Genomic DNA, 130,534 nt, shown 5'->3' on the forward strand with positions numbered 1-130,534 from the left:
CTGGAGTTTAGCAAAGTATGGTAGAGTCCAGTAATTGGATGGCAACAGGAGAATGATGTTTAGCAACAGAGGAATTCTGGATGTCCCAGACTCAGGGACCTAAGAAGCTTCTGGGTTTTCAGGGTCCAGATTAGTATATTGCAATAAAGCCTTTGTGAGGCATTCTAAAAATTGAGATAGGTTTTCCTGTTTGTTCTGGATGAGCTCTTGGAATTTTTCAAAATTTACTGGTTTTAAGGCTGCCCTACAGAAACCAGCCAGGAAGCATGTTATTAAACTATCTCTGGCTAAAATACCACCTGTGTAATTATAATTCCATTGAGGATCTGGGTCAGGTACTGCTTCAGATCCGATTGGATATGTTTTATCTATTTGATGAATTTCATCTGCATGTGTTCTTGCCTGTTCCCAAACTTGCCTGTCAGGAAGTAAACTATTAGTAAGCAGCATATGTACATCAATGGAAAGTCAGGCTATAAGATTAACTAGTGTACTGAAACTCTTTAATAAAGGCAGAGGAGTTAGAGGTATAGGAACCCGGACTGCTTCTTTTTTGAGAAAGTTCACTCAGCGAGAAAGGAACATGTACTCTGACAAGACCATCTACCCCAGCAACTTCCCTTAAAAGAAGGACTGACGCTGGGTCAGGTGTCCCTTGGGAAGAAGGACTTGGGGGTTTGGCTGTGGCCTTAGAACGGGTGATGAGGGGGCTAAAGGGTGCCAATACAGGGCGATGGGAGTGACCTGCAGCTGGCACAGGAGGTGAGGAGTCTGGAAAGGTCGAGCAAGGAGGCTCTGGGGTAGCCTGGTGAGAAAGAGAAAGTGAAGTTGGGTTGGGGAACAAACAGAACAGAGAGAGGGGTTAGAGTGAAGATAAACAAACACTTGCACATAGGGAACCTCTTTCTATTTACCAGACTGCTGGCAGTATGTATGAAGAGCCCTTAAAATAATTAGATCTAGTGTGCCATTAAGTGGCCATTTGGAGCCATTGTCTAATGGGTACTAAATCTAGACCTTATTGCAGAGGTGTACTAGTTTTGATGCCCTCAAGTTGGGTGTTAACTTCAGAGATTGGAGATTTTTCAGGAGACATCCCAGTGAGTAGCCTGGAGGCATATTCAAAGACAGGGAGGCACCCATTGTAGTGTTAGTAAATTATCCATACCAGTGTCCTGAGGATAATTCAATAACAAAAATTTCAACCAGGATAGATGTCCAAGTCATCACCTGGACCCTCTAGAGGCCTCGGTGAATCCCAGACTCACTAGAAAGCATTCCTACCTAAGCCTAGGGTTTCCTGAATGGCTGCAAGAGCCCAGAGGAGGAGGTGTGCAAGAGTTGCTTTCAAGGAGGGTAGTCACCCAAGGGTCAAAGTCCTATCTTGTATGTCAGCTAGGAGGCTGGTCATAAGGGCCATGGCTGTGAAACGCTAACCTCTTAGCCCATATTGGTTGGCAAGCTATTTGGGAAAGCAGGGTCCTCCCCGCTGACTAGAGAAAAAAACCTTACCAATATGCTAATGTTTGTGGGAGAATTTTAGCAGTCTGGTAGAAGGAAACATGAAACTGTATAGTTGATGTGGGACTGTCCAAAGAAGTAACCCACATGGCAGAGGCTAGCCCCATGTGGTGGACCGTAGCTCACGTGGTAGAAGTCTGTGAATCCCACGATGGTAGCAGAAGCACATGTGGTGGAAGTCTGTGAGTCCCACAGTGGGAGGTGGCAGTGGTTTGGGCTCCGGAGGCCCTGGAGTGGTGAAGCTGCAGTGACTGAGGTGAGCAATGGTGGCGGCTGTGATTCCCGGGTTTCTGCACCAATGTTATATTAGAATTGCCGCTCGAATCCAGACAGACCACACTGGGCCAATGCAGTTTCACATGGCAGAGGTTTATTGGGGGGCAGAAGCAAAGTGGGGGTGACAGAGACAAAAGGAAAAAGAGAGAAGAAAAAGAAGCAAAAGTCAGGAAGGGTCTGCCTTTTATGTAAGCTGTGAAGTAACCGCTCACAGGTAGAGGTGGGAAGTGGACTCTGGGAATGTATGAGACTGCCATGGCAACAGATGTGTGGGTCCCTGTCACCTATGAGTGACTTCACAGGGTTTGGAGTCAATCTGCCAATCCGGTTCCTGATACCCTCTTACATGAGCTGCCATGATGCCACCTATCATGATATGATCCACTGGAGGGTAAAATATTTACTGGAGCTGAATATTTATAGTGCTGTGTTCTTGAATTTCCAGAACTGGGAGCTAAATACACCTCTATTCTTTATACATTCTAGAGCCTCTAGTATGTGGTTACAGTGATAGAAGTCTGACTAATACAAAAACAAGGAAGGCTTGGTTTGGTCGTTCTTTGTTTTGTTGTTTTGTTATATTACTGCTGGCTACGACTCAGCCTATCAGAAAGAATTTCATAAATATTTTTGCTCCCTGTTTTATGTTTTTGGATCTATGTTTAGACTTCTTTGTTCTATTTTATGTGTATGAGTGTTTTGTCTGCTGCCCACTAACTTCAGGAAGGGGCCTGTGCCTTCTAAAGCTGCAGTTACAGTTGGTTGTGAATTGCCATGTCATTGCTGGGAAGTGAAGAGGAACAAGTGCTCTAACAGCTGAGCCATCTCCCCAGCACCCACTCCTCACTTTCTTAAAATGGTAATTAACGTTCTGTTTCTCTCTCTGAAAGGCCTAATTTCCCTTCCAAAATAAGAAGGCATATTGTTGACTTTTAATTTTTTTTTTTCACATGAGTGTAAGCCACACTTGGTCAATGACAGGAACTGGGATCAATACTGGAGTATAACTGGAAGAGATTAAATACATGAACCAAGCAATGTTACAGTGTCTGGAATATTCTATCATACCTTTTGAGATATCTACCTTCCCATGGTTGGTTACATTTTGTCTTTTCAATTAGACCAATAGCCTCTGCACTAGTCATCTCTTGTCTCTCTGGTACCTGGTGTTCAATTGCATTAGAGATACACCAAGTATGTGTTTAGTCATGATTGATACAAACTAGAAGGGGAGTGGGGATATGTGATTCCATGTACATTTTCAAAGCAGCAAAATTCATGAGCTGCTGTCACAGAGGCTCACAGAAATAACTGCAGTGTAGAGTTTACATACATGACTAACCTGGGAGCCATAAGCTGAGAAAAATATAATGTGACAAAATGTTCATAACATTTATTTGCTTAGAAAAATGTAGATGCAGAAGGTACTGATGCTGTCTGCTAAATTGTATGTTATTAAATATATTGTCAAGGGAATTAATCCTCTGTTGCATAGTGTAAGAACTGGCTTTTAAGAAAGTGCTGAGAGTAGAGAAATAAGGGAAATGGCCTTTGTTAAAACAGCCACTGCCATTAACTTTATTTCTATGCTATAAAAAGATAATGGTGGCAACAAAAGTTAATCATCCCTAAATATTTCACATTATATAATTTTTAATTGACAGATACACTTATGTCTTATTTTCACAGAACATGAAGCAATTTACTAAACAGCCCCAGAGAATCTGTTTTCATATAAGGTTAAAAAAAATTATCCCTCCACAGTAGCATTTCCAACAAGTCAATTATGACACAGAAATAATCTAACCTGTCTGAGCCTGGCAAACCCAAGGATAAGAGGAATGTGAATGTCATGCCCTTTCCTTCCTCCCTCTGTCTCCAGAAACAAGCACTCCAAAACACATCCTCCTTAGGTCACACAAGAAAGCATGTAGCCAAATGTGGCAGCCCTCAATGCCTACAGTTTCTCAAACGCAAGAATGCTGTCTTTTGCAACTTGCATTACAACAGAGTACTACTTCTGCCACACAGTTAAAAATTTTTGGAAAAAATGCCATAAAAACCTTTGCAATCTGGTCCAACCTGCTTCTGTAGTTCCATTTTACACTGTTCCTCCAAATGAGCCCAGAGCTCCAAACTGTTCTGTGGCCCAAACATTTGATGCATTTTTTTAAATTTCTGATCTTTACTAAATTATTTTGTATTTAAAATATTCTTTACTCAGAGGCTGGAGAGATAGCTTAGTGGTGAAGAGCACTTGCTGCTTTTGCAGAGGACCCTAGTGTATTCCCAGGACCCACTACAGGAAGCTAACAATAGCCTGTAACTCCAGCTCCAGGGGATTTGATGACTTCTGAGGGCATCTGCATTTACATGGGCATACGAGCACACGTGCGCACGTGCGCGCGCGCGCGCGCGCACACACACACACACACACACACACACACACACACACACACAAACACGCTCACATAATTAAAAATAAATAAAATTAAATATATATTCTTGATCCATTTTTATTCTGCCCTCTCCTCCCCAAGTTACAGCTGTCTTCAGAATCTTAAGATATTTGTGTTCAATCCTTGCTATGTGATGAATGAATGAATGAATGAGTGAGTGAATGAAAATGTACCTCCAGTTCTCCTAAGTACTGGCCTCTATTCCTACATGACCTTAGCCAGACTTCCCCATCAACATAGTTCCAGGCTCACCTTGTTCATGCAAGCACTTTATGTTACATCAAAACCTAATATTCCTCATCATATGGTACGATTTAATTCTAGCACTCAGGAGGAAGAGCCAGGAGGATCTCTGTGAGTACAAAGTCAACCTGGTCTACATAGCAAGCTCTAGGACAGCATAGAAACCCTTTTACACACACACACACACACACACACACACACACACACACACACACTCCTGTATGAATACATACAAAATAGTCAAAAATAAATAAAAAAGGAAAGAGAATCAGAACAGCTCTCATATTTCTCAGTAGTAGCATCAGAAACCAGAGGAAGGAAAGGGAATGTTACTGAGGGCAGAGGATTAGGCAGAGAGTGTGCAGAGGCACTGCAGTGACTGAAGGGGACCTATGACTCCTGATACTAAAACATGTACCTTGAGGAAGGTGTAAGATGTAAAGACCCAACCAGCACACACTGCACATGATCATACATGTGCAAGAAAGACTGCACTATGCAAATGACTCCGGAAGTGTGATCCTTTGCACAGCTTTGCCCTGTGAGCTGTTTATGGTCCTCATGCTTCAACCTGCTTCTTGCCTTGGAAGTGAATCTTGTTTGAATCTGTTCCTGCTTCTATTTCTGCCCACCTATCTCTGTCCCATTCCTTACTCCAGGACACAAGAACCTGGAACTCCTCCAGAGGAACCCACTGAACCCAGTTAGCAGCATTAGAGACTTTTGAAAGACAAGAGTTACAATTCAAGAATTCTGTGACTATACAAAATATAATTTATGTGGCTGTTGACGAGCCCTGTCATTGGTGGTGGTTCCCTCCCTCTTGATTTTCCACCACTCTGTGGCTAAGCCAGTGATAAGTCTGAATGCCTTGTGCTTATGGATCAGACCACAAAAGAAGTCAAAGGTAATTTTAAGATTAAAAACATCTTATTTATATGTATTTGTTTGTCTATATGAGTATATGACACATCTGTACAGATGCCATCAACAACCAACAGAGGCCAGAAAAGTATGTTGGATCCGATAAACTGGAGTTAATATTTACATCTCTCTCTCTCTCTCTCTCTCTCTCTCTCTCTCTCTCTCTCTCTCTCTCTCTCTGTCTCTCTCTCTCTCTGTGTGTGTGTGTGTGTGTGTGTGTGTGTGTGTGTATCATCCATACGCTTTCCCCCCTCTGGAAATAACTTGACAGTGAAACACTTCAATCAGAAGAAAATGTTGTCTTAGTACTCGTGGACAAGATGAAGCATATAAGGAGTGATGGAGTAAAACACTTAAAAGTATGTTCATACTGATATAATTTTATAGAATTAAAAGACAAAAGGGAGCTCATTTCTCAAGAACAGGCATGGAAACAAAAGACAGAACAAATACTGTCTTCAAAGGAGAGCTGTTAACATCTAACCAACCGAATGATTAAAGTGTATTACCTATGATAATTATGTCTGCTTTGGTTCACTTTGCTTTGTTTTATCTTTGAGACAGATTCTCACTATGTGACCCACCTGACCTTGAACTCCCGTTTGCCACAGCCCCCAAACACTAGGACTATGGCTTGTACCACCAGGCTCAGCCTTATGTTGTACCCTTTTTTTTTTCAATAAAAGAAAATACTAGCTAATAACAATCACAACAGCTTGACAAAGGGATGGGCATTCTGTAGGATATTAAGGTATTAGACTTCACTAAGCCTTAGACTTCACTAAATTGAATATAAACAAAAGAAAACTTGAAAATGAAATCTAACTTCAAACAACTGCAGAAAATGGATAATGAGAAATAAATTCTCATTCCAAATAAATTTGGAAGGAAATAGGAAATGAGGGCCATATGAATAAAGGGCCGTTAAATAATTCACATACATCCTTAACTCCGGGGACTACTAATAACTAAACTATCCAGGTAAAGACAGAGACTGTCAACAGGCTTTTCAAAACCTAGCTATCCTATGCAGCTGTTCTGGAAGATGCAGCAAGACCTTCGGGAATGGGAGTGGGGAAGGCTAGAAAGAAACACATTTTTCTTCCTGAAAATTGATAAAGGAGATTCTTGTAGGAGTTTCACCTTTGCTGGTTTTCTTAGTTAGGCTCTCTTACTAATGTGGAGAAACATCATGAACATAACAACTCTTATAAAGAAAAGCATTTAACTGGAACTGGCTTACAGGTTCAACAGTTTAGTCCATTATTGTCATGGCGGGAACCATGGCAGCACACCGGCAGACATGGGGCTGAGGAAGAAGCTAAGCATTCCACATCTGAATCAGCAAAGAACAGGAAGGAAGTGACACTGGGCCTGGCTTGGGCTTCTGAAACCTCCAAAGCCACCCCAATGACACACTTGCTCCAACAGTATTCCACTACTTTCCTAAACCAAAGTCTCAAGTCTACATTCCTCCAAACAAAAGCACAGTCAGGCCTATCACAGAATACCCTAGTCTCTGGTCCCACACCGATTTCATTGTGTTAACTGTGGGAAGCTGTGTTTCCCATCCTTTAGTGGTTATCGACATGTGGGTCACAATCCCTCTGGAGATCAAATAACCCTTTCACAGGGGTTGCCTAAAACTATCAGAAAACAGATTTTTTTTCATTACCAGTCATAACACTAACAAAACTATGAGGTAGCAATAAAATAATTTGTTTGGGAGCCATCACAACATGAGAAAATATATTAAAGGGTCACAGCATTAGGAAGGTTGACAACCACTGCTTTACAACGTATTGAAGTTAATTTATAACTTTTTAAAATAAACGTGCTTTCCACATGAAAACTATCTGTATTGCTGACTTAAAGGCAGGGAAAACTTTTCGATTTCAGTTAATAGTTCATTTACCCTATGATGTCTTCATTGTTGGACACTGTGTCACTAAAAAGCTTTACATTGTCAGAAATTAATTGCAAATGTCAGGACAGTGCCCTCAATTTTGGCAAAGATGTCTTCAGATGAATGGCTTCTATCTTCCCGTGGTGATTGTTGTTCAGAGCAAAACATTATAGTGATAAGGTAACAGGATCTGAGACAAAACCTAGTCGCCCAACATAAGCAGACCTAAAACACAAAGACATAGAGATTTTGGTTTACAGGAGGATTAATTCCAGGAAAACACAGAGACATGTAAAAACCAAAGTATACATGTAGGAAGCATGAACACTGTAGCAGAGAAGACACTGCTGTGCATACAAAATTGGTGGAATTAAATTGAATATGTCAAATTTTTATTTAAAAATAAACTTAAGAATTGAAATAAAATTTAGAAAAAGAGGATTAAGTGGTTAATAAGATGGAAAACAAAGGTGAAATGAACTAAACAATTGAAAAAATATTTGAAATAAAATACCATAGCAAGTATTATGCTAAACCAATGTAAGAAAAAGGTAAAATAAGGAGGACGGGGTGATGAATCGGTCAGTAAGGTGTTTGCTGTTCAAGCTTGAGGTCCTGAGTTCAGTTCCTAGCAACTCAGTGAAGACCAGACAGGTTAAGTTGAATTTGTAATCAGAGCACTGGGGAGAAGAGACAGGATTGTCCCTGGGCCTTGCTGATCAGACAGCCTAGCTGAACAGATGAGTCCCAACTGTCAATGAAAGACCCAAGCCAAGCTAGAAGGCTCCCAAGGAACAACACCTTAGGTTTTCTTCTAACCTACACGCACACGCACACACACACAGACACAAGTCTATTCATGACCCAGGAAAAGGCTGTCCAGAGAAGAAAGTGCTTTATAAAAAAATAATACTGAAGCACCTAAAGAATACAGGATTATAACAAGAGGAAAAGATCAAAGAGATGAATTGTAATACCTACCTAGTGAAGCCTCTCTCTCATTTTCCAAAATGAATAAGCTAGAACCTAAGACTTAAACTCTCCTCCCAATGAAATCCTAAAGGAAAGAAACCAGGATTCCGTCTGCCTATCAGTAAAGTCACATATTCTAGATAAACAATCAAAGGAAGTCAAGTGTAGGAAATGCTGGGATATTATTTATGCATTCTAAGCCATTGCACCTTCTGCTGCAACAGAGGCTCCCAGGGCTGGAGAGGGTGCAGATACTCAGATGTTAAAGGACACAGTGACACCTACTTGTCACTAGAAGGTTATTTTCCTTGCTGTCTCCCTTCGGCAACTGAAAACACTCAGGAAAGAAAAGTGTAGCCTAAAACAGTTTTAGTTTCTATTGTTTTTACAGTGTTAGGTTTTGAGAATCCAAAACAACCCAGTACAGACTTAAACACTCATCTCAGCAAGTGTTTAAGCAGAAAAATACCACAATCATCTGTGCCAAGTTATAGTTACAATTTTCATCAGTCAAAATTTAGGGATGAGGTACTGTGGTGGTTTGAATAGGTATAGTCTCCATAGATTCATGTGTTTGAATGCTTGGCCTATGGGGAGGGGTGTAATTAGGAGATGTGGCCTTGTTGGTTTAGGTGTGACCTTGTTGGAGGAAGTGTGCCACTGTGAGGGCAGGCTTTGAGGTCTCCAATGCTCAAGCTATGTCTGATGTGGCACAGTCTCTGTCTGCTGCCTGAAGATCAAGATGCAGAAGGCTAAACTCCTTCTCCAGCACAGTGCTTAGCTGTACTCTGCCATGTTCCCGCCATAACAGCCGACTAAATTCCTACAATTATAAGCCAGCCCAACTAAAGGTTTTTCTTTATAACAGTTTCCTTGGTCATGGTGTCTCTTCCCAATAATAAAACCCAAATTAAGACCAGGGACTATGGTATGGCTGTGATAGGCCTGACCATGTTTTGTTTGGAGAAATGTGGATTTGGGGACTTTGAATTAGTAAAACAGAGGAATGCTTTAAGTGAAACATAATGGGCCATCCGAAGAAGAATATAAAAGACACTGGTGCTGAGGATGACTTGTACTGTGGGGTCCTAGATCAGGAGGTTTCAGGAGAAGAATGTTAGTCCATGGCCTAGAGATTATTCTTGTGATATGTTGGTGAAGAATGCAGCTGCTTTTTGCCCTTCAGAAGAGTCTGCCTGAGGCTAAAGGATAAAAAGGAGCAAGCTGGGCAAGGGAAAATACAAAATATACAGTTTGAGGAGCAAAGGAGCACCAAAAGGGGAATGCAGTTAAGTCCTATGTTCAAGGAGATTAACAGGTCAAGAAATGGAATAAAGGTTGTGCTAACCTCAGTGATATAGACCCCACCTAGCTAAGCCCCCATCTGGTGAAAAGGAATTAAAGAAAATTTTAGGTCCAGGCGTGGTGCCATACTCCTTCAATCCCAGCACTCAGGAGACAAAGGCACTAAGATCTCTGAGTTCAAAGTCAGCCTGGTCTACAGAGCAAGTTCCAGGAGAGCCAGGCTTAGGCAGTAAAGGAGTTCAAGGCCACTCTAGTTTATTCATCTAGTTAAAATCTAGCCAGGGCTATCCCCACTCCCATAATTTAAGGGTATTTAAGACAACTGGTCTCAAATTTATATGCCAGTTACAAGCATATACTACCATAACCAGTTATAATTTCTTGCTCATTACTATCTTATTTTCATAAATTTAAATGTAATTTAAAATAATTATTTAATAAGTAGACCTAAATATTCTGTCTAATTGGATACACTGAATACAAATACTTCTAAAATTCCAGAACTATAGCTTCCTTTTATATGTGAATCTCTCCTTCTAGAAGTAACATCTCAAAGCTAACACAAATCTTGTTCTCTTAGATATGTATTTTATTGTGGGCTGTGAGAGGCAGCTGGGTACCTGATCAAGCGCAGGCCTCAAACCCTGGAGATCCTAAAGGAACAGTAGCTGTTCAACCTTGTTCCTGGGCCCTAGTTCCTTTCACTTAGCTTCAGCCCTCCACAACCCTTCCCAAAGAAAGATTTGTGGCCTTCGGTCACGTAGCACAGGTAGAGGGCGTGACTATAGGCTGCAGAGCCTCAAGAGATCTCCTTATTCATGATATACCTAAAGGCCAGAGGGCGTAGCCAATTAAGCATTTCTTCTCAGACCTCCACCACCCCCTCCCCACTTGCAAAAGGTATTTAACCTCAGGCCCGCCCTGAGAACACAGGGCACAGCTTCATCCACTTTCCACCATGGCAATAAAAGTTTTAAGACCATGGACTACCTCTCATCTTTGGGGCCCATCATGGGAAACCATGGAGAAGGTCTTCAAGCCATCTAATCTCTGGCCGAGGACTTCTCTACGTTCCAGCCACAGAAACCCAGCCATGACCCAGCCAAGTGAGTCTCCTCGACCAAGAGTATCATCTACCCCATGGGGCACCGCCAGAGCTTCTCCCCTCACCCCTTTCAGCTGCAGGTCAGTCCAGCTTGTATGCCCACCCCCACCAGTCTCAGTCCTTCTACGACCTCTCAGCGGTGCCTGAGAGCCCAAAGGTTAAGCTCAATTGGTTCTTGGCTAGCTGCCTTGGCCCAGGGACCCCCAACCCAAGAGCTCCAGCCCACGCAGGGTCTCAGACTGTGAGCTCCCCACACCCGGAGTGTTGCCCATTGCCCTTCCCATTGCCTGGTGTCCACCCAGTGGCACCTCATGGAGTGAACACACATGGAGTGGCAGACACACAGGACCCACAACTCAGCCCAACAAGACCCACGTCCCCTACAGCACCACAATTTAAGAATAAAAAAGTCATCATAAAGGTGGTGATAAGATTATGGCAAGTGCAGAAAGCTTCATTGATCAATTTTTCGGAAACAAAGACTATCAAGCCTTTCCAGGCAGCAAAACAAATTATTTAGTTCTAGCGTTAAAACCCAAAGTTCCAAAAAAGGTAGTGTTTGGTAGCTATAACGTCTGCTTCTCCTCTAACTACACATCTAGTAGCCATGTTTTCTTTGTTTCTTTTTAAAGTAATGGATTTTTAGTATAGATTTCTGACTAAAGCTGAAGCAATTTTTGTCTATGATTTAAAAATTTTTCAAAAGTAGGGCTAGAGAGATGGCTTAATGGGTAAAAGCATTTGCTGTGCAGGCATAAACACTTGAGTCCAAATACACAAAGCTGACTTGTTGGGAGCCGACTTTTAGCAGAAAGCGGCTAGATTATCTTTGCAGCCATCTGGAAACATATACCCTGATAAGAGATTTGGTTTTCAATGGCCTACAACAGCTGAAGCACACTCTGATATCCCACATATTTTGTGTTGCTGTTTACTGCCCCCAGCTGCAAGGCGCACGTGGTATCCATGCCTTCAAGGCATGCAGTTCACGTGCTGTCCACGTGCTATCCAGGCCATATATGCCTGTAAGGCGCACATGGCATCCACGCCTGCAAGGCGCACGGTGCATGTGCTATCCACGCTATAGACGCCTGTAAGGCTTACGTCATATCAACACCTGCAAGGCACGTGGTATTCACACGCCTACAAGGCACGTGACAAAAGCGTAAAAATACCTCAGAATTCCCTTCAATAAAAGAGACTTGGTAAGAGACTTGAGACATGAGACTTGAGACTTGGTGAGAGACTTGAGACTTGATCAGAACCTCTGTCTTGTCTCCATTCTTCGCGTCTCTTCCCCTTTATCCCCACTCTCTCTCTCGATAGACCGTGACCCTCAGACCGGAGCGGCAGCTTGGGCCAAGACACAGTGGCCGCCAAGCGTGGAGTGGAGCAGGCCGTAACATTTTGGCCCACAAAGCCGGGCAGTACGGGCCACGACACCGACTTAGAAAGTCACTGTGGCTGTGTACTGTGTATGCCTGTAATCTCAGAGCTGTGGGAGGAGTGACTACAAGGACCCTTGGGGTTTGCTGGTCAGCAGTCTACGTCTAGGTTCTGTGAGAGATACTGTCTCTCAGAAATAAGGTGGAGAATTATAGAATAAGACATCCAGTGTCTTCCTATGGCATGGTTCTCAACCTATGGCTCATGACCCCTCTGAGGGTAGAACAACCCTTTCACAGGGGTTGCCTAAGCCCCACCACGGCAAAACACATATTTACATTATGATTTATAGCAGTAGCAAAATTACAGGTATGAAGTGGCAACAAAAGTAATTTTATGGTTGGGGTCACCACAACATGAGGAACAATTGCATTAGGAAGACTGTCCTATCGCCTCGACCTAGGGTTTTCATTGCTGTAACACCATGACCATGGCAACTCCTATAAAAGAAAACATTTAACCAGGGCTGGCTTACAGCTTCAGAGGTTTAGTCCATTATCATCATGGCAGGAAGCATGTTACTGAGCAGGAAGACATGGTGCTGAAGATGCTGAGAGTCATACATCTTGATCATCAGGAAGCAGAAGGAGTGTGTGCACACTGAGCATAACGTGAGCACTGTAGACCACAAATTCCACCTCCACAGAGACACACTTCCTCTAACAAGACCACACCGACTCCAAAAAGGCCATACCTCTTATGGGTCAAGCACTGAAACACATGAGTGTATGGGGGCCATTCCTACTCAGACCACCATAGTCCTACACACAAGCACAGACACATCACACATACATACACAAATTAATTTTTAAAATTCTTCATTGATGTTCTTCCAACATAAAACTATGAATCAGCAAAAGTGAACCATGTGGAAATAATTTGAGTAGTTTAAGAGCTTAGCTAATACTTTATCAAATTAACTGGCATACTGGATTTTTGGGACAAAAAAAAAATGTTCACTGCAGATTCAAAAAAACTGGCAGGATAATCCTTAATAATTCCCACCATTGAAGGGGGAGAACACTGAACAGCATTGAGAAAGGGAAGTCCAACCTGAGTTCAATTCCTACAACCCTTCCCCAAAATTGGCCTCTGACCTTCATATATGCACAATAGCACAGACACACCCATACACACAACAAATAATTTACTTAGTTTCATTCCTTAAAAAGAAAGTAAATCTACATTAATGACTTTTTTCATTAATGACATTCTAAAGGCTGATGAAATTATTTTAAGAACTAGCTGTACTGATCAAAGTAACCATGTGTTGAGAGATAGTGAAAAGTATCAATTTGATGTTCTTAAGCCCCTTGTCCCCCTTCATGGTGAGGTAGGAACAAAAAACAGAAAACATCATTTGATGAGAAAGGTCACAAAGTTGTCACCTTTCATCACACTTCCCCTTTAGAGCTGTGGAGATAGGTAAAATGAAATGCAGGAGTGGGCTAGAACAAGTGTGGGGAACGCTATTCTGACTTACAACTTTTTAAAGTGACTTGAAGCCAGGTGATAACCAAACAGGACCACAGTTATTCATGAGTCAGATATATATGCATATCATGTGCTTTGGCCACATTTATGAAATTTAAATTTTCAGAATTTCCAGGATAGCCTCAGGATATTAGTAAGAAATCTAGTAGCAAAGAGAATGACAAACAACAAAAACCATGAGCAAAGCTTTAGGAAACCTTAAAAGGTTCTCAATAGAACCAAGGGAGCTTGTGGAGCCGGAAGATAGCTCTCTGAGGCAAGCTGTTGGGTTTTGATAGCCACAACGATCTTCTGAGGATTCTACAGAGGACTAGAAGTGTAAGTGTCCTGACGCCACTCTCTTCATCTCTTTTGATTACTGTTTCCTGCTGACCAAAATCAACTCTGGTGCTGCTTGCAAAGTTAGAAGGATGATCTAGAGAGACAGATAGATGAGATCCAGGCTAGGATCAGGAAAGGCCATGGCAATCGGCGATGGAAAGGACACAATATACAAAGACAAGCTACCTAGACTTTTGAACTGATTAGATTTGGACACAGGAAAAGTTAAAGATGGATTTGCCATCATCAGAGCAAGTGACTAGACAAGAATGATTATGACATCCCCTGGAACTGTTGTCTCTACTGTGTTCCCGATGGCAGGGTTCCTCAGGCAGCAAAGACAACAAGGAAGAGGATCGGAGAACTATGAAAAGAGGAGCAACTCTGAGGGAAGCTTTGTGCTGTGTAGTGTTAGACATGTGGTCTAGCACCAAGAGGAAAACAGTTAAAGGAATATACTGGCTCCTGCCTATAATCCCAGAATTTGGGAGAAGAGGCAGGGGGATCAATTCCAATACCATTCTTAGCCATATGGCAAGTTTGAGAGTCGTTAAAAACAAAAATAATTTGAATGACTCCCTAGGCAACTAAGGCTAGCTTTGCACACCTGACCCTACTGCCTTTATCTCTAGAGTGCTGGGATTATAGGCATATGCCATACCCAGTTTAGACTGCAATTTAAAATGTCTATTTAAGGGGGTTTGGGGAAGGCAGTGAAGGAGTGAAACAACAATGATACAAGTATGACAGCACCATATTGAAAACGATTACTTTATATTCTAACCGAACACAAAGTCGTTCTAGAAATGAAGCTGGGTACAGTGCCGCATGCCTATAATACTAGTCCTCGGGAGAGAGGTAGGAAAATCAAGAATTCAAGGCCTCGTCAGCTGCATACGGAGTTTGAGCTCTGCCTCAATTTCATGTGATCTAGACTAGAAAATTTCAGTAACATAAAAGTCTAATAGGATTCAAACAAAAAAAAAAAACTTTTTTGGATAACATTACACTGAAAATGTGGCCATTCTAACACCAGGATCATAATGCCTGTGGCACTCGTATTTCCTTAGTGTCTAACTTATTAAGTCAATTCATCTCCGAAGTCTGCGTTTACATCTTTGGAAATAACAGTAGATCTCATTTTTTGAGAACTTCCTTTGTACCAGTTACTAATTAAGGTTTCATACTTACCAGCATATGAATAGAACTAAGGTAAAACAACCTATCAAAGTAAATGACAGTGAATAGTAAACTGAGTCAGGTATGATATGGCCTTAGATCCCTAAGCCACCACGACTATTGAATAAAAACGGCTATTCATTTTTTACTGGTATCTTAGCCTTCCTTAACGCATTAATTAAATTAATTTAATTAATTTAAAACAGTCCTGGATAGGAAGTACTATTAGAGTCATCACCTTACACGATTTTTCAGTCTTAAATAACTATTTCAGAATCAAACAGTGGCACAGTCAGAATTGGAACCTAGGCCACGCAAAGACCACTCAGCAGAGCCAAACAGCCAGCCCTAAGTCAGAAAACAGTCTGTCTTCTATACCTGCCTTTAAGGGTATCCGTTGGATTGCTCACTCTTAGGGCACAGAAAACTGGCTATGAGTCTGGGGAGATTATTTGTCTCGCCCCAAACACCTTTGTAATTGATTCACCCTCAGTCAGTGCGTATGCACACTACATCAGTAGGCGACAAAGCCTGCAGCCTCAGGAGTTTGGACAGTCCGCGTCCTACGGCGACCACTCCCCGCCCCGCTGCACGCTGGGAAACGTAGTTCTAACCGGTCCTTGAGCTTTTCAATAGGGCCACATCCGGTTGCGAATCCAGGTCCGACCTCTAAGCACATCAGCTCTCCAATACCGCCCTCTGCCGGCCTTTTCCTAACCGTCTCTTGCAAGCTGGTTCCACGGCCCCGGAAGTGAACGCTTCTTTTCCGGGATAAAAGTCCAGAGGTCCTCCTGGGGTTGCGGGTTATTTGGGTGCTGTTATAGTGAAATACGTTCTGTTGCTGCCCCAGAGTGAGGGGAACCGAGCCGCAGTGGGAGTCATGGAGGGCCAGAGCGTGCGGGAGCTGCAGGCCATGTGGAGCAGGAGGAGGTGGAGAAGTTGCAGCGCATCCGGGTGCACCAGAAGCTGGAGCTTTTTGCATTCGACCTGGGCACCCTACCGGCTTCGGACCGCAGTCCCCGACAGTGCTGCGCCAGGCCAGGCCCTCGCCCGAGCTGCGGGTCCTGGCGCGGGACAACACGCAGCCGCCGACCGTGCGCTGGAGGTGGCGGTGGTAGCGCGCTTGCGAGAGCCCGCCGCTCTCGCCGCAGGCTTGCCCCGCAGGAAGCCGCTGTCCCGGCCACGGCCGCTCACCCGCTGGCAGCAGTTCGCCCGTCGTAAGGGCATCCATCCAAAAAGACCACCTTTGTGTGGGACGAGGTGAGTGGCCAGTGGCGGCGCTGATAGGGCTACAAGCGCGCCCCGGACGACACCAAGGAAGGGCTAATCAAGGTGCATGGCGACGTCGAACCTGGAAGAACAGTTCGCCAAGCGGATTTGGGCCAAGAAGGAGCGCTTGACCAAGAACGAGCTAAACCGGTTGCAGAACTTGGCCCGAACTCACAAGATGCAGATGCCCAGGTCAGTAGCTACGGGACACCAGAGTGAGGAGCTGGGCCGCGCCATGCAAGTGGCCAAGGTCTCCACCGCTTCCGTGGGACGCCTCTGTACTAGAGGTTAAGATATGCAGACTACAAGCTGCAGGCTGGTGCAGGAGGTGGCTGCTGCCTTCATTGAGCTTGACATTGAAAGGACAGGTTTGCCTCCCCTCAAGTCAGTGCTGGACTATGCTTTCCCCACAATGGAGACATTGGCTGGAAATTATAGCTCTATTTTGAGGACATAAGATTTATAGAAATAATATGGTCCGAACCAGGAATAACTTAACAGCCTCCTTTTTTTTTATATTGACTTTGGATTCTGGGTTGAAATTTCTGAGGCATAGAAGATCGGATTCAACACTTTTGCATTCTTTTTGTCACAGCTCATATATGTATCAAAACAGGGAGAATGGGAAAAACTGTGTCTACCTGTGATTTGCGTGCATTGTAAAGGTGTTAATTTTTAACTTTTACCGTAGGTAGAAGTTGTTGTAGATGAACCCAGTGACCTGGGTACCAATATAGAGTGTGCTTAAAGAAATGGTTACAGGAAGGTTAGTTGTATTAGGGAAACCCAAAAGTTCATTTGCCGCTAACGTATTATGGACAGCCCAGTACAGCTGATGTTGTTTAAGGTGGTGCGTTTGGCCCAACGAACACGCTGCTTTAAAGGATAAAGTGGAACCACACTAAATAATGTTCATTAACCTTGTTACTCCAGAAAATACTTGTCATTTTGTTTATAACCAGTGGCTTTTATTGACTTGGCTTGGGTTTTAGTTTTCAGCCAGTGCTGGACTGGAATTCGCAGTGAAGCAGAGGCCGACCTGGAACATGAGGCCTTGTGGCTCCCAAGTGCTGAGATGATAAATGAGCAGCTCACCCAGCAGCAGATTTCACTTTTGTTGCTGTCTGGATGTTGTTCCCTGTTACCAATGACTTATTTTGATCTTAATAAATTTACTTTGCATAAATATCTCCTAAAAATTATTAATACCAAATCTCGTATTTGAGGGAGGGGCCACCATGCTCTTTTCTTTCTTTTTAATAATTCAGCTTTTCGGTTGCTTGGTTTTAGGCTGTTTCAGCATTGGCAGCTAGTTCTGACTCCTGGAAAATGGGTTAAAGCTGGGTCAGGTGACCTTGCAGAGTGAGTCGGAGTCAGATGTTTCCTTCCTGGGGTCCAGCTGCCAGGATTGGCTGGCAATGGGTGTGGAACAGCTAGAGGACAAGGAGAACTGCCGAGGCTACGACTACTTGATGCACACATCCTGAGGCATCTCCAGAGCACAGCATGAGTACAGGCTGGACCAGGGATGCCACAGTACTCGGCAACCCCGGTGTGTACCAGGCAGGCAATTGGAATCAAGACGTCAAAAAAGCAGATGCCACACTATGTGCTGTGCTGGGCCTTATGCCATTAGTAGGACAGGACAATGCAAATATTCCCAGAGAAGCTGGCCTGCTCCCACAGTGTGACAGGTAGTGTAGAACTTGTTGCTAAAACAATATATTGAAGCAGCGTGTCTATACTGGTCTAGGTGTATACACAGCCCCAAACTAGTCTTTCCTGGGAATACAACAATGTAAGGCTGGTGAGCACAGACTTCTTAAGGATCCAATAAGGCACCTGTTGAAGGTCTCAGCAGATTGGTTGTCAAAAGGAAAGGACCATAAGGTCCTTGCCAGAAAGGCTGAGCACATGTGCAAGTGTCAGCCTGGGAATTGGAAGCTGACATGAGATAGGGAAAGGACAGGGACTGGAGAGGAATTCTGGCAGAGGGAAGAGTCATACCAGAAGAATGTAGTAGAGTCTGGGCCTGCTTTCCTAGGACACAGTAAAGGCTGAGACGTGAATAGAAAAACAGTTGATGCACACCAGGAAGCTTACACTACACATAAACTGTTGGAGCAGTAAATAATCTTTGTGACAGTCCCTGCATACTAACTATCTTCTAGCATAAGAAAAGTATGAAAATTAATTTGTTTGATGTCATATAGCTAAGCAATGGTACAGCCATGAGTTGAACTTTGTTCCCCAGCCTATAATGAAATGGTAAGTTGTGTTCTTAATAACATAAAGCTATTAAAGCCACATGTCTCCTGAAGCACTCACATCTCAAGATGGCTTGGGGTAAAAGAGTTCCAAGGCCAGGAAATTTATAGGAGCTACTTTTCAGTCTATTGATGTCTAAATCAAAGTTTAAAAGGCTTGAGATGACCTGCAAAGGGAATTCAGGGTGAATGCAGTTATGTTAGCACTCTGGTGCCAATGGGAAGAGAAGTGGAAAAAGTTGAAGTATACAGTGAGTTTCGAAGTAGTTTATTTTACGTGTGTGAGTATCTTGTCTGACTGTTTGTATGTCTGCGTCACTTGTGTGGCTGGAGAGGACTCCAGGGCATTGGATTCCTGAAACTGACTTTGCAGAGGGTTGTGAGCCTCCTGTGGGTTCTGGAGATCAAACCCAAGTCCTCTGGAGTAGCAGCCATCTTGAGCACTCAGCCATCTCTCCAGCCCCTGGAAACAGTTTGAGTTAGGAAGTGCAGTACATTGGGTCACCGAGAAAGGGTTTCTGGCTGGGGCCTCAGAAGAGTACTCCAAAACTGACAGAAAAGAACATGCTTAGCTAGAAGAAAGGGGAAGAGAAGGAAAGTGGATTTCAAGCAAAGAAATATCTAGGGCAAAATTTATGATGTGGGAGGGAGGTAATGAAGTGAGGAGAAAAGAGATAGTGTTAACTTTTCAGCAGCTAAACCAGAGGTGAACCAAGATGAGGAGCCGCACAGGCAGGACTGGGTCTGAACTTTATTTGCCATGGAAGAAACTTTAAAGAAGTGAGGTCATCAGGAGAATGCCCCTGACCACACTGGGAAAGAGAGCTAACAAGGATGCATGAGAAGCCAATTTGGTAACTAGTAAACATCTGGATGAGAAATGACAGTGAAAGCAGAATGGCAAAGATGAAGAGGTAAGTGGAGAGACAGCCAGGGTCTTGGTATAGATAGATGATAGATGGATAGATAGATAGATAGATAGATAGATAGATAGATAGATAGATAGATAGAAAGATAGAAAGATAGACAGACAGACAGACTAGAAGGGAGAAGAGAGAAGGAAAAGTGGCTGAAGGCAGCCCAGGAGTAAGCCCCAGTGTGTAAGGCTTGGACAGAGTATGAAATGAGCAGAAAGAAGAGACAATCCCGGTGAGCAGGGAGTCTTGGAACCCAGCGGCAGCATTCTGTGCCTACTATAGGAGTGGTACATGCTCTTAACTAATGAGCCGTCTTTCCACCCCTTCATTTAAACCTATACCTTATGTCAGGATTCTGGAGAATAAATTGGGGGAGGGGAGTCACTGGAAACTCCCCTCTTGGTGCAGCCACATTGAAGAAGTTTCTCTCTGCCTCTGACTTTCTCGGCTCCTTAATTGGCCTACTGAGGACAAGTGTCTGAGCCTAGTTATTAAGATGGCCAGAGCTCCAGTACCAAAGGAAAATTCAGCCTGGAAGCTGTGACTCAATTGCTGAGGCCAGAAGTGTGCTAGACTGGAAGGAAACAGCCTGCAAATGAAGGCCAGGGCTAGAACCAAAGAATGAGCAAGCCTGAGGGCTTCAGACATGAATCGTGATAGATAGATAGATAGATAAATAGATAGATAGATAGATAGATAGATGATAGATAGATTTTTTAAAAATTTTTATCTAATTTTTTTTTACACTCCAGATTTTAGCCTCCTCCCAGTGTCTGACTATTCCACATCCCATACCTCCTCCAACCTGCCCCCATCTCCACAAGGATTTCCTCACCTGATACCCCACCAGACCTCTTCACTCTCTAGGGTCTCCAGTCTCTTGAAGGTTTGGTGCATCTTCTTTGACTGAACCCAGACCCGGCAGTCCTCTGCTGTATATGTGTTGCGGGCCTCATATCAGCTGGTGTATGCTGCCTGGTTGGTGGTCCAGTGTCTGAGAGATCTCAGGGGTCCAGGTTAGTTAAGACTGCTGGTCCTTCTACAGGGTCGCCCTCCTCCTCAGCTTCTTCCAGCTCTTCCCTAATTTAACCACAGGGGTCAGCAGCTTCTGTCCATTGGTTGGGTGTAAATATCTGCATCTGACTCAGCTGCGTGTTGGGTCATTCACAGGGCAGACATAATAGGTCCCCTTTTGTGAGCACTCCATAGCCTCAGTAATAGTGTCAGGCCTTGGGGCCTCCCCTTGAACTGGATCCCCCTTTGGGCTGGTCACTGGATCTCCTGTTCCTCAGGCTCTTCTCCATTTTTGTCCCTGCAGTTCTTTCAGACAGGAACAATTATGTGTCAGAATTTTTGACTGTGGGATGGCAACCCATTCCTCACTTAATGTCCTGTCTTTCTGCTGGAGATGGGCTCTACAAGTTCCCTTTCCCCTCTGTAGAGCATTTCATCTAAGGTCCCTCCCTTTGAGTCCTGAAAGTTTCTCACCTCCCAGGTCTCTGGTGCATTCTGGAGGGTCCCAGCACCTCCAACCTCCCAGGGTTGCATGTTTCCATTCTTTCTAACAGCCCTCAGGGCTTCAGTCCTTTTCCCCCACCCAGTACCTGATCACATTCCCCTCTTCCCCTTCCTGTCCCCTATCTCATCCAAGTCTCTCCCTTCCTCTCTCCTCCCTTGTGATTGCTTTCGTCTCCCTCACAAGTGGGATTGAGTTGTCCTCACTTGGGCCCTTCAGCTTGTTAACCTTTTTGAGTTCTGTGGATTGTATCCTGGGTGTTCTGTACTTTTTTTGGCTAATATCCACTTATTAGTGAGTACATATCATGCATGTCCTTTTGAGCCTGAGTTACCTCACTCAGGACAATATTTTCTAGTTCCATCCATTTGCCTGCAAAATTCAGGATGTCCTTGTTCTTAAAAGCTGAGTAGTATTTCATTGTGTAAATGAACCACATTTTCTGTATCCATTCTTCTGCTGTGGGACATATGGGTTGTTTCCAGCTTCTGGATATTACCAACAAGGCCCCTATGAACATAGTAGAACATGTGTCTCTGTGGCATGGTGGGGCATCTTTTGGGTATATACCCAAGAGTGAAGCTGGATCTTCAGGTAGATCTATTGCCAAGTTTCTAAGGAATCTCCAAATTGAATCCAGAATGGTTATACCAGTTTGCAATCCCACCAGTAATGGAGGAGTCTTTTTCTTTCTCCATATTTTTGCCAGCATAATAGGATAGACAGAATGGAGAGGAGGGGGCTGAGAGGTTGATGTTCAACCCAGGTGAACATCCTCAGAAGGCAAGAGAAGGCCAGGAAGAACCCTCAGACAAGGGGTAGAAGTGAATTCATTAGCCTTAGAACTTAAAATAACATGAAAGGGTGGGACAAGGCAGCACTGTCCCAGCAGTGATTTCAGATATCTTTATTCCTTTATTTCTCTTGTTTTGTCCTTAATTTAAGGCAGGGAAGACCTGTGCAGCAAGTAGGTAGCCACTAGGTGTCAGCCTTGCTTCATGGTTTGTCTTGACCTCAGGAAGTTCTGAGATAGAGTAACCTTTTCCTCCCCTTTCCTTTTCTCTCCATGGATGTTTGAATTCCAGATATGGATTTTGGAATGGTGGTAAGGCTATGCACTGAAGCATTTGCTGACTCACTGCTAACACTGGACCCTCTGAGCTATAAAGGTAAACAAACGGAAATGAGAAATTGAAGCCAGAAAGAGGGACTGTCCAAGAAATAGCTGATGTAGCAGGGAAGGGGGGGGGGGGGTGAGATGTTTCCAGAAAAGAGAACATGGAAGGTGCATAGGTGCCAGTCTTCAGAAGGGAGAATGTTCTAGGTGTGTGTGCTGTAGAGACAGGACCAGCTCACACAGCCTGAGGCTTTGATGGAGGATGGTGTGGTGGGATGTGAGTAGCTGACCTGGGAGGCCAGTGGTCTGGGTGCTTCTAAAGGCTCAAGTGAAGTGCCAGTTTGAAGATAAATTAAACTCCTTGAAGATTGGGAAAATTACATAGAATGTTTCCAAGGATGAGAGCTGAGTGGAAAAGTCACATGGTTCGGTCAGAGCTCCTGACCTGTCAGAGATAGAACCTCACAATCCAGGGCCCCATGAGTGTGGACAGCATGCTCCTCACAGCTGCCTGCAGGCCACGGCCAAGTTGAGCTTGAATAAATAACCTCATGAAAAGGAGTATCTGGAGTGCCAAAAAGACAGCGATGGGTTGGCTTTTGTCTTTGTGGTTATGGTGGGTCTGTGTTTTTGATGCTTTCTGTATTACTCTATGCTGGTCGCCACCCAGTTTCTAACTAGAATGTCCTCGAAGACCTACTTTAAGGCTTTTCACTTTTGGTTTCCTGTTTCTGTTGATATTTTCCTTTTTTCTTTCCCCTAGATGCCAGTGCCCAGCTCATTCTCATGCTTACTTCCAATGTAATGCATTTTGAGTTTTACATCAGCTTCAGTTTGGCTGCCTACCACTGGCGTGTGGGTAAAGTGAGGAAGGGGAAATCAAGGCATGTGCGAAGCAGGCTAATGAAAATGGCTGCCTCTCACTGGGACCCGTGATACAGAGCTCCAACTGTGACAGGAGGGCTGAGTGCATGATATTTAATGCTATTTGTCCTTTCACTTTTAAATACAGTGTATTTGAAAACTGAAAACACAGGTATGATATTTGAAGAGTGTTTAGGTTCTTCTGGAACAAGACTTTTGAGATAAAAGACAACTCTAAAAGCTAAAGTAAGGTGATTGCCAGAAGAAAAAAATTTTATATCCATTTAAAGAGTAATTATTTCTTTATAAAATATAATAAAAATAATAAGTAAACATATATAATAAAAACAATAACAAAAGTTTTCAGCTCCCATCATCTTAATCCTTGGCAGACTCCTTGGATCTTAAAGTTCACTATAGCTTCAGCTTGTCCCCAGGATGTCACATGTGTGACCGAGAAACTGATTTTCTTCTTGGAATGAAGGAAGCTATAAAACTAATCATGGGTTTTTTGTTGTTATTGTTGTTTTGGTTTTGTTTGTTGTTTGTGGGCTTTTCGGCTTTTTGGATTTTTGGACTTTTTTCTAGAATGAGGAATGGCTTGGAGAAAGATAAATAAAACTTACTGTTTGACCTAAACTTTAGGAGCAGAAGTAGTAGCAAGAATGTCTATAGAGCCTTAGAGGAATCAAAGAAATGTGGGTTTTAATAAGATGCCTTTATGCTCAGGGAACATGTTATGTTGTTGCTGTTGTTGCCTGGTTACAGTTTCTTTTTCTTTAACAGCAAAAAATAGATGTTGCAAAATCTCCTCTTGCCTTTTCTTTGTCTTGTGGCTGACCAGAGCTGATTATAAATAAGTAGATTAAAAAGAAATATGAGAGCCCAGCGAGATGGCACAGCAGGTAAGGACATTTAACCATGTAAGCCTGATGACCCAAGTTTGATGCTAGAGCTTGCATGAAGGCAGATCATTTCCATGAGTTTGTGCTCTGACCGCATATGCATGGTGCAGTATACAGAGTCAGCATGCATACACAACAATAATAACATTTAGATTATGAAATTCATTGATATCTTCTTATTGCCCAAAATAAGAATTAGCTTTACCAAAACAAAACAAAAGGCAGTGTTTAGTGCTTTTTGTAAATATTGACTTACATATGACATACAACCATGAAATGCTAAAAAGGAATACTTTTAGGTAAGATTTGAAGGAAGATGTTTATGTTCACTGCTGGACTTTATTATTAAAATTCAAATATGTATGCTTATTTTTTGATGCATGCTCTGATGCTCCTTTCTATGCTTTCAGCCCCTGCATTCTCACCTTCTGGAACAACAGATTATGCCTTTGAGTAGATTACATTGATTCATTCTTTCTTTTATGTATGACCTGAAGAAAACTACAGTATTTTCTGAAGCATTAATGTTTCGTTTGAAATCTGTTGTTAGCTAATGTTTCACAGTCTCATTTTGATCAGGTGCTGTGCAACAATGTGCATCGTGAGAATGGCTGAATGTAGCCAGAAAATAAGAATAATGTTCAAAACACCATCTTTTATACAACTGTTAAAATATGACAAGCTCCCAGCTCTACATAGTTTCCAAATTATATGTGCCATATGTCAAGTCTCTAAAAATTTGCCTTGGGTTTTATTTAACAAAAGAAGTTAAAGTACTCTTTTGAAGCAAGAGGGAAATAATAACTAATTCTGGTGCAATTTGCCATACTAATTACATAATTACTTGTAATCATTTGTTTAACTTGTTGCCCCTCCCCGTTTAAGAGTCATAAATTAGAAGGTGACAGGAGCCCTCTGGTAGTCCAAGCCACATCTGAAGGTAACAGACGCCACTCAGTGCCACGTGATTGCTGACAGTTAAAAATAATAATAACAATCCTGATGTGTAGTAGGAACGGCTTTGCCACCTCTGTGTAAACTCTGGGGCCGCACAGCCGCAAAAGCATCTCCTGCAGGAGGACCTAATTGAGGACTTCCTGAGATACCAAGGATTGCTGATGCAAACAATGCCAGCCAATTGAGAACTGCTGTTTAGAAGCGATGCTTTCTTGGGACCAATGGGGGCATAGGTAGAGGGTATTAAAGGAGCTTGCAGCAGTGTTCAGATGAGCTTGCTGCAGCCTTTCTACCTGTTTCCAGAGTCTGTGTCGTTGACAGCACCACGTCACCTCCAAGGACAGGCAGGGTTGGGCAGCAGCAGGGCACAGGCAACACTATGGTTGCTAGATTATTCAAAAATCAAAGAGATCCAGGCAACCCTGCTGGATCGTTTAAATCCGTATTTTAAAGAGTTAATAACCAACTTTTTTTTAAAGAGAAAGAAACAAAAAAATCTGAACATATCATGAATCAAACAAAGCATGTGTTGTTTTGTTTTATTATTTAATTAAACTGTGGCCTATGTGCATTTGACAGAAAGCTTGGCTTTTGTGTGTAAACAACAGAAGAATATGCATCTCTGTTTAGGTATTTGTATTATCAGTGTCCAGCACATGACCCTCAACAAAATATCCTTAAATGAAGGTGTTGGGTGGGTAAGACCTCACTCAGGTAAGCTTCAAACTATGAAAAGTAATTTTAAAAAAAGTTAGGCCTAGTCATAGTGATACATACCTTTATTCCACACTCAGAAATAAGTCAGAGGCATGCAGGTCTCTGAGTTCAATGCATTTTTAGAGACCCAAACAAACAGCAGCTACTCCATTTGAAAATTCTGACCCTCCTCATTGCAGATAAACAATTTGGGTCAGTGGAAGGAAGTTTGGGGTTTTAGGCCATGGTGTCATTATGGAGGAGGGAAGGATCTTCAATGATATTTGATAGGTCCCCTGTTGGCAGTCTTGTCTCTAGACCTCTCTGCTTTGCCTCATTTCCCAGCCACCGTGGAGTCTGCAGAGAACACTTGCTGTGTTTCCTCAGTGACTCAACCTTTTCTTTCGTATAATGGACCTGAAGTTTTGCATCTTCCTTGGGACCTGTAGCCAGCACGGACATGTTATTTTGGATGACATCTGCTCCATGGCTGCCCAGTGTACAAATCCATATCAAAAGTAGCTTAAATGTCTCACAGGGGGCTGGGATTTTCTAGTCTTTTCTTCCCTCTCATTTCTATAGCTGTTAGCACACTACCCACTGAAGTTCTGTTGTTTCAAGACACTACTTAGAAATAGGGAAACATTCTCTATTTAGGTTTTGTCCCCACTCTCCCCTCTTCTGCTCTTCTTGTAAATTGTCATGGTAGGGACTTGATGGAGACAGCGGAATATGAATTGTCCTGACATGATGGAGGCGTCAGCAGGGAACAGTGTAATTGGAGTCTGGCAAATAGAACCTGTAAGGTTAGTCTTGTTCCCTAATTGGTTCTTGACTTGTCAGTAAAGAAGGCCAGAAGCCAATTGCTGGGAGGAAGGTACAGGCAGGACTTCCGGGTCCCAGGAGGAAAAGGTAGATGCAGGGGAGAGAGGAGCTTTTCTGCCATGCTTTGGAGGAAGACTGCAGCACTGGTGAAACCATGTCAGCATCACACAGATGCCTTTTAGAGACAGGATATGTCAAGCCTTAGGGGGATGATCTGAGGTGAAACACAGAATAGGACAAGGGCCCAAATACTAACGGTCTCCAGCCCTTTAACTCTCTTTAACTGTACTAGGAGCTAGAAATGGAAGTCTTCTGGATATTTAACACTCTCTTGCTTATTCTTTGGCTTAAAACTGCTGCCTTTGGTGATTAATACATGTAGCATAGCACCAGGGAATTAGATAAAGTATTTATTGCTAGTACTCCTTTCTCTGGTAGATCAGCCAGGGGAGCTCATTAGCTATTTTTAAGCCAGACAGGAAAATCTTGTTGGGTGGTTGGTGATTCCCACTGCTCAGATGAGACTGGAGCATGGGAACATTGACTGGAAACCTTGACTGAGTTCATTCTACACCAGGCGGGCGCTGGTCCATGAGAGGTCGCCGGAGTGCCCCCGGGTGGGGAATGAACTCAGCCTGATTCCGCGGGGGTGCAGGGCTCTCTAGTGGGCCTGGAGGCTGGGGATCTGCCATTCCAGGGCCAAGAGAAATGGGGGGGAGAGCCCCAACCACCCCGGTACTGTACTCGCTTAGCAGACTCAGGCGGCCAGGTTAGCTTGCTTGATGAGTCGGGCCTCCGTGGGGAATGCAGAGAAGCTCTCAGGGAAACACGGGGACTGCCTCTACAGCAGCTCATTAAAGCCCTTCTTCATGGTTACTCACAGAGCAGCTCCAATGTCCAGGGTTCCAAGAGCTTTATTGACATGGCGGATGGTAGATGGTCTGGATGTGCACCCCCACGTACACACACACACTTAAGCCAGGGGGACCTGACTTAAATAGGGAGGGAGAGAGAGAGGAGGGTCACTTAATTAGCTATGCCCTCTGGCCTTTAGGTAACTCACTAATATGGAAATCTCTTGAGGCTGAAGCCTGTAGTCACACCCTCTACCTGTGTAGGGTGACCTCTCTGGGAGGGACTGCAATGTCCTATGTGATTGAATGGCTTAGGAGCCTAGATTTTGGGAAGTTCGGCAGAATAGATGCCCGTCTCTTGCAGGGTCTCTGGACTACTTCCAGCCAGTGCATCTACCAAAAACTAAGACCCCTTTCATGGCCCCAAATCAACATTCAAAATAGAGTGAGGTTTGGCTCAATGGTCAAACTCCTGGGTAGAATGTATAGAACTCTGGATTCCAATCACAACATGATGAGAAGGTAAACAGAGAAAAAAGTAGCAAGGATTCAAAATGTGGCAACACAGATATTGAAAGAATGGAGGGAGGTTGAGTGTGATTAGGTTACAGTGTATGTGGGGAATCAAAAGGATATAAGATTGGAGAGCAAAATTTAATTATCTGTGTAGATTAACAGAATGGATCTTATTCTTAGGAACTACACCGCAGTTAGTTGTCCAATTGATAGTTTGACTCACAAGACCAGGGCCCATGTGTCAATAACTCACTCACACATATGTGGTCTGTGTGTCACAGGCATGAAGAATTCTGCTAGAAAGAGACAAAATGATACCATATGCAGATCATTCAAGAACAAACAACAAAGTGCTCCTGACCTCTAGTCATTGTTTGGGGCTGGGTAAATCTTCAGGAGACAACAGGAAACATCTAAAAGGTAAAGGAGAGAATTCAGGCAGAAGTTGACTCAACAACATCAGAAATTCAGTAGAAAGGACAGTAGTCACTGAAATGAATAACAAGGAGGCCACTGATGACCTTTCAGTAGAGTGACAGGGGTGAAAGCAGGACTGCACTGTGATGTGCTGAGTGAGGTTGTGCTGTCACAATGAAGACAACATGCACAGAACTCGGGAGATCTGGTTATGAATGAAAAAAGAACAATGAGTTTGCTGCAGGTGGGACATACTGTGCAAGGTAGTCTCTCTTTTGCTGTGGAGACTGGTACAGGTTTCCCATCATGAGAAGCTGTGCTTTAATTTAGTGGCTCAGTAGAATTGTTTCTTATGTCATAATGAGTTGACATGGCAGTACTCTTTGAGGTAGAAGGGCCTTTTGCAACCAAATTGCCAAGTGGGAGCTACTTAGGGAGAAGCTGACAACAGTGTAGTGTCTTTTTGAGTTAAAAAGGAAACTGAAAAAAATGTCTCTTGAGCCAAAGATTGAAACAAACAAACAAACAAACAAACAACTCTTTATGGCAAGTTTTGCAAACTTTGCACTCCACATGTTTACATTAAGTCATCTTCTGGATTTTATACAAAGTTCTAATTTGATTTTAAAAACATCATATAGAATATTTCTCCCACCCTAGGATCCTCTACAACTCTGAGGTGTTGTGTTTTTAAGTAAATGAATGTGGAGGATCAGTTACTGGTTTTAAATATAATTATCAAGTTGAAAATATGAGGATGAAGAACAAAAAAGAGCCTCAAAATCTGCATGGGATTTAATATTCAGGTTTAATATTTTAAATCATTTACGAGACAAAAATTGTGATAACATCATATTTCAAACATATTCTAATCTTTTACATGAACATTTATATAATTTAAGATCAATTATAGTCTTTGTTTTGGATATCTCATACAGATACTGATAATGGGTGTGTGATGTTATTACAGTCTCTCTTTTCTGTATTTGTTAAAAGTTGAAACAACCTTTTCCTGAATTCTAGATGTGCTAGGTTCATAGTGTATCAAGGCACTGGTTCTATTGTAAAGATTAACTAAATGAGAATGCATGATCTGGCTTGCACAAAGCTTTACTGAGTATGCTGTTTTCCTTCCTGTTCTGTAACAAAAACATTTCATTCCTTTTAAACTTTATTTCCTGGAATAAAAGTTTTTCATGTTGCATATGTTATATAAGAAGCCAGCAGAATCACATTAACAAATTCTCATTACATATGACCTAGTTCTACTTCCTTTTTCTGCTGCCAAAAGTGATTTAAAGCAAAAGGACAGAAATTGAGATTGTTAACATATACATAACTGTATAAAGAATTTAAAACTTCACACAAATGAGAATATGGTTAAAACCTAGTTATAGTATATTTGACTTATTAAATACAATATAGTTCAGTTTAGCAAATATCTCTACTATTCATGGAGCAATATTATGTGCTACATGCAACTTACAGTGAAATAGAATGTAGTATTAATAATCCCAAGGACATATCTTAGTATTTGTAAATGTATGTAGCAAAAAGTTGGATTTCAACATTGGCCCACTGGCTCTCACTCCAAACTCTATATCCAGTGCTTCTTACAGACTCCAATTATGAATGATACTAAAACTAAATAGTCATCAGAGATAAATGGAGAGATGGAACTAGGTAGTAGAGGGGATGAAAAGAGGAACTGGAATGGCGATCAGGTGTGGGGAAAGGAGGGATGAGTGGGCTGGGAGTGAGAATGGAAATCATTGGAGGTTTGGGGGAGAATCTCTAATGACTAGTTGAGGCCTGGGATGGAAAATGATACAGGAAGTCTATGGGGGTGACCCTAGTTTAGATTTTTACCAGAAAGGGATATAGAGACTGAAGTGGCTACCTCCTGTAGCCACACAGAACTTTCAAATGAGAAAGGGAGATATCAATTCACCCACAAAATCTTCAACCCAAAATTTGTCTTGCCTATAAGATGTGTAGGGATAAAGATGGAGGAGAGACTTGGGGAACAGCCAACCAATGACTGCCCCAACCTGAGACCCATTTCATGTGAGAGAGCTATCCTCTGATGCTATATATTAGTCAGGGGTCTCTAGAGTCTCAGAACTTATGGGATGCCTCAAATATTAAGGTAATTATTGTAATAATTTACAGTCTGTAGTCCAACTAAACCAACAACGGGCAGCTGTGAATAGAAGTCCAAAAATCTAGTAGTTGCTCAGTCTATGCGGCAAGTTGTTTTACCTGGTCTTCTGTATAATCTGGAATCCTGAAGAGGCGGGTTCGAAAAGATGTGCTAGCAAGTAAGTGCAAGCAGGCAAAGAAGATTGAGTCTTCCTTCTTCTAATGTCCTTATGTAGGCCTTCAGCAGAAGGTGTGGATCAGATTAAAGATATGTACCACCATGCCTGGATCTGGAACTTGTTTTGTCACAGGTTGACCTTAAATTCAGAGATCTGCTATCTTCTGTCTCCTGGGAGTAAAGGTGTGTACTACCTTGCCTGGGCCTAAGTTTTCATGGCCACTATGCCTCAAGATTTCCATGTCAAGATCTGGGTCAGAAGCCTGTGTCTTTCAGCCTTAAGATCTGGATCCCAGGTGTGCCCTCCATTTCTGGAGATCACAGGTGTCTCATTCTCTGTTCCCTTCCCCACTACCTGGTCTGTCTACTGGATCCTCACTAGGAGAGGATGTGCCTAGACTTGCTGGGACTAGTTGCCCCAGAGTTGGGTAATACTCAAGGGGAGGATCCCCTTCTCTGAGAAGAAAGGGAGGGTCAATGGCAGAAAGGATTTGTAAGGATGGAAATAGGAAGAGATGAGGGAGGGGGCTGTGATTGTGATATAACGTGAATTTAAAAAATAAAGATTAAAAAAAGAAGAAAAATGATCCTATGTATAGTACAAAAGCCTCCTGCCACCAGCCCTCAACTCCATCACGTCAGTGCAAGTGATTGCATCAGTCTCTCCATCTTGAGGTTAAATTTAACTACTTCCATGTGATGTAGTACTGGGCTTTTACTCTCAGCATCTCCTGGACACCATGGAGAAGTCCTTTGAGGTTTCTAGCCTGGTTTTGATGTGCATCACAGATCATTGCCTAAAGCCATGTTCTCTCGGTGGTGGAAGACTCTAGGTATCTGCTGAATATTTGCTAGTGTCTTGAAAAAGGTTATCAATTGTAGTGGCAGTTTTGATGCTAAGGCCCTGTTCCCCAATTGGTTCTTGATCTGTCAGTAAAGAAAGCCATGGACCAATTGCTGGGTAGAACTTTCAGGTGGAGATGCAAGGGAGGAGAAAGGAGTTTGCCATGCTTTGGAGAGAGAAGACAGCCAAGTGAGATCTCGGGAGGAGTGGTGGGCTGTGGCTGCTCCTATAGGCAGGTGGTTAGAGATGTTAGGCTAGATGGGACTAGCCACTAAAGTTTAGGGCAAGTAGGAGATTCAGAGGTAAGAGAAATGGGAAGGGCACATTTTCCAGGTGGGAGATAGGAGTGCCCAGCAATGTGCCAAGAAGGCAAGTTGAAAAAGAACAACTGTGTGTATGTCTCTTATCCATGGATTCAAGGAAGCTGGGCAGGTGCTGGTAGCAAGTCCCATTCCCAGAGCATAGGTGGGGTAGCAAAAAGCTACATGCAACAATTAACTTTTCTTAGGGTTTTATTGCTCTGAAGGGACACCATGACCTTGGCAACTCTTACAAAGGAAAACATTTAATTGAGACTGGGTTCCAGCTTCAGAGATTGAGTCCATTATCATCATGGCAATAAGCATGGTGGCATGGAGAAGGAGCTGAGAGTCCTTCATCTTGATCCACAGGCACTGAAGGAGACTGTGTGGTACACTGAACATAGCTTACACATAAATGACTTCAAAGCCTATCCCCACAGTGATACACTTCCTCTTATAAGGCCATACCTACTCCAACAAGGCCAACTCCAACACCTTCTAATAATGCCATTCCATGTGAATCTATGGAGACCATTTTATTCAAACTACCACATTCCACTCCCTGGCCCCCATAAGCTTGTAGACATATTATAATGCAAAATGCATTCAGTGTAACTTCAAAAGTTCCCATGGTCTTCAACAGTCTCAGACTTGCTTAAAAGTCCAAAGTTCAAATTTTCTTCTGAGATTCATGCAATCTCTTAACTGTAATACCCTGTAAAAATCAAATAGAAAATGCAGATCATCTACTTCCAACAATCAGTGACACAGGATATACATTACAGTTCCCAAAAGGAGCATAGAGAGAAAATACCAGACCAAAGCAAGAAGGAAAACCAGCTAGATAAATTACAAACATTGCACCCCATGTCCGATGTCAAAATGTTTTTCAGATCTTCAACTCCTTTCAGTTTTGTTGACTGCAACACACTTCTTTCTCTGGTTCCACTTCCTATAAGCAGTTCTCTTTGGAATATACCCCAGTGCTCTGACATCTTTTGGAATCTGCTAGGCAATCCAGGCTTCACTTTCACAGTGGCCTCTAGTGCCTATATGAAAGAGACACCCTGCCACACAACTGGCTTTAGTGACTTTCCCTAGTTACTGAGTGAGATTCTATAAGTTCTCCCTTCTATCCTTGACTCTATGAGAAGGAATCAAACTGAAGCCATTTTGAGTAAAACTTCCACTTTGAATAGGGTTTAAATAAAGTTAGGTTCCCAAGAACTTCCCGGTTAACTGACATCCTTCTTTGCAGAAAGAGAGAGGGGTGGGGGGGGGGGTATGTGGGTACCTGATATCCTGGTTGACAAGTTGAGACATGAGTAAACAAGCCAATGACACACCAAACAGGGTAGGGATACTGTTACACCATGTCCATTGTGCACCCAAGGGAGGGGAGAGAAAACAACTGTGGGCTTGTGAACCAGCAAAATCTTTTATTATTCCCACCACATAAGCAGAGTGACTGATCAATCTGGGCTACCAGACAAGGACTTGAGAGTGTTGTTTCTTCTGGTAGCACCGAGTAGGGGCAGAAGCAGGGTTTGTAAGCATAGAACCCACATACAAGTTACATATTATAATTTTTACCAGTCAGAACTCAGGGATTAGAATTTCCCCAACTGTTCCATCATTGTATGACATTGAATATAAGTGTTTCTGCCCAACCAATCAGATTAATTTGTTCTTACTGTTGTTAGGAATAAGAATTAATGTTTGGGGTAATTATTATTTTTTAGAGAGGAAAGTGGTAACAGGTATATTTTGGGGAAGCATTGCTATTTAGAGAGGAAGTCCATCAGCTTAAGTAAAATGGAGTCTGACATCAAAATGACAGTACTTAAGACAAATTCCTTTATTCTGCTCCCAACAGTACCATATGAAGAAATCCCTAGGAAATTCTCCTATACCTGAATCCTGACTGGTGGAAAAATGTAATTGTAACTTTGCACAGATGTTTGTTGTTTTCAGTCTTAAAAGCTCTGTAACGTTTTGGCTCAGAGTTGCAGTTCTGCTCCTGAATATGTTCTGAATTGACAACAGATTAATGATGGCTTGATTACAATAAATTTTGGTTTTCTATATTGACCTGGTGTTTACATTGTGTTGGATATAGACAGACCCTATCATAACTCTAAAGCCAAAACCAAATGGCCAAAGTTGCCAAGTTCTACTGTTTTCTGGGGCTGAATTATGGCCCCCTTGTTCAATTATATCTTCATTTGTTTTCTGGTTTTGATGGTTTCCTTCACTGCCTAAGCTTGGACATCCTGAAACTTACTTCTGTAAACTAGGCTGGCCTTAAACTCAGAGATCCTCTGGAATGCTGGGATTAAAGGCATACACCATCATGCCTGGCTCTGAGCTTTTCTTAGTCTCCTTTCAAAAGTTGGAAGGTTAGCTGGGTGAGATCTTGCCCTGAGGTCACCACTTCCTTTAATTCATTTAACATAAGGTATTTCTTTAATTTGTTTTTCTCCTTGAACACAGTATTTAACTATATTTTACTTCCTGGTACACCTTTTCTCCTCAAATTGTAAATATGCTATTTTTTCCTGCTCAGTTTACTCCTTTTCATTATAGATCTTCATAAGAGTGAAAATTAATAACCATAGGATAGACTCAATTATAGTCTGTTTTCAGATTTCTTCTGCCAATAGAATTAATTCAAAACTCTTGACTTTAGCCTCAGGCAGGCATTTTAGACAAGGGCAAGAAGCCACATTCTTCATCAAAATATCACAAGAATAGTTTCTAGGCCACATCCTAACAGTTTTAACCTCTGAAACTTCTTGATCCAGGCCCTCACAATTCAAATTAAACCCCACTTAAAGAATTCAACTGATTTTCTAATCCAAAATTTCTGTAGAGGTTTAAGTAGGGATGGCCTCATGAATTTATCTGTTTGAATGCTTGGCAATAGGAAGTGGCTCTAATAAGAGGTGTGGCCTTTTTGGAGGAATTGTGTCACTGTGGAGGATGACTTTGAGATCTCTTATGTTCAAGGTATACCCAGTATGAGAGTCCCCTGCTACCTGTAGATCAAGATTAGAATTCTCAGCTCTTCTCTAGCACCATGTCTGCCTGCATGCTGCCATGCTTCTTGCCATGATGATAATGGACTAAACCTCTGAAACTGTGAGCCAGCCTCAATTAATTAAATGTTTTTCTTTATAAGAGTTGTCATGGTTGTGGTGTCTCCTCATAGCAATGGAAACCTTAACTAAGACAGAAGTTGGTACCAGGTGCTGTGGTACTGATGCGATAGGCCTGACCAAAAGAATGCTTTTGTTTAGACAATGTGGACCTTGGGACTTTGGATTACAAAAGCGATTAGATGCTTTAAATAGAGTTTCATGGGCCATCCTAGTAGGAATATGCAAGACCATGGTACTGCAGATGATTTGAACTGTGGGATTCTGACTCAAGAGGATTAAAAGAAGAATTTTAGTATGATGCCTAGAAATTGTTGTTTTGATATTTTGGTGAAGAATGAGGCTGTCTTTTGCCCTTGTATGAAGTATCTTTGTGAGGCTAAAGTGAGGAGATTTTGGTTAATTACATTAACAAAGGAAATCTCAAAACAGCTTAGTAAAATCTGTCATGTGGTTACTACTGATGACTCTTATAAAGGGTGTTTTGATGAAAAGAATCAAATTGAGGAAGAAAAATATGAAAATGTACAGACTGAGGCCAAAAGGGGCATCAAAAAGTGGAATGAAACTACGTCTTATATTAATGGGGATAAGTATATTAAGAAGTGGAGTAAAAGTAGTAATGACCTCAGGATAAGACTCCACTCTGCTAAACTTCCATATTGTGGAAAGTAATTACAGAACAGCTCAGGTTCAAGCTTGGTGGTGTACCTCTTTTCTACCAGCAGTCAGGGGACAAAGGCATACAGATCTCTAAGTTAAGGTCAGCCTGGATTATAGGGCAAGTTCCAGGAGGGCCAACTTTAGCCAATAAAGGAAACCACTGAAAACAGAAAGCTAGTGGGCATGTCATTGTGAAAGAGAACCATATCTAGTCCCAGCAAGCAGCAGAGCTTGATAGCTTTGGCTGCATTGTTCTGGCTTTAGAGTCAAAGATAGAAGAAATGAGCTATAGAATCTCCTTCAATGACTCAGAGGGAGGTTCAGAGAGGCTATTGTGTGAAGTTGTGAAAGTGAAACCTGCATTGGATGTTGCATTGGAGACCCCAAAAGGCTGGAGATGTCAGAGTCCTGGGATATCTGCAGAGGAATGCTGATAATAGGTCTTGTAGCCAGCCCAAGGGAAAGAAATATGTTGCAGTCAACAATGCTGAAAAGAACTGAACATCTAAAGAACATTATGACGTCAAACTTGGAGATGCAGTATCACCAGCTGTTTTTTTTTTTATTTTACTTTGGTGAATTATTTTCTTGGTATGCCCCCTTTCCTCTATTTTGGATATCCTGTGTTAGAAGCATATGATCTGACTTTTAATTTTGATTTTACAGGGGATTGTAGTTAAAAGACTTCATGACTATCAAAGTAGACTTTGAACTTCAGACCTTTTAACAAGTTTGTGACTATTATAGACTGTGGGGACAATTATAGTTGAAGTGAATGCATTTTCGCATTGTGTTATTGCTATAAGCCTATGGGGGAAGGAAGTGTAATGTGGTAGTTTGAATAGGAATGCCTTCCACTGATTCATGTGTTTGAATGTTTGACCATAGGGAGTGGCACTATTAGGAGGTGTGGCCTTGTTAGAGGAAGAGTGTCACTAGGTATGGGCTTTGGGGTCTCCTATGCTTAGGTTCTTCCCAGCACATAAACATAGTCTCTTCCTGGCTACCTTCAGATCAAGATATAGAACTCTCATCTCCTCCAGCACCATGTCTGTCTGAATGCTGCCTTGCTTCTTGCCATAATGATAATGGACTAAACCTCTGAAACTATAAGCCAGCCTCAATTAAATGTTTTTCTTTATAAGAGTTGCCTTGGTGATGGTGTCTCTCCACAGCAATAAAATTCTAACAAAAACATTACCTTACACAAGTAATTATGCTCATCCTAAAAGTCAGAAGTTGTCAAATAAAAAAATAATACCAGAAGACTTTAACACTAGTGGGATAATAAGACATCACACACATTAGTCACAGGATGTGGAGAAATCAAGTTGGTACTGATCAGGAAGTTCTTCTCTTTGGTAGCTTTGACAGCAGTGGTAAGTGTTATCTGTAGGTAGGGGAAACATCAATAGTCATACTCTGCTGTGAACCCCATGACCTGCAATAACGAATTCCATGGAAAGATATGCCATGCCTATTAATATATAATGACATGAATATTATAGCGGCAACTAAGTACTTTTTGATTGGATTTAATGCCTTCTCCACAGATGGAATCACATGTCTGGTACTATAAGTCTGATTATGAAATCAGGGCTAGGGAGCTCAAGGACCCAGGAGTTATCATATTTCTATTATTTTACTAAATGAACATAGTGCCCATATCTGTCTACCCATAGATTAATGAAGCTTTCAGACATTATCAGAGAAATTTCTTTTTGCAGTGTATGATAGTTAATGCAGAAGAAATATTTGTGGTCTGCTCAGCCACACACCGGACATCTGTACCATCATACTCAAGGGTCAGAAGCAAATGCAAAAGAGGAAGTGGAAAGCTCTTTAAAGCCAAAGGTCAGGAAGAAATGAAATGAAGCGGTGTCTTCCAGACATGGCAAAGCCACTGTAATCGGAACCTCACAGCATCTATGGCTGCCTGCAAATGATAAAGACAGTCAACATCTAGCACAGAATGGGAAAGGCTATAAACCCCTACACCTAACTGAATATGGAACGCATGGTCCCTAGTTGGTGGATGGTGTAGGAAGGATTAGGAGGTGTGGCCTTGTTGGAAGAGACTGTCTTCCAACAAGATTGTTGGAAGAGACTGTCTTCCAACAAGATTGTTGAGGTTTCAACAGCCCAACCCAACCCCAGTATCTCTGTTTCTTTTTCTATTTTTCTTTTTTCTGCCTGTAAATTATGGATCAGATGTGAATTCTTAGCTACCATTCCAGTGCCAAACCTGTTTGCCTGCCATCATGTTTCCTACCGTGATAGGACTGGATTAAACCTCTAAAACTTTAAGTCCCCAATTAAATATTTTATTTTATAAGTTTCCTTGGTCATGGTATCTCATCACCACAATAAAACAGTAACTAAGACACTGAGGAACTATGGAAAACTGATGTCTTCAGAGGAGTGACAGAAAAGTTTTCTTTAATGGTATTGCTCCTGTTAGGACAACAGCCTGCCAGTGGATGGCTCCAGACTTAGAAGTTTAAGGATGGTACAAACTTAGAGTCTATGACCACCAAGAAAGTGACAGATTCTCACCATAGCCTCACAGAAAGTATGTGGCTTCCTTGAGTCTCAATTTTAGCTCAATGGTTTTAGCCATATGAAACTATAAGGCAAATTTGTGTTATTAGACTACTAAGTGCATGGCAATTTGTTACAGTGCCAATAGAAGTAATATATTTACCTAATCAGTTGTATAAGGATTAAATGAGAGAATTTATATGATTCTTGGCATACAGCTTTACAAACAGTGATAATATAAGAAATGTGATTATTATGGTAGTTAATATGTTTTTCAATATTGATTAAACTATATGTCAAACATCAGTCCAAGCACATAGGATTTAATACAAAACAGGCTTGATCCAATGAAGGGACAGTCAGGTACACATTACTTCTAATATGAAGTATATCTGGCTGAGACAGACATAGATACTTAGACCCAACCATTGGACTGAAGGCAGGGACCTCTGTCATTGAATTAGGAAAAGGCTGGAAGAAGCTGAGGAGGAGGGCAATTCCCTATAGAAAGACCAGCAGTCTCAACTGACCCAGACCCTGGGGATCTCTCAGACACTGATCCACCAACCAGGCAGCATACATGAGCTAGTCCGAGGCCCCCAACACATATACAGCAGAGGATTTCATGGTCTGGCCTCAGTAGGAGAAGATGTGCCTAACCCTAGAGAGACTTCAGGCCCCAAGGAGTGGGGAGGCCTGCTGGGTGTGTGAAAGACATCCTCTCGGGGTTGGGAGGAGGAATGGGATGAGGAACTGTGGGAGGGCAGACCTGGAGGGGGGAAAAACATTTGTAAAAAAAATAGAAGTAATTATAAAAAAAAAAAGAAGTATGCACTGGTTTGTAGAATTTTTCATATTTTATGGTGCAATAACATTTTGGGGAGGGAAGATTTTTCTGAGCAGAGAAATACTACCTTTCCAAAGCAAGTTAATTCACAAGGTTAGTAAAGAACTTCCTGGCAAATAGGTCTTTCACACTCCTTAAAGCCTGCTTGATTAAATTCTTCTGGCCAAGCCACTGTTTTCTCCATCCAAACGCATCAGAGGGCAAGATACTGGACATAGGGACAGCACTGCTGCCCTTAAATGAACTAAACAGGTTTTTTCTTTTTTGTTTTTTAAATCTTATTAGCCAATCTTAAACTGTTTGCCTTGTGCTACCAGGAAAGGCCAGTGATCTATGTTTCTCTTTATCTCTGCTCCTTTCTCCCGATCAGCCTCAGGGCTTTCCCTACAAGGCCCTGTGTAGTTTGCTGCCCTCTTGTTTCAAGGGAGAACTGAGCATCAATGAGCTTTTCAAAACCAAACCTTGAGGTGCTCTGGTCTATGTCATCGCTCAATTTCTTTGTACAAATTAAGTTCTAGTACAAAGCGATATTTATGAACTCTGGAGAACCTTACCATCCCATCATAGAGCAGAAGCCAAGAGAAATGGAGTTAGATATGTTGCGATCAAGAATATTTCACGTTTACCACTGACATTTGAGGTAACCAAGTCCAAAGGGTGTATCTCTATTCTTAAGAAGTAACTGTATTAGTCAGTGGGTCATTAGTGGTGGCTCCTGCCTGTATTCTCAGCAACCGGGAGGCAGAGACAGAGCAAACACAATGTTATGAATTTGTATAGCCCAGTCTATACAGAAAGTTCCAGGCTCTCCAAGGCTACACAGTGATAACCTACTTCACATCCCCTAACCTCAAGAAAAGTCTTTATAGTTGGACACAGTCACTTCTTCCTGTAATCCCACCACTTAGGAGATTGAGACAGAAGGGTTCACATGAGTTCAAAGCTAGTGAGTGCCAGGCCTTCCTGAGTTATAGAGTGAGACCCTGTCTTAAACAAACATAACCACACCATAAACTTACCCACTTTAGTCTTTAAGGTTTTGTTCAGTGTTGATAAGCTTTGTATCTATATCGTTCAAAGTAATAAGAAAATGAAAATGAAAAATAAATTGATGCCCTACTACTTTAAAAAAGGCTACTTTTGTTTCTCATTGTACTGTTAGCTTTGGCAGCAACAAGACTTTCCTTCTCTGCTGTGACGGCTTTGTTTGCCAGAACGAATAGACAGGGCCATGACCTATATCACTAGGCATTCAAGGGAGTCTGAAGCAATCAGAGCTTTCTGAGAACTCCATCCCTAAATAGCCATGAAATGGTGAGTGGAACAGAAAATCTTGGCAGTGTTCACACTGTGTTTGGCTAACATTGTGTACTCATAATGAAAGGTCTGTAGGTGGCCCCACCAATGATAAAATTCCAGAATTGCACAACTTCCTCTGTGAAAGTCAGCAGGGTGATGGTGAGACTGTTCTGGATAAAATGCCCTGTTCTTCTATACAAAATCTCCTGCTGTCAGAGTGAAGGACAGCCCTTAATGCTAACTCATCTTTCAGTAATTTTCTTGGCACAGAGGTAAAAAATTCTTACTAGACACACAAGAAATATGGACAGAAATATTGGAAGTTGAGAGAAATTTCAACCTGACAGAAATAAACCAAAGTGAGATTTGTAAGAGAGCCTTGGCCTTCCCCCTTGGTTTTAACCATTATCAACTTCAGAATCTTGATACTGAATATGAAGCAGACTCCCTCTGTCCACAAATCTTTAAGATGATGGAAAAGACCTTGTGAGAAATGATTGAAACTTTTGCTGTACAACTGTACTGGCATCACCAAGCAGTTAGATCACACACATGATGCTCGAGACTTGGGATGCCTCTTTTGCTTTTCCTGTTTTTGCTCAGTTCCCTCTTATATTCCTGTTCATATTTCTGGTCAGCTCAGTCTATATTGTTGTGCTGCACTTTTTGAGTGCAGAGAATTCTCAACTACACTATTATCCAAAGTTTCCTTTTACCATATAAACTCTGGAATGGCTCTGGGGAGTGGTGTGTGGTGTTTAATGCCTCGGCAAACAACTGGTTGCTTGGAACTTTTCCTTCTTATGTAAGTAGCCTGAAAGCTTATGGGATTTTCCCCAATTACTGCCACACAGCAAGTCACATGCTTCTCAGTGGGAAAAATAATCAATATAAAATTGGACAGTTCAGGCTTAATGATTTCCCCTATAAGGGACTCACTGGCGCCACCTAGGGTTAGTATTTAATCATTTGGTCCCACCATCACTGTGAAGGGTTCTATAAGTATAGGGCTCTTCTAGAGCCTATAGGATCCCATTTATTTATTGGCTAGTGGAATTTTGGGGAAGTAGGCACTGTGGCGATGGCTGCTCTGGCCTTCTTAAAACCCCAGTAAATTTAAACATTGGAGACAAGTAAGATCAAGTAATGGCTTCCTTACAGTTAGAGGCACAGCCCTCCCTCTAAGGAATGAACTGCTAGAAGATGCCTTCGACATCATCTGCCTTGGGAGAAAGAACTTTTGGGGAAGAAGTTTCTTACAAAGCATGGAGCTTGCCCAGTGAAGTTTGGACAAAATTTTAGACATACTCCTGTCCTCTCTGTGGATGTGAAGGAAGAGCTGTTTAGGGAAGCTCCAGAAAGAGGCTTGGGGTACCTTGCCTCCTATAATTCAGTTTTCTATATCAACACACGTAGTCAAGATTATCACTATCTAGAATAGCCCAGTAGCTCAATAGTAGAGCACTTGCCTGTTATACATAAGGATGCCTACATCCCGGTGTTCAATCCCATTAACACACACACACACACACACACACACACACACACACACACACACACACTGTTGTTAGTAGCTTGCAAGATCATTTCAATTGTTCTGGATCATTTCCTTCAGGGCTGACCTTTACAAATGAAGAAACTGCGGCTAAGGGTAGAAATTTTGACAGCATCCGATTTTAACTTCATCCTGACGTTTTTTTCTAGTACTTATTGTACTCCTTCCCTGATTTATCCCTATAGCATCTATGGCTGACACTGTGGTCTTCATTGTTCATGTGTTTATAATTAGTTCCTTCTAAATGGAATGTAAGCTCTTTGAAGTTTTACCCACTGCTCTCTGCCCACTGAGGACAGAACTGCGCAAACAATGGAGCTCATTCAATATTTCTTAAGTAAGGGTACCTGCTCTGATACCAGTCTATTTCAGCAAATAGCCTTTAATGCTATACAGTATCCTAGAAGAAAGCAACAGTAATAACGGCTTTATTAACACAAAGTGTTAATTTCTATCATCAGGATTGTATTTGACTTTAGTAAAAAAAAAAAAAAAACAAAACAAAAAAAAAAAAAAACAGGGTTCTAACCAAAAGTCTTTTACCTTAAAGCTCTCACACATGTTGCAAAGAGAAATTCTAGGTTAATAAATGAAGCTTTTTTTCTCCAGTTGAGTAAAATCATAATAATGGCTTATTTGTGGTTGATTTTTTCTTTTTCTTTCTTTCTCTTTCCTACCTCTTTCCCTTTCTTGCTACTACTTCTGATTCTTATTCTCTTCCTCTTCCTTTTTTGCTGCCCCCTCTCTTTCTCTCCCTCCTCCTCCCCCTCTCTCTCAGAGGGTATTATTACATTGTGCAGACTGGTATTAAAATCCTGGGTTAAACAGATTGTCATGTACCGGTTTCCCTGGTAACTGAGACCACAAGCACACACCATCATGCCCAGCTTATTTGATTTAGGACTGATTTCTTTTGTAATTCAAACAAAATTATCAATTCCTGGTATGTCCTGCTTTTAATTTATACATAGCAATCTATGACAACTTGATAATGTGTCTATAACACAAAGTACAAAATACGTTCAAAATTAAATTTTTATTGACTACTTTTACGATGTGCTAAATGTTTCATATCTTAAATTACAAGTATATTTTTGTTAGTCTTCTAAAATAGTTAACAAGACATGTTTTGATTCATTTTACCTTGGCTTATTGACAACTGGTTCTGGGTGAAGTGCTGCAGAGCTTGGGATGGCTAGACGAACAAAGGGAGCATTTAGAGATGTTCTGTGCCCTCCTGGAATTCTCACGGTGAATGGAAGAAAATGCAGAGTTAGTTATGCATGCTGTGCATGTCCAACACAAACAGATGACATTCCTTTGTAGTTAGAGAAGTCTGGCCACTGGGAACTGTTTTTGTTTTGCTTTTTCCCCTCCATGGTTTACCAGAACCAAGTGGAGTTGGAAAATGTTATTTGCTTTAATGAAATTATTTACTCTTATGCAACATTAAATTGTGTCAGTCAAGCAAATAAAGCCCTATTTATAAAATTGCTTGCTTCTGGTTTCACTTTACTGCATCGCGGGCTCCAAGAGGAAGAAGAATGAAGTTTTTGCTGCTTAGTACATTTCTGTTTTTGTATAGTTTTTTAGCCTGGGCAAGAGATAAGCATTACTACATAGGAATTACTGAGGATGTTTGGAACTATGCTCCTGGCATTGAAGAAAAGAAACTTATTTCAGTTGACAAGTAAGTCGCTATTCTTTTTTGTTTATGGGCCAAATTTATAAGCTACCTTAAGGAAAACAAAGCCAATAAGGAAAGTAATTTAAACATAGAAAATGCAAAATGTTGACTTGAGAGCCAATACTTTTATTGGTTTCCTCTATGTCCCTAATATTTCTTATTGTGAAACTGTCTTGTTTCTTCTCTCTTGGTTTGAGGGAGCTATGTTGGTTTCTTACTCTCTCCTATGGTTATGGTTTCTCACTTCTTTATCTGTCTCCCAAATGTGTTCTGCCTCTGGATGCAGAAGTTCTTTCCTTTAAACAATTACTATATGAAATGTTATAATATCATTACTTGTTCCTAATGGTGAAAGTATAAGTATTTTTAATCCTCCAAAATATCAAATATAGAAATAAAATACTACTTAAAGAAATATGATTCTGCCTAATGCTTTTTGTGTGATTCAGGACAGTGAATGAGTGATATTAATCTCTCACCGTTTCTGAGTCCTTGTCTATAGAACGAGACAGCCCAGTTATCAACCTACAGGGCTGTTTTAAAACTGCAGGCAAGGCTCTTATAGTGCAGTGCTCCCCACATAACATGTGCAAGAAATGTTCTGTTCTTATTGTGAGGTCCTGATAACATATCATGTAACTTAAATGTCTTTGTGCTTTAGTTGCTTTATATCAAGCAGTATTCTTTATACAGAAGAATAGTAGGGTCTCCTTGACGTTTCTCTAAGCTGAGGCCATCACTATTAATAGTCTAAACATTTACCAACAAATGGAAACTTGGTGTTCAAAGTAAATAGCTACTATATTAGCAAATGTATTAGAATGACAAGAGAACCCAAATGAGTGAAATGAACAGCAGCTACTGAGACTGTCTCTATAAAAACAGCTCTATTATTTAGCCAAATTATGTAACCACTGAATCATTGATGGGTACATACTATTTTTTAAATTTTATATATGGCTAAATTTTTCATGGTAAGGAAAATGCAGTGCTGATAATAATACCCGATTGTTACTTTATTAACCTAGTAATAGTCAGTAAGAAAAAGTTTTGAATTGATAACTGATTACAAAGACAAGTAGAACTTGTGATTTCTTAAACCATGGTTTTGAGGTTGGATTCTCTTCCCAAGAGTTGGTCTTAACTTTTACAGTTTCTTTGGAGAAGCCTAATTGTGTGTGGTTCTTTGTTTTCCTAATTGAGTACAATGTGAATTACTTATATTGTTTATTTCCAAGGGAAGGGGTCAGACACACAACAACAACAATAACAACAACAACAACAAACCTACTGGACTGAGTATGTACCTCAATGGTACCTAATTGACTAGAAAGCTGTTCTACTCATTGCTCCACCTGCCCCTACTGTTGTATAGAATAAAAAAAAATCAAGTCAGTCCACTGAGTATAAACTGCAACACACTGGCCATGTTCCAATGTGATAAACTCTAGGTACAAAGAAGTAGAAGAATGAAGAGAGTTGATAAGAACTTCAGGGAGGGATTTCTTTGTTTTACATATTCTAATGTCATGGAAGATAGGTTTGTTACCCTGTTATTACTTAATAGGGACACTCAAGGGTACTCGGAAGGAAAATACAGCATTCGGTTTTCAGTTGCATTCAGTTTTCTTTTTAATTATTACTCTACAGTCTCCTGTGACTTCACCAACATCTTAAAATCTGTAAGTTTTCTCTCCCCATCTACACAAACGATGACTGCATCATCAGTAACTTTGCCCATGTTATGCTGAATTTCACCAGAGGAGTGTGGTAGCAGCTTTTTTCTACTTTGTCCTTTGTCCTAAATCAGTGAGATGTTTGAGTCAGTACATGAGACATGACGAAGTGGCACCAGACATGAGTAGTTCTCTTCCTTGTGTTATGGACAAAGCAAAGCAGAAATAAACAAGTTGAAGAATACATTAGGAAAGAGCCCAATACAAGTGCCAGGTAGAGGGATGGTATGGAGTCCTGGATGCTGTAGAGTCACATTCAGGAAAATGGATGCATAAGGTGTTTCAATAAAGCCTTAAGGACTTGAAGGCTGCTTTAAAACCTGGACCTGTGGAAAATGTGGGTCAACAGGGCAAGGCAGATGGGATCTTTGCTAATTTTTCCAGACAAGTCTCCTAGAAATGGTGTCAAACCCGAGAGACAATTTATTCTGAGGTTTAGCCAAGTGTGCTTGAGACTAGTCCAGGGTTCCTCTGGCTAGATGGGAAAGGAGACATCAGCTGCAGCTGGCTGTGACTCAGTTTGTCTCCTATGGGCTCCTCTCAACACAACAGACAGTCTGGATCTCAGGGGTCTTCAGTGCCACACAGCCTAGATGCTGTTAAAGCACATATTTATTAAGATTTCTCCTGTCCACACTAACTCTGTGGATTTGGGGCAGAGTTCAGATCTATGTTCTGTTCTTTATTCATGGATTTTCTGAGCTCTCCAAGCCATCTCATTTTTCCCTCTGTTTTTCCTTAACACAAGAAGCGTGGAACAATTATAAGGTAACACAAGCAGGACACACTAGGGCAAGTGTTTGGGGCAGGATTTTGTCATTCTACAGTTGATGTATTTTTTTTAACTGCTTTATTCTTTTTACTTTTGGTGTAATTGTCACACTAGGGTAGGTGTGGAGAAGCAAGAAACACCATCTCCATCATTTTTCAATATGCAATTTTGCCCCCTTTGAGAGTTCTGGTGTTTTTAGACAATCAGGGATGTTTGAAGTCAGTAATATATGGTTGTCTCTGAGACTGTCACCCTAGAAGTCCTTAGTCTATCTAGAAGAATGAGGATCTGTTTCTATCAGTTTCTTCCTCCTTCTACCCAAATTCAGCCACCAGAAACACCGCCAAGTAGCAGTGCTTCCTGACACAATTTCCATGTTTCATCTGTACAAGCATAAAATGAAAAGATCTAGCACCACCATGGAACCAGCTGACAACAGAACTTTCCATATTCCTGTATCATAGCACCAAGGAACCCCACTTCCTCTGCATGGGCTGCTCATCACCTTTAACCTTACATACAGGTTCTCACAAGTCCAGAGTAGATGCCCTGGGCCAGAGTCCACTAGCTTGTGTTAAAATATGCAGTTGCCTGTGTTCTACTCCCCTTTGTCCCTAGTCAGAATCAACAAACTGAGGCTAGGAACGTATTTATATATCACATAGTGCCTTAGTAGCTAACTCTTAGGGCTAATATTTAGACAACATGAAGCTAGAGTCCTAGACTTTTGACAATAATGTCTTCAACTTTTGTGACAATTTCTGAGCCCCTAACTAGCCCAATTTTTGTCTTGAAACATGAAAAGAAAAATACAGCTGACCCTTGCTGATTTTCTCAACCCAGGAAACATAATGAAGTTTACTTTTCAATCAGGCTATCCTACTCTGTAATGATTAAGTCGAACACGGTAAAGTTTTAAAACTGATGGTCTGTAACAGATAGCACAGACATACACAGACACAAATGTAAGATGTTGGTTTCAGAGAGTCTTACCAAGATCAGGATTTCCTTGAGTCTTTCTGAATGGCTTCATGGCACTGTTCACCAACAGATCCCACTGAAAACTAACTTGGTACGTTCACATTAGGTACAAATATCACATATATCCTCCTCTTTCTTTTCTTTTTCTTCTTTCCTGATTCTATTTATTACATTGGTGTATTTAAGTGATTTTTGAAATTATTAACTGGTATTCATCAGGAATGTAAACACTCTACAGTAGGGAAGGGTTAAACTGCCAGTGGTGATGGAAATGCAAAGGTGATACCCATGTATATCACACAAATCAACTCTGGGACTCCTGATAGAAATGAAGATGATAGACTGGGGCAGGGAGAAAGATCGGGGTAAATGACCTTGCTGTGCAAGCATGAAGGCCTGAGTTCTGATTCTCAGGACCCAAATAAAGCAGGACACAGTTGAGTACAATGTACCAGTGAAGGAAGCAACCCCCTGGCAGGTGGGGTTGGGGAGCTCACTCTCGTCAGCTGAAACTCGGAGCTCCACTGACTGCAGTGTGAGAGACTTTGTCTCAAAAACTAATGTGGAAAGTGATCTAGAAAGACCCTAATATAGACCTCTAGCTTCCACACTCACATCCACAGGTCATGCACTCATGTGTACATGCGTGCACGTGTGTGCGTGCGTGCACACACACACACACACACAAAACTAAATAATTTACAAGATAGAATTAATTTAGTTCCACTCAGTTTTCTTTAGTTTTATTTTTGCACCATGGTGTTATGTTGTCTTCAGAAGTGGTTCTCTACCATATGTCTGATATGAAATACCTCATAAAATTAAAATAATAAAGCCATTCAAAAGCCTACCCCCTTCATTTTGGTCTATACTACAGGCAACGACTGAATGTGATATGATCATTGATCATCTTAAGTTCTTATGCTTGCTCCAGAAATGATGGCTTCTGATCAAAGTGTCTTTTCCTTTTCAGGGAACAGTACAATTTCTATCTTCAAAATGGTCCAGATCGTATTGGGAGAAGATATAAGAAGGCCCTTTATTCTGAGTACACAGATGGCACCTTTACAAAGACTATAGACAAACCAGCATGGCTAGGGTTGTTAGGCCCTGTCATCAAAGCTGAAGTTGGAGATAAAGTTTATGTTCACTTAAAGAACTTTGCCTCTAGGCCCTACACTTTTCATGCACATGGGTTAACTTACTACAAGGAGTCTGAGGGTAAGTTCAATGTGTATTGTAGTTGGAGTTTCCTCTCTTCAGTAGGAAAACCTTTTGACTTCTAGAATTGACACCTTTTGATAGAACCTATAACCACACCCCTTAACACCAATCTATTTTATAATGGGATTGGAACTCATCACAACAGTGCTGTGTTTCTTCTGGTTATGTGACTTTGTGTAGTGGGAATGCCACACATGACTAAATCGACTGCAAGCTGATAGCGAAAGCCACAGCTGGATCACCAGCACTCAATTCCTCATCTAATAGAGGAAGAATATGAGAATATGAGGAACGGATAATATGCCTGACAACTTAGAAGTGGCATGAAGTCAGGGAGGAGAAGGGTTCAGGGTGGAAGCTGACTTATCTTGGGAATTCTTCCACTGATCATATCGTAGCTGCTATCACCTTCCATTCTGACCTCTCATAAACTCTGGCCCAGATAAGGTGGCCTGAATAATCTCATACATCAGCCACACGGGTTGAGAACTTTTATACAGTCACATGGTGAAAGGAAAAGGAAGTTGTCAGCTTACCTCCACATATACACCATAATGACACACACACACACACACACATACATACACACACAGAGGGGGGGGGACAGAGAGACAGAGAGGAAGAGGGAGAGGGGGAGGGGAAAGTGGAGAGGGGGGAGAAAGAGAAAGAGAGAGATGAATATATATAAAATAAATTTTAACTTTTTAAGTAATTTTTAAGAAGTGAATATTAGGTGTTGTGTGTAGTTTTCTGAAGAAACATGGACTTTTGTCTTTTACCCCAGATAGGTCACACACACACACACACACACACACACACTTAGACTAAAGAAATGATTCTACCTAAGTTTTGCATGATAGACCAGTGAGTTTATCTAGGTTTAGTTGCAGGAGCATGGCAATGCACAAGCAGTATCTTACGGGAGGACAGGGCTGCCCTGGAACACCGCTTCCTGAAGCACCTCATAAGTCATCTCTCTGGGCCCAATCTTGTGAGAGTCTCCTGTAAATAATCACAGCTGCTCTGATTGCAAAATTACAACAGCCATATCATAACCAAAGGGCAGGGGTCCACATTGCATCATTTCTGTTTTTCTGAACCAAATGATTCTACTAATAGTCTAACAACTGGCTACCATGCTTTTTCTTTTTCACAGCACCATGATATACTAAGAGAGTTAATATTAATTTTCAAAAGACCATAGTAGGCTTGTAATTTTGTTTAAAAAATTTTTATCTTTTAATGATACATGCTCAGATATTTGGTAATTAAATATGTCTGAAATTTGCTTTGAAATAATGTCATATGGCTGAAGATAAAGTTGAGTGGGTTATGGAGGAAAAATAAGAATGGCTTTCAGTTCACTGTTAAAACTGGGCTGACAAGTTCATGGGAAATCCACCAATACTTAGAGGAAGGTAGAAGTTTGAAAATTTCTAAAATTAGAAGTTTTTAAAATTTTTTTGAGTTCTGTAATTACAACAGACACACATACCCACACAAATATGATATTACATAGGAAATTTCAAATTATACGAGAGGGTGGGTACTTTGCTTAATTTTTTTTTAATACCATGACCCAAAGGTGAGAGCTTTCCCTTAAATTATGAAAGTCACAATTATCCTGAAAAGCTTGTTGTGTATGACTCAGTCAGTTACCAACTTAATAATAATCACTTCTGTGAGGCTCACAGGCTTCCTAGACATTAGCCTCTCCTTTTTTTCTTTTTTTTTTTTTTTTTTATGAGTCCAAATAGGACATTACTAAATGTCCAAAGGACACCCACTAGATGTTGAGGACTGACTATTCCTTCAACTATATTCAAATGTACTCACTTTCTAAATCCACTTCCTGATGCTTTCCAGGGGCCATCTACCCTGACAACACCACTGATTTTCAAAAAGCCGACGACAAAGTGCTTCCCGGACAACAGTATTTGTATATGCTACACACCAGTGACCAAAGTCCTGGTGAGGGAGACAGCAATTGTGTGACCAGGATTTACCACTCCCATGTTGATGCTCCGAAAGATATTGCATCAGGACTCATAGGACCTTTAATACTCTGTAAAAAAGGTATAGCTTCTCAGTGCTCACCATATGGGAGACAGATACATGGCAGTTGGTTTGTTTTCTTTTTCTTTCTCAATTTTTCCCTTAAACTTTAAGTTATTCTGTGTTGCAGTTGAGTAGATAAAGGTAAGAGTAGAAGATGATGGGAAATATAGCGGAGGCCTTGAGGACATGAAAAATGGAACAAAGATTTTAGCAGGAAAATGACAATGAAGTTTGAAACCAGTGCTGAGAAGTATAGGTTTGCTGGGTGTGACTTCCCCAATCGTGTGATATAGAGATGATGACTTTATTATTTGTGACTACCTCACTGGCACTCCCTGGCAATGTCTGGAGTTACCTGTATTATATTAGTATGTATTGCAGTCTATGTATTCCTTGCCTCATGAAGATAGTATAACTTGAGAGTTTGAAATGTAATGTTTATTGGATCAATAGTTACCTGCAACACCTTCACATGTTGGCTTGTAGCTATATGTGTGTGCCAGTACACTGGATACATTTGAATCGTAACCTTCTCAGTAGCCAAAGTACATTTAATGTTTTTACCAGTGAGTATACATAGATACAAGAGTATATACAGTGAATGATGGCATGTGAACTTCGCTGAGTGCTTCTGAGTACTAAGAAAATAAATACTAAATTTTAAAAAGAAGCTCAAATCTGGGGCTGGAGAGATGGCTCGGTGGCCAAGAGCACTGACTGCTCTTCCAGAGATCCTGAGTTCAATTCCCAGCTGGCTCACAACCATCTGTAATGAGATCTAATGCCCTCTTCTGGTGTGTCTAAAAACAGCTACAGTAGACTCATATAAATAAAATAATTTTTTTTAAAAAAAAGAAGCTCAAATCTACTAAAAATAAAGTTGAATCACATGCTAAAATTTCAGATCTTCTAAATTACAAATTTCTACTTCAGGTTCTCTATATAAGGAAAAAGAGGAAAATATTGATCAAGAATTTGTAGTAATGTTCAGTGTGGTGGATGAAAATCTCAGCTGGTATCTAGAAGATAACATCAAAAACTTCTGCTCTGAACCAGAGAACGTTGATAAGGACAATGAAGACTTCCAGGAAAGCAACAGGATGTATTGTAAGGCTACAAAAGACATTTTGTTTTAATAATTATTAAGATTATTCCCTCACATGAATACTTCTAGTGTGAAGGCCTGATATCAAATTGGTCTCGGAATTTGATATGTGCCTTAGAGTTATTATTGTTATGCTGAAACATCATGACCAAAGTCAAGGTTGAGAAGACAGGGTTTATTTGGCTTACACTTTCATATCATAGTCCATTACTGAAAGGAGTCAGGGCAGGAACCCAAACAGTGCAGAAACCTGGAGGCAGGAGCTGATCTAGAGGCCACAGAGGAGTGCACTAGCTGGTTTACTTCTCATGGCTTGCTCAGCCTGCTTTCTTGTAGACCACCAGCCAAGGGTGGCACCATCCACAACAGGCTGGGTCCTCCATAAAGCACTAAAAAGACACCTTACAGTTGGATCTTATGAAGGCATTTTCTTAACTGAGGCTCCCTTATCTCAGATAACTCTAGCTTGTGCCAAGTGTCTCCTAAAAATGTCTTCTTAAAAAGCCCAAGCGTTTCCTTAATTCCCAGAGGCAAAATAATGAAACTAGGTTATCTATCCCTTAGAACTTACAAGAAAAAGTAAATACCTTAACAATAATTAGATCCAGAATTATACATGTTATTTTCCTTTAGCTTCTTTAAAATGATCTTCACTTAAAAACTGAGAAAACAATAACTGTACTTCCAAATTAGAAGATGAGGTTATTACCAACTTTCTATCTAAAAGTCTTTGTTTTGTTTTTGTTGACATGGCTATCTTCTTTCTATTCATTTTCACCTTTTCCTCTGTTATCCTATTAACAAAACCAGACAATAAAAAATATACCCAAATTTCTAGGCTGAATGGATATGATGTTTCCTCTCTCACACCTGGTATATTAACGGTCTTTAACATTAATGTCTCTCCACAACAATTTCCCAGAACTGCCCAACTGAACAGTGACCCTTGGTTTCTTCCAAGGGTCTCACGCCATAATGCTTTTGAGCTTTCAGGATTTCCTGGTTCTGGTCCTTTCTTCCCCTTCCTGAATTTCTTTTCTTTCTTCAAATCTCTTTGAATTTTGTCTTTCAATCTTAGAAATTTTTTACTTGTTTTGTTATTATGAAAGAAATTCATAGAAGTAAAAAAGTTTTAAGCAAAAAGAAAAAATTTAAATCACCTGCCCTTTGCCTACAAGCACAGTTAATAACTGATTATTAAATATGTAGTACTTTATCTTTAAAGGAGCACTTTCTATATGTATATGGATACATCCATATTTATATGTACACATATATAAAACTAATGTGCATAGTTTATAAACATCAGACCATAGAGGTTTTATTTTTAATAGCACATCTAATACTTATCTTTAATATAGTATTGACAATGTCCCTTAGCCTGAATTAAAGTCCAAAAATGAAAGAGCATGTGATTGATTAGCAATGTTTGGCATGGATAAGGGGGAGAAAATAATTACTGTTGTGGCACATAGTTTCTATACAAAACTGACTTTGTATTTTGTAAAGGTAATGCTTACTAATCCAAGCACTAATGTCTATAGGCCAAAAACTCTAATTTTGATTTGCAGCTATAAATGGATATACATTTGGAAGCCTCCCAGGGCTCTCGATGTGTGCAGAAGACAGAGTGAAGTGGTACCTTTTTGGTATGGGTAATGAAGTTGATGTGCATTCAGCTTTCTTTCATGGTCAAGCTCTGACCAGCAAGAACTATCATACTGATATAATCAACCTGTTCCCTGCCACCCTAATCGATGCTTATATGGTGGCCCAGAATCCTGGAGTCTGGATGCTCAGCTGCCAGAACCTAAACCATCTGAAAGGTAAGATGTCTTCACCTCCAGTTAACTGCCAGTTGTTAAAAACTCTGTGTCTTAGTTAATCTTCTAGTAGAAGGTAGAAGAGAAACAGAACCAATAAGCTAGTTAAGTAATCGGAACACTGAATCGTTGCTTTAGTTTTATCTCCATGTTTACATCACAATGAACTAAGAGCAGGTAAACCTGGAATGTTTATAAAGTAATGACATATGTAAAAAAAATATTATTTTCTAGAATACAGCAATGGATTCTGCCATAAAGATATAGCAACATTTGTAGTTTCTCAATGTAGATTAGAGCACTGTAAAAACAGATTTATATGTTATGCTAGAGGGTAGCTTTGTTTTTTGACTTGTGTCAAGTAAAACCAACTTTTTTATTCGTCTGTGATTTGTCTGTTCTTTGTCTTAGCTTCTAAATGTCCTTTCTCTCTGTGATGAAAGGTATAAAAACACTTAATTCTTAAAATCTATTTGTGAAATTTATCTCCAGAGGAAATTAGACTTTGAAAAAAATTACCCCTTGAAAGGTAATTCCCTCAAAGACTATTGTTTTAAAACAGCCAACCCTCTCAAAAAGGCTGATTCAGTTAAAATTTTAATGGATATGTGACACTGAATGTCTAGACTCTCAAGAGTAATTCCACAAAGACTACTATCTTATCTTGAACACGCACATGCTTCTTAATGTCATAAATATATAAAAACATACATAAATACATAAAACAGACATACATCTGTTTTAAAGGTAACTTTGCACCCGTAGTCTGTAAACAGGTGTTTATCATGCTTTGTTATATTGCCTGTGTGGGTTGATTCAGTCTCTACATGCGGCCTCTTCAGCAACTGTCACTATTCATCAGAGCCTTCCCTGGATTCTTTCAGCTGGTTTGCAGGCCTTTTTCCAGGTTCGTGATTGTAACAAGACCTCAACAGAGGATAATATACAAGATGGACATGTGAGACACTACTACATTGCTGCTGAGGAGACCATCTGGAACTATGCTCCTTCTGGGACAGATATCTTCACTGGAGAGAACTTAACAGCTCTGGAAAGGTAGCATTTTTATGACTAAGGATGTTAAGTATTTATGTAGGGCTTACATTAATTTTCTTCAGAGAAATGACCATTTATGTCCTTTGTTCAGTTCTGACTTGGGTTGTTTCTGTTGGTATTTATTAGTTTGGAGTTCCTTATATAGCCTGAATATTAACCCTTCATCAGACACTCAACAGTATTTCCTCCTGTTGTCTAGTCCTTCCGTCTCCCTATGGTATCCTCTGGTTCACACAAGTGACTCTTTGGATGTGTCGGGCTTGTTTTCATAAAGATACATTCTTTCATCTTCCTTTCCTATCAGCCACTTTCCACAAAGAAGAGAAGGTGATACCTTAAAAGTCAGCAGGCATCATGGAGATGACTCAGTGGGTAAAGGTGCTTGCTGCCAAGCCTCATGAACTGAGTTCCATCCCCAGGACCCATATGGTGGAAGGAGACAAGTTACTCTTGAAAGTTGTCCTCTGACCTTTACACATACACCATGGCATACATTAGTACATATACAGAAAATAAGTGTCAACAAGATTATACCATTAATCTATGTCTACCCATGTCACACTACTGTTTCACAGAATCCTTGTCTGAGATCCATGTTTAAATTTTTATTTTTAAAAAGTTTTTTAAAGTTAATTCTTTGTTACCCAGTATTAGAGTGTTGGGCCTGGTTGTGCCCAGGTCTGACTCCTAAAGCACAGACTTAAGTCCCGGGCTACACTGGCAACCACACATGACAACTCCCAAAGCTGCATCTCTAACCTACAAGACTCTTACAAATTTCAGAGTTTTATTTCCATTTTTTTTTAATGACACCTCTGCTTGGTTGAGGCCTGTCCAACTCAGTGTGTTCAACCTGAATTCACTGTGTCCTGTGCAAAGCAATTTCCTCTGTACTCAGTGAACAGCATTATCATACTCACCCATGTGCCGAGGTCCAGAACGTACACACTGTCCTGACTCCCATTCCTTCACCAAGGCCGCCTACATCCCTGTCATCAGGCACTGAATCACTGAATCACTGAATCACTGGAGTCTACATTTCTCTGAAAGCTGTCTTCTTTCCTCCATCCTCTTCACCAATACAACCGAACTTCTCTCTGTCTTTCACGGAACTTATAATAACTGTTTTGTGACTGGCCTCCCTCACACAGTATTTTATTTCCTAATGTTTCCTCTAAGCATCTATTGGAGGAATTCCGCTAAAATACTCACACTGAAGCCTCGAATCCTTCATCACTGCCATGGAATGGAACACCTAAGCCTTAACCAGGCCCCCTTGCCCACCTCTCTCTAAGCGTCATTTCTTACTCTTCCGCCCAAACCCTCTGCTTCTGCTGTGCTTTCTGGGCCCACCTTCTTCAACTGGGGGCCGTCATGTGACACTGAGCAAATGAAGATGGGTATCACAAACATTTTGTCAACAGTAAAAGTTTTCTGAATGCCCAACAACCGAAAACTAGTTAAAAACCTAATATATCATGAATCCAAGGTGAATTCGACAGTGCTTTCCTCTGTTCTGCCCCACAGCTTCTCCACAGCCTTGGACCCACATGTACAACATGCACAATTTGCACTCTGCATGCCGCTCTGTGTCAGCTCAGATTCAAGGCTACTGCATGTTATGAGTTAGTTTTCTGCTCTTACACACAAAATCTCATTGTTTCGCCACTGTCTGCCAGCATGCAAGTACAAACTGGCATATCTTTTGTTGCATTGTTTGTTTTTAAAAATTGCTGTTTGTGTTGCTGACTTGAGTTACAGAGACACACACACAAACACCACTGTCAAATGAGTTTTTGTTTGGAATTAAAGCAGAATTTCCAGTGGTTTCTAAAGACCCTGAACATTCTTGTACCATTTGTACTATATACTTTCCATATTAAGAATTATAAGCCAAAATATTAATCTGTTCTGAAAAATGTTGAAGATGTTATGTCCTGCAGTATCTGATATGCAGCCAACACCGAATTCTTTTGGTAAAGATGAATAAACACAACCATCTCATTAATAGGAAATTTTGCTTTCATTTTAAATAAATGGCAAAATTATATGTATTTCAAAATTTGTCTTAAATTTATGGTTTTTTATCCTATCATAACAATACTTGATTTGTAAACCTATTTTATATATCTCGGTACCTAGGATCCTGTAAAATTTTCTCAGGCCAAAGAGAGTTTAGAGTGGCGAGGCGTAAGGAGCCTTGCTGTGGAGCATGGCATATTCATGGCATACTTACTCTCACTCCTTTGAACCTCCCAGACTGTTACTTTTTTGTAATCTTCTGGTAGATTCTTTCCATCACCCACACATTACTCTGATAACCCTCCTTTTACCTCAGAGTCTTAGGAAGTTGTTTCTAATAATTTCTGTTGAGTAGCCTACCCTGCTTTTTTCAGGAGAAATGTTCTACAACACTCAACTTCTTCAGACCAGAGCTAGGGTCTCCTCTGATAGATGTGATGCATCTGGATGGGGAGTTCACTTACCCATCACTATTTCCCCAACACAGTACAGAGGTCCTGGCAAAAAGCTGGTCCCAAGCCATTTGTCAAACAAAGGAAGAGATGAATAGGGTGACTGTAAAAATAATATCACTTTCTAAAATTGAGTTTTTGTGTAAGTGGGAAGAAAACTAGCAACTGCACTATCACCTGACTTCTAGCAAATAAAGGCGGGCACTAAGCTGATGCTCATACCCAACAGAGAACAACTGCTATGCAATGGGGTGAAAGGAGTCTACTGTAAAACAGGGATGACATAGTCACACTGAAATTTGTTTTCACTTCACTTTAAAAATGTAACTTCCTCCTTGATTTTGTATGCCTTCACCAAACCTCAAGAGTGGTCCAGGTCTGTGTGCTTCTTTAGTGAAATCAGTGTGGACCATCAACCCTGGCAGCCATGCCGCACTAAGCGCTAGCCCAACTCTTCTCTTCAGTTAGAACCTTGAGGAAATCGCCACCTCTGTTCTAACTCCACACCAGAATCAACCCCCTTTTTTCCTTTTGGCAGTGATTCGAGGGTATTTTTTGAGCAAGGTGCCACAAGAATCGGTGGCTCTTATAAAAAAATGATTTATCGTGAGTACACAGATGGCTCCTTCACAACCCCAAAACAAAGAAGCCCCGATGAGGAACATCTTGGAATCCTGGGTGAGTCCAAGTAGAACATGCATGACTAAAGCACTTTCTTCTTGGCTATCCCAACCTAAGGAAGAACAAAAGTGTCAGGACCTGCAGTATGATTCTTAGATAGAGACTGGGGAGACTAGTATAACCTGACACAGCAGCTCACTCCTGTCCCAAAAATTATCAGTCATAAAATTTCACTATTTCGTTATATCATGATGGCTGCAAATGAGTACTTATCTCATCAGAGAGACAAGGGAAATTGTTAGAGTTGGTTTAAATAACTGACTTAGCCAAATGTGCACTTTCTCAGAAACCAAATATGGGCTTACTAATGACCCTGGCTGGTTCTGTCCCAGGGACTGCTCGAAGTTCTGAGTTCTCTCATAAACGGTAAACACAGACTAAAGAGTCAGTCTTTCTCTTTATCTACTAGCTGGGTGACTTCTGAATGTGACTTAATTTTCTTTGCCTGCTCCTTTCTATAAAATTGAAACCATAGCGGTTATTTCCTCCTGAAACCGTAGTAAGGGTTAGATCTAAGACATGAACACTTAGAAGAAAGGATAATAAATGCCCTTAATAAATGTCTTTTTGAATATTACATCAAACATTTGTGTACTATATAGCTATATCTTTATTCTACAGTTGGTAACATCAGTTTTTGAGTTTTATATTCTAAAACACTGTTATCCGTCACATCCAACTTAAACTTACCATAACTGAGGGCAAAGGCCACACAACCCAGACCACTAGGTTGAAGAAAGTGTAGATACTCCAGATATTTTAAAGGTGTATAAACACTATAAATTAGTTTTGTGATGTGCAATTTTTACTTACTTAAAGAAAGATAATAACCAAAGTAATTTCTCTCAAGTTGGATAAAAGAAAAAAAAATCCTTGCCTTTTTCCAAATTTCCTACATTGTAGCAATAATAGACGTTTAAAAACACCAGGCTTTCCAACTTGCCAGACACACAGCTACAATCTATTTGTATATATATTTGTCCCAGGACAAATAATGTATGCTCTCTTTATCTCTAGGTCCTGTCATTTGGGCAGAAGTAGGAGACATCATTAGAGTCACCTTTCACAACAAAGGACAACATCCTCTCAGCATTCAGCCAACGGGGGTAAGACTCACTAAGGAGAATGAGGGAACACACTATGGCCCACCTGGCAGCTCCTCAAGGCAAGGTGAGTAGAGAATTCAGTCCTGAGAAAGCTGAAGGCAGGATATCAAACATTGCCCATATTACTTTTAGGAATAATACAAACAGAAAATAAAACTCTTTCCTATCCTTTCCAAGTAGTTTACAGAATTTTCTTATGTCTTAGTTGGATAACTACTGACAACCCTAATGAGACTTAAGCTGTATCAATTATACATTTCTGAAGTACTATTATGTGAATTGTTTTAAGGTCCTGCAACGTTAAGGTTAGAGGCTCATTTTAGGATATTTGAAAAATACAGAAACCTATAATGAAAACTATTAGTAACCCATAATTTCATATACATATATGTATGTATATTTAATCCTTCTGCTTTCATCTGTGTATATATAACATATACTAAATATGGTTGAGTTTATACTATATAAATATACTGGCATTATAGTTTTGTGATGTTTGTTCTCTTACCATTATATACATTTATTGATATGGTTTCAGTGATACAAAAAAATCTAGCAATGCAAATATATTCAAATAATTTTATTGAGGCATACCAATGGAAGCTCCTAATTTTGCTACCAATTGCAACATGACTATAGGCTGGTTATTGAAGCATTCTGGCTTCACTTTCAGGTGAAAATCTAGATAATTTGCAAAGGATCACACAAGTTCCTTTCAATTCTACTATTACTTTCTGTTCAGTTTGGTCGACAGAAAGTGAACCGATTACCCGCTATTGCCAGGTACTGTTGCACCTGACAGAAGGACAGAGGTGATGGCATTTACCTTCAACATTCGTTCTGCTTGAAAGAAAATAGACACATTCCATATCTGAACACAAAGAGGGAGACCAATCTTAGGCAGACATTTGGGGCTTCCTGAGTTTATCACAGCAGTCTGTCAAATGTGACAGGTAGCATAAGGGGGAATTCTATTCTAATTGGAACCAAGGAACTTAGAAGTGTATTATTAAACCTAACCTATTCTGTGGCTCAGTAGTCACATTTGAAAGCACATATGTAATCTCTCTGTTGTGACCATTTTTATATCCTCGTCCTCAAGCAGCTTCCCACGTGGCTCCCAAAGAAACCTTTATATATGAATGGACTGTCCCCCCAAATATGGGACCCACTTATGCAGATCCTGTGTGCCTATCTAAGATGTATTACTCTGGTGTTGACCCCACCAAAGATATATTTACCGGACTTATTGGGCCAATGAAAATATGCAAGAAAGGCAGCTTACTTGCAGATGGGAGACAGGTAAGCCCAGGCAGGGGAGAGGGAAAATGACATCTAATCTGTTTTAAATTATATTATAAGAATAATTCTAGGCTTTAAGTCACCGAAGATTTTTGTATTATTTTAAAATTTTCTCCAATTTATAAGATTTGTATTATGGTTGGGCATAGTGATGCACACTTGAAATCCCTACACTGTGGTATGGTAAGGCAGGATCAAACGTGTGAAAACATTCTGATCTTCATAGTAAGATCATACAGTTTTTAAAAGTATTATGCATTTATTTTCTCATAGAAATATGTCACATGGATCAGAAATTGCGTTGTATATGGAATGCATACTGTTTTGTGATAAAATTAGCAATAAAAAAATAAACTCTTGACTTGCCACCACAATCCCATCATTTTTAAATCTACATAAGTATTTTATTATGTATCTCTGGAGATAAGGAATCCTGTCATGTGATCTGTACACCTGTAGTCCCAGCATTTGGGGAGTCAAAGGAGAAAAATAAAGAGCTCAAAACCATTGCCAGCTACCTAAGCAAAAAAAAAAAAAAAACCAAAATTATACAGATAGGGGCTTCTAAACTGGGCCTGGAGACACATACCCTGCAGCCCTAGTGCTTGAGACAAAAGCACCACATTTAGCCAGGAGCAGAGGCACTCACCTTTAATCTCAGCACTAGGTGCAAAAGCAGGTGGATCTCTGTAAGTTTGAGGCCAGTCTGATCTATAGATCAGAGTTCCAGGACAGTCAGGGCTACAGAGAAGAACTTGTAAACCTGTCTCAAAAACAAAGATAAGAACCAGGAAGGGGTGGGCGGGGCAACCACACTTGAGGCCAATAGTAAGAACTTTCCCATGGAGATGAGAATATGTCTCTGTTTACCCCCAGACACTGCATCGATAGCCCAAAGAAGTGATCCTACTCAAGTCTAGGTCAGTGAACTAGTGACTTTACTGGGATTACTTACAGGAAAACGAATAATTTAAATGTATCTAAATCATCAAGACTAGCCAACCGTCATCACTGATAGAATTTTGTGAAGGATCTGTCAACTAGTTAGCTGCTTTCACTTTGACAATCATGTTCTACTTGAATGAATCGTAAGAGAAAGACAAACAAAGCTTTAGGATTCTCTTCCCTGAGAGTGCATTCACTTTGGTTCCATGAACTGACTGAATGATTGGACCATTTTCTAAACTAGATAGCATTTGTACTTTCTTGTTTATTTTGTTTTAATCTGACTGAAGGGTGTATGGATCCATCTTCTAGCTCCTTGGCGTGCCATTTCCTCACTGAAGATGATCTGTGTGGCCTATAGGAATTCTTACTGGTTTCATGAATGTGGAGGGCATCTTTCCTGATTCTAGGACATAGACATTCCCACATTAGATTTTTATCACTGCAACAAAATATCCAAGACAAATAACTTAAAGAATGGGAGTCTATTTTGGCTCTTGGTTTTAAAGGGTTCAGTCATAGTCAGCTAGTTCCATTCAATTTGGGTTGTAGTAAACTAGACATGCATGTTATAAGAAAGCTTTTCATCCTCATGATAGATAGGCACGGTGTCTATGAGAGGAAGAGGAGGGGGGATGAGACATCGAGGAAGAAAGAGATAGAGGGACAGATTCTACCATATTTAAGGGTACAATCTAAGTGACTTGTCCCTTCATCTGGGCCTAACATAAAGTCTCCATTACGACCCAATAGCCACCAGCTAGGAACCAACCCTTTAACAGATGACTTTTGAGACATTTCAAATCTAAACTACAACATGTGCATTTGAATAACTTAGTGGTTTAATTTGTATGAGCACTATGGACATCAAGGAAAAAGAAGGTTACCTTAGTAAGCCATAAATCCTCAAGAGACACCAGTGAAAATTTGGGTGACCAAATGGAATATGTTATTGGCCAAGTTTGAAAGGGGAATTGAAACTTCTGTTCACAATTCTTGAAATGGTTTATATACATTATTGTACAAAGAAATCTTTTGCATTACTTTTCTATCTTCATCTCGTTGCTACTTTGATTTGCAGAAAGATGTAGACAAGGAGTTCTACTTGCTTGCCACAGTGTTTGATGAGAATGAGAGCTTACTCTTGGATGATAATATTAGGATGTTCACAACCGCACCTGACCAGGTGGATAAAGACAACGAAGATTTTCAGGAGTCTAATAAGATGCACTGTGAGTGCTGCGTCTCGTTCACCCGCCCAGGCCACTTCAATGTTGCATAGATAATGGTATCAGTTAAACTCCAGTGAACAGCATTTGCCATTACTTTACATTCATTACGTACAGCGAATACTTACTAGTGCTCTGAAGGCAGTATCTTTGGTTATAAAAAGTAAACAAATGCCAGGCAGTGGTGGCGCACGCCTTTAATCCCAGCACTTGGGATTAAATCGAACTTAGAAATCCAGCAGGTGGATTTCTAAGTTCGAGGCCAGCCTGGTCTACAGACTGAGTTCCAAGACAGCCAGGGCTACACAGAGAAACCCTGTCTCTAAAAACAAAACAAAAAAAAAAAAAAAAAAGAAAAAAAAGTAAACAAACAACAAAACAAACAAAAAGAATCCCACTATGGAATAACCAGATACATGCTGGTTTGATGAATGTGTCATCTATCTATTCATTCATTTACTTATTGGGGTTTTTGAGACAGGATTTCTTTTATGTAGCCTTGACTTTCCTGGAACTGGCTCTGTAGACCAGGATGTCCTGGAACTCAGGGATATCCAATGTATCTTTAAAAAAAAAATCATTTATTTAGAGGAGAGAGGAAATGGAAAGGAGAAACAGAAGGACACAGAGAACTAGTATGTGACACAGTGTCTGTGGAGGTTGTCATAGGACAGCATGCACAAGTCACTGTCCTCTCTCCAGCATTTAGCTTTCAGGGTTTACTTGAGGCTGGTAGACTTACCATCAAGTGCCTTTATGGATTGAGCTATTTTGTTGGCCCCTGAATGTGTCTTTAAAGTGTGGTCCCTAGATCAATAGCCTGTTTTACCCAAGAGCTTGTTAGAGTTGCAAATTCTTGAACCCACTTTTGAGTTGCTGAATTATAAACACTGGAATAAGTCCCAGGAATGTATACTTAACAAATCCTTTACCTAGTTCTGATGGCAAACTCAATTTGAGAACAATGGGTTAGGTGCTTTTCTCATTTGTAGCCCAGTAATGACAGGGTCCTCCTCTTTTTCAATGATCCAAAAATACAAACTCTGTGCCATCCTGATTTTTATACTTGATTGTGCATCAGAACCAAGTTACAACTTTTAAAATTATTAAAATCCAGGGAAGCCTCCAGCTGTTTTATTTAAATGAGAATGAGCATCAGATTTATTATGCTTTAGATAATTTAAACAGTGTTGTAGTTGGTAGATGTAAAAATTGTAAAGTTGCAGTGCACACTAATTTTTTTAAGCTGCAATAATTTTAGTCACACTACCCACAATCCTTACTTTAAATTGTACAATATCATCTTTTGGGATCAGCAGTGACAGAGACTTCCCTATACACAATTTTTCCTATTTATTTCCGATGAGTCAGGGACTTTTGCATGTGAAACAACAAACACAAGGCCAATGTGTGACACCCAGGGTAAGCAGGGGTTATTCCCGGATACAGTTGCTCACAAACATGACCTTTGACAGAAATGAGAAAAACAGCCTGGAATTTGATTCCAGCTGAAAACACAGAAATCCCCAGAGTGGTAGGGACACAGAAGTCCATGCTACATGAACTCAGATCTGCTCCCTGTAGTCAGGCTGCTCTGGGGACAGCAGATGCATTTCTGACATATACACAATGGGGAAGCATAAATGTGTCCTTACATGAGTAAGTCACGATGACATTTTATTTAGCAGGATATGCTATCTTCAAACCTTTTTCTCCTCCCCCTCCTCCAACTTTTGCAGCCATGAATGGATTCATGTATGGCAATCAGCCTGGCCTCAATATGTGTCTAGGAGAATCCAGTGTGTGGTATTTGTTCAGCGCTGGAAATGAGGCAGATGTGCATGGGATATACTTTTCAGGAAATACTTATCTGTCCAAAGGAGAAAGAAGAGACACTGCAAACCTATTCCCTCATAAAAGTCTCACCCTTCTCATGAATCCTGACACAGAAGGTACATTTCTCTTATATGTCACTGCCTTAACTACGATTACTATTGAGGGACAACCATGACCAAGGAAACTTGGGGAGGAAAGAGTTTATTTGGCTCCAGCTTCTGTATCACTGTTTTATCATTGAAGGAAGTCGGGAGAGAACTGACCTCAAACAGGGCAGGAGCTGATGCAGGGTGCTGCTTACTGGCTTGTTCCTCATGGCTTGTTCGGCCTGCTTTCTTATAGAATGCAGGCCCAGCAGCCCAGGGATGGAACCACCTACAGGATGCTGGGTCCTCTCCCATCAATCATTAATTAAGAAAATATCTTATAGCTCTATCTTATAGAGGCATTTTCTCAATTGAGTATCCCTCCTTTCAAATGATGTTAGTTTGTGTCACATTGAAATAAAACTTGCCAAGATGGTATATATATATATTTTTGGTTGAAATCTCTGTAAAAAAGCATACTGAGTGATAAACTTTCAAAGCCTCCCAAGTAGACATTCTCTTAAGAGGGTTATTGGGTCACTGATGTTGAAGCACACATCAGGTGGACCTAGTTCCAATACATGGGTGGAGTAGGATGGTATAAGGAGAGAGAGGGGAGGAGGAGGAGGAGAGAGAAACAGAGAGGGAAAGAGAGAGAGGAAGAAAGAGAGAGGGAAGAGAGAGAGACAAAGACAGAGACAGAGAGAGATGTTCTTGTTTGAACAGCAGACTCACTTCAGTTAAGGTCCTTTTAAAGATGGGAAAAGCAGGCTAGAAGACATGACTCCTGCATGTGCTCTATATGTAAGCTTTCATATTGCCTCTACAGCTTTGATGTGGGGTTGGCTTGCTGATGGCTTACAATTGGGAATTCTATACTAGAATTGTAGCCAAGCACAATTAGACACATCTGTGGGCCTGGCTCTCCATGAAAAATTCAACGTGAAACAAGGAGGGAAGAATGTTAATCAGATTATGAAAATATAATAACCTGTTTGTAGCCTTACTTGGTTCACTGTGTGCTACTCAAGGTCAGGTAACTGTGAGCCCATGAAGGAGAAGGGGATGATGGGTAAGAGTGAGAGATACACTTGAGCATGAGTTATGCACTCATCTGTGAGGTTCAGGCAGGGAGACTAACAGAAGTCCTGAGACAGACACACCCTTTGCTGGTTCTTACAACAGTAAAGAGAGTTCTGTGTCTGGAGCAGAGGGAGGAGTGGGTGAGGGAGGGAGGATTAAAGGTATGGAAAGCCTGATGATCTGAGGTAATAACTTATGCTCACAAAGTTTGGGAAATAAAAACACTGAGCAAAAATGTGACAAGTTTCCTGTTTTGCCACTCCAGGGTCTTTTGATGTTGAGTGTCTTACAACAGACCACTACACAGGTGGCATGAAGCAAAAATACACTGTGAACCAGTGCAAGCGGCAGTTTGAAGATTTCACTGTCTACCTGGGAGAAAGGACCTACTATGTTGCAGCAGTAGAGGTGGAATGGGATTATTCGCCAAGCAGAGACTGGGAAAAGGAGCTACATCACTTGCAAGAGCAAAAGTAACTTTCCAGTCTCCGATTCCCAAAGTGCTCAGCAATAACCTTATGTCTCCCTCTACTTAAAGTTTTGCCGCCCCTTAGAACAAAACGACAGCTGCATTAAGCAGCAGCAATGACCACTTCCTGGGAACCTGGGCTCATTCACTTCCAGTTCTCTTGGCATCCTCATAAGATACCTTCTGTAACCTATTCTGACTGACTCTGGCAGCACCGCCTTGCTGGTGGACGGCCACTCACCTTCAAACTCCTCCAAACTGAGAACAGCCACAGTGTGGCTTACTTCACCCTCCTGGTTTCAGTGCTAGTATAATAATCAGTCATTCCATAGCCTTAGACCTGCTGTGTGCATCTTAAATACTTAGCAGTTCTTTCCACTAAGATCTTAAACAAAACTACATTCAAAGCCATTAATGACATAAACACTGTAAAAAAAAAAAAAAAAGTATTTCAAAAAATCAGAAAGAATAAATCCAAGTTAAAAAAAAATGGCCTCAGGAACATTAGAAACATTCATCTCAGCATCATGTGGCATCACCTGATGCTCTAAGTGTCCCACCTTTTTTATTTTCCAAGGCATGTCTCCTCTAGCATGTCATTTTTGTTATGTGACATCATGTGAACATGATCTGAGGAACCAGTCTGAGCAGTGGGGCAGGCAGACCCAGGGTGCCCAGTACCCTGGCTGACAGTGGCTGGCTTCATAGTTTGATTTCAGTTTCAGTGCTAAGTGTGGTCTGAGACAGACAGGGCTAAAAGGTTGTTTTTATGTTTGGATAAAGTGGTTAAAAGGAACCATCAGTTAACTAAAACTTTTAAAATGTGCCACTTCCGTTCTTATTGACTGAAAATACTGCATGAATTCTTGATTGACCCTAGACTCATAGCATTTTAGACTGGGAAACCGGGATAAGATGACTTGATCCATGACTCTCTTTAGGGGCATAAGAACTCCTTTCTCCAGATAGCAAGGATCAATATATCAGCTCAACTAGGGAAGAGGCAGGGCCAGGACTGAAGCAGCAGCACACTGGACAGGTCTCTTTATATCGCACCTCGCTATTTTAAAATCTTTTTTTCTCACTGGGGTGGAAAATAATTTTTAATGAGCATAACTATTCAAGAGAATTTTTACTCAAAACTTAATTCTTCTTTCATGAAAACAAATACTGGTTCTTCATTTCTAGCGTTTCAAATGCATTTCTGGATAAGGAAGAGTTTTTCATAGGCTCGAAGTACAAGAAGGTTGTGTATCGCGAGTTTACTGACAGCACATTCAGAGAACAGGTGAAGAGAAGAGCCGAAGATGAACACTTGGGCATCCTTGGTAAGGTGACAGCCCCATCTTGGTAGCCTTGTGTTAGTGACAGGAGCTGCCTGCAGTGTCATGGCTATAGGCTGCATTTTCCTGGTTCATGTATCAAAGCTATTCAAACCAAACCAAAACAACAACAACAACAACAACAACCCTCATACAATTTAAGAAAAAGAGAGAGAAGTTTGTGTTTGCTAAAGAATACAGCTAATATCACTTATTTCTGTCAGGAATAATGTATTGTTCTTGATGCAATTATTTATACTTGATGCCTATAGTTTTGGTGAAGTTCCTAGAAAATACCTCTGAATAAATACCTGAGCCAAATTCTTTTTATTCCACCAACCCCCACCAAAAGAAGCATCTCTTTTCCTTGAAAAATTAAGATGTAATCAGTTACAAGAAAAAAAAATATATGGGGATAAGAAAATGGGTTTCCTTACACGGGATCAGGGGAAAGTTACCTTCAGGTTTTCAGGAGCCACATTAAGGCAGAATGTGTAATCTGAAACCCATGGTTTTTTGCCTTTATCATTGACAGAAATTCCAATCTACTAAGCTGCCCTTCCATTTCACTTTTACCAGGTCCACCAATTCGTGCAGATGTTGGAGACAAAGTTAAAGTTGTCTTTAAAAATATGGCAACCAGGCCATATTCAATACATGCCCATGGGGTGAAAACAGAGAGTTCTACAGTTGTTCCAACGCTACCAGGTACTGGGCGGAGAGGGATGTATCACACAGATACCACTCCACAAATAGTAGCTGTTGTAAAGAGCAGTCTTTCCAAATGAGCAAAGGAAGGTGAGCACAGCACAAAGGATACAGGGAACAGCTCTGTGTGGATGCTTGATCATACATCTCTCTCTCTCTCTCTCTCTCTCTCTCTCTCTCTCTCTCTCTCTCTCTCTCTCTGTCTCTCTCTCTCTCTCTCTCTCTCTCTCTCTCTCTCTCTCTCTCTCTCACACACACACACACACACACACAGTTATACCAAAACAATTTGCCAAAGGGCTATAAAACAAACATGAAGATACTAGACATTTATAGACATGGAAGACTAAATTAGAAAGATGCTTCCATCACTCAGCTAGAACATATTTGAGGTGGCATCTTCTGCACCACAGGGTAAAATGTTCACATACCAGCCTCTCAGACAATGTCTGCAGTTTAGAATTTTAAACCCTGGGTATTTGTATCCTGGCATGTCCCAGGAGCACAACAGATGTTTAACTGAGATAAAAACTGAGATATGTGATACACATCAAAATAAAAATAAAACAGGTTGACAGAAAAAGGTTTAAAAAAACTTACCTAAATATATCAAACAAAATAAGAGTGCTCCATAGAATTACTTATATAATTTAACGAAAGGTAAAGTAAAACTTCTCTCTTGATCTTCTAAGAAAGATGAACATAGATAATGTTGAGTTGCTAGGAAAGCCATGAGAAAGACTCATCGGAGTAAGAGAGTAACAATGGTATATTTTATAGGCCAATCAGTAGAGCCTGATATCGGTGAAGACACTTAAATGATACGGGAGGTGCAGCTCAGGTAACTGTGGGATAGTATTTCAGGCCTTAAAGTGAGCGGCTACATGTCTCTTAGAGATAGTAAGGAACCCAGAGATGAGAGCAGAGTGAAGAGGGAAACAGAATGTTAGCAGATGGGAGAGAAGGGAGCTGAACAGAGGAAGGACCTGGGGGCTATGCTTAGGATTTAAGGTGTTATACTATACACTCACCTAAGGATATGAGTTAAAGGAGATTTATCTGATTAAGGATTTTAAGAAGCTTTTCTGGCCCACTCATGAGTGACTATAAGGGAGAAATAGCAACATTAAGTGTCAATTAGGTAAATCCTTGTGGGGAAAAAAAATCACAGAATTAGAATGAACAAGATTTGCCGTGGTCCTGAACCAGATGAAAGGGTAAGAGGTCATAATACTGAAATTCTACTTTAAAGTGATACCAAAGGGCCTGCTGGAAATTGGGCACTGGAGTCAAGGAAGGAGGTGTCAAGGATGAATCTAAGGCTTTGGGAATCAATCCCTGGTAACAGAGAAGGCTGGAAGAGTAATTTGTAGAAATAAATGTGGTCAGCAGGAGATGGATGGATCTCACTTTGACATTATATGTTTAAAATTTACATTCTGCGTTCTTAGTGAAATTTTCTGCTTAGACAAGGAGTGAGAAAATTGGAACTAAAAGTGAATAGTTTGAAGGCAGGGGAAAAGCCTATACACTCCTTAAAACCAGACCTCAATTCTAGCTTCATTCCCTAGTATAAGATTTCAGACTCCAGAGTGTTGATCTGATAGTGTTATGTTTACAGGAAACGGTAAAATCTACGTAAACAAATCAGGCAGAGGGCAGTCTGGGCAGGTGCATGGATGCAGCTGAAAGGTCTCTGGACAGACATTCAGGAAGTTCTGTGGCAGAGTAAGAAAAGATGGATCTATGCAGTTTCTTCAAACCATGACATGAAAATGACTACCCTTTGAATCTGTAGTCCAGCAAGTGAATGAGAACTGATTAATTCAGAGTATACATGCAATGACACGAAATGAACTTAGTGTGTCTTAGAAATGCCCAAGTCACCGAAGCTGTTCATCAGGTAAAGGGGCTGACTGCCAAGCCTGGAACTCAAGTTCCATCTCTAGAACCCGTATGGTTGGAGGATAGGAGTCTCACTTTCACATGCTGTGGCACATGTGCGCACGTGTACACATACACTCAGTGTCATTAAAAGCTAAGTTCCTGGAAGAAATTTGAGTACTATTACTTTTTAACAACTACCTTGACATCTTTACTTTCTGAATCACTAGTTATGAAGACTTAATATATACATATGTATTGTACGTGCATATAAAATGTATATGCATATAAAACACATTATGTGTGTCAGAAACTAACTGAATATAACCAGACATGTAACTGTAACTCTTGGTTAATTTAGGTGAAGTTCGCACTTATATATGGCAAATTCCAGAAAGATCGGGTGCTGGAACAGAGGATTCAGCTTGTATTCCATGGGCTTATTACTCAACGGTGGATCGAGTTAAGGTAAACTTTAAGCCATCTGTTTTTGTAAGATGCTTCAGACAGACAATTGAAAGCAGATACAGTTACCAGAGTTTTCCTGTGCTCCAATCTGTCAAAATCCCAGGAATAGATAAACTGCTCTCTAATCTAGTTTAGTTTATACGTTTGGTTTGTTTGCTTTTAAATATAAAGTTATAATTATCTCATTCCTGCTGATTATTGATAGCACCTAGTAAGAATTTAAAACCAATGCATTTTGTTTCTTTTGACATGAAAACATATTAAATGCAAATGTAAACCCAACAGCTACCAAGAACTGTGAGTACTGCTAAATAAAATATTGTAAAGGCAAAAACACCCAACGGCTACCTCAAGTACACTGTTCTGTAGAACTAAATCTTCACCAGAGTTCCTCCCGGTGCCGGAGCTGTCAATGCAGCTGCCTGCTGGACATCTACAGGGACCCTTCTAAAAGGGTCTTCCTCTACCTCCTTCACTTCCTGTTGTAAAAAACCAGCAGCACATCCGCTACATATTTGCAAGAGAGACTAGGTCCAGCCCATATCTTTGGTAGCAGATATATACAGGTTGATCTTCATGCTGGTTCCCAAATTGAGGGTGGTGGTGGTGGGGTGTCCCTGAATCTGTTGCCTTCCCGTGGATCCTGTTCCCCTGAGCTGCTCTTGTCTGGCCTCAGTGGGAGAGGCCTAGTCCTGCAGTGACTTGATGTGCCAGGGAGAAGGGGAGGAGGGATGAGGGAGAGGCTGAATGAGGAAAGGGTGGGGTTGGGGGAGCTGCGATTGGAATGTAAAGCAAACAAATAAATTAATTAAACAAACAAACAAACAGCAGCACACGTACCAATCCTACCAGCTCACTCAAGCAGGAACTTGGAACCACTTTCTTACCCAGACAATTTGACTCTACAATTGCTCAGCCCACTCCTCTCCCCTGTCACATGTCCGTTCTTAAAATCTGTTTCAACTGCTGCTTCCCAGGCTACAGACTCCCCCCTCCCCACCCCCAAGTCTTCCTTCATTTGACCATTATGACTGGACTAAAATGTGGCTTTGCTGCCATCCCCTGGCCAATGTCTCAGAAACTACTTATGACACAACTTGAATTTTATTAGTATGACATAGCTCAAGGATGATCTAAAACACAGTTCGTTATTACTGATGCTTAGCCTGTCTCCCATGTGGGCATTCACCAGCACTCATTTCTCCATGCCAACAGACAACTTCCTTGGCTTCTATATGTTTCTTCTATTCCTATATGCGCTCCTACTGTGAAAGGCTTTGCTTCATTCAGCCACAGATACATAAATAACAGCATAACACTTGGCTCATCATAATGAGTTCATGAGCTTATGAAATAAACAACCAACACTGTTCATTTAGACAGCTCATTAGTTAGGCCAATTTTTTGCCTCTTCACGTATCTAAGTTCCACATCACCCACATAACCCACCTACTATTCACCACTATTTCAATTTAACCACATCAAGTATACTAAAGTCCTGGCTTCCCTTTGGCCAGGTATCCCACTAAAATCAGTCCCTCTAAAATGGCTAGGACGGTGGATAAGGTCCCAGCTCTCTGAAATCCTGCCCACACTTCCAGGATAACTGTAGTTTCTGCTTGTTTTCAGGATCTCTATAGTGGGCTAATAGGCCCGTTGATTGTCTGTCGGAAATCTTATGTGAAAGTGTTCAATCCTAAAAAGAAAGTGGAGTTTTTCCTTTTGTTTTTAGTATTTGATGAGAATGAATCTTGGTACTTAGATGATAACATCAAAATATACTCTGAACACCCTGAGAACGTAAACAAAGACAACGAGGAATTCATAGAAAGCAATAAAATGCATGGTATGAGACACTATTCTAAGCTACCTTCCTGTTTTTATTCTTTTCTTCTTTCAAAGAAAATCATGTTGTAGGGCTGTTCTTCTTAAAAAATATTGTGATGTAAAATTCTGTTCAAAGCCAAAATGGACTATGTTTAAAATCTTTACTAATTTTTCTCCCAACTTCAAGCCCTCATTCCCTTTGAAGTAAATCCACAATTAGGATTAAGGCTCTTCATATAAAGTAACTTGAAAAGTAGCAATGATACCGTTGAACTTGAACTGTTTTCCCTATCCATAGTAAAGTAAGCTCTGCCGTGTTAACCGAGTATTATTTCCTATTACTGCTATGGGTTAAGATTACTCTGAAGTATATCGCATTCCCCTCAGCTATTAATGGGAAAATGTTCGGAAACCTACAAGGCCTCACGATGCACGTGAACGATGAAGTCAACTGGTATGTGATGGGAATGGGTAACGAAATCGACCTGCACACTGTTCACTTCCACGGCCACAGCTTCCAGTACAAGGTAAGAGCCGCCCCAGCACTCACTCCTCCACTGCTTAACACACTCGACTCAAGCCAAGAACACATCTCCTTAGAGATACCTGTGACACCGAGAAACTGGCCCAGCATGCCATCTCCACTGACACCCCAGCCTCCTCACAACTTGAGCTGTCCTTATACTTGCAGGTCTTTTTGTCTCTTGTAGTTCTGCTTACACATTCTGAATGGAATGGCTGACAGAGAAGGCAGAATAGTTCACACAAGGGTGAGGTGGCAGAGACGGAACAAAACTTCACTATGGCCCTGTCCATTCTAAATTCCCTCTTAAATTATGCAAGGTGAATTAACACTTAGGTGTCAGGCAACTGATACCCCAGAACACAATTCTACTACCCTTTATCTTGGGAAAACAACCATCTTCTTGTAGATGCATTTTTTTTTCTGTTTTTAAACTAATGTAAAAAATGCACAAGCAACCAAACCAAAAAAAAAAGGGCATACTGAAGAATGTCCATTTTATAATCTGTACTGTCTTCTATACATATATCATTAATAGGCTTTCAATATTATTTCCACCGAAATATGCCAGAAACATATTTGAGAATATGTCAGTATCATTTAAATTGTTTATCAGCCTCCCCTTCTGCTACCTTTACCCTTTCTTTGCCTTACAGTTTCACAAACAAGGTAAGTCTATAAATAGAAGCACAAGTGAAAGTTGACATCTGGCCACACAGTGCTCGCTCTGTGTAGATCAAGTCTCTGACAAAGGCAAGCCTGAACTGTGGCATTCACTGGGCATGGTTCAGACTAACAAATGCCTTCCTTCACATGTTCCTTGATGTCTTAGAGTTCATCAAGGACTCTTTAGATGAGGACTATAAATTTCAGAACATAAAATATGGAGAGATTCATTTTTTAAAATTTGTTTTTCTAATATTTTGAGCTAGCTAATTAAAGGCTATTAAAGAAACTCTCATATTTGTCATCTTTCTAATAAAGCACAGAGGAATACACAGTTCTGATGTCTTTGACCTTTTCCCTGGAACATACCAAACCCTAGAGATGTTTCCCCAAACACCTGGAACCTGGCTACTCCACTGCCACGTGACTGACCATGTTCATGCTGGGATGGTAACTACCTACACTGTTCTACCGGTAGAACAAGGTAAATTTATCAAGGGGAATATCACGTAGTGTCTCTAGATATACATTACAAATGCTTTGCCTAAAGCCATCTCCCAGTATAAGGCGCTGTGCTCTGGCTGTCCTGGTGCCTTCCTTCTCTACCTCCAAGTGGGAATGTTTCACTGCTAGGCCAGTGGGATATCATTGACTGGCTGACAGCTACAATGGTATTGAGTCTGAGTGTACAAAAGGACACAAACTTGACCACAACACCTGGAGCCATATGCAAAGCTGCTGTAAGAAAGCAATCACATTAGAGTTTTAACAAAAAAGGAGACCATGAATTACACATGAACATTTAGAATTTTACTTCTCTCTTAAGGGGAAACATTAACAATTCCCTGCAGCAGCTCCCACATGAGAAGCCTCAATCGACCCAGTACAACTTCAGTCACCACCCAGAACAGTTCTTTTTGCGATGGCAGAGAAGAGCTGTTCATCAAGGATTTAAAAAAACAAAACCAAAAACAAAATTAGAAATATTTATTCTTCAGCTCTTACATGTGTAAGGACACACAGACACATAGACAGACACCCATGTGCTCATAATACAGCACAAGAAAGTTCATCTTTTTTGTGGATACAAACCAACAACAAAATGTACAAAGAGGGAAATTCCAGTACTATAGTTAACAGGCTTTAGTAGGTCTATTGAGTTGAGAATTATTGGAGTTAGAAATGGCAAATCTAACTGGATGAAGTTACATGTAGAATATGCTTCTTCCTCAAAAATAAATGGAATAATGTGTGTGTGTGTGTGGGTGTGTGTGTGTGTTTATGTGGGTGTGTGCATATGTTGTATATATGTTTGTGAGTATGCATTTGTTTGCATGTGCATGAACATGTGTACATGTGTACACGTTCGTGTGACTCTGTATATGTGTGTATGTGTGAGTATGCTGTGGGCCTAGGGACAGGGTCCATGTTTTTGTCAATGTTAGGTCAGACTGTTATTAGTGAGCTGTGTTCTCAATCCAAGTACTACAAATCTAAAAGTCACTCGAGATTACACCTTATCATAAACAAACCTTTCATCTTTGCTCTTACACCACCTTTTCGGAAAAAACAAAAACAAAAAACTACTTTTACTAGAAGCTGGGCAGTGGTGGTGCACGCCTTTAATCCCAGCACTTGAGAGGCAGAGGCAGGTGGATTTCTGAGTTCGTGGCCAGCCTGGTCTACAGAGTGAGTTCCAGGACAGCCAGGGCTACACAGAGAAACCCTATCTCGACAAAAACAAAACAAAACTACTTTCACTAGAGCAGTTACTGGTAACACACAACAACCTAAGACTCAAAACACAAATAAACTGCTGAATTTAATACCAATAACTTGACCAAAGTAAAAAGTCAACTTTCTGAGAAAGAAAATGAGAAATAATCTGTAAATTAGTGGCTCTCTCCTGTGTGTTACCACCCCTCTGGGGTCCAAGAATCCTTTCACAGGGATTGCCTAGTGCATCTGAAAACACAGATATGTCTATTATGATTAATAATAGTAGCAAAATTAAAGTTATGAAGTAACAAAAATAAATTTCTGGTTGGAGGTTGGTTATAACATGAGGAATTATATTAATGGCTTGCAGTGTTACAAGTTTGAGAACCTTGATCTACATAAACAACCTTGCAGGGCTAGAGAGATGGCTCAGCAGTTAAGAACACTGGCTGCCTTTCCAGAAGATCAGGCTTCAATTCCCAGCACCTAAATTCTCACAACCCTTTGTGACTCCAGTTGTGTATTGTAACTCCAGTTCTAGAGAAGCTAATGCTCTCTTCTGGTCTCTGTGGATACAAGGCACACAAATGTATACAGATATACATACAGCAATATACCCATACCAAAGAAAGAAAGGTAGGGAGGGAAGGAGAGGGGGGGAAAGGGAGGAAGGGGAGGAAGAAGAGGAGGAAGAATGAGAAAGGAAGGAACACTTGAGAATCTATGTATGCAAATGTTTAGCACCCGGGAAATATTGCAACAGGCTGGTCCTGCACATAAAAACACTGGAAACTTCCACATCTAACAAACCTGGGGGAAAGGGAGAGGCAATGGCGTTTCTAAGAAAAAGGGTGCTTTTATAACAGTAGACAGAATTATAAAGCAAATAACCAATGAAAAAAAAGAACATGGAAAATATTCAAAAGAAAGTTGACTTTGACAAGAAAACATATATAGGACCGAAAGAAAGAGTAGCAGGAAAAAAACGTAGAAAAACAGGGAGCCATGCTATAAGTCTAAATCTTTAAATAAGTGAGATAAAGCTGTGGGGAAATCTACATCAACTCAATATTTCAAAAAAATTGCTGCCTTTCATTACACATACAAAAGCATATAGAAATGAAATGAAACCTTTTGACACTATGCATCAGGTGACAACTGTTTCAAGGAAAAAAAAATTAATTAAAGATAGTGGCTAAACTACCATTGCCAATTTGATATTTTTTCCCTGCCGGAGGAAACACATAAAGACCTCCTTTGAGGAGTAAAAAGCACTTTTATTGGACTATAACTACTGTCAGATAATCTTTAGGATACAAACTATAGTGGGAAAGCTGGCTTAGTTGTAAACTCCTCAAAATCAGACTATACACATCTGCAATTCTAGCTAAATAGTCAAATCTATTACAATACTCTGGTGAATATCTAAATCCATTCATTTGACAAAGTAGAATTTTTGAAACAGTTTTTGGATATAATTTAAGACTCATAAAAAAGGGTACAGAAGGAGAACGAAGAACTACCAGAAGCCCTCCTTCCATGCTTATAAAGTTACCTTTGCTGCCTTCTCTCTCATCTCCCTTCCTGCTCTCCTTTGTACTGCACTTGAACATGTCTGAGTACAAATATGTATACCTGTATTTCATAAATGTCTTCTTATGTGTAACCATCTTCATTGCCAAGAATTTCTTTAAGTGACTAGAAGCTATAGCTCTTTTTCAGATCTCAACAACCATCCCTTCATATTCTATTTTATACACAAAAAGAAGAATCCCAGCTCATACAAAGATCCTGAGGGATAGCTTCTTGCTTTAGTCTTAATTTCTTTTTCTTTTCATTTTACATGCATGGATCTTTTGTCTGAAATATGCCAGTGCACCAAGTATGTACCTGGTCCCCATACAGTCCTAAAAAGGCACCAAATCTCCTGGAACTGGAGTTACAGATGGTTGTGAGCCAGCATGTGGGTACTGGGAACCAAATCCAGGACCAATCCCCTCAGTGACATTTTGTAATACAGAACAGTCGTCACCTTGTAGACTTCCATGGGTGGTCGCTCTGCGTCTCCCTGTCAGGCCCAGGCTACACACGGAGGCCCTGGATGTGCTCGTTCCTTCTCCTAGGAAGCTCTGCATCCTACTATGGCTATGAGCACTGAACTTTGAGCTCTGGGGAATGTGGTCTCTGTCAAGATCTTCTTCAGTACACTTATTATTTTCTCCTTTATTTTATTTTTTTTAACTCAAAACACTTTATCAGTATTTGTATATATATATACTTATACATGTATACATATATACATACATATATGAACAATAATTAAATAATAAGATGTATTTGAAAAGTATGGGGGGGTTGGGAAGAGTGGGAGGAAGAAGAGAAAGGGAAAAATTATGTAAATACAGTGCTCATATATGAAATTCTCAAAAAAGGAATCCAGTTTTTTAAAATGTTCAACAGATTAACTAGCATTTTACAATATGGAAATTAGTATGACCTATAATTATGCTGAAGGACATTTTAACTCACTGCAAACTTTGAAGTTTAAAATGAAATCAATAAAAATTATTTTACCCAGCATACTAACAAAAACCACAATAACGTTTTATAATTCAAAGTATTTCTGAGAACAAGAAAATGGATTGTCAGAAGCTAAGTCAGCAGAGCCAGGGGGACACTGTGTGTTATTTCTTTTCTTTTTTTTTTTTTTTTTCTTTTTAAAATTATTATCAAATCATTATTTTTACTTTTTAACACAGGGGTTATAAAGACGAAAATGCAGGATGTGGGGAAGGGGATGACACGGAGCACAGGTGTTCAGGGGATGACACGGAGCACAGGTGTTCAGGGGATGACACGGAGCACAGGTGTTCAGGGGGTGACACGGAGCACAGGTGTTCAGGGGATGACACGGAGCACAGGTGTTCAGGGGGTGACACGGAGCACAGGTGTTCAGGGGATGACACGGAGCACAGGTGTTCAGGGGATGACACGGAGCACAGGTGTTCAGGGGATGACACGGAGCACAGGTGTTCAGGGGATGACACGGAGCACAGGTGTTCAGGGGATGACACGGAGCACAGGTGTTCAGGGGATGACACGGAGCACAGGTGTTCAGGGGATGACACGGAGCACAGGTGTTCAGGGGATGACACGGAGCACAGGTGTTCAGGGGATGACACGGAGCACAGGTGTTCAGGGGATGACACGGAGCACAGGTGTTCAGGGGATGACACGGAGCACAGGTGTTCAGGGGATGACACGGAGCACAGGTGTTCAGGGGATGACACGGAGCACAGGTGTTCAGGGGATGACGACAGGGAGCACAGGTGTTCAGGGGATGACACGGAGCACAGGTGTTCAGGGGATGACACGGAGCACAGGTGTTCAGGGGATGACACGGAGCACAGGTGTTCAGGGGATGACACGGAGCACAGGTGTTCAGGGGAGGACACGGAGCACAGGTGTTCAGGGGATGACTACACGGAGCACAGGTGTTCAGGGGATGACACGGAGCACAGGTGTTCAGGGGATGACACGGAGCACAGGTGTTCAGGGGATGACACGGAGCACAGGTGTTCAGGGGATGACACGGAGCACAGGTGTTCAGGGGAGGACACGGAGCACAGGTGTTCAGGGGATGACACGGAGCACAGGTGTTCAGGGGGTGACACGGAGCACAGGTGTTCAGGGGAGAACAGGTATCTTTATTTTCTCCTTTATGAGTGGGATCTTTCACAAAGAAGAAAATACATTTACTTTAATTAAAGCAGTACTAAAATGGGAGATTTTTTAAACATATGGAAGATAAATAAGTTAAGAGTTAATCAAAGTAACTAGTATTAAAAAAAAACAGAATACATGAAAAGCACCCACGTACAGACTTTTTAGCGATTTAAAATATATTATTTTAAGTAATCGTCTTACAATTTCTTTTTCTATAGAGACTAATTCTGGCTGAAAGAAATAAATTGATAAGTAGAAAACAAGAACAATGAGTCATTGCAAACATTTCAAGAAAATCAAAGCCACACAACTGCTCATTTGTGAGCAAACTGGTAATACTACAGACGGACAGATCAACAGACTGCATCAGGACATGTATTTGTTCGTTGGGTCAGAGAATCCCTTTCCATAGGCCACTCCTACCTGCATTGAAAGGACTCTGTGAAGTGGCACCAAATAAACAAACCCATATGGTCAGATGCTGTCCTTGGCTGTCTCACAGGCTCACTATAAAGTTTACTAAACTGTCTCCAACACTTCTCATCGAGTCCTCTAACAAACCATGGGGTAACGGGGTACAGAAAAGAAGGAAAATGAAGACACTGAGATGCATTTTGTAAAACTCTGAAAAGCAGTCAAAGGATGCTATCTGAAAATAGAGAAAGTCAGAAACCAATAATGTTAAATTTTGAAAAAAATAAAATGCAGATAATAAAGTAATGAGTTTAAAAATGCCAATAAGAGAACTTCAAATCAGGGTTCCATGAGACACTGTCAAACAGACATTTTGCAGAGCCTTGCTGGGTTCATAGGCTCTGACAATGTGCTGGACTTGGACACTTCAGTCTGCAACAACAGGTTACTAAAAGGGCTGAAAACTGGCTCAAGAACTAAGAGTACTGGCTGCTCTAGGGTCAGGTGCCCCATCAGGCAGCTCCTTTGCCGGCCTCCATGAGGACCTGCATGCACATGGCTCACCTACATACACTCAGACCTACAAACATACACATAAAAAAAAAAACCACACACACCTTTAAAATCAACCAAACAAATAAACAAGGAAGTTACTAAAAAGGCTGATATGAACATCATGATAATTTTTTATTTCCTCATATACCATGGGTTGAAAGAATAGGAGTACATACACATAAAGAATAGAAACAAGACTTTGGCTGAAAATATGTGAACTAAACAAGTCATGTTAACAGCCAGACAAGAGTCCATTTATCTAACTCTGGGAGGACATCATGAGTTTCAAAAGTAGCTCAAAGGCCAAGTATGTAGTCTTTCACTGGGGTGAAACATTACATCTTTTTCACTTACATAAAAATACAAAATAGTAACCCAGATGAAAAATCTGTAACAATGAAGATACTGTTTGAGAGCAAGAGGGGCATTTGAGCATATCTGTGATGTGTTTCCTTCCAGTGACCCTGGGGTGAACATGATTGTCATGCCTTCAGCACTAAGTCCATGTTTCTCGCAACAGAGGCCTATGTCTGGTTTTGAAATTACATTCATGGCCCTTCACACTTATAAGGCTTGGGAGGTTTGCATAGATTGAGGTCAGCACAAGGCTCATAGTTCCAGGCTCACACAGAATAGAGAGTAAAAAAATAAAAACCAAAAGGAAATACATGTGACAAGATCTTACATTTTGAAGTTTTTACATTCTAGACAAGTAAATGGGTTCAGGTTATAGATTAAGCTAACAGCTACAATTACATGGTAAGGTAGGCACCCTTAAGGCAGCTATAATACATATCAACACAAGCCCTTTGAGGTTATCTGCTACAGGGCACTTACAGTGCAGTCACTTATGCCAGTGTGCAGCAAAGGATAACATCAAGCTGGCAGTTTCTTCCGGCTGCAGAAAAGGAGGTATGGCAGGAAAAACGCTGCCACCCCATCTCCTGGGAGAACATTCATGAAATCCCTCAGGTCCAGGCCCATAGCGACTACTGACAAGGTTTCTGTTTGTGGAGAAGAAGAATGCGTGAGATAAAGCTAAAAGTCCAATTTGTTCTTAATGATGCAAAGTTCCTTCAATTAACAAAAAGAATTATAAAAGTAAGAAGAGAGAATTAGTGCATATTTAATTTATCCCTTCTAAAGCCCTTCAACATTGATTTTGTATTTAGCCCTTGGAATTTGAGTTACCAATTCACTGGTAGATTGCTACATTATCTTTTGGTTGATTTCAACCATTTGTAAATAAAATATACTATCACACCGCCTTGATATTAGAACTGCAGCTAGAATATGAAGATTGTTTGCTAGGACAGGAATACCATTAATTACTAGAAAACATCTCTCAATAGGTTTTTCTCTATAATGAGATTTTCATGTTATTAATGTTCATAACTGTTTTGTGATGACCATACACATTTTCTTCTACATAGTAAAGTGCTCTAACAAACATTTTCAATATTTAGGAATTTCATGGGTTGAGGAGAGTACATTCAGCAACAGAACCCTTGCCTCGTATGCACAATTTCCTGGATTCAATCCTCAGCACCAATGAAAGAGCACACGGCAGTGGCAGGGGTCGGGGTGTTGCTGAACATTTTAAAGAACATAATTATGTAATGTTATGTTTCTACTATTTCTTAGTTAGTGCTGCCCTACCCTACTGACAATGCCCTCGGAAGGTTGGGGGAGACAGCTCAGTTTGTGTAGTGCTTCCTGGTACCCATGTAAGAGAAAGGCAGGCACTGTAGCATGCCTTAATACAAGATCTGGGAAGGCAAAGTCAGATAGATCCCTGCAGCGCCCTGTCCAGCCAGCCCAGCCTGGTTAGTTTAGTTAGCCATAGGTTCCATGTGACTAGCCCCAGTGAGAGGCTTTCTCAACAGCAGCAGCAACAACAACAAAGCTAATGAGGCTTGAGAAATGATGACCACAACTGACCTTTGTCCTGTATACACAGATACACACATGCCCTCATTCACTCTATAAAAATAAGTGAGTAGATAATAAGAATGTCTTCAAAATCATGTTGTCCTACGAATAAACATTCTTTTCTTCCATGTCTATTCATACTTCAGCATCATCTCCTGTGTGATTCCATTTACAGGACTATTGTAAAACCTACTTGGTCATCTGTCGACCTAAATCACACTTTACATGCTGTGATGGTCTGCCCTGTCACTAGGAAATTAAACAACTCCACAACACTGACATGTGCGAAGGGCTTTTAGCTTTGCAATCAGATATATCTGAGAAGAGATGGAGACTCTTCAACCAAAATGCTGAGTGACTTTAAGAACGTTACTCAGGGGGTGGAAATACGGATCTGTGGCTAAGAACACCCGCTGCTCTTCCAGACGACTTTAGTTTGGTTGCCAGCGCTCATGTCAGATGAATTACAACCTAGAGTAGTAATTCTATTTCTAGACTGAAACCTTGGATCTCCAAAGTTACCTACATGAATATACATATACCCACATGCAGACCCCCCCCCACACACACACAGACATACACAAACACACACACACCACTACACATAATTTAAAATCCTGGTACCATTTGCTAACTTCCAGAGTTCCTGTGGGAACTACAATGAATACTTCTCTCTACATAAGATGATCTTAATAAACCACAACCATGAACTAGTGGAAAAACTCATATGAAAAACATAAATTATTAATATTTTCCTATGAAACATGTTACTTACCTAAATGTGGAGCCTGTAAGTAGTAGCCTAGATACAATAACTTATACTTAGGATAAGTACTAAGCAGTTACAGAGTCAATAAAAATATCACCACTGTTCAATTCTTTTCTCCTACCAGTAAGGCCCTAATATAAATTATAACTATATGAATAAAGTCAAGACCTTAAGTGTGTAGAGTAATTTAAAAGCTCTTCCTAACCTCTCATTTGGTTCTTCCTGAATGAAGAGTAATGTTTTTATTTATTTAATCCAGGCCTCATACCAAAAAGCATATACTGACAGGTATGACAGGTTCCGTTGGGGAAACTGAAGTAAGACAAGATTAAAATAGGGGCCAGAGAGTACAATTAGCTGTCTCAGCAGGTAAAGTGTGCACCACACAAATGACCTGAGTTCAGTCCCCAGAACCACAAAAAGGTGGAAGGGCAGGACTAACTCCAAAGTTGCTTTCTGACCTTCACATGTGCATCATGACACATGCATGCATATGTACACACACAATAAAGAAACAATCAAACTAACAAATAAATAAAATATAAAATCTGGGCTGGAGATGTGGTTCAGTGGGAAGTGAACTTGCCACACAAGCATGGTGACTGAGAGCCACAGAACCCACATAAAAATCCAGGTGGGCTTGGCAGCCCCCTCCCCCCCAAGGAACTCCAGTGTCTGACCAGGAGACAGGTTTCCCAGAGCAGGTTGGATAGCCAGCATTTTAGTCAGAACAGCAAGCGCCAGATGGAGATGCTGCCTCAATCTGTAGGGTGGAGAGTAATTACGGAAGACACCGATGTTAACACTGGAGCACTGCAGATACCTACATATACATGTGTGCCCAAACTCATACATACATGTGCAGCACCGGCATCCCTATCCACAAAAAGATTTAAATGGTTTTCTTTATTCTACTCACCAGCTACTGAAATCAACAAGTCATCTAAGAACGATATAGTCAGAAGTAAATCTGCAGACCTAAAATCCCCCAGCACGTCTAAAATATATTCACTAAATGTTAGTTAATTCCACTGTCGGGACTTTAAATAATTTTAAAAACCTTATTTTCAGAATATATTACAATATTAGATTTTTACAAAATCAAAGTAGTAGGCTAGTTAAAAGTATTGGCTCAACTTGTAGAGGACCTGGGTTTGGATCCCAGCACCCACATGACTGTCTGTTAACTCCAGTTCCAGGGAATCTGATGCCCTTTCTCTGGTATCTGAGGGCAGAACACATAATACACATACAGAAATGCAGACAAAATACTCATACTTAAAACATGCAAATAAAAGTAAATTTAAAAATAGGTCATTATTTCAAAGCCAGCAACAAATGTTTCCTTAAATGGCCACATATTCTCTCATTTCAATAGCTCTGCATTAGTGCACCGGTTCTCAGCTAGTACACTTCTGTCCTCAGGTGACAGCTGGCAACATCTAGATTTGTCATAACTTGGGTGGTAAGGATACAGGTAGTAGTCAAAAATGCTAAGATTGTTAATGGGATGGGGAGGAACTCTTCCCGACACACAATTTTCCAAAGCAACGCACTAAGTTCCAGTAATAACGCCACAGTAGAAAAATAAAATATGAAGTTGTCTCGTGAGATGGCTCAGTGGATTAAGGCGCCTGTTGCCAAGTCTGTAGACCTGAGTTTGATCCCTAGGATCCACAGGGTAGAAGGAGAGAAGTAGCCCCCAAAAGCTGTCCTCTGACCTCCACATACACACTGTGATGACTCTTCTTGGTTATCAACTTGACTACATCTGGAATTAGCTATAAACCCAAGCAGTGGGACACACCTGTGAAGAGTTTCTTTTGTTGTTTTTGTTGTTAGCTGGATCATTTGAGGTTAAAGACCCACCTTAAATCCAGATCTCTTGAGGTCAAAAGGACTCACCCTAAATTTAGGCCACACCTTCTCCTGGCAGCCAGTACAAAGGATGAAGAAGAAGCTTTTGCCTTCCTTCCCTGATTCTTGCTGGCAAGTTCATCCCTTCACTGGTATTAGAGTTTACCTATTTGGGTGTTTATTAAAGACCAGCTGACACAGTCAACTTCCTGGGCTGAACAACTACTGGATTCCTGGATATTCTGTCAGGAGATTGATATTGTTGGAACAGCCAAACCACGGCCTGTAAGCCATTCTAATAAATTCATACACACACACACACACACACACACACACACACAGAGGCACCCCCCCACACACACACACATATTCTATCAGTCTGTTCCTCTAGAGAACTCTGACCTGTAAACACATACAGCATGCATACTATAAAAGGAAGGACGAAGAGTCTTCTGACGAGGTAATAACATTGCTGATCTGTGACAATGGAGGAGAACTAGAAGAGCAAGTGACTGAGCCCCAAAGTAACCCTACCCTTTGCCACAACCCATGTGTTAACTAGTAACACATGATAGGACAGAAAAAGAAAAACATACATCAAGATTGACAAATGGTAGTATCGAAATTATAAAAACTGAAATATTGACTAAGCTGCAGAAAACTGTAATTTAATGTTCAAGATTTAAATCTTTAAAGAACTCACTGTTCTTCAATACTTACAATTATTTTTACTAATCTTGATTTTCTTCATGAAGTAAATTAAAAACCTAGAGTGGTCTAAACTTCCATAATTTTTTATTAAATATTGGAATTACATGTTTCCATTACAATAATCTGCTAGGAGTCTGGAAATGTTAATGTCTAAGGCTATCAGCACCGTGGCTGGAGATGCTGAGTGAGAATCAGGTGTGAGGGCAACACTCCAGATGACTCTGGCACCCTCACCTGACATCATGACATCAATCCAACAACACTAGAGAAATTAAGAACTTGTCCAATTTAAAAATACAAGTAAAATTCAGTCATCCAAAAAAGGGAACATTACCTTTTAACAATGACAGGTGAAGGTGGTATCTCTCTCCACCACACTTGACTCTATGACAGAGTTCAGGCAGTAGCTTTTTCCACCAAAGAATCTATCTTATAGAAAAATAAATACATTTTAGTTTGGTGCATCTTATTCTCAGACTTCTAATAAGAGTAAGAAGGCTGTGCAGGAGAGAGCACACAGAAAAACTGTATCCTTTGGTTAAGGAATGACCTCTATTATAACAAGAATTTTATAAGCAGCTAGGCTCCTGATGAAACTTAGAACAAAAGGCAGGCCTGTAACTTGAGGTATACAAGTACACACTTATTTTCAAGGAAAAATGTGGATATGTCCTCTTTTTATCTTGGTTGTCAAGAAGGGGGAAAAAAAAGTAAAATGCTAAAGCTGAAACTTACATATAGACCAACTATAGAGAAGGAATTCCCCCCACCACACATTATGACTCCACACCTTCAAGTAATCAATGATCTTATCTGAAAAGAACTCTTTAGAGATAAGATATATCATCCTCATGCATTTTAATAGCATCTACAAGTATTCAAGATACCTACCATTAAACATACATGTTCTTTAGCCACACAGCCCCATAAAGCTAAACTAACATAAACAGTGCTCATTCTGCAGATAACCCAACAAAATTACCAAATCTTATCGCCACTGGTCAAAGCTAGAAGCACAATCTGAAATACATACCCAGTGCTCATCCTTCAGTTCCTGGTTAGCATATGCAATGACTGCCTCTGGACATCTCTCGAGCAATGTGTCTATGCACTGTTCATACTCTTGTAAGCGTGTATGACATAGAACATGAGCACTGAGGCCAGCCACAGTGTCTTCTGAGAGTGGCTCCAGAAACGGAAAAATGGAAGCTATGTCCAGCGAAGGGCTACATATGAGAGACTATGAAGAGAAAAGTGAAATATGGAATGAAGGACCCCAAACGAAAACTCAACATACAGCATATGTTTTTTTAAAATAATAAAATCCCACTTTGCCAAAAAAGAAAAGAGAATGCAATTTTAGAAAACATGAATATGGCCCTGGAGTACTTGGACTGAAGTACTAAATACTCTTACATTCAATTCTTCTTCTTCTTCTTCTTCTTCTTTTTTTTTTTTTTAACTATTTATCTTATGTATATGAGTACACTGTAGTTGTCTTCAGACACCTGAAGAGGACACTGGATCCCATTTACAGATGGTTGTGAGCCACCATGTGGTTGCTGGGAATTGAACTCAGGACCTCAGGAAGAGCAGTCAGTGCTCTTAACCACTGAGCCATCTCTCCAGCCCTCAATTCTTCTTTTAAAAAAGTTGTTTAATACAAAGCAGTCATCTTTTTTCTTGGTTTTGTTTTTTTGTTTGTTTTTGTTTTTCGAGACAGGGTTTCTCTGTGTAGCCCTGGCTGTCCTGGAACTCACTCTGTAGACCAGGCTGGCCTCGAAGTCAGAAGTCTGCCTGCCTCTGCCTCCCAAGTGCCAGGATTAAAGGTATGCACCACCACTGCCCGGCCAGCAGTCATCTTTAACTGGGACTCTAACCTAAGAATATGACCAACATGTGGTCAAAGATTTATGCCCCACAGAGCTTGGCACAAGTATTTATAACACTGAAAGATCATGGGTGGTTGCATGTCCAACAAGAAGGAATGAAATAAATAAACTATGGTTTATTTTATAAATTATATTTCCAAAGGTCAGTTAAGGAGAAAATAATTATGACAAAACTGATCCAAAACATCTTGAGATAAAATTATATACGGAGTGTGACCAATGTTGTAAATTCACACAGTGTATAAAACCTTTATAGTAAGGTCTTTGGAAGAATACTGCAGCTTGAAAAGGAGATTAACTCAGGGCTTGATGGGTTGAACAAAGTCCTGTTATTAGTTTAATCAGTGGCATGACTATGAGGTACTGTCTTGATTGTGAACTGATGGAGAAGTCAGCAGCAGTTCCCTGGGCAACTGGTCCTTGGCTATATAAGTAAGCTGGCTGACCAACTCAGCTACCAGCCAGGCCCAAATAAAGGACTATAAGTTGGTCTACCTCAACATCTACCCCATCTGTGAACTGCTAGAGCTGGTGAAGAGACCAGTCCAGCAGATCCAAAGCTGCAGGATCTCCGTAACACAGGCCAACAATAGGATATCTGAGAGAAGTCCCAGTAAAGATCTAGTATTGATAGTGTAGCAGAAGCCAGAGGCCTCGAACCAGATCAATGACTCATTGCAGTGAACATTTGCAAATAAAGATGTGTTGACAAAAGGATATAGCGTGTGATACGCCATACACTACAGCTTCCATGATGAGGTACCCCCACACCCACCTCCTTTTTCTGTTTGTTTGTTTTTTATTTACTTTTGTGGGGAGGTTGCAAAGGCAGAGGGTAAATACAAAGGAGCAGAGAGATGAGTAGAATTGGGTTGCATGATGTGAAATTCACAAAGAATCAATACAAAGTTAAAAAAGAAAAAAAGCCTCCCATGTACTAACAACAGGTGTTACTTCAACAGTCACACATTTACTAGTATTTTCCTTTTAAGCAACTGTACTAGTTTTTTTGTTTTGTTTTGTTTGTTTTGTTTTTTTTATTTTTTTTAACTTTACTAGTTTTTAACTTTCACATTCTATAGCACTTTTTGTTTTACCATCGAAATAATCTCCACTTTCCTTTTTCTATAAGAGATATAATTATGGCTTAATTTCCTTTCCTGTATCTTTTTTGCTACAGCATCATCTCAGAGTTACAGGATGACCTGGAACATCCTCTATACACTGTCAATCAGCATGATTATTTTACTCCAAATAACTACCAAGGAGTAGCCAGGCAAATAAGGTTGGTATATTTTCTTATCCCAAGCTAAATAATTTATCTGGATAATTTCCTGGTAGTAAAGTAGCAAACATGAAATAAAGTGAGACTCTCCTAGTTTTATGGAAGGAGGCCCAGACCCCTGATTAAATATGATAGCAGGAGAGGAAAAAGCATGGGCACCCAATCACAGCTGAAATGAAACTGGTCCAAACAGCACAAGGTGGACTACCTATAAAGTTTTAGTAAGAATTTTAAACATCTGTAAAATAAGGAACTCTAAACAGCACTTAGCCAGGTGGCATCATACCCTACAAATTCAGCACTAACAGATGATTTGGAGGCAATGTGGACCACACAGTGAATTCCAGGTCAGCCTGGCTTCATAAAAAGACACTGTCTCAAATAAATAAGTAAATACTCAACAAAAGTATCACCGAACTAAAAATGGACCAAATAATGTAAAACGCTGCAACGGTCGGTTTCTTATTTTCATTTTTTTTTCCAGTACTGGAAATCAACTCTCTTCACTCTTAACGTATGTGCTAGTTATTCCTTTTTGCTACTAAGATCCCTCTGCCTAAGGTCTGATTCAGCAGATTTCTCTAATTCTCTACATTTACAGGCAAGGATATGGAGAGCTGGTGTACAAGGGGCAGGTAGCAGGGCAATCTGGGAAATGGGCAAATATTTGCTAGTCACGGTGTTCTCTCTCACTGATCGATAGTTGCTCTCTAACTTATCAATGACATAGATTTTATACTTATTGTTATACAAATATGCCCCTGTAGTAACTGTAGACAAACATAGCAAACCACAGTGGTGGGGAGAGAGCCACAGTCCTGCAAACATCGTTAGGTAATTCTAAACCTCCAACACCTCTACATAGGAGCCAAAGAGCCCCTTTGGGAATGCTAATGCTTGACTGAGAGTAAATGATCTGTGCATAACTTTGAAAGAAGCAGAACCCAGGGAGACATTTAGGAAAGTTTAATCAGTACATTTTTCCATCTTTAAGAGCAAAAACTCTCAGAAAAGGGTGAAAATAATAAGCAGAAACTGAGGGCAGTATGAGAAGACTACAGAGCAGAGGCATAGATGAGAGGGAAGAGTCCCATGTCGACGGCACAGAGCAGATTTTCAAAACATAATTATAGAAACTCTCAGACTAAGGAAAAACACAACCATACAGACACACAGGACACCAACAAGAAAGAGAAAAGAAATTCCCCACAGAACATCAAGTTAAAACACTAAATATACACAACAAAGAGGCTACTAAAAGCAGCAAGAAAAAAGGCACAGGTCACGTTGAAAGGGAAACACAGCAGAACAACTGCTGATGGAGACTGAGCCCCAGAAGAGTCCTGTGCAATGCACCCCAAAAGACACAGATGCCAAACCAGACAGACCACTTTACCCAAGAAAGCTATCTGCCATAGCTGAAGAAAGAAAAAAAGCTTCATGATATAAACAGGTTAAAGGAATGTGTCCACCAAGCCAGCCCCACTGAGAATACTAGAACCCATACTTTAGACTGACCACAGGATAAACAGACCCAACAGGCCTCATAAAGAAAACAAATCATAAAGAAGCCATCATAACAAGTACATTAAATGAGACAAAGAATTCCCCCACAAACACACACAACAAAATTACAGCAATCAACAAACCTTTTTCAATATTAACTTATGTATTGGCTTCAACTTCCCAATCAAAACAAAAGTTAATTGAAAGGATTAAGTAACAAAAATTCATCTTTTGTTACCTACAAGGATTTTAAATGATCACCGAATTATACCTTTTGACCGTGATTATAAATGTGCTTTGAAGTTCTATCAGTAAAATTTTCATAGCATATTACAACTCTAATTACATCACCGATCTGTATGTTGAGAGGACAAGGCCTGATTCTGTCTCACTTACGATAATTCTCAAACAGTAGCTATCAAATGAACAAACAAGCAGCTAACACCTTACGACTTTCCGTGTCTATACGTACTAGAGATAAGAGATAAAGAATCTTCTTTAGTGATATATTATTGCAGTTAACTAATGAACTACTGAGGCTGGACTTGAATTCATGATTCTTCTGTCTCAGCCTCCAAAGTTCTAGAATTACAGGCATGTACAACCATACCAAATTCTGGTGATTTTTTAAAAAGAATATAGGCCACACAGCCTGGAGCCTGAGTCTAAACTATCTAGCCTCCTGTTTTCCTTCCCCAGCCCATCCCCAGCTCAACAGCTGTGTCTACGATCAATAAAATCTGTATTTTGACCAATTCCTAAAGTTTAAATCAGGAATTACACATCCAAAATGTAAAAGGCTCAAGCAGAAGAAAAATGCCTAAGGGCCCTTGGGTATAAGAAAAGACTTGAGGGCCTCAGCATCTGGATGAGAAGCCATGGAGATAAGAGTGGTGTGGACTGAACGTGACTGAACGTGGTGTTCACTGCTCAGACAGGGGCATCAGCATCTGGCAGACCAGGCCTCAGGCACAGTGCAGGGCACAGGTGGCCAGTACTCCTGAAATTTTCAAGTGTGTCATTTAACTCAGAATTCCCAATATGAAATATTGGTTTCTATATGTGGCTAGCTACAGTGAGTAAACAAAACAAAGAGAGGTGAAAATTATATTCAGTCCTTGGGCCGACAAATGATATTTAATAAAAAGATACATTTAGCCCAGCCTGACCTACTATGTCACATGCAGAAAGTTAGAGTCAGAATTCTTATACCATAATTGTGTCCCACAATTCTTTTAAAAACTTCTCTTCTGGGGTCAGATAAAATGGCTACTTTGACATATTACTCATAAGACAGATGGTATTGGTTGGGTGGGTATGAAGTCTAAATTGTGTTAAGCCGCGTCAAAAAAAGCTCATGCTTACAAAAGATCCCTATATATTTGGACACTTTTATTTCCCACAGGTGTTTCCAAGTACATTCTAAAACTGAAGAGAGTTGTACAGCTTCTTTACCTGCAACAAGACCAGTCCCTCCGCTCAGATGCTTCATCCATCAGCAGCTCCATCCAGAAGCCAGGATTCCAAAGCTCCTAACTGTGATCAACTATGTATTTTTGCTCCTCAAAAGCTATATTCTACATTAACCATACATGTGATATCATACATTTAAATTGTGTACTATATTGTAATATACTACATATTTTAAAAGAAAGAGAGGTGTTTTTATTTACCTGTAATTTCAAAAGGTCTTCTGTATAATTTTTATCAACTAAGGAATCAGACGTCATTAAGACATGAACCCACGAATATATTAAGCCATAATGACTGCAGGCATTTATCTGAAACATTACAGACATACATCATAAGCCAAATATAACAATAGCAAAACAATTTCTTCATCCATTCACTAATCCTCTGCCATATCTTAGACTCAGTTAGAAACTCTCCTAAGAAATGGGAGCTTTGCAGATGTTATTTCCCTGAAAAAGGTTATAGTCTCGCTGCTTCCACATCAAATAATCTGCAATGAATATTTCCTAATATTTAAAAATATTCTACAGAAGTGCTTTCTAGAAAAAAAAAAAAAAGAATAGCACTGTTCCTAAGATAATTATACTCAAAAAGAGTAAAAGATAACAGTGGAAAGAATTTTTATTTATAGCATTTTGGGGGTGACAAAATATCCTTTTAAGGCTCATGATGATTGCCTGGAGCATCCTTTATCCAAGAAATGACCCTAGTGACCTTTCTAGTCACCCACAGCAGCCATAGCAACAAGATTCTATAGAAAACAGAGCAGGATGGGTGGGTACCAAAGGCTGTCACAGCTGCCTACAACATATCTGAAGCCCAAGTGTGGCCCTGACAGGAAACAGAAGGGCAGTGCCCCTTGCCTCTTTCAAAACTGCTCTGAGGCAACCCTTCTGGGAAAAGCTCCTCCCACGCTGTAACACTGCAGGGTGGTAATAAAGGCCATACTCTTTATTTGGTGGGTGTGGAATTTGATATGGGTGAGAGTCTCATGTGCCTGAAAATCCCTTTACAGACCAGGCTGGCATGGAACTCACAGAGACTCATCTGCCCCTGCCTTCTGAGTGGTAAGAGTAAAGGCAGTAACCATGACAATTTCTCTCCTTCTACTGTGGGTCCGAGGGATGAAACTTAGGTCACCAGACTTGGCAGCAAGGGCATTTACGGGATAAGCAATCTCAGCAGCCCCAGTTGGTATTCTTTAGAATGGGACAGTATATAAGAGGTAGGTAACTTCAGCCATAGGTACAATCTAAACACTAAAAATAAGGTAGGGGCTAGGACAATGGCCTCAGTGGGTAATGTGCTTACTTCCCAAGAATGAAAACCTGATTTGGAGTCCTAGAACCTGAAAAATGTCAGGTGTGCTGGTACAAGTCGTAATCTCAATGTTGAGGAGGCAAAACAGAGGATACCTAGGCCCCTGGACAGCTCATATCCTACGTGTCAACAACAGACCCTGTTACAAAATAGGGGCAGAGTCCCTAAGAATGACACCAGAGAATGACCTCTAAACGTAGGGCATCTGTGTCTGCACATTAACTATACTAGCTCCCTCTCGCTTAAAACAAACAAACAAACAAAAAAAACCAAAAAAAAAAAACGCCTAAACAGATTATTGCAGCACACGTTGTATGTATTTACGGTATTTCATTGTCTTACCAAATCCTCTGCTGTTCTCAGTGGTGTGGTATCAGGACACTGCCTCTCAGATAACCTCCAGACGTACTGAGATATGAGCTTGAAAAAGAGCTCCTCAAGTACCACATCTGGGAGACAAGCTACGAGCTGAGCTTCCCAGAAGTCTACCAACAGCTGAGGAACTGTGTCTTCATCCTTTCCACACAGTACCTAGAGAAGACACCATTCACATAAATGCAGAGCAGTGACAGACAGACAGCAGCGCTATCCATCCCTCCATCATGTGGTCATGCACTTCATAATTTTGGCCTGACTGCCAAGGCAAGAGCAAAGTTACATATTTTCTGTTAATGAGAAACAGAGTCTAGGTGGCACGCATGGAGTTTCTGCAGAAACAGTCTTTTAATCTATATGTTTACATTATAAAATGATTATACAGACGTCTGCTTTTCAATTATGAATGAAACTTCAGTTCTATTTCCAATTCTCCTTTGGTTTCTATCAGATCACTCAGAAAAATTACATTGTGAACTGGACGAACCTTAAAGAAAGAATCAGCTTCTTCAATTCCAATTTTACCATTCTTCTGTAAGCCCAGGACTGAAGCCACCAGCAATCCAGGCTGAGTTTCCTTCAAGTTCCTTGCAAGTTCAGTAGCAACCATCTGTCCTTTCCACTGCTGAATTAACAGCCGGGGTTCCAGAATGAAGCCATACACCAGCTTCATCTTCAGATTTAAAAAAACAAAAATGTTGGAATGAAATGCAGATTGCATCTACAGTATTCATTTCACCCTAGTGTCTTCATGATTTAGGGGCCAGTTATTAACACTGTATTTCTGGGCTTTAGCCAGAAAAACTAGCTCTTATTCCCAAGAAGAATATTATTATCTTTCTCATATAAATTATTAATGGATGACTAAACTGAGATGCTCCATTTTTGTAAAGAGTTTTAGATTAGGAATACATACATACATACACACAAACACACCCTAAGTCTTTTCAAAGTTGTAGAAAGAAAACTCTGACTTTCAGAATTTTACTCTTCAAAGCAGATTCCCCGATTCTGACTTGTTCTCATAGCAAGCCATCTCCTGGTATAATGGTGCTTTTCCTGTTTTAGAAAGCACAGTTATACTGTGAGCATTTGGCCAAGCAGGCAACAATAATAACAAGGCCTAGGCTCTAACATCGCTGCCTGCTCAATGCTGACCGACTGTGCAATCACAAACACATTATTTTAGCTATCTCACACTGATCTCAGCACTCAACAAGAAGTAAGTGAAATAATACATGCAAGCAACTTAGAACAGGCCTGGGACATGTGTATACAAAAGATCCCCTTCCCCCCACCCTCGAGTGATTAACATCTTTGGGCTCTATTCCTAAAGAATCCCTTTTCTAAAGGAAATGACCTTTCCTCCTTCAGTGTCACCTGTGATTTTCCTGAGGAACAGTACTTTTTGTACTTATTACACTCCTGTGGCTGACAGTTAATATCCTCCTTTATATACTTAAGAAACTCATCACTCTGTTATGCTTTCTTCAGTGAATACCTACTCTAATTGTTGGCTCTGGGCACAGCTTTTATATTTTTCTGTACAAACCGAATATTCTGAGTATTTGTGGTACATCAATGATGAAAGATCTTCCAGTAGCCACTGCTGATATTTATCCATCTTTTTTTTTTCTCATTTGACAGATCTAAAGTTCCTTCTACTACTGTCTGTCATCTCTAAGAAACCAGGAGGCACAAAAAAGCCAGAAGAAAGTCTAATGCCTCAGGGCTACTCCAGTTCCTTTTCAGACTTGTGTTAACAGCAGGCACTGTACTATACCTCTGAATGACTCTTCATCTCATTCCTGTACGTGTCAAGATCTCCCATTTTCAAGGCCACTGCAGCCTTGGTCAAGGTCACTAAGACTGGTGAAACTCCACAAGTATCCAGCTTCCTTAAATAATGCAAGGCAGTTAAAGGATCAATATTCTTCATAGAAGGACTAGAGAGAACATGAGGCAGTTGCTTCGGCTCAGCCGCATGAAATATCTGAGCCACTTTTGCTGCTAATTCCTTTGATGAGTATGAATAAAAAATAAGCAGTTAGCCAATAGGAAATAATACAGTCAAAGGAAAAAAAGAACCTATGTATAAAATGCAGTAGATAAATAATATAATGTTATTATTGAGAAACACAGAGATTATGAAAATATTTGAAAAGCTAAAAATGAGCTGACATGATCTGTCTGCGGAGGTACAATAAGAAAATAAAAGTGAAAAAGATATAGCAATTTGTGAACAACATTTCTAATTTTAATCACATAGGAGAAAATATTATTATACTTAAAAATCTACAGTTTAAAAACTGAGTTCAAAATATCCTCAATAATATAATTCAGGTGAAAAATTTACTTCCCTTGAAACCTCTAAGTATATGGTATTTCAATCTCCAACTGTGCTTAAAATACAAAAGGGACTAAAAGTAATCTTTAATCATATTTTAAGAGGTCATTGGCCCTTAAATAAAGTTTGGACACTTGAAAATAGGGCAAATGGAGTTGTGGGGGGAAAAATACTACAGAGGAAGGCAGGGACCAGATTCTGTCCTTCTCTTGAGAATATATGTCACTGTGACTGGCAGGTCCTTCAGCCATAATAGCCTCCATGCTGAATACTCAGGAAACATGAGAAGGTCATGCCTAAATTCTTTTCCAGGCTATAATTCTAAGACCATTAAAGAAGTAAAGGGCCTGCTAATTTTTCAGGAAAAAAAAAAAAAGAAGAAAAATTTGGAACTTAAGTTCTAAATACTACTAACTAAAAACATATTAAAATGAAAAGTTAAAAAGAGAAGCTATAACTTTATAGAAAATTATACTCACTTCACTTAATTCTTCCAGGTTTTCATATAGAGAATGATTAATGTAAAATACTAATCCTTTTTCATATTTCTGTGATTCACTCTCTTCTGTCCAATCTACACGGGCCAAGACTTGAGCCAGAGACAAACCAGACATCTTATAGTATGGCAAGGCGAGATGGGATTGCTCAGTGTTAAGCCTAAAGAGAAGAAATTTTAAAGGGCTTCAAATGTACATTTCTATGCCAGTTACTTAACACAGTCAAGTGATAAAACAGATGATGCTTTTCAAAGACAAGCCTCACAGCTTGATTTTATAAAGTCACTCTAATTAGTTTTTTTTTCTGAGCTTATTAAAGGTAGAAAGGCAATCATCCATTAAATACATTTTAATATTTAATATAACTCAAAAAAATGGCATTTGTAGTCTATCTCAGTCACTGATAATCACTTACACAGGTGAAGTAAGCCTATGAAACATTGTCTACAAAAATTTTTATAAGCATGACTCTCAGAATTGGAGAGCTGGCCCCACCTGAGCAGCACAGTGTGGCTGGCCCTGAGGGCATGAGGGCAGGAGAGCTGGCCTGGGTCCTTGCAGGCTGCAGCATTGGGTGAGCTAGCCAGGACGGTGCTGGTTCTGGTTGTGGGGGTGCAGGAGAGCTCTGGCAGGCTGAACAACCCAGCTACCGACCAGGCCCAGACACAGGGCAGATACAGATGTCGGGCCACCCCAACATCTACCTCATCTATGAACTAATGGACCTCATGACAGGGCTGGTTCAGCAGACCCAAAGCTTCAGGATCTTCTGGCACAGGGCAACATCAGGATACAGGGGTCCCAGTGAGCATCCAGTGTTGATACTGTAGTACATGCCAATGACTCGTTGTAATGAACATTTGCAAGGACAGATGTATAGAGAAAAGTGTAAACTGTGTGACACACTGCGATACACTACAGCTTCCATGAAGAGATGTTTTGTGTTAGTGTTTGTTGGTTTCTCTTTTTGTTTTGTTTGTTTGTTTGGGGTGTGTGTGTGAAGGAACAGGGAGGTGGGTGGGACTGGAGGGCATGATGTCAAATTCACAAAGAATCAATAAAAAATTTTAAAAAATGGCTCTCAGAAATACAAAACTCTACTGACCTTAATATGCCTTTCTGATATGATGAAAGCACTGACTACTAATGTTAATATCTCAGACTGTTCCAGTTACAGCCCTCCCTCAAGGTAACAGACAACAAACAAGTGCCAAACCATCTCAGTTCTTTTTCTCTAAGCATGTGCCCCTCAAATCCTAAAAACAAAACAAAATAAAACAAAACAAAGTAAGTAAGTAAGTAAATAAATACGATCACCCTCCAAATACAAAGGTTAGGTACTGGGTTTATTACGCGTCTACCAAACTGTGACACTTTCAAGATCTGGGTAGGTCATAATCATTTTGTATCTCTAAGCCTACAACATACCTACACATGTACCTGACACATAGCATGCTTGTGAGACAAATGAGAAAATGAAGCAACTCCCAGAGATAAAAAGCCTGGTAAGTGCATGCAAACTCTGTAACAACACTCAAGAGGCCTCACTCACCTGCTGTAGCAGTCTCCAAGGTGTCCACAGCTTTCTTTAAAAGCTTCCAGGAGCTCTGCTTTCTCTGCAGGCTCCAGCTGACTGCCATCCATCAGGGCAGCTCTCACCAGCAGATGAGCCTCGCTGAGCAAGTGGAGACAGCTCTCGGTTTTCACAGTCTTGTAGCTGTTACTATAGTCTACCTGAAACAGGAAGGCAAACAGCTAGCGTCTCTGAAGAAGACCGTCCATCCCCACCCCATTCCCACTCTTAAGAGCTGTTACATTTGGTTATTAAAATTAATATATGGGTATACTAAACACTAAAATTAAATAAATAAGTGGTTGCATATTGCCTTAGTTTGTTTTTTATTGCTGCAATAAAATACCACCATCAAAGGCCATTTGGGGAAGGAAGGAACCTGGAAGCAAACACTGAAACAGAGACCAGAAGGGACTGCTGCTTAGATTTGCTCAGCCTGGTTTATTTTCCTTCTCTTACTTTTTTTTTTTAAAGATTTATTTAATTAATTTTATGTGTCTGAATGTTTGAATGCTTTCCATACATGTAGTATGTCTGTGTGCCTCATGAATGCCTGAAGGTCAGAAGAGGGCATCAGACCCCCTAGAACTGTAGTCATGGATAGTTAGGAGGTACTGAGCGTTAGACCTGTGTTCCCTACAAGAGCAACAAGTGCTCTTAACCACTGATCCATTTCTCCAGCCCTCAGTAGGCTTTCTTACACCATCCGGACCCACCTGTGCATGGGTGCTACTGTCCAGTGAGCCGGGCTCTCCCACATCAACCTTTAATCAAGAAAACATCCTACAGACTTGCCTAAAGGCCAATCAGATACAGGTATTTTCTCGAACAAGGTTTCTCTTCCCAGATAACTCTAATTTTTGTCAAGTTGGCAAAAAAAAAAAAACAAAAAACAAAAAAAACCCTAACTTGGTCATTAATAGAACTTTTGCAGAGTTTTCTTTCTCCACAATCTATAAACCAATCTAATTTAATACACATATTACAAACATTACTTTGTTAACAGCTTAAAGCATTAAGAAATGCAAAGTGATGTTATAATATTAATAATGTAGTTATCAATAATTCGTTCCCAGTTTGATAAGGGTTTTGAGCATATTTAAAATAACCAGTTTTTTTCTTTATAGGTCTGTGACTTAGCTTTTTCAAGCTAAGAACGTGTCTCCCCTGTTGAGTTTCACCTGGTGACTTTAATTATGACGGATGTAGGCCATCATCCGCTAACTCAATAAACAGAATCATCAGACTTCAGGACTCACATTTAGATGAGATCTAAGACTTTCCAGGACAAAGTTGATATAATTACTAGTGTAAAAATATCAGAAATAAGTCAATCAATACTTAACAATACTACCAAAATTGACACCACCAGTGAGGTATCAATGTTATTATCTGATTCCACGGTGTGGAAAAATACTTTATCTATGTAGTTTTCTGCCTGAGAATGTATAACCATAATCTAATCATTAAAAAAGTAACAAAATTAAGAACATTGTCAAAACAAAGAAAAAGTAGAGAGGAAATTTGTCCCCAAAATACTAATGTTATAAAAGAAAAGACTCTTGGAATGTTCTAGATTAAAGGGACTAATGCAACATCCTTAGGCATGTTACCTCATCCTAGACTGGGTTTGTGGGAAAGCTGTGAAGTCATGACTGACTAACTGGGTAGGATATAAACCATGGACTAGATACTGTGTTGAGATTACATGTAATACAGCATGTGGCTTACTGTGTGTGGTTAAACAGGACAGGATCTGATTACTTAAGAGTCAAATTCCTGTGACTGTGCAGTTACTTATCAATAGACGGAGGGAAATAACTGTGTTGAGAAAGGACGGGGTACCCATGAGGGCAAATAGGGAGGCATACAGACAATCTGTGTGTTAGCTATAAGGCTCCCTTTGTATTTTTCTCATTCTTACTATTCCTCTAAGCTTGGCATTATTTAAAAGAAAAGTATTTTAATTGCCAGAGATGAGCAGGGAACTGTGACTCTTTTTTTTTTTCTTTTTTGGATATTTTATTTATTTACATTTCAGATGTTATCCCCTTTCGCCACCCCCCCCATAAACCCCTTATTGCATCCCTCCTTATTTTTGCTATAATACCATTTTACACCATTTTAATTACATGCAAGTATTAAAGTCAGTTCTAGGTTGAGGAACTTGCAATACAATAGATGCAAATAGTCAAGGAACAAGCAAGACAATAAACACAAATAGTCAAAAAAACAAGCAAGGCAATAATCAAAGTCATGTGATCACTCCCGTGATCACTGTTTCTAAGGGCTTATCATGATGACCAAAGTATCTGAGCCAACTTCCCTGTCCTAGCCCAAAATCATTTTCATGCCTGAAGCCTACTTCTAGCCTAATATCAGATTCCTGCCTGAAGCCCATTTCCTTGTCCTTGGCCAATGTCAGATTCCTTCCAAGCAGGAACTGTGACTCTTAGAACAGGACAGGAATGCCCATTCTAGGCCCCTCTCAAGCTGCAGCTGCAGTAGCTATTATACCTGGGACAACCTGATACACTCCAAAGAAAGAATAACATAGAGATGAATGATCTAAGGTTTCCAACTCCATTTTCCCATTCTCTTTGCTAGGTGCTTTAGTTTAGCTTCTGTTTCTATGGTAAAACACTAATCAAAATCAACCTGGAGGAGCAAAGGGTTTATTTGGCATATTTACATTGAGGGAAGCCAAGATGTGGAGACAGGAACTGGTGCAGAAGCAGAACTGTTTCTGGGCTTGCTCCCATGGCTTGCTCCACCTGCTTTCTGATATCACTTAGGAACACCTGATAAGGAGGTGGCATTAACAGTGGGCCAGGCCTTCTTACCTCAGAGATTAACTAAGTCAACAACCCACAGACCTGCCTACAGGGAAATCTGATGGAGGAATCCATTAAGATTTCCTCTTCCCAGATTCTGTCTAGCTTTGTGGCTTGTGGACAAACACCAACCAGCACACTGGGACTCAACGTCAATGGCTACCTGTGCTTAAAGTAATTCAGTAGTCCTCTCTGGGGGGTGAGTAGGAGTAAGGGGTCTTCCCCTTACTGAGTGAACTAATACTACCTCTTAAATCTCAGAAGCTGTAAAAACAAGGTGAAGAAAGATACATGCTTGACTGTCATGATGGATGCTGGAAGTTGTCTGGATGAAGTGTCCTGAATGGATAGTTAATTAAATTCACTTTGTTTTCCTCATTTGAAGTTTCCTTGGTGAAACACAAGGCGCAGAGAGCGGGCAGCAACAAGAGCAATGTCTGAGTAGACTCAGCCTCTGATAGCAATTTCACTCCTAAGTTCTATGAAGAATAAGATGTCTGAAAAAGTACCATTTCCTTGTACAGCTGAACTGGTGCAGTGGTATTCACGATATACAGATTCCATCCAGCCTCAGCTACTTGAGGGATTCCGCTCCTAACACTGGCATCTTTTCTAGAACTGAAAAGAATCAAAATTAGAAGACATGTTATTAATAAATTACAGTTTTCACCTGTAAATATTGGGTACTGTAAAATGATACAAGTATGACACCACTTCCATTTAATTTTTCCTTGGTTAATTAGTATACATATAGTCATTAGCCACAGTTTACAGACCTTCACAGGTACATGGAATTTACTATTCTGTCATAAACTGATAAGCCAATTTGCCTCCAACTCTCTAATAATAAGCTCTCCAAACAGGCATGCATCAGCTTTGTTCTGGATGTCTTCACCATGACTTCCATGAGTCTTAGCATGCCATGGACCATAAAATCTTAACAGAAACAACATGTAAAACATTCACATCACTGGGAAATGTTCAAGATACATAAGCCTGTGAGTTGGCTTACAACATTATCTTATCTCTTACTATTACTGTGATGTATTTTCTTTAGTATAAAATGAATTAGTCTTTAATCTAAAAAATATAGTAATAAGTTCTTTTACAATATAAAAATGACCACTTCTATAAAAAAAAAAAAAAAAATGCAAGTGCTTAAAGGCCAAAGAAGAAAAGTAGTAAAAAGCTTTGTGGTCAGGACTAACATTACAGGTTCTGTCTATCCCCATAGATCCACAGAGAAGGCATGCCTTTTATATTCTTATTCATAGTACAGGTGATAGCTACTCAAACTATTTTATAATTTATTGCTTATAAAAGTTCCATGGTAAATTATAAGCAATATTATAGAGATATTTACACCTTCTTAATTTTCTCTGGAAAAGCCATCTATCTGATCATTCTGAGTTTCAATTAAAATAATAAAACTAAGATAAACATAAAATATATCAGTTATACTTGGTTCCAGAAACTAGCAGAGGTGTGTAGGGCTAGGGGAATGCTTACAGAAGTCTCTTGGGTGACTCTCTTCTCTCTGGAATGGCCTCAGGCTCTGCCTTCGTCAGAAGTATGATGTGGTTTTTAAAATGACAGATGGCTTTCAAGCCTATGAAAAGCTGTATCCTTAGAGCACAAACGTCCATACTGACAGGTGGGCAAGCCTAATAAAGGATATATTACAAATTTAACCCCAGGAATGAAGGTATGTGAGCCTCATCTTCAAAAGTCAGGGCTGGGGATGTCACTTAGTTGGAAGGGTATATGAAGTCCTGGGTTCAAGTACCAGCAGAGCATAGCAGGGGTAGTGGTTCATACCTATAATCCCTACACTGAAGAGGTAGAGACAAGATGACCAGAAGGTAAAGGCTGTAGTCAGCTACAAAGTAAGTTAAAGACCAACCTGAGATACATGAAACCCTGTCTTTAAAAACAAAGCAATGTCAGTCTGTTCATTTGATAAAAATCTTCTACCCAGTTCCTGTTCTTTAGAATACTAACCTAGCATGTCAGTAACCATCTGCTCTATAGATCTTTTCTGACTATAAATACAGAGAGGGTCTCACAGCTGAGGGAGCTTCTGCAGAGTAGTCCCTGAAGACCTTGCTGGAAGAGAAGTCTGGCTGTTACCTTTACACCAGTGACATCTCTACTAAATGGCGTTTCTGGGCCTAATCAGATGTTATAAAAGACAACACTGTAGCACTTTCAAATGATTGTATAAAAGAAATGTTTGTATGTTTGCCTGACCCTAACCTAACCCCTTTCTTATGAACAAGTCTGAGAGATGTAGCTGCCTGGGCCATGTGTGTCTATAGGACACTATCACTCTCCAGATATCTGCAAATAGTACTGTGGTAACAGTACCTCAGCTGGGCAGTGGTGGTGCACACCTTTAATCCCAGCACTCACTGGGAGGCAGAGGCAGGCGGCTCTATGAGTTTGAGGAAAGAGTTTTGATCTACAGAGCAAGTTCCAGGAAAGCCAGGGATATGCAGAGAAACTCTGTCTCAAAAAGCACAACAACCAAACAGTACCTCAGGCTGACTATGTAGGACCAAATAGCTATTTACTAACTAATTATCATATCTGTTAATAATCATTAACAGCCGGGTGGTGGTGGCGCACACCTTTAATCCCAGCACTTGGGAGGCAGAGGCAGGTGGATTTCTGAGTTCGAGGCCAGCCTGGTCTACAGAGTGAGTTCCAGGATAGCCAGGGCTATACAGAGAAACCCTGTCTCGAAAAACCAAATAATAATAATAATAATCATTAATAGACAGCACCCCGCCACCTAATCCAAAAGGGCACTAAAGGTTGTAGGCAGTAATCTGTAAAAACCAGGACAGCATAATTTTGGGGCTACTTGCAGCATGCACACTTGTTATAAAAATTCATTCAATTAACTTATACCTAACTGACCTTAATACTTGCATGAAATTAAAATAGTATAAAAGCAAAAAGGAGGAGGAGGGATGGGTTAGGGGGTTTCTGGTGGGGGGGGATGGGGAAAGGGGATAACATCTGAAATGTAAATAAATAAAATATCCAAAAAAAAAAAGAGAGAAGTAAAACAGCACAGATAATATACAAATGACTGCATTTCTCAGAAAAGAAATTCAAAGTCAGATGATCATCAAAAACTACATTCCTACATTCACTTGTAATCAAAGCTTTTCTGGTATTAAGGCTATTCTTAATAAAAACAAACAATGAACTGATGATTGATCTAGCATATCCTATAACAAAGGCTTGGAAAATAATTGTATTCTGATGACAGTAAAAGAAACAACTCTCATGCATCACATTCAATTACACAATGCTGGCCATACTGTGTTAACAGTTCTGTACAATTGCTACCAATATGTCTTTAAAAGCAAGAGTGTAAAACCTGTGATCCCAGCACTTTAAAGACTGACAAAGGAGTGATCCAAGTCGGAGGCCAGCCAGGATTATACAGGAAATTCCAGGCCAGCCTGGACTGCTGTATGAAGGGGGAAAGAAAAGCTAAAAACAAAGCAAAACAAATAAACAGTAATATGTCACAGTTATGAAGTACCCTCTAAAGCAGTGGTTCTCAACCTTCCTAATGCTATGACTCTAATTCAGTTCCTCAATATTGTCATACGCTCCAACCATAAAATTATTTTCATTGCTACTTTATAACTGTAATTTTGCTGATGTTATAAATCATAATGTAAATATTTTTGGAGACAGAGGTTTGCCAAAGGGGTCAAGACTCACTGGTTGAGAAACGCTGCCCTAAAGGTACACTATACCTACCACTTATAACACTTTGAAACACTCTTTAAAATTGTCAAATCACACATAGAAATGCTTACTAGTTTCTATCCAGAACATCTATTTAATAAATATATTAATTAGCATTACTGTTGCTATGATGAAACACCATGACCAAAAGCAAGACCAGGAGGGAAGAAGGGTTCCTTTGGCTCACACTTCCATAACATAGCCCATCACTGAAGAAAGTCAGGACAAGAAGTCAAGCAGGGCTGGAACCTGAAAACAAGAGCTGACGCAGAGGCCATGGGGGCACGCTGCTTATTGGCTCCCTCCTCACTGCTCCCTCAGCCTGCTTTCTTACAGAGGCCAGGGCCACCAGCCAAGGGATGGCACCCCTCCCCCATCAATCACTAATTGAGAAGATGCTCCACTGCTTGCCTGAACTTATGGAGGCATTTTCTCTACTGGAGTTCCCTCCTATCAAGTTGACATACAATTAGCCTGTGTCAAGTTGACAGAAAATTACCCAGCACAATGAATACGACCTTTATGGGTCTTTCGTTTTCAACAAATTCAGGCCTAAAAACAAGTGTGCAAGCATTCAGGTGCTCCATTGAGCTCAGTGTTCCACGGTCAACAGAGGCCGGCGCTAACCTTTAGTGTAGTATCCATGTATAGGTCCTCCTCACGAGCCACCGCTGCACTGCATCTCACCGTGAAACACTGCAGGCTTTGGCTAAGGAAGAAAAGACATGCCACTAAGCAAAGTGGGAGCCAGGAACCAATGCACCCGTGACGGTGAGAAGGGCTTCATCAGCAAACAGAGAAATGGCAGAGGGAAGAAGACAATACTAGTATCTGTCATACGATAGTAAGTTAGACTGGGACAGTGTCACTGAATCCCTGAGGCATGTTTGTAGACTACCTCATTCCCACACAATCTCAAGCACTGACTGTGACCAGAGTAAGGTTGGCCAGGCTAGAAGCAACATCCTCATTTTACAAGCAGCCCAATGCCCGTAACAGCAACTCAAAGTATGAACCAGTGATTACTGGAGCCCAGATTAGGACCTATTTCCTGACTGTTGCTTACCTATCATCTCAGAATGAAATTCAGCCTCGATTATACGGCGTGACCAACTCAGAATACACAGATACAACAATGGTAAAATGAACACGAGAAACAGGACTCTTCAAAAATGCCTTGTTCACCATCTTGCTCTGAACGCTGGAAAAGTTCATGTTGGCTGAGGCCTCTCTAGAGAGTAGAACCAACTGGATCCAGTCTCCTGAGTCCTCTATCTCCCTCTATAACCCCAGGGTAAAGAGACATAAGGACATTTTGACAGCACACAGACACCTGGGTGTTATCTGTTGTGGTTATCGAAATCAATATTGATTAGAAATGTATTTACTCAGAAGTTAGGACCACATCTATCGTGAAAAGGATTTACAAGAATGACTCTGAAAACAAATTAGGAAGTTGGAGAAGTAAACATGAGTGTGAGCTCTTTACAACTAGGGGAAAGGCTGGTGTGGCAGTGTACAGACAGAAGACAATGGCCTGAACCTCGGAAACTGTAAGCCAGCCTCAGTTAAATGTTTGCCTTTATAAGAGTTGCCCTTGGTCATGGTGTCTCTTCACAGCAATGGAAGCCTGAATTAAGACAGGCAGGAACCTCTGACTCATTTCCACCTAGCAAAGTCCTGCTTGTTCGATCCTACTGGGTTACTGGACAGAACAGTTACTTTTCTATTGCTGTGAGAAAACACCATGACCAAGGTAACTTATGAAAGAAAGAGTTTAGCTGGGTAGTGGTGACACGAACATTTAATCCCAGCACTTGGGAGGCAGAGGCAGATAGGTCTCTAATTGTTTGAGATTTCCTGGCCTATAGAGCAAGTTCCAGCCAGGCCAGCCAAGCCTACACAGAGAGATCCTGTCTCAAAAAACCTAAATAAACAAAAAAAAAAAATAAGTTTAATTTGGTTTATGATTTTAGAGGATTAGCATTTATGATGGCAGAAAGAAGGAACATCTGGGAGCTCACATCTTAATCCACAACAACGAGAGAGACAGAGACAGAGACAGAGACAGAGACAGAGACAGAGACAGAGACAGGACACTGGGAGCTGCCCGTGTCTTTGGAAACCTCAAAGCCCACATGAACATTAGTTCATCCTCTAGGATGGGGACCCAGAGAATAAAAAGGAAAAGGCTCTTCTCTGATACACTGACCTCTCTAAAACCAGGAGCCTAATCAATCCTTCCTCCTTAAGTCACTTCTGCAGACCATTTTGTCACAATGATGACAAGAGAAGTAACAGATTGTCCAAATGTAGTAGGTACGCTCACTGATTTCTCAGTGTACTGTCCATGTGTGTAATCAGATGAGGAAAAAGGGAGTCTTTCTGCACATGGGATAGAGATGAGTATTTCTAGTCCTCCCTTCGCCCTCCACGTCCTTAGTTTCTGAGAGATGATAGTTTATCTTAAAAGAGCTTTTTCCTGGGACTGAGAGTTGCTGTTCCTGTAGAGGACCTGGGTTTGGTTCCCAGCATGCACACAGGGCTCAAAACCATCCACAGTCTCAGCTGCAGGGGATCTGACATGTTCTTCTGGCTTCCGTGGGAAGTTGGCACAAACAAGTTACATACATTCACATGGTGCACATACATACTCACAAGCAAAACACTCAAAGTAAAATTTGAAAGATTCATTGTCTTCCTTCTTTTTTTCTTTTTAAACATAATCTTCATTAGAGTTGAGGTCTCCAGGGACTTTTGACTACTTTGAAAATCAACTTTTGCTTTCTGGACATAAATATCTGTGATTTCTTCTCTATTCTTCTCTACAGATCCACTTAATTTGCTCTCTTGATAGTCTATAAACACTTCAAACTCAGTGGTCTACACCAGACTGCCCTTGTGCCCCACATTAGCACAAGCCAGCATTATTTCATAAAAATCAGGCTTCAGCCAGGCACAGTGGCACAAACGGGTAATTCCAGCATTCAGAAATCTGAGGCAAGAAGATTGTTATAACTTCAAAGTCAGTTTAGGCGACCTAGTAAGTAACAAGCCAATCAGAACTACACAGGAAGCCCCCATTTTAAGATAGAAAGAAATAAAGAAAGAAAGAAAGATAGAACGAAAGAAAGAAAGAAAGAAAGACAGTAAGGGTAAATATATAAATAAATAAAATCAGGTTCAAAACCCTGGTTTTTTTGTCTTTCTTTCTGAATTAGCCTATCAAATACTACTGTCTTATAGACAGCCCCTTCATATCCTTTCACGGGCCACTCCAACAGCCTATTTATATATGATGAACTCACAATGAACTCAGCATGGCTGCTATCAGTGTTCCAGAAGAAAAAGAAAAAAGCCTTCCTCAGCTTGACTATCAAAGCTTGACACCAGCACCCTAGCAGGAGTCCCATCATGTGTTTATTTTTAGCTTCCTCATATTCAAAGATGGTCGCTACACACAAATATGAAGACTGGGATGAGGTATCAGGAAAATACTCCTGTCACCGCTCAGAGGACCTGAAACAAAGGTGCCTGACCACGAGGTGGACTGAAGTCTCATGCAATGAGTAACTTTATATAGAGCAACAGGCAATTTATAATCTGAAGGCTAAGCAAGGGACATATTAGTTCAGGCTATACATATTTTGAATAACAGTAACAAAATAATCTGAAGTAAATCCACTCCTATTTACTACACCTGGGAAGGAATGAAAGCACATTCCAAGAACAAACTCATGTTTACAAGAAACACATCACAAGACTTAGCTTGTGTTTTCTTATAAACACTCAGAATTCTCCTCATAGAGCTCCATTCTTGGACCGTGCTCTGACACTGTTAGCATGTTTCCTTATATCAGAAAACACTAGGGGAAGGCGAAGTCTGCATAAAAGTGGGTATCCGAATCCCAAAGTGGTCTCTCTGTTTAAAATGCACTCTTAGCACCCACTGGAAATTCTGATGCAACCACCAATTTAAAACAAAATAAAAATCACAGTTCTATGCAATTAACTACTGGACAATTCTGAAAACCTGGATCAGTCTTTATCATCTTCTCTCTACCATTAATGATTATCTTTTCATCCATCCAAACTTTACCTTCTAGGCCTAGCTTCAGACCCCACCCGCCTATCTGAAATGCTCCCATATGACCTAGCCAGAAGTAATTTCCCTCTTTCCAGGACACTTAGTACATCATAAAATCTAAGATATTTCCCCAAATCTGCTAGTATTGATGCTTTTTAAACATGGCTCTGGCCTTGACTTATACTGTTGCTTTAGGAAGTTGATATGGCTCCTGGTCAGAGGGTCCAGGGCAATCCCTCAAATAATCTAGACACAAAATACAAGAAACAAAATCAAAATCAACACTACTATGGAAAAAAACTAACATCAAACTCCTGCATGCCAAGGCCAGGATACCCTGAAAACAACTCTTACCCGCTAGTCAAATGATGGTGAATTTCAACCTCCCTGTGACTGCTTCTCCAGCTTTACTAATTGAGGAATAGAATCAGACCATTCTGGCTGTTCTGAGTTCTAAAACATTATGAAATAACCCAGTTCACACTGAGAGGAGACGGCAGCCATGGGAGGAGGCACAGAAAGCGACTCTAAAGAGATGCTTACCTGTCTCCCACTCTTTATAACTCTCTGAAAGGCTTCACAGAGAACTGTCGATTTTACAAGGCCATCCATCCAATCAAACGGAGCACTACAGTGGCAAAGCCAGAGCCTAAATCTTTATCACTGACAAGACATTATAACTCATTAATTTTCAGAGATCCTTGGCATAAAATCCTCAAAGACTTCAGCGCCAGCTTGAGAACTTACAAAAAAACAAGTGAGTAGAAGGCCAACGAGAGACACTGGGGCCATACCTTGTGATGACATGCAAGAATTGTGGTGTGAGCACGGCTTGCTGAGACTTCTCAGGATACCAATAGACTGACATTAACTCAACCGACGTCACAACCATATACAGATAGCCCACGTGAGGTAATGAGAAGAAACAGAAGAGACTCAGCATCTCTTTTTTCTGAGACAAGTCTTTTTTATCAGGATGAAAACCTGCATTGAGAAAATGCAAGAAAGACATGCCATGAAGCCAGGAAATAAAAGAATCGATACCGTGACTTTCCGATGCAGACTATACTGTATCATACAATGACTACGAAGGTGCTCGGGGGAAGTGGGCAGTAAGAAATGTTATGGGGAGAAGGTCATTAGGGAAGCACCATTTTGCCATTTTGTAAGTCACACTCATCAATGGTCATTAATATTGGAGTGTCCACCAGGGACCACAGTCTTTCCAAGAGACAGCAAAACTACTTGCACAACAAATAATATTAATATCGTAATCAAGTATGAGTCTACATCAACATGGTCAATGAAAACGTAATCAGTCCGCAGCTGGAGCTTCTCCACTGTTCTCTACTGTTTCCAAAGATTAAAAAAAACAAAACACCAAAATACAGAATGTTATTAATAATAATACTCCAGTATGTCTAAAAACACTGACATTTCAACAAACAGTAAACAAAAAACTAGTATTTTTTAATTTTTGTACTGGACATTCGAAATCTAGTGTGTGGCTTATACTTACAGGATATATTAGTTTCAGTTAGCTGTATTTCAGATGCTTAATAATGTACTGAGAAGCATTGTGATCTGATGACTAACTTACATGGAAATCACGAACTTCATAAATGACACCTCGAGGACTCAATCAGCAACATTCCGACTACAGAAAGCTTTACAGTAAACGCCCAGTTTCTTGCTACATAAATTGCAAAAAGAGAAAGAGAAAACTACTCCCATATAAGGTACAGAAATCAACTGAAAGTCATAATTCTAACTTGTTGATGTAATTCCTTCAAACAAATGTATTATAGGAAAAAAAACACATTTAGAGAATCAGGGAAAAGTATACCCTGAAAAGATACCTGATAAAACCACAAAATGTTTATATGAGGAAGTATTTTGAATTTGTTAAAAATAGAATAATATCAGACTCTGTTTAATAGAGAAATAATTATAGATGTTAAGATAGTCATCAAAATACCCAGGAATGCAGCAGGATACTGGCATGTGGAAGCTGTAGATGGGGGAGATGTTGTAGTATTAAAGTCTCACTATCTAAATGAGTTTAAAAAGTGTTCATAATCAAAGTTCTTTTTAAAAAGTCTTCTCCTGCCGGGAGTGGTGGAGCACGCCTTTAATCTTAGTGCTAGGAAGTTCGAGTTCAGCCTGGTCTACAGGGCGAGTTCCAGAACAGACAGGAGAGAAACCCTCTCTGGGAAAACAAAAATAAACACAAAGTCTTCTTCCTCCTTCTATGATCCTCATTGATACTGAAAAGTCCAGTTCTGCACTTTTCACAACTAGCCCAAAGCCAACTCTCTATTTTTTCTTCTTTCCAGGAGATATCTGAGCTCTGGCTAAACAGAACTAGGCACTAGTCTCTAAGCACATGCTAAAGTTACAGCTTGCATATGCTGGTTCCTCTTAGGCAATTCCTTGCAAAATTCTTCATCTTCTAAAATATCTACACGCCCCATCCAGAACTCGGCTCAAATATAAACCACACATCTGCAGTCATTTAGCCTTTCAATAAATACTCGCAAGGTACCTGCCACATGCAGTGCTGCTGTTTAAGGTTCTGGCAATTCACAAAACAAGGTTCTCTCACAGAGCCCTCACATTCTAATGATGGGGATTGAGACAGGGAAGAAGCAAACTCTAAAGTGAAGACAGATTTTAAACAGAGAGAGCACAGGCCTAAGCTCAGCAGTCAGGAACTCTTGATGCTCTTGCAGAGGGCCTAAGTTCAGTTCCCAGCACCTGAGACGGGTGGCTCAAAGCCATCTGTAACGTCCTCACTGGCCTCTGCCAGCAACACACTCACATGCCAAGCCCACACTCAGACAGAAGACAGACAGACAGACAGACACAAAAAAATTAAAAATAAAAGTGAGTCAAACTGAGAGAACCAAGGGAAGAACTCTGCGGTAAGGTGATATTTGAGCTGGGCACCGAATGATGTGAATATACCACTCATGCAGTATCTGAAGCAAGCACAGGCTAGGCCTCTGTAGAAGCAATAATAGGTTTCACAGGAAAGGACACTTGGCATATCTGAGGAAGACAGAAAGGCCTCTGTGACTAGAGAACAGTAAGCAGGTCGGGGTGAGACAAATGAGTCCAGAGTTAGGTCACCCTGGCCATGGACTGACTGGGGCTTTTTATTCCAACTGTATTGGTAGTTCACTGAATGAAAGAGCTGACACTCTCACGGGCTTTGAGCTCTTTGTCCACACTTGTATCACACACACCCACTTTTTTTTCTCCATTCTCTCTGGTCTTAGCTCTTTCAGTTCCTCAAATACAAATTCTGTGCCCATGAAAGAAAATTTGTGGGTTCCTCTATTTGGAACGCTCTCTTCCCCTCCCTCCACTGAAGCTATCTCAAGCTCAGAGTCAGCACAATTCAGCCTATAGACCCATTCTCAGGAAGCAGCCTTCCTAGACCCCAGAAAAAGTCGGGGTTGCTGAAGTTGGAGCCTCATTCTTCCTCACAGCTCCATGCTCTCAAAAATGAGACTCAGACTCAAAATATATTTACAAGTACCTTGGCCATTTGCTAGGCTCTTCTCTGACTAAAATCATGACCTCAGATAACCCACTTATTTTAACCTACATCCTGTCACAAGGCTGGTTGCCTACGCTCAGTTACTATGTATCTGTCTCCTTTCCAGCCCCCTCTGCCCGCTCTATTCCAAAATTCTTTAATCCTAATAGACAGGTGATGATCCATACATTGTATAAGATCTTCTCTCTACAGGAGGTATTTTGCTACAGGCTTATATACCAGGGCTCATTCCCCATAAAGCACTATTTCAGTGTCCAATTTTGTTAGTTTGTGATGAGTATCTGCTTTCACCACTAGATAACTAACTTCTTAAGTACAAGCATGTTGCCTGCTTTTGCTCAGTACCCAGCACTATGGTCAACAACTGTAGCTATTCAACAAACAGTTACTTAAAAAATAATGTTAGAAAGACATACGATTACAATATTATTTATATCTCCCCAGAAACCATCTGAAGATGCTGAACAGGCCATGAGCAGGTGCAGCACTCATCAGATTTCTGGTGAACACTTAAGGATGATGGTGCCAAAGTTCAAAACAGTCCAACTAAGTCAGAATTAGAATCACCACCATTATTTCAAAGACAGGTTATTATGTAGCCCATGGTAGCCTAGAACTCACAATGTGTAGTCAGATGACCTTGCACTTCTGACCCTCCTGTCTCTACCTCCTACCAGATAAGATTACATGTGCATACTGAAAGGGTTAAGAACTTTTCAAAATCTCCTAGCAGGCTGGGGCAGAAGCAAGAGTACAGGTCAGCTTGGTCATGAGCTCTGTGTTTCAGGAACTTGGCTGACCACAAGATAGATGGCTGATTACGTACAGGCTCTTAGAGAATAGCCTATACAAAATGTTCCCCATGGCTGTTCCTTAGACACTGTCACAAACTGAATAATGGGCTGGGACTTTCCACAGGTGCTCTCCAATAACCCTCCTTCACTCCCCCTGGGTTGTAGTTTCCCCCCTAAGTTGTGGTTTGGGGCTTTAAATTCTCTCTGTCCCCAAAGCCCCCAGGGTCAGACCCCACTGCCCCTGCGTGGGTCATGGGTCTTGACCTCAGTATACTGATCAAAATATACCTCTTGCTGATTGCATCAAGTTCGGTGTCCTGTGAGTTAATGGGTGGCTGCAAATTCCTGAGGCTTGGGTGAGGTCCTCCCTTCGTGGGAGCCTTATAATACCACCACACCCTGTGTATTCAGTGCTAGGAATCATGCTTTATCCATGCTAGAAAAAGTACTTGACCAACTATATCTCCCATTATATTTTTACGTGTCCAGGTAAATGCAGTGTGCAGCAGGGCTGAAAACTAATATTCTGAATGAGTTCCCATGCAAACCATGCTTTTCTACCTCACTTACAAGGCCATCCTAAGAAAGTTTGTCAAATACTCAGCTGGAACTAGACAGACCTCTGCTCCAATGGTGCTCACAGATTTCCTTTTCTGAGCCTATAGACTATTTCAAAAGAAAAAAGAAATGAGTTTTTCTGGTCATATCCTCCTAATTGTTTCACTTCTCCAAGCCAATTACGACTTTCCTTTCCTCAGGAAGAGTCAGCAGAAGAAACAAATCTAGTGTCTACACACAGGTCTTCCCTCCAGCCCAGGGCCTTGCAAACCCCTCTACCCTGCAGCTCAGCTGTACTTACCGGTTTGGTGAATGGGTAGCAGCTGAAGGGAATGTAACTTGAAGTTATCAGACAAGGCATAGACTGAAATATCTGGAGCAAAACGTCTGTGGGTTGAAAAAGAGAAAGGGGAGAGATCTAATTTCCATATATTTTAAGCCAGCATGAAAAAGCTAAATGCTTGTGAATAAAAAGGGACTCTCATACCTATACAGTAGATGCTGAACACGTAAATGTTTTACTTTTTCATCTTCTAATCCTGTGGATTCCAGTTTAACAGATATTCCAGACTGTTCGCATTTTTCACCAAGGAGTTCCATGGGTTTTAGGCAGATAACAAAATCCTCCGACTCAAGCTGTGAACTTTCATTACTGACATCTTAAAAAAATACAATTTAAGAATTTAACAACTGCAGGGCAGTGGTGCCGCACCCCTTTAATCCCAGCACTTGGGAGGCAGAGGCAGGCGGATTTCTGAGTTCGTGGCCAGCCTGGTCTACAGAGTGAGTTCCAGGACAGCCAGGGCTATACAGAGAAACCCTGTTTCAAAAAAACAAACAAACAAACAAAAACAACAACAACAAAAAAGATTTTAACAACTACGAGTGCTACCATGTGCCAGAATGAACATTAGACATAAATGTCTTAGTTATGTCTATACTGCTGTGATGAAACATCATGACTAAAGGCAACTTGGGGGAAGATCACAATTTATTTCAGTTTACAATCCTCAGATCACACTCCATCACTGGGGAAGTTAGGACAGGAACTCAGGGACAGAGCTGATGCAGAGGCCATACAGGGGTGCTGCTTACTGGCTTCTTCCCCATGACTTCCTTTCTTATTCAACCCAGGACTGCCTGCTCAGGGGTGGCACTGCCCTCAATGGGCTAGGCCCTCTCAAATCAATTATTAAGAAAACACCACACAGGTTTGCCTACAGATCGGTATCACAGAGGCATCATTTCAATTAAGGTTTATTCCTCTCAAAAAACCTCTAGCTTGTTGTCAATTTGAAAAAAACTGGGGGTGGGGGACATTTAATAATCAGTGTTATTAAATGTCATCAAATATTGAATATGAAAACAAAGATTGGAAACCGATAAAGTACAGGAAGCCCCCACAGGGACTCACAGCTACAATGACTACACTCAGGAAGCTGAGACAGGAAGATTCCAAGTTTGAGCCGAGCTTGCATCAAGTGAGTTCCAGGGAAGCTAAGGACATAATGACTGTGTAGTCCTGTCTCAACAAAAGAACACCACCTGTTTTCTCTTTAAAAAACCCCCATCTATTAACAATTGCTCCATTACTCACATACTGACAAATTCAAGTAGACATTCATGTACACAGTGCAGAATAAGCTATGGATAGTCATAAATACAAACCAGGGTAACAGCAACACCTAGGCCCGTAACAGTTGTGGCATGCCACTATAGATATCAGGTTTTTTTAAAGACTATCAAAAAAGACGATTTCTCTACAGTTAAAACTAGAAAGTCAAATTCATCATTTACCTTCTGTCTGTTCCAATGGGTTACTGCTCTCTTGTGGGTGCTGGTTAACTCTCTCTCCATGTATAGGGTCTGACTCCAGTTTTAGGAGTAAGACTTCTAAATCAGACATGACAGCAACATATCCAACACAAAAAGAGATTTCAACAGGAGTGATATTATCTATGTGTATAATTAACGAACGTTCAAAGTTCAACATTGAGAATTCCTCATTAATGATATTATACTTCAAAGTAAATACGACTAACTTATTTGTGCATCCAACAAGTAGATCTCCTTTCACAGGACAACACGAAATGCACAAAGGGGCCTCAGACATTGGCATTTCAATTATAGACATCTGGTCTCTGAAGCTTTCACAGAACGATGCCTCCACACTGTGCCCCACCATTCGAATGCACACCCGGGAGTTGTCGCTCCTCTTACTCCTCCAATTCACGTAAGCACGCAGAAATATTGTTTTGTTTTTCTCTTCGATTGCTACCAGATAGTCTCCTAAAAGAGGAAGCAAGATTGTATTTGGAACTTAGAATTAGAAACTCAACCACTTATTTTGCTGCCTGAAAATGTAATGTATAATATAACACAGAAATCGCTGACTCAAAGAAGGAACACAGCTGACCTCTAAGCGACATCTGAGGTGTGTTTTTAAGTTACATCAGCCATAGAGGTTCTGAAACATAGTCTCTTCCCATCTTAGTGGCATATGACAACTCCTATCACAGTTGAAAATATATAAATCTAGTGAAACTCTACTAAGTTATAGTAATATTAGTATAACTTACAAAATTCAGGTATGAGTTAAGGAACTCTGAATTTAACAGAATTAACATATGACATTTCCTTCCCATCCCCGAAAAGTCACAACTCTCTAAAGTAGGGTAAATTGAGAAATAAACAAATAAAATATAAATCCAAGTTAATCTTTTAACTAGTGATTACATGGGATTGTCTTCCCTATAAAAATAGTATTTGTTGTGGAAATCAAAATCGTGAAATACAAAATAAAAACATAATGACCTCCCCATCAGTCTCATCATTAGGAGTTACTTATGTTCATACAAAGTCTCATACAGTAACCTTCAAAACACTTCCTCAGACGTCCCAGAGAGGCCTTTTGTCTTCTTTGTATTATCACACTAAATCTATCTAACAATCTACAATTTTAAATTTATGTTTAACTCAATAATCACATTTTGTTGTAATGATCTGCTATAACTATAGTAACCATGATTATACCTGTTTTATGAATTAACAACAAGCATGCACGTTAGTAACTTTCTGGGGCGTTGGGGGGATGGAATCAAGTAACTGCATAGCATAAACATAAAACAAAAACCACCTGTAATTATTTAAACGATGAGTAAATCTTTTCCTCCAGACGGATACATGGCTACCCACCTCTTATATCTAAGAAATATCCTATACTCACGTACCATAGATATTTAACAATTCTATTATACAGGTATGAGGGGGCTGGGAGATGAGTGTGATTGGAGTGCACAGTGTGAAGCCCACAAGGAACCAATAAGTTAAAAGAAAATGCACTGTGTGAAGGTTGTCCTTGTGTTATTCAAATGCTCATTTCTCTGCCCTCAGATCTTATTTCAATCTAGACTTGCACTGTAATGCTTAAGTCAAGAATCTCTTGTGTTAAGGTTTTGTAAACAGTTCTAACCATTTATTCTCAGCCTTGTCAATAAATGCTGATAACCCAATGACTTGGCAAAAGAGAGAATAGGGTCAGAAGCTTCTACCAGCCAGGGGGAAGAGAAAGGGCGGGGGGAGATTCAGATAGGCAGGGGAAAGAGAGCATCCAAGAAGACATCCAGGAGAAGAAACATCTGAAGCACAAAGAGCCAGATCAATAATCACATACAAGTATCATGGGATGGGGCTGGCAGATAGCCAGATTAGCACAGGGGTTATTATAGACCATTTAACTGTCAGTCAAAATAAATTGGTTTCTCTGTGTGGTTATTGGGGACTAGCAGAGCTAAAGAAATACAGCTGCTGAATTAATTCACTGTTTACATAATATTAAAAATAATTCACTTTACAAGGAAAAATATTCCCCAATTAGTATATGCCAAATAGTTGTCATGACCACTATACTTTATTCTATAACAAATAAGCATATTTAATTACTTGGAAATTTGTTTTATGTTGGGCCACAGACCAAGTGCACTTTAAACTCACTCCATAGCCCAAGACGTCTTCAAACTTGCTGAGATCCTCCTGCCATGGCCTATTGAGTGCTTAGAATTATACCATCACTTCCCAACTACTTTATGATAATTTTAAAATAACAATTATCCTATGGGTAAGGGGTGTATCATTGTGACTTTAATTTGCATTTCCCTGATGATTAGTGCTGTGGAATATCTTTTCATGTGCTTTTGGACATTTGTCTTCTTCAGAGAAAGGTCTACTGAAGTCTTTTACCGTAGATGCTCTGCTGGGGACTAAATCCAGTGCATCATGTGTGCCTCGCAAGTGCCCTGCCACTTGGCTATACCCCAGTTCCACTTGCTCATTAAAAAATAAATCAATGTGGTTTTCTATCACCAAATCATTTCATTATATATTTCGGACACCAGTCCTTTATCAAATATATGATTTACATTTTTTCAAAGCCTCCAGACAGCTCTTTCCATCAATTGGTAGAACATATGCACACACACAAAAAAAGTATTTAATTTTGATGATGTCCAATTCATTTAGTATTCTTTGGTTGCCTCTACTTTTGGTATCATATTGAAGTTAGTAAATGATATTTAAAACTAGGGATATTTGTTTAGTCACAATAAAAGCTTTTAATCATTCATATATATATATATATATTCATATATATCATTTATATTCATATATATGTATATATATATATACATATATCCATATCCACATATGAATTGATATGTCTGCAAGTTGTACGTAATATACATATTGTACTATATGATTTCAAAGTTGATGACTGGTTCTGTAAATGCTGTAGTAGTAGCAATTGCTATGGCACGCCTCCTTAACAAGCCTTTAAAAGTTCTCTGTAAATCCCTACAAGAGCCCTTCAAGACAAATCTCTTGCTTCCTATTTTACAGTTCAGCATGCGGAGTCTCTGACTATCATTACTTGCAATTTGCCTAAGGCAACAGACAAATGGAGGAAATGCTAAATATCCTGTGGGATCTAGCTTATGGTCATTCTGCAAACTATTGGAAACGGAGTAAAATTCTGTAGTGTTCCATATGACCTTTAAAGGGAGGATTTAACTGTAAAACATCATTCTGTATATGGAGTGGGGTTAGTTTGGTGCACTGTGCTAAGATCAGCAGCAAGAGCTGTGTGCTCTTGCCTTTCCTGCCCTCCACCCACAAACACCCCATAAACACATGTCCTGTGAGAAGCTCTTCCATGCCGCACTTGCCACTGGGTCTCTCTCTGTCCGTCAGTTATCCCTCCTCTTCACATCACACATGCTGCCTAAATTCAATTTCTACCACCCCTGGTGATGTTAAAAAGTCCAAACCTACCATCTATCTTTTCCCTTACTTTCTCCCTAATGCTCTTGATTGGGCTAAGGAATACCTAAGAGCACACCTCTGATTATTTCTTGTGAGAACATTTCCAAAAATGACTAGATCGTGAGTTCTGACCTAATGAAGGCACTAATCCACTAGCAAATTTAAATTTTGGAGACTTTAGTGTGGTAGGGATTTGTGGAAGAGAGTCTGGGTGGAGGAAGGTCACTGTTGCCCTAGTCCCTTCCTGTTACTGCTTTACTTTACCTTCATGTCACCATGATGTGAGCCCTACCCACTATGGTGGACTGAACCCTTTCAAACCTAGTAAGTGTATGCTGGGGGCTGGGACATAACGCCAAATGACCACCCCATGGTATAGTTAACGGCAATGTTTTTGTTTTGTTGAAGATGGAATGGGGTGGGGGGGGGAGAGAAAAATGAGAATGGCCAGAAGATCTGGAAGAATCCAGAGCAGTGAGAGAGAAAGAAGTAACCTGAACATGGCCAGCTGAGTAGACATGGCCAGGGCTATCTGCAAGAGAGAGAAGAACAGGGAATAGAAAACACAGAGCCCAGTGAGAATAGCAAGAACAGTGAGACTTCCCCGCAGGTTAGGAGAGCAAGTAGCTGTGGGAAGAGAAGTCCAGGAGCTGGAAGGAGTTGAGGGGAGAAGGTTAGAAGGTCTGAGATCCTAGCATGGGCTCTGAAATATGTAACAGGTACTTTAGGGACTGAGGGAGACCTTGGGATGCTGACAGGCATCACAGGCATAGGTCCATTGGAGAACCATAGATCCTTTTGCCAGAGGTAAGGGAAATGACTCCCTTTGACAGACAGGGGCTGGCTCCACAAGTTCCTGAAGGATGAACGCTGGCTGTTATCTAAACACCAGAAAGCCTCCTATAGTAGTGGATGAGCTCAGTCTTGGAGACTTGGACTGCCTTTTGGAGTTTGGAACTTTGGGTTTCCTTTGGACCTGGCAGAAAAAGAAAATACTTTCTGCTTGGGTAGAAGGCCTAAAAAAAAAAACATTCATGGTAAGATATAAATGCACACATTATCCTGGTTTTTGACAAGGTATATTTGCTTTGGCAGAGGACACTAGGCCCTGAGAACATTGAGACCAGAAATCCCTAGGCACATTTATTTACCCAGAAGTAAAAAAGACATCAAAGACAGGTTTTCTGGACATAGGCACAGCCAGAGGTCAGCCTATTAATGTTTAGTCATGCATGGGTTAATAGAAGTTACACTCAGAAGTTTAAAGTTCAACTGTGGACTCAATGGTACCTTTGAGTTATATGGCCTGTGATAGTAATGCCATACCACATGGTTCCTGAAGTTCTTTAAAGCAGCCAATTGGTTATAAAAAGCATCTTTGTTCTTCAAGGTTTATCATGGTTTAGTGCTAGCCTCCTCCAGTCAGTGTGGCTCAAGTCCTTAGTACGCAACCAGGGCCAAGCATTTGATACACTCCAATGTTAGCTTTATTCCAGAGAAACTTAACATTGTTTCTGAAGATGTGACCCAGGAATCTTTTTTTAATGCTTTCTAAATGATTCCTGCAAACAGGTAGTAGTCAGGCAAGGACCTCAGGAACTAACACAAATGAAAGGCAGGAAAAGCACCTTGTAAAATGACCCCTGCCTCAAGTTGTAGAATAAATGTCCCTTTGAAAGAATGGGGCAAATTGTGTGAACGTGCTGCCTATGTCTTTGTAGTATACACACTCACACACAGTGTATCTAAGTTAGGCTATAATGAGACACTTTTAAATCACCCACAAATGTAATGACTTATGATTTGACATAACTTTTGAGGTCGATCATTCCGTGAACTTCAGGATATCATTCTCCCTCCTCTTTCTCTTGAACCAGGTTTAAATTTTCTTACATTAATTTTTTAAGGGTCTCGTATAAATGAAACCCAGTCACATGCCTTTAATTCAAAATGTGGAGAGGATCAGTCAGCGTTCCCTCCCCAAGCCGGGTATCTGTTTTGTTTTGCTTCTAAACAGCAGAGGGGACCTTAAACTTCAGATCCTCCAGTCTCTACCTCCAAAGTGACTGGTTGAGCAATCTGAGGGAGGAGGATCAGACCCAAGACTTCAAGCAAAATAGGCAAGCACCCCACCGTGGCACTAACAACCGATCTGTGGTTGCTAAGACAACTGCACAAAGCGCCTTTAGCACTGACCTTCAGCAGCCAGCCTAGAGAAGCATCAACCCCATCCCTACCCAGAACCCCGCCCCAAAGCGGCTCCTCACCGGCTTCGCTGTAGGCCATGCGCAGCACCCTGCCTAGCGTGGAGAAGGCGCAGCGCTGCCGGCACTGCTCTGCGCCCTGAACCGCAAAAGTCTCCACCTTGCAGCCGGAAGCCACGAACAGGGCGTCGCTCCCGCCGCAGCAGACTTGCTCAGGCTCCCGCTGGCAGGGGACCACCTGCTGCGACCCAAAAGGGTGCAGGTTGTACAGACGCACCATCTTGGTGCCCCGACCGCTGGGCGGCTTCCGCAAGCTTAGAGAGCTCATCACGTGAGCGCTGCGACCACGCCCCAGCACCGCTCTTTAAAGAGGCCACGCTGTAAATGACGTGCACTACCCTAAGTGGATGCAGAGACCTCTGATCCTTTTTGGAGACATTAATTTTGCTGCTTCTGTCCAGATTGTTATGTGGAACCTTAAGCGTATTTAACACCCGATCATCTGCTAGTCTGCGCCTTGGTCGACTTCAGGTCATCACTCATGTCTTAGCCTTTGAGCTTCTAAAGGATGAAACTGCAGAACCTGAAGTTTTACCCCCAACGTGGGGTTAAACACACTACAAATACTGTGGATTCTACAATGGTTTTATTGAAAAGGGCAAATCCTCGAAGATGCCTGGCAAAAAGATAATGCATGCGAGCATCTATGAAAACATTTTGGGCGGGGCGGTGGTGGCACATGCCTTTAATCCCAGCACTTGGGAGGCAGAGGCAGGTAGATTTCTGAGTAGGCCAGCCTGGTCTACAGAGTGAGTTCCAGGACAGCCAGAGATACAAAGAGAAACCCTGTCTCGAAAAACCAAAACAAAATAAAAAAAGAAAGAAAGAAAGAAAGAAAGAAAGAAAGAAAGAAAGAAGAGAAAGAAAGAAAACATTTTGCAGGCATTTGGCAAAAGTTTCTGCTAATCCTTAGATAATAGGAGAGGAGAGAAATCCCCCGATGATCAATCTACTGTTCCTAAGTATTTCCTATATAGGAGAGACTTGCCAGTCAGAATTTCTCTTCTGGGGAAATTTAATAAACCAGATTTTATAATAATTTTTAACAATTCTAGAAAATATATATGTATGCACGCACGTATGTATATATTGGTTGACTGGAGGATACTCTTCTTTTGACACTGAAAAGAGAAACTTCAATTCCCATGTTGATCGTTATCTTGAGCCCTTTATTCCAAGAATTTATAAAGTGGGAGCAATTGGACTGAAGTTAAACTGAGCCCATTCTGAATACCTTCCAGGTGATGATCCTCATCCGCTACTAGGGACACTCTGGTAGGCAGGTTCATCAAACTCGGTGAGTAGAGAAGTACATAAGGAATGGTTCCAGTTAGAAATCTGGGCTACAGAAATCAGAGGGAAAAGCAAGCAGATTGCAACTCATGTGACACCCATAAACATTTCTTTTCCCTTGCATGAGAATCTGACTCAAGTAGTTGTCTCTTTTGATTAATTTTCCTCTTCAGGATATTAATTGAATGTAATTTGATTTTCATGAGATTCATTTAGTCCCACAGTTGCACTACCTTCTCTAGAGATAGCCTCTTCTCCCTTGATACAGTCCCTACACCTGGCTCATCAAAGAGCCTTTGGGAAGAGATGTTTTTATCTTTAGTGATTAATTTTCTCACTGCTGTGAGATTCCATGACAGGCTTCAAATTGGCAGTTAAGGAGACTAGGCCAAAGTCTCTGTTTCTAGGAACTAGGCAATTCCAGGCAAATCCAGGCCTCAGAAGCTGCCCCACCACCTGGCCTGAGGCAAGGACAGTTGATCAGCAGCAGTTTCCAAACTTCCTCAGCTACTTCCTCAGCAACAGTTTCCAGACCTCTCCAGCAAGTTCTCAGCCCCCACACTCTGGCAATGGAATATCCATATAGGTGGACCCAACAGATTAACATAGAAGTCACCTACCCCAGAATTCCCTAATGTGCTTTAAATCAGGCCTGCGAGGTCACTTGGTAGTGGACTTCTGCAGAATAAAACATTCTTTGCGTTTACATACTACAAGAGTCCAGGATATTATTCTTTGGTGAATCATGGACCCTCACACCTCAAAGAGGAAAGGTATAGTCTAGGTCAGTGTTTAGGAGGTAGGGTTCATCATGGAGGAAACTGCTTCTACCTGGGCTGATCAGAAAACAGGGAGAATGTCTTTCTCCTCACTCTTTCATTCCCCTTCAGTCTAGGACCTCACAGTGTTGAATGGCAGAACCCACATTCAGGCCTTGTCTTCCCTTTCCCTTTAAACCATTTTGGAAATGGGCCCACAAACACATCTAGAAGTGTGTTACATAGGTGACTCTAAACCCAGTATAGTTGATAAAATTAATCATTGCATGAAGATAATGTGCAGTGAGTGTATGCCTAGTTTCCTTGTTTATGAGGATCTGTGAGTAGAAACCTCTCACTTGTCTCCTGTTACAAAAGCAGGGACGAGGGTGTCATACCATCATATCCTAATGGGAGAGGGCATCTGTTCTTTAGGACTGTCCTCACAAATAAAACAGATTCCTCCTTCTCTCCCTCCTCCTCTTTCTCCTCCTCCTCTGTTTTCTTCTTCTTCTCCTCCTCCTCCTCTTTTTCCTCCTCCTCGTCCTCCTCCTCGTCCTCTTCCTCCTGCTCCTCCTCCTGCTCCTCCTCCTCCTCTTTTTCCTCTTCTTCTTTCCCAGTTCTGGAAGCTGGAGGTCCAAGGTCAATTTGTGAGAAGTCCTGGTTTCTTGAGGCCTCTTTCTGTCTATTTTTGCTGTCTCTTTCTCCTCTTCTAAAGATGCCAGCTCTACTAAGACCTGCCCCTATGACTTTTCTTAAACTCAGCTACCTTGTAAAGGTGCTGTCTACACTATAGTCACATTTTCTGAGGTACTGGGATTTAGGACTTTATCTTAGGGTTTCCATTACTGTAAAAGAGACACCATGACCAAGGCAATTCATATAAAAGACAACATCTAATTGGGGCTGGCTTACAGGTTCAGACATTCAGTTCATTATGATCAAGGCAGGAACATGGCAGCATCTAGGCAGGCATGGCACAGGAGGAGCTTAGAGTTCTATATCTTGTTCCTAAGGCAAAAAGGAGAAGACTGGCTCCCAAGAAGCTAGGATGAGGGTCTTAAAGTCCATGCCCACAGACAGTAACACAGCTATTCCAACAAGGCCACACCTCCTAGTGATGCCACTCCCTGGGCCAAGCATATACAAACCATCACAGGCTTCAGTAGAAATTTTGAATATAAACAAATTTAGTCTATAACAGAGGTTGATAAGGATGATATTCTGGTTGGAGAGACTTCCCTTAGGGACTTTTTAACACTGTACTTCCTGGAGAAGCTTAGTTGCATTACACAGGTATAAATAGTACCCCCAGACAGTCATTGGTATTAACCCTCTTGTTAGTTTCAATAGGTATGACCCCTATAGACTCATAAGTTTGAATGTTTGGCAATAAGGAGCAGCAATATTAGGAGGTGTGGCCTTGTCAGAGGAAGTGTGTCACTATGGAGGCAGGCTTTGAGGTCATACATGCACAGGTTATGCCCAGTGGGGCACATAGTCTACTGCTGCCTGCAGATCAAAATGTAGAAAACTCAGGCCTTTCTCTGCGACTGTGTCTGTCTGGACATTGTGATACTTTCTGCCATGATGATAATGGACTAAACCTCTAAACTGTAAGCCAGCCACAATTAAATGTTTCCCTTTGTAAGAGCTGCTGTGGTCACAGTGTCTCTTCACAGCAATAAAACCCTAACCAAGTGAAGGGCCTGTGCAAGAAGAATGGCAAATTAGCTTTAGAATTCATGAAATTCATGAAATTCAGCCCATTGGTTAGCACAATGATGATAGGTTTGCCTTGGACTACGTGTCCTGAGGACTTCATTATGTTGTGGAGTTTCCAGTCTTCATGTCCCTCATAACCTATGAGTTGTATGAAAATTCTAAGGTGGTTTCCAGCTCCTCACTAAGCAGTGTCATTGGCAATTACCATATTAGTGATTGATCTTTTCAAGAACTGCTGCTGGAGCAGATTATTGATTCAACTGCCACCCTCAGACAGAACTTACAGGTGTAGAGTGTCAGTAAAGTTAGCTTAAGATGTTAGTGGCTTTGATGTAGAAAATCCTGGGGAACAGTTTACATTTCAGATGGGCACACTTTTAATAGTTGAGCCAGGGATTTTTTGGAGGTCAGGTAACAAGAACAACGGCAGCCCAGTGAGTAGTAGCTGACCTGCTTTTGATGCTGAAGCTGGGCTGGTGATCAAGATGCTGATTAATTTTTTGTATGCATTTATGCCCTCAGCTTCTTGGTATGATTTCATTAAAAAAAATCATTGAGTATGTATGTACCTGGAAGAGTTAAAGTAAAAATGACTGTTTTTTTTTTCATATATAAAAGTTTAGATTTGGGATTCTTTTAAGATTCTTATAAGATTACTTTTTAAGATATATAATAAAATGAATGGTCTTCTCTTTGTAGCTGCAAATTGCAGCCTGCCAGTAACAAAAACTGGCTAAGAGAAATATCTTGTTTGCTTACACTTTGTTAATCAACAAGTTGCTTAGACAGGAATGTATGTGAATTCTTAGGAATAATTTTTTTAACCTGTAATATGTAAAATGTTTACTCATGTAAGGGTATTGGGGAACTTATTGTAATTATTCACTTAAAGGAAATTGGCCATCACCACATTGTAATTTTTATACTGCTTGAGAGATTTTCCCAGGATATATGTGGGAGAAGAAATAAAGTTGTTGAAAATCTTGCTTCATCCACCACCAGTGCGTGTGTGTGTTTCCTCCCGAAATAAAGTTAAGAGAGAACATGTTTGGCCAAAAAAAAAAAAAAAAAAAAAAAAAAAAAAAAACCCACACATAAGTCTGTGTATTTTGCTAACTCCAAGCCTTCTTCTGCAGATCCTGACATTGACAACTGAGACAACCCTTTGGAGGTAACTACAAAAATGAATCTCTAAAATCAAGGACACATTTCCTCAGCAGCATAGGGAGGGCATGCTATGTAGGTGGGACAGGCTATGTAGGGAAGGTAGGCTCAGTGGGGAGGGCAGGCTCTGTGGGGAGGGCAGTCTCTGTAGAGAGGGTAGGCTCTGTGGGGAGGGCAGGCTCTGCGGGGAGGGCAGGCTCTGTGGGTATGGTAGGCTCTGGATCTTGGAACATTCTTTCCCATTCCTCTCTGTGAGCTAAAGTCTAGGATATCTAATCTACATAGTGTATGATGTACTGTGTATCCTCCAAGACATGTAGTAATATCCTTCTGGAACAGCAGCAAAGGTAGATATTGTGATATTTGCCCCATGTATAATCCCAGCATTCAGGAGGTGGTGGTAGTGGATCGTCAGCATAAGGCCAGCCTGGGCTGCTAACCAGGATCCTAAAAACAAAACGCAACATTAAGTGATAGAATAAGCATCTTCCTGAAGACGTTCCCAAAATGATGGGTAAAGTAGTTCCCACAACTTATATAAATACCAATATGGATATGAGAAAGTCTCCAGGTGCCTCAGAAAAGTCTCTGCGGTTTTCTTCAGTCTCCTGCATTCATGGATGTGGAAACCGACGGTGTGTGAAGTACAGTACCACTTCATAAGGCTCCTCTCTTTCCCTTTCTCTCACCTTTCTTTTTTCTTTACTGCTTGGTGCAGGAAGGCCACCCTTCTAGGTTTGTTTATTTGGTTTGGTTAGTTGGTTGGTTTTTCATTTTTCTGAAACAGGGTTTCTCTATCCCTGGCTGTCCAGCTACTTTCTTTGTAGACCAGGCTGGCCTTGAACTTAAAGAGATCAACCTGCTTCTGCCCTCTGAGTGCCATTAAAGGCGTGCCCCACCAGCCCGACTCACTCTTCTAGTTCTCTAGTCCTGATGGATTTACAGGCTGTCAAGCCCAACAAACTTGGAACAGAAGGCTGTGATGCATATTAGCATAGCAAAGTACACACTAGCCTCGGCTCCTTTTACCTCACTGTCCTGCCCTAAAGTCTTTTCCACTAGATTCTCATTCTAACCCTGATTTTAGCCATGCACTTTCTGTTCTCTCTCTTGCCTTCTCCTCCTCTCCTCCACCCCCTACCCACCCCCCTTGGCCAAGTTTACTCTGCTAGTCATGTTCAGTGTACTACTTTCTCTCCCTGTTGTGTTTTAGGATGGAAAGAATATGTGGTTGCTGCCAGGTAACTGTGGGACAGAGCCTAAACTAAATGCCAACATTGCTCCATTTGGGTTTAATTAAAAAATATTAGAAAGAGGTGATGGGGGAGCAGAAATAGGGGTTGTGGTGATCTTTAGCTACTTCCTGCTGACTTTGGGGTGATGCATCTCTGGGAAAGCTAAGAAAATGGTAGGGTGTGAGGATGTTGGTCCAGTCTCAGGAGAGTTGGCTGTTTCCTTGCTGTTCCAGTATGTAGAACAAGCCCTAGTATTTATTTTTTTAAAGCAAGTACTTGATAGTAAGTAGCCATGCTGAGCTAACTTTACTCAGCACCAATTTCCCATCACTTTTTCTCTTCTCCCAGTTTATGGTTTGCCCAGCATTTTGTCATGAACTTTAATCTATTAGTACCTGGTTATGGGAGAAGAAGCAGTTATAAAAAAATAACAAGTTTCCTCTCTTTTTTATATTCTTTGGCTCTTTTGTGCATATGTGAGCACATGTGTGCATGAGTGTGTGAGTGTATGTGTGACATATGTGTGTTTATGCATGCAGGATTAGACACACAGAGGCCACAAAAAGTTGTTGGGTGTCTTGTTCTACCATATTCTATTGTATTCCTTTTAGACAGTCTCAGCCCCAGAAATCTTCCTATCTCATTTGTTCAACATGTATTTATCAATAGAGAATTATATGGCATTTTTAATGGATCGGTGGTATAGAAACACACACATATACATTTACATTTCTCGGGGCAGTAGCTAAGGAAGCTTTGGTATGGAACACTTTGAGTCCCATTTTCAGATGAATCCTCAGGTGATGGAAGAGTGATAGTAATTCCTTTGGCAAAGCGAGCTTGTATAGGGCTTCTTTTCTACAAGATTACTTGAGTAAATACGTTGGTTTTGTGGTTGAAGGACAATGGTTTGTCTTTGTTGTTGGGGTTTGGATTTTTGTTTTTAGCAGAAAAAGATGCTGTTAAAGAACCATGTTATAAGGAATTTTATTGTTTGTTCCAATGAGCATAGCTTTATTAATTTTACACATAAAAATGTTATCAGTTACAGAGGCTGAGGCTTCTTCTGTCTTAGGTTCAAAGCTGCCCTGGAGAATCCCCAGCCTGGACAACTTTGTGAGTCCTTGTCACAAACTTTAAAATAAAATAAAGGCTGAGGATATGGCTTATGGATAGAGAGCTTGCCTACATTGGACAGGCCCTGAGATTCAATACCCACTACTGAAAAAAACCCAAACCAAAACACAAATTTGCATTTGTATCATAATGCACTATGAAGAAAGTAAAATAACTGAAGAAAACGAGACATCGTTATCCACATCACGTTTCCTGCTGGGGGAATGAAATATTTCATTCTTCAGATCTGCTTCGAGGGCTAGAGATGTAACTCAGAGAACAAGCACCTGCTTGGCATGTGCAGAAGTCCTAGGAAAGACGATGCAAAGGAATCTTCTGCGGGGCTGATTAACTGAGCTACCATGATTGTGCAGTGTTTGGAATGCTGCGAACCCAGAGCCAAATTATCTTAGATCTTTAGCCTTCTTAATAGCCATTTATTGTCCTCCTCCATACTTAACAGGTTTCTGTGACCCCAGGGCAAATCCTTTGAAATGTACAAACAACCTTTCAACAAACTAAAAAGTGAAGGAGAATGTCAGCATCTTAGCCCTATAAAAGAGGTTCCCCATTATACTTTTCCCACCTACCCAGTGGTCACAACAAATGTATACCGAAAAGTTTCTTGATTTATGACTTTCTTTGGTCTGTTAGTATAAAAGCTTTATGAAACCGGCCTCAGTTGAAACACAGCGTTTGGGGCAGCCTGATTCTGTGCTCCCAGGCCATGCTCACTGAGATTTGCCTCCAGCATAAATTGTCTCTTAATACTGTTAAAGTTAGGGTTTCTTGTTCTTGCTCTGTCTCTCTGTATCTCTCTCCCCTCTTCCTTTCTGACATTAGTATTCCTGAGGGTGCCATTCCAGCATTACTTCCCAGCTTTCTCAAATTCTATCTAAGGCCCTAGACATCCCCTGGCATTTTCACATTCCCTACCACCCTCAATCTTCAGGGAAGGTAGAAAGAACTAACTGCTTTTTAAAAACCACTCTTGTCAAGCTGTCACAGGAACTTCACCTTGACTGGGTAAAACTCTTACCTCTGGCTCTTTTTAGGTTACGAGCTCTTCCCAAGTGGCCTCTCCTCATCTCGCCCTTTGAACTCATGTATGGATGTCCAGTTTTAACTCCTGGTCTTTCACCTAAATGCTCCCCCCTCCCAGACCATCTACTCACCCCATTACTTTGCCACCTCTGTTCTTTCTTATGGAACTTTGCTGACCACCATCTACCTCGACCACACACTGTCTCCTGTCCATTGCCTGTCAACATTGGAGACCAAGTCCTTCTCTCCCCTCCAGATCATCGGCCCTCACCCCTCTCTCCCAAATGGCAGGGCCCTTTTAAGGTAATTCTTGTGAACCCTACAGCTGCTAAACTTGAGGGACTCCCTCATTGGGTCCACTTGTCTCACCTCAAGCCTTTCATCTCTCCACTTAAAATCGACTCTTCATACACGTCGACCCTAACAGGACCATGCTCTATTAAGCTCCAGAGGACGTTGAGATCACCCATCTTGTCCTCAATCCCAGAAAATGAGACTCCACTCCGGCAAACGAGCTCAACCTCACTGGGCTAGACATGGGTTCCTCGTCCTCCCCCTGCTGCTTATTTCCATCCAGGTCAACCCTTACATCTGGAGATCAGAGGATCAAGAGACTCTGACAGATAACAGTCTTTCCAAACAGGGTCAGGAAACTGCTCCATAGCCGGATGCCAAGAACCAATCCAAACTGCTATCATCCCTATATCTGTTATCCCATCTAAATATTATGTTCTCCATACTTGCTTTCTCTTTGACCAGATAGAAGATTATTGTAAAAAATGGCCAGACAATTATGGGGGCTGCCCATAGTGGTCTTGTCAGATAAATATGCTAGGATCACAGACCAACCATTTCTTCTATCAACACTGCAAGACACTCTTTTCTACATACAAGACCCATGGGATTCCAGCTGTGGTACTTCAGAACTGACAGGGCCAGATGTCCTGACAGCTAAAGAAGACGGTATTTGCCAGTTCCTCCAAGAAGAATGCCGTTTTTTAGGGAACGTGAGACCTCCGGTTCTGAGATTTTTAAAAACTCATATAAAAGCAGATACTCTTTTTTTGTAACACCCTTTCTAGTCATCCTCCTGGTGTTATTATTTCTAACCAAACTGTTGTTTCTGTTCTTGTTACAGAATTACCAGCCGCCGTCCACAGAAGAATCTGATGCACACATCTACCAAGTGGACCCGGATGGTGAAAGCCAGCTACTCCCCACAATGGACTACACCCCTACACAGCAGGAAGTAGTTTAAGAGACACTGTACCCCGACCCCCCTTTAACCGTCGGCTTCCCCTTGCATTTTTCTTCTCTTTATAATAAGAAAAAGGGAGGTATGTTGGTATCAGGCTTCAAACCCAGTGACATCACATCTAGGTGACCCCCCACATCGTTGCCAAGGCAACCTCCCACCTTTACCTGGGAGAGGCTATGTCACCGCTCATATAAAACAGGCAGAACCCCCTGACCTTTCCATCTTCTTCCTCTTCTCTCCCCCTCTCCCCCCATCTTTGCCCTATCTCCTGAATAAACCCCACTTAGCACTGTTTGGTCTGGTGTGGTCCATTCTAAGCCGCGCACGGACTTATTTCAAGCAACGTATCCTCAAATACTCTCATTTCACTGCTAGTTCACAGATCACCAATATTTAAGACAATGAACACATGTCTCTTAAAACTGACCACCTTTCCTACTCTGCTGGACTACTCGAGGAACGATGACTTTCAGTATTTAAAACGTTTCCTGAATGACCGAGGGCGGCTTAGAACAGACCGCACCAGAAGAAACGGTTCCAAATGGGGTTTATTCAGGAGATAGGGCAAAGGTGGGGTGGGGGGAGAAAAAGAGGAAGAAGAGAGTGAGGTCAGGGGGTTCTGCCTGTTTTAACGGGGGGGGGTGTGTGTGTGTGTGTGTGTGTGTGAAGTAGCCTCTCTCAGGTAGCGGTGGTGGGAAGTAGCCAGGTGGATTCTGGGAATGTTCGGCTGTTGCCTTGACAACGATGTGGGGGTTGCCTAGATGTGATGTCATTGGGATAGGAGCCCAATACCAACATTTACATACACATCTAGACATTCTGGTGGTTTACAGCACACCATATTGTGTTTGGCTCAGCAATACCATTAGCTTCCTACTGTCGGTGCAGGTGAAGACGCAGCAGTTAAATGGCCGCTTCATCAAAAGTGGTTTTGTGGTCTTTGAAGACGC

The 130,534-nt window shown here is 40.8% G+C and overlaps 2 protein-coding genes, 1 long non-coding RNA gene and 1 pseudogene across 8 annotated transcripts; 2 read left to right on the top strand and 2 right to left on the bottom strand.

Annotated features, from left to right (window-relative positions):
- The first annotated feature begins 15,895 nt into the window (after positions 1-15,895).
- LOC143441946 (ribosome biogenesis regulatory protein homolog) lies at positions 15,896-17,608 on the top strand (annotated as a pseudogene).
- A 14,321-nt stretch (positions 17,609-31,929) lies between these two features.
- On the bottom strand, positions 31,930-43,076 carry LOC143441947 (uncharacterized). Its single transcript, XR_013109728.1, has 2 exons — positions 42,944-43,076; positions 31,930-32,452 (listed from the first exon to the last, which is right to left on the bottom strand). It is a non-coding gene; the product is annotated as an uncharacterized LOC143441947 (long non-coding RNA).
- A 105-nt stretch (positions 43,077-43,181) lies between these two features.
- Positions 43,182-90,871, top strand: Cp (ceruloplasmin). 3 transcript variants are annotated; one of them, XM_034501501.2, is made up of 20 exons: positions 43,182-43,490; positions 47,950-48,197; positions 50,067-50,276; positions 51,192-51,365; positions 52,935-53,189; positions 54,071-54,242; positions 57,255-57,394; positions 58,415-58,567; positions 59,609-59,805; positions 61,832-61,982; positions 63,719-63,931; positions 65,250-65,457; positions 66,642-66,781; positions 67,355-67,483; positions 69,729-69,835; positions 71,465-71,681; positions 72,050-72,189; positions 73,170-73,335; positions 87,607-87,711; positions 90,623-90,871. In XM_034501501.2, the coding sequence occupies exons 1-19, from the start codon at positions 43,345-43,347 to the stop codon at positions 87,696-87,698; spliced, it is 3,258 nt and encodes a 1,085-aa protein (XP_034357392.1). In that variant the 5' UTR covers positions 43,182-43,344; the 3' UTR covers positions 87,699-87,711; positions 90,623-90,871. The 3 variants fall into 3 exon arrangements, with proteins under 3 accessions (XP_034357392.1, XP_034357391.1, XP_034357394.1); XM_034501500.2 differs by having other exon boundaries at positions 43,224-43,490; positions 59,606-59,805; XM_034501503.2 differs by lacking the exons at positions 87,607-87,711; positions 90,623-90,871 and adding an exon at positions 78,515-78,773 and having other exon boundaries at positions 43,245-43,490; positions 59,606-59,805.
- On the bottom strand, positions 79,379-120,263 carry Hps3 (HPS3 biogenesis of lysosomal organelles complex 2 subunit 1). 4 transcript variants are annotated; one of them, XR_013109727.1, is made up of 17 exons: positions 119,995-120,263; positions 114,209-114,700; positions 112,899-113,070; positions 112,713-112,798; positions 108,289-108,478; positions 104,035-104,116; positions 101,146-101,300; positions 100,146-100,254; positions 96,782-96,963; positions 95,212-95,389; positions 94,169-94,402; positions 92,873-93,058; positions 92,353-92,541; positions 90,891-90,998; positions 85,568-85,774; positions 84,869-84,963; positions 79,379-80,269 (listed from the first exon to the last, which is right to left on the bottom strand). XR_013109727.1 is itself a non-coding variant. In XM_034501504.2 (17 exons), exons 1-17 carry the CDS (start codon positions 120,257-120,259, stop codon positions 80,142-80,144), a joined length of 3,054 nt encoding a protein of 1,017 aa, XP_034357395.2. In that variant the 5' UTR covers positions 120,260-120,263; the 3' UTR covers positions 79,379-80,141. The 4 variants fall into 4 exon arrangements, 3 of the variants coding, with proteins under 3 accessions (XP_034357395.2, XP_076788296.1, XP_076788297.1); XM_034501504.2 differs by having other exon boundaries at positions 84,869-84,959; XM_076932181.1 differs by having other exon boundaries at positions 84,869-84,959; positions 120,092-120,233.
- Positions 120,264-130,534: the final 10,271 nt, after the last annotated feature.

This window comes from Arvicanthis niloticus, chromosome 4 (genome assembly GCF_011762505.2).
Source record: "Arvicanthis niloticus isolate mArvNil1 chromosome 4, mArvNil1.pat.X, whole genome shotgun sequence".
Lineage (NCBI taxonomy): Eukaryota > Metazoa > Chordata > Mammalia > Rodentia > Muridae > Arvicanthis > Arvicanthis niloticus.

Excerpts from the sequence above, each read along its gene's own strand:
- Cp (XM_034501500.2), top strand. The coding sequence starts at position 43,345 with ATGAAGTTTTTGCTGCTTAGTACATTTCTGTTTTTGTATAGTTTTTTA. Across the intron at positions 67,484-69,728 it reads AGTTGTTCCAACGCTACCAG|GTGAAGTTCGCACTTATATA; the intron begins GTACTGGGCGGA and ends TGGTTAATTTAG. Across the intron at positions 73,336-87,606 it reads TGTTCTACCGGTAGAACAAG|CATCATCTCAGAGTTACAGG; the intron begins GTAAATTTATCA and ends TTTTTGCTACAG.
- Hps3 (XM_034501504.2), bottom strand. The coding sequence starts at position 120,259 with ATGAGCTCTCTAAGCTTGCGGAAGCCGCCCAGCGGTCGGGGCACCAAG. Across the intron at positions 113,071-114,208 it reads CCCATTGGAACAGACAGAAG|ATGTCAGTAATGAAAGTTCA; the intron begins GTAAATGATGAA and ends TATTTTTTTAAG. Across the intron at positions 95,390-96,781 it reads CTTGGAGACTGCTACAGCAG|GCTTAACACTGAGCAATCCC; the intron begins GTGAGTGAGGCC and ends TCTTCTCTTTAG.